This window comes from Nyctereutes procyonoides, unplaced genomic scaffold, assembly GCF_905146905.1.
Source record: "Nyctereutes procyonoides isolate TBG_1078 unplaced genomic scaffold, NYPRO_anot_genome, whole genome shotgun sequence".
NCBI lineage: Eukaryota > Metazoa > Chordata > Mammalia > Carnivora > Canidae > Nyctereutes > Nyctereutes procyonoides.
The window spans coordinates 4,185,088-4,329,266 of NW_026575047.1; positions in this window are offsets into that span (position 1 = coordinate 4,185,088).

The window sequence follows — 144,179 nt, forward strand, 5'->3', positions numbered from 1 at the left end:
GGCTTTGAATGACAGACTGGACCAGATGGACTTCACAGACATATTCAGATCATTCCATCCTAAAGCAGGAGAATACACATTCTTTTCAAGTGCACATGGAATATTCTCCAGACTAGATCACATACTGGGCACAAATCAGGCCCCAGCCAGTACAAAAAGATTGAGATCATACCATGCATATTTTCAGACTACAATGCTGTGGAAGTAAAAGTCAACCATACACAAAAAAATTGGAAAGACCACAAATATATGGAGATTAATGAACATCCTACTGAGGAGTAAATGAGTTAACCAGGAAATTAAAGAAGAAATTTTAAAAAATACATGGAAGCAAATGAAAATGAAAACACGATGGTCCAAAACCTTTGGGATGCAGCAAAAGTGGTCCTAAGAGGGTAGTATATAGCAATACAGGCCTTCCTCAAGAAGCAAGAAAAGTCTCAAAAACACAACCTAACCTTATACCTAAAGGGGCTGGAAAAAGAACGGCAAATAAAGCCTATAACCAGTAGAAGGGAAACAAGATTAGAGCAGAAATAAATGACATAGAAATTAAAAACAACAACAACAGTAGTACAGTTCAAAGAGACTAGGAGCTGGTTCCTTGAAGGAACTAACAAGATTGATACACCCTGAGCCCGACTTATCAAAGAGAGAGAGGGAGAGAGAGAGAGAGAGAGGGAGAGAGAGAGGGAAAGGATCCAAATAAATAAAATCACAAATGAAAGAGAAGAGATCATGACCAACACTGCAGAAATACAAACAATTACAAGAAAATATCATTATGATCAATTATATGCAGTCTGGAAGAAATGGAAAAATTCCTAGAAACATATAAATATCAAAACTGAAATGGAAGAAATAGAAAATTTTAACAGACCCAAACCAGCAAAAAAATTGAGTCAGTAATCAAAAATCTCCCAACAAATAAAGAGTCCAGGGCCAATGGCTTCCCAGGGAAATTCTACCAAATATTTAAAAAGAATTAATACCTAATCTTCTGAAGCTGTTTCCACAAAATATAAATGGAAGGAAAACTTCCAAACTCATTCTATGAGGCCAGTATTACTTTGATTCCAAAACCAGACAAAGACCCCCCCCACTAAATAGGAGAATTACAGACCAATATCCCTGCTGAACATGGATGCAAAAATTCCCAACAAGATACCAGCTAATTGAATCAATCAGTACATTAAAGGGATTATTCACCATGATCAAGTGGTATTTATTCCTGGGATGTAGGGGTGGTTCAATACCCATGAATCAGTCAATGTGATATACAACATTAATAAAAGAAAGGATAAGAACCATATTATTCCCTCAGTAGATGCAGAAAAAGTGATTTGACAAAGTACTGCATCTTTCCTTGAAAAAACTCTTAGGAAAGTAGGGATAAAAGGACTATACATCTGCATCATAATGACCATATATGAAAGATCTAAAGCTAATATCCTCAATGAGGAAAAGCTGAGAGCTTTTCCCCTAAGATCAGAAACACAACAGGGATGTTCACTGTCACCACTGTTATTCAACATGGTACTGGGCACATGCACCCCAATGTTTACAGGAGCACTATCTACAATAGCCAAATTATGGAAAGAGCCCAGATGTCCATTGACCAACAAATGGATAAAAAAGATGATGGCATATTACTCGGCAATCAGAAAGAATGAAATCTTGCCATTTGTGACAATATGGATGAAACTAGAGGGTATGATGCTGAGTGAAATAAGTCAGAGAAAAACAGTATCATATGATTTCATTCATATGTGGAGTTTAAGAAACAATACAGATGAACATAGGGGAAGGGAAGGAAACATAAAATAAGATTACAGAGAGGGAGCAAATCATAAGAAATTTTTAAATAAATATAGAGAACAAACAGGGTTGCTGGAAGGGAGTAGGGTTGGGGGATGGGCTAAGTGGCTGATGGGCATTAAGGACACATGTTGAGATGAGCACTGGGTGTTGTATGCAGGTGACGAATCATTGGATTCTGCACCTGAAACCAGTGCTGCACTGTATGTTAATTAACATGGAATTAAAGGAAAAAAGAAAAGAGAAACACAATCGACACATTCCAGAAATAGCTTGACTCTCTATCCCAGTGTTTTTCAGCATAGCATTTGATGGCTTTACCTCTGGAACTTTCTTTTTTATTTTGGATTTTATTTGTTTATTCATGAGAGACACAGAGAGAGAGAGGCAGAGACACAGGCAGAGGGAGAAGCAGGCTCAACGCAGGGAGCCCGATACGGGACTCTATACCAAGACCTTAGGATCACTACCTGAGCTAAAGGCAGATAGATGCTCAACCACTGAGCCACCCAGGTGCCTCTCCCCCGCCCCCCACTGGAACTTTCTAAAAAGATCCACCCTAAAGAACCTACAACACACACTATATGGAGCAGGTAACTGATCTCTCCTTAAAATTTCTAACAACCCAAGCCGTGTGGACCTCAGGGCCTTCAGGCTTGCATGTGGCTCCTGCCTCTTCTGGTTGCCTCATGCTGAGCCTGGCTAACTCCTGTCAACTTAAAAAGTTAAATGTCTCCTCCTTAGACGTCTCAGCATTTTAATTATACCTTCTATTACCTATATAACACTCATTCACCTCTGTATAAATACATATGTATATATTTGTATGTGTGTGTGATGACTGTTGCACAGAAGCTCTCTGATGGGAACTGGTCTATTTTCTTGGCATCCTATATGCAATATCCAGTTTGGTTATGGAAACACATCACAGAGTTATATAAAAAAAAGCATTTCTTTCAAATGAGGAAATTACAGTCAGTTTCATAAAGGAGGTGATTTATGCACTAGGCTTACATACTTTTTAATGTCATAATTTTTCTAGAGTAACATGAGATTGAATAATATTTGCACATGATTAAAACATGCTCGTGTTTTGATTTTCAATCTAGTTTGAGTTATATGATTCCATTAAAACCGGAATTGAGATTACTGAAGCATAAAAAAAAATTCCCTTACATACTATGAAATATCCAAAAAAGCATACTGAAAGATATTTTCCTTATTTCTCAAGTAATCAATGGTTTAAAAAATGCAAAGGAGCTCAAGTAACAATGACAAGTCTGCATTTGTTATGTCTCTAACAGGAGGACAACTGAGATCTAGCTTCAAGTCTATAGAACATCATATCTAAAGTAAAATAGTTGGGACGTCTGGGTGGTACAGTCAGCTAAGCATCTGACTCTTGGTTTCCACTCAGTTCATGATCTCAGGGTCCTGGGATTGAGCCCAGGGTCAGGCTCCAAGCTTCGTAGGGAGTCTGCTTGAGATTCTCTCTCTCCCTGTCCCTCTGACCCACCCCCTGCTTGCTTTCTCTCTTTCTTTCTCAAATGAATAAAATCCTTTAAAAAATATAAAACAAATAGTTGCGTTGGTCACAAATACCTGATAGCTTATGATCAAACAACCAGATGAAAATTGAGAAGTTTGGTCAATGATTTCCTAGAAAAGTGCTTGTTTACCTCCATCCATCAGGATGTTTCAAGACAGCTTAATACTTGACATTCAAAGGAAAACAAGGTCATGACTTTGCCGGCCCCCAACACACACAGAGTCACAGCTCTTTAACGGTAACATATTCATTCAGGTATCTTGGTATTGACAAAAACCCAGAACTTTCTTTTTAACAAGTTCATTATACATGATTGTTTATCACTATTACATTTTAAGATAAATTTTTAGAAATGACTTCTGTGCTCTCAAAAGAAGAGGATCATCTTTTCATAGTGCAGATTGAACACAAATTAAGTATTTGACAAGAAATTGTGGTTTAGGGCAGCCCGGGTGGTACAGCGGTTTAGCACCACATTCGGCCCAGGGTATGATTCTCGAGACCTGGGATCGAGTCCCGTGTCGAGCTCCCTGCATGGAGTCTGCTTCTCCCTCTGCCTGTGTCTCTGTCTCTCTGTCTCTCTCTCTCTGGTCTCATGAATAAATAAAGATAAAAATAATTAAAAAAAGAAATTGTGGTTTAATTATTACATTTACCTACTTTTGAACACAAGGCAGGTGTGCCCTGTGTTATATCTTTTTTTGCCTAATGGGCAAGGGGAAACCACCCATAGTAGCTTCCACTGCGGTGCAAACACAAAACTGAAAGGGAGGTAGTGGGCAGGAAAAAAAAACTACCTCATATGGGTTATAGCCATGTCATGTCATGTCAGGTGCACAGGCCCTGTGAAGAGTGTGAGAAGCACCAGCTATTTCACAAGCTAAAACTGTTAGAGCTTTGCTTCATCATCTACTAAGTGTGCTCAATAATATTCCTTATCCAAGAAATATAAAAGCATTTAAAGACAAGGAAGATCCATTATAATTTAATACTCATATGATTTCATTATTGCAAATGTATTTACTATAGAACATTTGCAAGACATGTAAAAATAGATTTAATAAATAAAAATCATCATAAAATCCTATGAGCTAAAGTGTACCTAATGCAAGTTTTACTGTATTTATGCTCATATATATGTACAACTATTCATTTATTCAGCTAATATTTATTGTATGCCTACCATATTCCAAGCACTGTTCTAATTCTTGGTACATACTCGGAAGTCACGTTCCAGTGGAGATGAGGATCGTATAGAGTTGTGGGCAGAGGATAGGAAGACAAGCAGTAAAAAATAAAAATAAGGATATCATACACTGTATTATGTGATATTATTAAAAGATAAAAGATGAGGTAGTATTGAAAAAAAGCTACAAAGGGGAATCTGATATGGCCTATTTGCATGGAGCTAATGAGCAAAGGAAAATAATTTTCTGAGATGTGTATCCAGTTTCTGTAGGAATCTTTCACAGAAGATCCTTTAAGTCCCAACTAAAGAAGAAAATAGAATTTACATTTACTCCCAGGCCCATTCCAAACTCGTGTGCACCTAGGGTCTAGGGTAAGGTCACATGGCGAGCACATATTCCATATGTCTCAATATAAAAAGTATAAATCAAGCCCCAAACAGTTAAATAAAATATGTCTTGTTTTTCTACTTTGACGAATGTTTAACCTGGATGGCCAGATTTGAATTTAGAATTCTTGGACTCCTAGATGTTCTGTCCCAGACAGAATGGAGAAGGCACAGGAGGCCAGGTCCTGATTCATGGCCTGTGTTATTGTTTCTCCCCTTCTCTGTTCTGTACCGTGAGGAACTTCACTAGCAAATATATGGACACTCAGGTCCTCATGTCTGTGCTCCATCTATACAGACATCCCGACACTGCAAAGAGCATCACTCGTGGTGTTTGATGCTCACACAGATATCCTGGCCCATCCTGAGGGAACAGACCAGCACATAAGGCTATGATCCTTCTCTCCTTACCCATTCTCTCCCTAAATGTACCTTACAGGGCCAGAAGCCCAGCTAATGAGAAGGCAAAGATCTAATCAAAGATGGCAGAAGGAGCCAACTGTATTCCGCTTCATGGTGAGGCCTCCAGACCTGAAGCGATGCAAGCTGGTAGGGGATGAATGGCTCTCCATGTGTTACCCGATCAGAGTTTTGACTATTACACTGAAAACTGGGCATTTTAATTGCTGAAATAAGATGGTTGTGAGAACTAAAGACAATGAAAAGATATGATACAAATCTAAATTTTCATCCAGACACATAGAGAGAAATATCCTGTGGAGTAAATACGAAGGAACAATGGAAGAAAGAATTAAAGTACTTTGTTGGCATCTTATCAAATTCAGCTGTCACTAACAAGTTTATGTCACCATTAGGTTGTTGAACCTTGTTTCTTTTTTTTTTTTAAATTTATTTATTTATGATAGTCACACAGAGAGAGAAAGAGAGGCAGAGTCACAGGCAGAGGGAGAAGCAGGCTCCATGCACCGGGAGCCCGATATGGGATTCGATCCCGGGTCTCCAGGATCGCGCCCTGGGCCAAAGGCAGGCGCCAAACCGCTCCGCCACCCAGGGATCCCTTGAACCTTGTTTCTGTCTTGTGATTATATATATATTGAGCCATGCAGAGATCTGAGTTTTATTTGTGCTATATTCTTTCTAGCATCAGATCCGTTTTCCTTCTTTAAGAAAGGGAAAATTTAAGGAAAAATATTTTTTAAAAAAATGTATTTATATATCTTCTTTAACAGCACCCGTAAAATTTTCTCTGGGGTGAATATTATCCTGAGAACTTTCCTTTAAGGGATCAACCTTGGTTATACATTTTATTTGCATAAAGAATATTCTTGGCACCAAGTTCCATGTAAAGCTTCCCTTTGGTGACATGGTCATTAGGTTTGACTATGGTTCACAGCCCTGGGCCATGGCCTACTTCTTGGAGTGATCAGTGACTTGAGCAGCTTCCCGGAGTCAACTATAGGAAAAATTCAACCTTTGGTGTCATTCAAGTGTGTCTCCCGCAGTTTAGCTGATTGATTTTTCCATCTTCCCATTTGGGCAAAAGGCTTTCAAAAGAGGAAAATGCTAGCAGTTATAACAGAAGTTTTGAGAAGAAGCTCCTTTTGGATCTCCTACCGTCAGTTCTTGGGGAACTTCATCAGTTCATGCGTGATCATCCCTCCTACTTGGAGTTTGAGCTACTTAGTCTCTTGATGAGGCACTCTTGAAAAACTGGCCTTTCTCTATGATTGACTGGGACTGCTGGCAACTAGGTCACCTTGTTTTCAAGCCTCTATTTTTGCGGGTTTTTTTAAACAAAATAGTTCAGGGATTTGGGCTTTGTTTGCCACAAATTAAAACTCATTCTATTAAGTGTATGTTCTTCCTAAGACAGCTCATCCAGCTCTGTAGGATTTTGAACAGATTGAATCAGCCCTTCCATGGAGAGGCTGCCTTTGCGTTGGAGTTGGGCCTCTGAGGCCCAGCTCCTCCTGTTATTCTTTTTCTCCACATACAACTCCCTTCCTGTCTCCTGGGTTCCTAACTGAGACTACTTCTATTTTCTCATATTGGTTGGGAATTTTCAGGAGATCATTATCCCTAATCGTATGATCAAATAGTGTCCTATTCATCTCCCTATATGCTTCTTGTCTCCTTTGCCTTAAAGAAGGTCCTTATAATTAGCTTTGCTCCTTCTTACTCTTTGCCTCTTCCAACCGTGTTTACAAATCTTCGGATTACATAATATATGCCTTGCCCCAATTAATCACAACATAGGGAGGAATTTTTCTGGACACTAAGGTTTTAGCAAGAGAGAGAGAACCAATGTGTCACATTTTAGGACTTAGCATGAATCCAAAGTTAAGTCTTAAGTGGGATTAAAGCATATCTGAACATCTTCGAGTGAATGGAATTATAAACTCCAGAGGGATAGGAATTTCTTCAGTTTATCCCCAGAATCTATTATAGTGTTTGGTACGTATCTTCATCCAATAACTGTATGTTAAATGAATACCTGCATGAATGAAAGATGGAAAGAAAAAAGTAGCTAAATAGGAAATTAAATTATCTGTTTATATGAATAAAAAGGGAAATATTTAAGCTAATCCCTGGGGAGAGGTCAAGCTAGGAAGGCAGCATGAAAATTGGGATTGGAACCAGGTTAGTATCCATCTCGGCACCATGGACACATATCCAAGATGGATGGAGAGAAGAGCTTCAGGTGGGGATAAAAAGCTGCTCCCTGGGGGAACTTTGTGAGACATGAGGATAATTTGTAGACGGTAGGATATGGTTTGGTATACCCTTCATTCCAAGCTGGCAAAGGGGAGCAAAGGGATATTCTCTCCACCTCCACAAGAGAAATGGCATGCCTTCCACATGGTGAAGATCCTCAGAAAAACACACCTGTATTACCACTTGGAAAGTTTTTGACTTTGGGGAGAAGTGAAAAATATGCCCTTGACTTGGACATCAGTTGTGTCATGGTGGGGATGGTGGGGCCAGTGGAGAAGAAACATAAAATCAGAAGTTTATAAGCAGTACCTCAAGGGACTCCTTGAAATACTGGGCCTAAATTTGAAAGGAGCTGGAGTTATTACATTTTGTGAAGAAGAATGAGTCAATTAAGTCTGCTTTGTATTCAATATTATTATCATTAATAAAGTACTAAATTGAGAAGCCATATTCTATTTTTTAAGATTTTATTTATTTATTTGAGAGAGAGAGAAAGAGAGCGAGAGAGAGCATGAGTGGAAGGAGAGGCAGAGGGAGAAGCAGACTCCCCATGAGCAGGGAGCTGACACAGGACTCAATCCCATGACACTGATCGTGATCTGAGCTGAAGATAGATGCTTAACCAACTGAGCCACCCAAGCACTCTCAAGTACCCATTTTCTAATGCTGCCTGTGGCCAGGCCCTGTGCTAGGTGCTGCAAATAGAATTAGTAGGCCAGGATCTCTGTCCTAAAGAACCATCCAACAGGCTTTATGTATGAGAAAAAGGCCATTCCTAGAAGGTCTCATGTGCATGATGGTGTGTGCTGGCTGCAGAGCATTGTGGGGACCTTTAGAGAGGCACAGGCCTGAGAGGCATTTGGAAATGCAGATAGAAAATATTTTCAAACGAGATCCACAAGTCAAGAATTCAAGTGAAGACCAAGCCCCATGGTCACTGAGCCTATGTCTGAAGTTCCCTTTTTGAACATAAAATAATCCCACAGACAGGAGTAACTCTAAATGTGTTATGTTAACCTAGTCATTTTTAAGGCACCTCTCCTTCTTCATTAAAATCCTCTCCAAATTAAGTCCTCAGTTGGAAGCTCTCCTGTTGCAGTAAATTGAATGTAGGATTGACCTTCCTTCTCCCCAAAAATAGTCCACTTATTATATCACAAGCCAGAATGGTAGGAGATGAATTATTAAGCAAATATCAGCTACAATTAACCTTGACCTGATGCAAATCTTTCTTTTTCTTTTTCTACCTTGAAAGTGTATTCTGTGGAGCTAGTTATCAAGGTCAGACAATTCAACACTTTTGAGCCAAAACATGGCTGTGATTAAAACAGGAACCTCTCACCCCTGGCATTGCCGAAATCAGAGCAAAACCATTGCAAACATAGTCTTTTCAGTACCGGAGAACATGTCCATTATTCTTGTTGAGCACATGACATCTGTCAAACAGGATGAGTTAAATATTTCTACAAGTCGCTCATCAAATAATGAGATTGTTAGGATGTCCAGGAAATGCACAAAAGGAGCATGTTTCCCTTTCATAATTGATTTGTTCAGCCATGAATACCCAGAGCAGTAGCAGAGAAGAGAGTGCACACTCTGGTGCAGAGAAAAATAATTAAAAGAAGTCGAAGACCATAAGTATTCAGAGAAACATCAATGGATGGAGTCTCATATAAATTGCACATAATGCCATTATTTCTGATTAGGCAATTACTGTAAAATAATGACATCTAATGAAATAAGGGGAATGTAGATATTCTGTGAGATTCATAAAGGAACTACAACAAACCATTTTTTTAACCAATTAATAACCCACAGGTCACTGCTGATTTACGAAAGCTACTCTAGATTCAGAAACAACAGACTCAAGATCAAAGAACTTACCCAAATTCACCTAAGCCAAGGTGGTCTATTCTTTCATTTCAATTGAGGTTTATTTTTTTAAGATTTTATTTATTTATTTAAGAGAGAGCAAGGGGAGGAGCAGAGGGAGGAGCAGAAGGAGAGGAGGGATAAGCAGACTGTGCTGAGCACAGAGCCTGATGTGGGGCTCACTCCCACGACCCTGAGATCATGACCTCAGCTCAAATCAAGAGAGAGACGCTTAACCAACTGAGCCACTCAGGTGCCCCTCAATTGAGCTTTAAAATAAACAGGGACCCCTATGCCTAGAGGCATCAGAGTATTTAACAAGTATCCAATAAAAATACATCCTATTAGGTCAGAGAATGACACTAAATAAAACACAGCTAAAGGAAACAGAAGACCTACTCTTACTTACTGATAAGCATCTCCAAACATTAATTCATTCACATCCAATACTATACATACTCTTTACTAAGTTACGCATTCTCCAAGACACTGTGGATACACAGATATATAAAAAAAAATGACACAGTAGGCCTCTTCCTCAGTAAGCTGACTATATTTTGTAGGGAGAGATGAGTATAGTGACAAAAACACCAAAGGATTAAGTGTTATGACAGAGGAGGCAAAAGGACAGTGAGGCTAAAGAGAATTGGTTCAGGCTTCACAGAGGAAATAATAATTGAACTTGACCTCAACAGGCAGAGAATCCAAGGAAGGACATTCCAGAAGAGAGAAGCCTGAGCAAAGACACCAAGTGGAAAAATTTCTGGGTGACCTGTCCAGTTCACCCAGGGAAAAAGAATAGCATAAAGGTCAAGAATAGAAGCTCAGGGGATGGACAGTCCAGGTTTAAATCCCAGACTTGTCACTTTACTATCTGTGCAAAGTTGGATGCCTCACTTCGACGCTCTGTGCCTCAGTTTCCTATAAAAGGGGAACAGAAGTAGTAAATTGGGGATAGATTTGTTGAGGATTAAAGGAGTAGATGCATGCAAACCACTTTCAACAGTGCTGTCGCATGGTAAGTGCTGTGTAACAGTTGTCTCTGTCATTGGGAGGACAATGATTTCTTTCCCTCATTCCTTTAGGGTGGATTTCCTAATTTCTTAGATCAGCATGGGAATCTAAGCTTAGAAAAGTGAGCATGTATTTATTACCAGCTGAGTGGTCTTAGCCTAATGATTTAAAGAACCATAAGGGGAAAAAGTGATTAGGAGAGAGAGAATCTATGGTTTAGAAGAAGATGGCACCCACTGTGTCCATAGATCAAGAAAAATGTTGGCTGATCCTAGAGAATCCAATTACTATTTTTGGTAAAATATCTGTAAAGAATGTTCTACAGTATGTTGAAGTAGAGTCTGCAAAACAGAAGTGGTTAAGGCTAGAAAGGCTTGCTTCTTCCTTCAGTCAAGTGGGATACATTCACCCCCCGCCCCGCCCCCGCCCAGTGTTTTCTAGGATCGAGTGAAGAGACATCTCAAGTGTCCAAAGCTGAGATATAAAGGTGAATAGAGTCAACTCGCCACTATGTGTACTTGACTCTTCATTACTGGCTTTAGTGATCAGCATGGTCCCTCATTTCTGTGACATAATGAGGATGACAGCTTCTCCTCTCAGAGCCAGTTTTCAGGGAACATATTGTGTTTCAGCAGCTCTAATCCCTCTAGGGAGATGGGAGCGGATGCCAAATGCCACGCTGACCTCACTCGGGTGCAGCCGTGTTCTGCACAGACTCACTGAGGACGCTCCAGCTCGGGAGAGCACACCCAGGGTTTCCTTACTCAGATGCCATTTCCGAACCATACAGCAACTCACAGACCAAACAGAGTCACAAGGACCAGCCAAGCTCTTGTGCCCTGAAAGGATACGTCATTCTTGATTTACTCTCAAAAATGCACTATTGAATTTCTTAATTTCAGTTCAGACTCAGAACTGCAATACCAAGTATCTGCAGGAGCCAAACCAGCAACGCCAATACATAAAAGGGTAGGCATTAAACCACAGGGGCTAATCTGCTCGTATCGCAGCCAAACATCTGCCAAACCATGCTTCAAAATATTGTACAGATCAAATGAAGCTGTCCAGCAAAGAAATCCAGCTGGCTGTCAGGCCACCTGTTTTCAATTCCTGTAACATTTCCTACTTTGATTTTGTTTTTCTTTTCTCAATATACTTATTCAATGATCTCTTGCTTGATTCTCCTGATGCTCCACTTCCCTCCCGTAAATTGACTGGGGAAGCCGATCACGTGCCGTCACAAGGAGCAGGATGACTGTGACCCTGAACCCATATAGTGACAGAGACTAGGGTGAGTAAGGAAAGCCCTGACCTGGGATTAGAAAGAACCTCCAGCTACTTCTGTACCTGCAGCAAGTCATTTGACCTTATCCCACTTCCATTTCCTCGTCTATAAAATGGGAATAATATTATGTGACCTGACTCCCACAGAGGATTTTTTGCACACGTAAATTATCATTATGATGCTGAAGGACGGACACACACACACACACACACACACCCAGGAGGCAACTCCATTTACTATACAAACAACCCCAACAACAGCTTGACAAGCAGGCATAAAGCAATCCTTCAGCATCCCAGGTGATCTGACGATTTCTTTATATTTCTTCTCATCCCACAACAGTGCTCCAGTTTCAAAACGCCTGTGTTAATAATGACCATATATCATCTAGTCAAACTCACCCACCCTTTAACTAGAGCCCAGCAAGGGAGAAAAGTCATATCCCCTTTATTCCACACACACACATACATATCTCTCCAAGAATACTTCCGGTTTGGTTTTGCATCCATGTTGGGAAATTTTAAAAAAGTGTTTAGTTAACAACTCTCTCCTTGGCTTTTCCAAACACATTGCTTTTCAGACACTTTATTTATAGATCTTCTTTTGCTGTTCTTTCACCCACTGTGGAATCCTACATTTATTTATGCTGGATATATTCTTAGCGGATGTTGCCCACTGTTGAGATCCACATGTAACAACTTAGGCAAAGTTGAAGAGTATATTTCATGGTATATTCAGGCAGAGATATCCCTTTTTTAAAAATTTTAACTCTCTTCTAATGTAGCCAAATAAACACAGGAATAAATATACATCGTGTAGGAGGCTAGTCTTTAAGATCAAATGAGACCATTAAGAGTATACGTTATTAATAGAGGCCCATTATAAGATGCTGAAATTAGGCCATAACACATTACTACTGTAAACGTATATATCAATCTTGTCAATCTTGTGTAGTAAGAAAACAAATTTGCAGGTCATAGAGTCATAAGCTCAGATGGTGCCTCAGTCATTTTGCTTTCAGGTGTGACTATGCCTGCGCCATCAAGGTACACTGGTCTAATCAACTCAGAGATCATTAATAACCATTGGGGGCCTCCTTCAACCCAGAGATTTTACTAGACTCTCCCACACAGATGAGTGAAACATTAGCAGCTCCAGGTGTTTTTGGTTTTGTTCCTTACCTTTTCCTGCCCTGTGGTAATAGACATCCTCACGGACTAGCACGGCCATGTGACCTGCAGGAGGCAATGGGAATTAACAAACGAGGAACACGCAATATCACAAAAGCACTTGCAGATTTCTGCTCTTCTCTTGAACCCTTCCTCCTCCGTAAGAAGTCTGTGTGAGCCTGTTGGGGATCCTATGGAGCAGAACTGAATCATCCCAGCGTAGAGACCCCTAAACTAGACAGTCCCCAATAAACCCATGGGCTGCTTACCGACAAATAAGCAATCCTGGTCTAGACCTGTGGACTGTGAGAAATGACAAATTACTATTTAAGCCACTCTGAGGTTTTTCTGGAGTGTGGGGGTGATAAGGACAAGAGGTGCCTATGCAGTCACAGTTAACTGTTATAATGAACTTATTTAAAGATAAAAATTATAATCTCCATTAGCAGAATATTCTTGTACTTGAACTCCTGTGCTGTTAAAGAGTTTTCTTATCAAAACCGTGATCTTTGAGTGTCTTCTTATTCCTGGTGGAGATAGGGATCAGCATTTGCTTATAGGGTGCTTCATCAGGCAAGGGCACAATTTAGAAATGTCAATAAGGATGCTTGGGACTGCTCTTCATTGGAACCTATTTAGCCTGCCTTTATATTTTACTTTGTTTTAAATTCCTTTAAAAACTTTTTTTTTGTACCTATCTACTAAAAGTCACTTCATTTCTCTCCATCGGTCTTCATTAAAACAAAATTTTTAGAAACCTCTAACAAAGTGCTTACAAGGTTACTTTATTTTTGGCAGTATCTTGTTCAAAAATTTGTAATCAATTTGTTGCAAATAAAGACTCAGAAGATTTATTCATCAAAGCCACACAGTGAAGAGTAGTGACCCCTGTATCAGGTTATACACTTGGGACTCAAAAAAAAAAATTCAACGGGACAGAAGAAACAAAACATTTTAAAAAATGTATTTGACTTTTCCTTTAAGCCAAAGGGAAAAAGTTATAAATTTTACATGCGAAAGGGAAGCCCGGGTGGCTCAGCGGTTTAGTGCCGCCTTCAGTCCAGGGCCTGATCCAGGAGACCTGGGATTGAGTCCCACGTTGGGCTCCCTGCATGGAGCCTGCTTCTCCCCCTGCCTGTGTTTCTAGGTCTCTCATGAATAAATAAATAAAATATTTTTTAAAAATTTACATGCAAAAGAGGGAAATTAAAACTTATTGTCTTCCTTGTTTGGTGGGTATAATTTAAATCATCATCCAGAAAATATTATGTTAGTTGACACCATTATGGTGGTACATAAATGTCTTCTTCTCTATCTCTAGAAACCAAACATGCTCAAGTATTCAAAATTCACATGTGTCTATTTATAATACTTATTGGCAGCTTGTATATTTTATACTCCTTAATGCACAAGTCAGTATACCATGGAAATAGTTACAAACACCCCATAAATTCAGCTACAATACAGTCTGATGTAATACTGTTAAGTTCACAATAAATTTGAAAGCATCTATATTTCTAATAAATGATGATTGGTTAAGTAAGTTATGTTAAATTATGATATAGTTGCATGGTAAAATATTATATAGTCTTATTTGGTAAGACTATTTTCTGCTAATGGAATACACAGTAAAAATAACTCAGGTTAGAATATATAAACTATTATCTCATTTCAGTAATATATATATGAATGACAGTCTGGAAAATTATATACTAAAATTCTGTGTAGAAACAGGAGAATTTGAGTAGGGTTTTTTTTTTTTTGCTTTTGTTTTTTGCTTACCTATATTGCCTAATTGTTTGCAGTAAATATAAGCTATTTTTTAATTAGAAAAACAAGTCACTCGCCAAGTGAAAAATGGGCAAAGACTTAATCTAAGAGTATTTCATGAGAAAGGTTCTAGAAACTGTAGTTGATCATATACCCGATTTTCACTGATCCATAAATACTCATTGACTATTTTCTCCATTCCACATACTGGAGGGATTGCAGCGGAGAAGTTTCTTGCCTCATGGAGTACACATTTTGTGAAAGAGGCAGACAATACATACATAAAATACATATCCGGTGATGACAGTTCCATGAGAAAATAATAAAGCCAAGCAGGGGGCAAGAGAATGAGGGGGGGAGCCCTGCTTCCATGGGGATGGCTGAGGAGGCAACATGTGGATGGAACGAAGTGAGGAGGAAGCCATGTGAGTATCTGAGGTAAGCTCTCCTGGTGGAGAAAAGAGCAAGTGCAAAGGCCCTAAGGCAAGAGTGTTCTTCATTAGAAATTGTTAATATAACTGTCACAGTTTTTAAAAGGATATTTTAGATTTTAGTCACAGAATAGCAAGGAATTCAGATTGCCCTATATAATTTTTCCTGGCCAAATTTATTTTATTTGATTTTTTTCCCCCAAATTTATTTTAGGGCACTGGGCTAAATTCAGTCCTTGGTACCACATTTTAATGAGAGGCACTGAAGAATTGCAGTGAATCAGGAGGAAAGCATTCAGGATAATGAGGGGGTCTGGAAATGGTGTCATTTGAAGAAAAACAGAAAATATGGTTGGTTCATGGAAGAAAAATGAGACCCAATACAGACAGGAGAGGGCTTGGCTATTTTTAGTTGTGATGAACTTATTCTCTTTGGCTTTAGAGAACAAAATCAGAAGGAAAATGACAAGCAGACCTCAGTCAAGTATAAGAAAGCATCTCTTACCTATTCTGGATCTTCTAAAAATGGATGTTAGTGTAGAGAGTTCTAGTCATGGAGCGAGTCTGGGGTCGAGCACAGCCCGTAAGGAGATTCTGTGAAGTTGGTCCTTTTTGTCAGTGCGACCTATCGATCCAGATGTTGACTCTACTTTGCAGATGACACAGCAGTCATCCTGGGTGAGGAAGGCTTCCCAGAGTGTGGCATCATCCCTCACGGGTACCATGTTGGTGGGTGTACCATTGCAGGATCTTTTACCTGATTCATGGGACAGATCACTGAACTATCACAGGCCCCTCTGGAGAAAAACACCTAAACCTGTAGAATCCTAGAACCTTGGGCTAGAACAGGCCTGAGAAATTCTGTAGGCAAAGGCCACTCGTGGCTGAGGGCGGAAGAGGGAGGTGTCAACTGCCCTCTCAGCACGTGTGGAGATGGAGGCATCTGGCTTCTAATTCAGTAGCAGATTGGGTTATTTAACAAATGCTTAAGTGAGCAAATGATGGTTCTATTTTGATAGGTGTTAATCAAAGCTATTGTCACAGAGGCAGAGCCTTTTGCTACAATCTGTTCTTTGATAAATGTGCAAAATATATCATGGGAACCTTTCTTCTAGTAATAACATTGCCTGGAATATGAGATGTGAATAAAAGGTATTTAGAGAAGGATTTTTAAAAATATTTTAACAAAAACATCACACCTCCGCACTGCAATAGTAACTGTGACTTTACTATTATTTTTCAAGTAATGTGGAGAGCTGACGTCCTGAGACACAAGATTCTCCATTTGGTTCTTGCCAAATGATAGCCCATTGCTATATCCCCGTCACCGCACACAGGCCTCAGATAAAGCAGGTCCTCGATAGGGGATTTTTGCATGAAAAGGTGATTGAGAAAATCACTACTTGACAGACCATGCATGCTTCCAGAAACACTGAGGTTGCTCAGATCATTTTGGACTTTTGCTTTAGAATTTGACTCCAACATTTTCATGTCCCCTTTCTTTAAGGTTATGAGTTTTTAACCTTCGATGTTATGTTTGCAAATAGTCAAAGAGATGATCAAGTCGGTAACGGTGCTTTAAAATTGTAAAAGGAGGGAATGTAAAATGATGGGAATGTGATTTCTTAGTGCCTTTTAGAATGGCAGAGGGGTGTCTATCTTCAAAACATGCCATCCCAGAGCCTTTAACTCATTCACACTCCTAGTGCTCTGGTGCCCGTTGTCTTCATCCTCTGCCCCCAAATTTGCAATTTTCCCTTAAAACATCTTGTCTCTAGTCTTTTCTCCTTCCATTCTGTAGGTCCACAGATTACAAGCAAAACTGTTCATGTCCTGGCTCTGACATTCTCTAGTTTTATAACCTAAAACAATTACTTTACCTTTTTAAGTTTCAGCTTCGTACCTTGTAAAATGGGGATGATGTTACAAAAACCAGCTTAATGTCATTTCATGAGAATTGGTTGAAGGGATACCAGGGATGCCGAAATGCCCACCATTGGAATTATATCATTCCTGTGCTTGCATTTTCTGAGCAGCTGCCTTAGCTATGGTTAAAATTTAAACTTTTTGACATGTGCTTCAACACTTTGCATGACTTGTACCTCAGTTCCAATCCCATTTGGATCCATTCCTCCGTCCTTCTAGCATCTCCCCACTCCTCACCTCATAAGTACTGAGACAGCAGATAACTCATATCCCTGTTAATTCATAAACTGACCTGATGCTGGCTGACTTGTTATTTCCTTCTTCTGAATTTCCTCCTCCTAGAATGCCTTTATTCCATGTCTTTACCTGATGAGGGTCTGCTCATTCATCCAATATCAACTCAAATGCCATGGCTCTCTGGTGCCTCCATGTATGCTAATTCCTTATTTACATGTTGGTTATCTCCCTAGACCCAGCAGCTCAGGCAGTCATACATCTTGTTTCCCCTCTGTATTCCCAGTGCTTAGTTCACCCCCTGGAAATAATAGACTTGCCAAATAAATCTAAAGATTATTCCAAAAGAATGAGCTACAGAACTCATTTCTGGAATGGCATATTGCAGATCCTAGAGTCTATTTAGCCTCCGGGGCTAACTGACTTTTTAAAGGGGGTGATGCTGATGAAGATGGTTTGTTTCAAGCTAGCACACAATACTGGTTAGTAACAGCTAAGATTCAGACTTTTAAGTTTACTCTAGTTAGGAAATTAGATCACCTACATGTATACTGAGTTCTGGAAGAGGGTGAGGAGATAAGAAAGTCAATGAATGAATATGCTCTTCCTTTCTCATGGAGCCTATCGCACTGGACAGCATCCACGGGTCCACAGGTATGTATCCCCACCTGCCTAGGAGTAATGAGACCTAGGATGGCCTCACAGACTTGGTGTGATTTGCATACCTGACACACAATAGGTACTTAATATATACATGCTCACCCAACTGGACTGAAAAATGATAATATTCCTTCTAGAATGATAAAACTGGAAAAAAAAGGCATCTAAATTGTGAGATGAACATGGAGACAGCATTCTTTCAGACCCAGGGCTGATAAGAATAGTTGATAGACTTGTTACCAGTGCCAGGGCTGAGCAAGCTTATTTTCTTGGCATTGCGACCAAGGATGCTGACTGGAGTAATGGGAAATGTTCATCAGACGCTTACTGTGCTCCTTCTGCTATAGAATATTTCTGTTCCAACACAGATCTTAAAGTGTCTCCCGTCACTACCCACTAACACATTAGCGGAAGCTCTTCCACCTAGTTCTCAATTCACCTGCTTCTACACCAGTCAGAATTATTATGATCTTGGAAATCATCATTTCAGTGACTGAATCAAGGAATTGGGTTTCATCCTATGTACCAGTCCTGGTAGATTGGTTGTGGAATCTGGCACTGTGTTGAGAAGGATTCAGAGGCCTCCTTTAGACTCACTGAAAAGAGAATCATGATAATTCATGAAGGAAAAACTGGTGGCATATGCCATGTATTTACAATTCTAGGACTAAGTAGTTTAAACAAGTAAACTGGCAGAAAATTATTGCATTAAAGAAATGACTTTGCCATTTTGAATGATAAGAGCAAACAAGTTTGGGATTTCTCATAACAGTGTATTTGACAGTAGATACAGGTGAAGGACTAGACCAGATATCTTTATAAAAATGAGAAGAAATGGAATTAATATGTTTACAACTTCATGTTTCAAAAACTGTCCTAGGTAACTCTCCTTATTCTCCATTTAACCATTGAGGAAGGGAGAACAAAGAACTTGAAGTTATAAGTGGAGTATCATTAGGGTCTGTTTGATGATTCATAGCCATGCTCCTTCCACAGTGCTGTGTTGGACTCCTACACACATACACACACATAAGCACACACATACTTTTATGTGTGGATGGGTGTAACTTTAGGCACATACAATGCAAACTTCACATTTCAAGAATGTGAAAAAATTGAGAAGTAAATAGCAAAGTTATCACAGACAATGGCTAAACATTCTAAAATCCTTTCCTTCTTGTCAGATCCCTTGGATCTCAATTCGTATCCTATTGACTCTTCATTTACAGGCCATCCTAACAACTTGTTCATCTGACCTTTCCTAAGTATAGGAAACTAGCTAGAGAAGTTTACACGCACAGAAAAAAAATTAGAGATGGTAATAAGTGATAAAGGTGGAAGAAAAAGCATGCCACTTTACTGTCAATTATGCTATGAACATAAGGATAATAATTGGTTATTGAGGAAAGATTAGTTTATATTCAACACAATCTGCCCAATGAGGCAAAAATGCACTTGGTGAATTTTTTAAAGATCTCCATGAAATATTATTTGCTAATTTAAACACAACATATTCCTAAGTTATCTAGAAAATAGAGTTGATAGAAATTTGTCATTTAATGTATTGCTAGGTCGAGCACAGTATTTAAATGAGATGTTACTTTGGAAAACATTTGGGGATTTTTTTATTGATAAAACACAAGCATTTTGTATTCCTAGCAAAATGTGGACAAACCTTTTTTTTTTTTTTTTAGTACTTGTGCCCAGAACTAATGACTGCTCATTTCAACGTGGCTTTTATTTCCACTTTTCATAAAAAAAAAATGCAAACTTAAGCCTACAGTTCACCAGAACACCAGCCAATTCCATAAACTTCCTCACTCTATTACTCTGTGTTTGGGATGAAAGGGAAAGCTTCTTTTTCCTTTGTTCCTTCCTTTTTTTAGTTACTAACATCTTAAAATTTTACATGAGTTGGAATGTTTCAGTGACTGCTATTCAGTAGATGGCTGGGTACCCATGGACCTATGGTGTCAAGATTCATCTCCACAGGAACAAGGTAAGTAAGTTATGAAGGTTATAATCTCAAGGGACAAGAAGGGCATTTCCTGGAGAGAAGAAGTCAGACCATTAGGAACAGACCATATGTCTCCCTGTGGTTTCAATTTGTGCATCTATTTTGTCTCTCCCCTCTTTTGTTCACCTTACACAAGTCACCCTGAGAGGCACAATGAGGGGTCTCAAAGTGGAGAAATGACAAGACTCCCAACCATAAAAGTCAAAATCAAACCTCAAACTGGATAATTGTGAGACATAAAAGAAAGAGCAAATGACTCACCACAAATTGCACAATTCAGAGATGATTTCAAAAAGAAAGCACTCATCGGCCTCCATTCATTCATCCTCCACCTGAATTCCCAGCCCCGACCCCATCCCACCTGAGTTTAAAGTTCTCTCTCCACTTTCATGGGGCCACACATGAAATTTCCTCCCATCCGAATTTAAATGGACTTAATTCTAAAAACTGGCCCCTTCTCAGCCTGCTGAGCTGCCTTCGTTTCCCAATATGCCTGGGAGTGGCCTGCTTCAAAGAGGTACAACCTGGAAATTAAGGATGAGAACATTCTGTCCTCTTTCTGTGCAGATACAAATACCCTCAAAGAGCTACCCTACTGTTCACTCTCCTCTCTTCTCTTCCAGGCATACAGCTTCACACTCACTAAATATAATGCATTACATCTTCAACGGTGATGACCATTTGTATATATTGTTACCTTTCTCTGGTCATAACATATGTCTCCTTCTGGGTCCTAGAAAAGTGACCTTTGAGTCTGCTTCCTTTTGTGGCTGTCCTATCTCTTAGCCTGTTTGATGAGTAAAAGATGAAATAACTTGCAGAAGGATACACAGCATGACCAGGAAAATGACTCATCTGGCCAAATAACCTGTCCCCTGGAAAATTACTGAGTCTTGCCAATGTATATAGACATTTATTCCTAAAATACCAGAGCAAAAATTAGGGGATTTTCAGGCTCTGCTATCTGAAATGTTTCCCCATTATCTCAATCATGAGTTCTAGGCTTTCAGCCCAAAAATCAGACAGATTTTAAAGTCTTATGAGCCCTTTTCTATGACATGCCAGTATTTACATGCATATTTATATTCATTTCTTCTGATGGGGAATATATAGGTTTTCCAAGTGTTATGAAGGTCTGTCCATTTACTTTCTCTTTATCCGCTGACCTTATTAATATTAATTGAGTACTTTCTATGTACTAGATCTTACTGGGGTATGGTAAGAAGTAAATCAGACATAATTGCTGACCTCACAGAACCTCGAGATCAGCAGAAAAAGAAGAGATTAAATAAAGAGAGACATTAAATGGGAAAGACGTTCGATAGTGCCATCATTCAATAATGATGACAGGGACCTACACAGTACTTGGATCATATGTAACACGAAGACCTTTCAAAAAATAAATCCACATTATCAGCGATACTAGCAGCTGAAAATATACATCACCATCACCATCAGGGTTCCCTGGCCTTCACCTGCAATGTTCTCAACAATGGTACACATCAAACTACCACCAAACACAAAAGCTTACAACAACAAACACTTAATTTCTCACTTGTACATCTGCCAGTCAGCTAGCTGAGTGGGTTCCACTATAGTCTGGGAGTCCACAGGTCAGCAGGAGCCACTAAGCTGGGTATTTGGGGAGAGCTTCCCGCAACACATGCTTCTCTTGGCCTCCGAAGCCCAGGAGGGTAAGCCAACTGCAATATAGACTTTCAGATCCTGACTATACTGGCATCCCTGTGGCCACCCCCAAAGCCAAAGTTTGAGAACTACATTCCACCCACCATGAGGCCGATGAACGGCCTGGATGCACACCATGGCTATTACACATGGTGAGAAGGGAATCAGGCCCAATCATTCAATCTACTGTGTTCATATTGCAAAATCCTGGTGGTACAATTTGCTTGTTGCCCTGTTGGCAATTAGACAGGCGTCAGCACTCTTAGGAGTAAATATGTATGAATTTGATTTTTGGTTCCAAGGAATTCAAGTTTGTCAGGGAAATAAAATACACCCATAAGGGCTGAGAGGAGGACCTGAGCCAGGTCCTCAGGATTCATGAAGATAATCTCTGCTCTCATATTTGTACGAGTGTGTTTGTTCTCCCAGAGGAACTCTAAGGCATGCAGCTGGGAGAAGAAGAAAGCCAAGCAACTCTTTATCAAGGTAGCAAGGGAACAGGGGCACCAGAAGAGCACAGATAAGGAGCTGTGCAGAGCTAGCACCTCAGATTGGAAGCTGGTGCTGTGGGAAGTTCACAGAGAACAGTGTTGAACCTTGAAGCATGGTTTCTTGTTGGACGTATGTATAAAGAAGGGAAACAGAGACATTCAAGATCCTCTGTCATGGTCTAACCAAATTCCCTCCACCCAGAATGTGCAGTAGGGGAAAGGAAATAGAATCCTGCCTCACCTAAAGGAAACCTTTCTAATTTAATTAGGGGAAGTCAAAACAAATGCACAAACTCTCCAACAGCATGTCAATACGGGCAGCTTCACAGGGTCTGGTTCCCCAGGAGGGAGTCTAGGTTTTCCTAATAGAGTCTTTAGCAGCCCATGTGGAGTTGGGCTGCCCCAAACAATAAACTCCTGCTTCCGGGCTTTCAGCTACAAGGTTTCTGAGGTTAGGCCTGTGTTTTACCAAATCTTACCTCACTACTGATACTGAGCATCTTAATTTGTGTAAAGCAGGTGTAAATAACAGGAGCCTTTATGTTACTGAATTGAATATGGGAGGACATTATAATCCTAGGGGGAGAATTTCATCAGCTTTAGGAGTAGGTCTTCAGGGTTATGAGTGGAATGTCTTTTAAAACTTGTTTGATGAACAGGGCACCTGGGTGGCTCAGTCAGTTAAGTATCTGCCTTCGGCTCAAGTCATGATCTCACGGTCCTGGGATGAAGCCCTCATCAGGCTCTCTGCTCAGTGGGGAGTGTGCTTCTCCCTCTCCCTCTCACTCTCTCTCAAGTAAACAAGTAAAATATTTTTAAAAATTGTTTTATCACCTCATTCCAACAGATTTGAAGGGGCTGGCATTCATTGAATGCCTAATATGTCTAGAAACTGTGTTATGAAATTTATATACCTTGCCTCACTTGATCTTTTCAGATTCCCTAATTTATAAGTATTGATCATTCCCTATCATATATCAGGAAACTAAATATGATCATTTTTCAGTGGGTCACATAGAGTGACTCCCCGGCCTCTGGGGAAAGCTACAGATGATTCTGACCCCTCTGTATAGGTATGGTCAACCTCAAGGGAGGACCATAATTTTCCATTCCAGGAAGGAATGTCAGGTTCACTTTTACTCCCTCCTGAAACTCCACAACAGGAAAGAAAAAAACTGTTTAACACCTAAGTCTGCATAGAGGAGAAGAGCAGGGGAATAAAACACAACAATCACAAAACAGCTCCCAAAGGCCCCAGAACTGGCAGCATCAATTACCTCTAAATTCGGGGATGAATCATGGGATGCAAAAAAGAACAGATTGAAAATGTGTTTATGAACCTATCATCCTCAGATATTTCTCCATTATGGGTTCCTAGGTGTCTTCCCTCCCGTCTCTTAGCAAAGTCTACAGTTTTAACTTTTTGGAGATGATAAAATGAAGGATCTCTGGACTGGAAGACACCGGGTAAAAAAGGAAGTTGGAGCCATCACAATGAAAAGAGGAGAGTTGTGTTTACTTGTTCACAGTAGACACTGGAACCCACTGTCTGGTTCTCCCACTCAGCTCTCACAATGCTGGGAGTCAGGGTCTCACCCACTAAGGAGGATTCTGATATTTGTGCTTCTATGGAATCCAGTCAGCCCAGGCAGAAAGAATAACAAGATTGTAATTAGGAACCAAGAACAGAATTGAATGAAACAAAAAGCAACAGATACCAAAATGGAAACTTAAGATATGATCATGTCAATAAATAACATTTATTTATTTATTTACGTTAAAAATTTTTTTTAAAGGGAGAGAGTACATGTGAGTAGAGGGAAGGACATAAGGAGAGGGAGAGAGAGAGTCCTAAGCAGGCTCCATACCCAGCAAGGGGCCAAATGGGGCTCAATCTCATACCCTGAGATCATGACCCTGAGATCATGACCTGAGCCAAAATTAAGAGTTGGATGCTTAACCATCTGAGACACCTGGGGAACACCAATAAACAACATTTAAAAAAGATTTGCAACATAAAGTTGAAAGACTCTTCCAGAAAACAAGCCCCCCCCAAAAAAAAATTGAAAACTAGAGGTCAGTTTAAGTGTTCCACTATCTGAATAATGTGAATTCCATAAAGAGAGAGAGAGGAGGAGGAGGAAAGAAAGTTATCAAAATAAATACATAGATGCATATATACACACATACAAGCATCTTGTAGGAGGACAAGGCGGAAGTTGTACACAACCACTTCTACTCACCACTGGTAAGAATTATGGACTGAATGGTGTTTGCCATCACCCCACCCTGAAAACTCCTGTGTTGAACTTCTAACCTCCAGTACCTCAGAATGTGACTTTCAATTAAAATTATGTCCCTACTGAGTGGGCTATAATCCAATACAAATGGTAACCTTATAGGGAAGATGATGTGAGGACACAGGGAGAAGTTGGCCAACTTCAAGCCAAGGAGAGAGGCCTTGTAAGAAACCGACCCCGCCAACACCTTGCTCTTGGGCTTCAGAATTGTCCATTTAAATGTCTGTTGTTCAACCCACCCAGTCTATGATATTTTGGTGCAGGAGCCCTAGCACCAAAATTAGTTAGAGCAAACTAATACAGTGAGCACGTTGGTTCCATGGCCGTTCATAAGGAGCAACTGCAGTCCGCGTGTCCAGAAGACGGGGCAACCGGACAAGGGGCCAAACACAGGCCTCCACCCACCACATATTTTACTGTAGGACATGAGGCTTTAATAACTAGCAGAGCAAATCACTCAAATCTAGGGCTTTTAACTTAATTTCCAGCATTCCTTTCCTCCCACCAACATCACATTGAAGCATTGGCTCTGGTTTTTATCGCCTAAATGCAAAGTGAAAATAATTTTGAAAAAAAATTATAAAAAGCTAGTGGTGAAAAGATATTCAGGAACCTAAAATCACCATATGCAAGTATCTTTCTCCTCTGCCTCTGGGAACGATAAATTTGCTGTGGGGCAATGGGTTTTGTCACGCTATCGCATACCCCAGGCCTGCTATAGAGAAGTTCCTAAAAATATATCTCTGTAGAAGGTAAATTCTCTTGTATGTTCTGGCAGTTTTCCTCTGAACTGTGCTTTTCCCTTTATGCCATGGTTAGAAGCCTTTTCAAGTTTATTGCTGCTGTGATCTTGTGTGCAACTCTATTTTAAGCTGTCTACGCCAGAATGAACTCCTAAGGTACTACTCCAACAGAAAAGAAAGGAAAGATTTAATACCACAGTCAGTAATGTGACTGGAATGAGAGAATCTCTAATATTTGGAGATGGGAAAAATAGAGGCAAATCTTGTGAACATGGTGATAATACTTAATTTCTGAAATAAATCAAAGTCGATCTAAGCATGACTGTGTGGAGACTATTCTGTGTCTTCATAAACATAAACTAGTTATTATAGATCTCCCTGGTGAGGCCAGAACACAGAGGAGCCTTTTCAATACAACTGGAGCACCCAGAATAATTAAATTATGCTGAGAAATTATGTAATACACTGACTTTCTTGGTGTGTTATCTAAGACATGATTCTGAAACCCAATTGCCTACAGGAGTCTTGACAGAACACAATCATGAAACAGGCTCCATTTTAAGTGAACATTTTAAGTTCATACATTTGTTTATTTTTTAAACATTTATTACTTAGTGCATGCCATATACCATTCCAGGTAATGAAGGTAAAGTCCTTACACCCACGGAGTTTACAAATGATATGGAAAAGCACCAAATAGGTAAAGATAGAGTGTTAAGTCAGTGATGTGTGTGCCCTAAAGGTTTAATAAAAACAGGGTAAAGAAATAATTGTGACCTGGACACTTGGGTGGCTAGTGGTTGAGCATCTGCCTTTGGCTCAGGTCATGATCCCAGGGTCCTGGGATCAAATCCCATGTCAGGCTCCCTGCAGGGATACTGCTTCTCCCTCTGCCTGTGTCTCTGCCTCTCTCTCTGGATCTCTCATGAATAAATAAATAAAACATTTTAAACAAGGAAATAATTGTGACCATTGCGGGGGACATTAAATAGGAGATAAAGGAAGGCTTCACCAAGGAGATGACATTTGAGCAGAAATATGCATGGCATGCAGGAGAAAGGCTTGCAGATTTCTAGGGGAACAACATTCAAGAAGACAGAGAAACAAGTGCAAGGATGCTGAGGGATGCACATCCCAGACATGCTCAAAGATATTAGAGGGTCAGGGTGAGGTCACAAATAGTAGGAGCTGGCGTTGGAAGAGATGAACGAGGAAAGACCCTCATAGCTTGGAGATGTGTGAAGACTTTGATTTTATTTTACTTAAGACTGAAAACCTTCGAAAAATTTTCAGTCAGGGCAGGACAGGATCAGATTTACATTTTAAATTTTGGTTTTGGTGCAAGAAGAGAGATTGGGGCAGAGCCCGCTGATGCAGTGTACTGGCTAAGATGAGGAGGGCAATGGTGGATCAAAAGGACAGAGTTTGTGATGGATGTTGAAGATCATAGACTAAGGAATTGCTGATGGATGAAGAGTGTGAGAAGAAAAAAGTGCTAAGGAAGGAAGACTCCAAGCCTTGGGGTTTTGGCAACTAGACGAATGCTGGTATCTGTCAGATAGAAGGAGTATGGAACCTTGCAAATCAGAGCAGGCAATTCATCTGAAGGGGGAAACTGTTGTTTAGAAAGTTGAAGACTCTTTTCTCTATACCGTAATAATTTTCCTGGACGTCTCAAAGATATTTTAATCTTGGGGCTCCTGAGTGGCTCAGTTAAGCTCTGCCTTCGGCTCATGTTATGTTCCCGCGGTCCCGTGATCCAGCCCTGTGTCGGGCTCCCTGCTCAGTGGGGAGCCTCTCCTCCCTCTCCCCCTGCTCATGCTCTCTCCCTTGCTCACTCTTTCTCTCAAATAAATAAATAAAATCTTAAAAATAATAAAAAATTAAAACTCAATTCTTAAGTCTTTAGTTAATGAATTTCAGTATGGTGGCTCTAAGACCATCATTTATTTGATAAATTTTCAGTCAAATGTCAGTCATTGGGATCACATCTGATTGACTGAAAAGGAGCACATTTTTCTTCATGCCATTCACTACACCAGAGGCAGAATGACGGCCACAGGGGTGTAGATCCCCTTGTGTACCCAGTCTCTCACCTCTTCTCTCAAGTCTACTGTCAATGTCCTAATCCTTTTGCTGATTCTATTCTTAGCCTCTGATTCTTGGCTCTGACCCAGGAGAGAACCAACAGGTCACCTAGCCTTTTTCTCTGGCATCTAAGCCCATGGCAGTTTCTAGAAAAACATTTTAGGGTATAGATGGGAGTGGTGAGACCAGGAATATTGTAATTGGTGGCATCTAACCAGGCAGTAGGAAGTGCATCTGCTGCAAATTTTTCTCTCCTCCAACCTACCCTCCCCACATTTATCAACTGGGTTGATGGTTCCTTCCATAAAGGACTATTGTTGTTTACTCCAAAATGCCATCTAGACATTAACGGCACAGAGATAGAACTCATATGGTTATAAATAAATCCTGAGATCAATACGACGGTAGCATACTTTTCACAACACGGTTACGAATTTGCTCAGTTTATCCTGATGGAACCGGAAAGGACACTCAACCAACTAATTTCAAGTAGGTTTTGGTACTGAGCATGAAACTAGTCCACTTCCATGAGTCTTTCATTAATTGATATGATAATTAAAGCATCTCAACTCTTAAGTGATTGAACCCATGCTGATTTCAGTGAATGTAGTGGAAATAAAATCAACCAAAAGAAAATGTATGGCTGTTATCCAAGCCCTTTAAGACTATGTCTACACAACTTTGTCACTCCACTCCAATGAAACATGCAAATATGCAGAAGAATCAAAACTCTTCAAATAAAATAATCCAAATTGTGAGTTATGAGTGTGATCACAGGAATATCACGAAATTGATTTTTTTTCCTTCATAAAGCTTACTTTTACATGACCCAATTCCAGAGAGCACCCAGATTTATGGTTCAATTTGATTTGACTTAGCTATGGTCATTAAAAGAGCCACAAATTTTCCATTAATCATTGATTATATTCAATCGGCTCTCAAGGTGACTTATGTTTTCTCACAACTCACAGCATTACAATCTGCCAAACAGCCCTCCTGGCACGAAATGGAACATTTCTCTATAAGTAGTTAGAGGGTTTAGTTCAAATTGTATCAAGTACTTATTGATTACACTTTCTAATTTCCTTTTAAAGACTTATAGCCTCAACGGCTCCAGATGTGTTCAAATCTCTGATTCTTGAAGATGAAGGGTTTTCCTTGTTGCTGTGGAGACAGAATGGTAAATTCTACAAATGACCCCCTCACCAGTTTGTTTGTTTGTTTTGTTTTGTTTTGTTTTGCTTTGCTTTTTATTTCCTGTAAGGAAAGCTTTTAAATGTCTATCCTGAGGTAGCACAATGTTCTTTCAAACCATCTTTTCTTGTATTCACAAAGGGAACAGCCTGAAGGCAGAGCCCATGTCATTCATCTTAGTATCTGCTGTACTATGTGCCTGGTACATAAAAGACACTTCCTCTTGGGTAGAGATTTTGTGAGTTCCTTGAGTGAGACATCAAGTATTGAGCCTTAGCATCATTCCCACCACTGCTTACGTTCTTCTCACACTATGTTACATGGGACAGAAAGCTAAAAACAATATATCAGTCTCCTCTGTGGCTATGGTTGTGAATACAGAATATTGACGGTTCTGCCAATAAGATAAAAAAGCAAGACTTGGAAGGTGGAAGGAGAACAAGAAACCTTGCTTCTAGCATGGTGACAGTGGACAAGGAAGCTGTACGGAAGGGATTATTTATAGCAGCTGAATTCCATTCACCATGGTCCAGTGTCTAACCTTGAGGATGCACCAGCATTGCCTGTCAATCATAGATATGGAGGCATAATCAAAACCAAAAGTCATAACTTTTGCTCTCCTATCTTTGTAATGGTTTTATATATATCTAATTCTTGGTATGAAATTTTTTTCCTGGGTCATCCACAAAATGACAAGGTGCTCATATTGTTCTTTTTGTCCTTGGGATGTCCTCTGCAGCACTTTTCCATGGCAAACATATTTTTCTCTTTGTGATCCAGCCCTTATATCTTTCTCTAATAGTTTCTACTCTTCTTCCACCTATCTCATACAGGATATATCATGTCTTTATTTGATATTATCTTGTTTTACATTTTAATGTGGGATTTTTATGTTGTTTATATGTTCAGTTCCCTTGACAACCTTTAAGATTTACTGAGTCTTGGAAAACATCTTATTCATGTGCATATTCTTGACACCGAATAAAGTCACTAGTTTATAATATGTCGCCAATAGTTATTTATTAATTTGAATTTAAAGTGTATTGGCTCTAACTCTTATCTTTGTACCTTCTACAATGTTTGACACTCCATTAATACTCAATAAATACTCAATAACCATTTGTTATGTGAAATTATTAAACCAGCCCCAGCATTCTCTTCAGTGAGAATCACTTGGATTCATTCAACATTTGGAAAAGTCCATATTAATGTTAGCTGGATTCTGAACTTGTCAAAGATATTCCAAGGCAAAGGAATAGCATGAGAGGTATGAGAAAGACCACAACCTCCAAAGGCCCCACATATGTGGCACAGTTATGTGCCTAAGGTGAGCAAAGTAGTGTGAATGACTTGGGATTTGCTCACAGTCCTGGGCTACTTTAATCCACTATAAGTGACGTGATGAGCAATGACTCCAATTGTGCTAATAATTGTCTTCCCAGTGATCAATGGATGGGTTCAAGAGTTCAGTATAAGAGCTATTTCTTCACCAGGATGACTGCCAGGATAATTTGCTTATCTTGGCTCTTCTCTAATGTATACCATTAAGTGACAACTTTATTGTATGAAAAAAGGTCCCAAAAGCAGATATTAAGTTAGATAGAATCCATTGATGCCCAAGATTCTTTATGATTTAGCATTTTTAACATTCTATTTAAGGCCAAGTTCTAAACAGGTAGACACAAAATCCATAGGATAAAACATGGCACATCTTCCTGGATCATCCATTATACTCAACACTAAGAAATCTTAAATGTAATTTTTATATTTAAACAAACAGTTACATCATAGAGTAGAATGCTAAACAATGTGAATTTTTAAAAGAAGACATGAGACTTCAAGTCAATTTCCTTCCCTTTCTTCCCCATATGAGTAAAAAACAGGTGGTCAGAAATTCTTAGAGCTCATTTGGGAACTCTGAAGGAAGGTTTGGCTCTTCTGTTTCAAGGTCTGAGAGAAGCAGTTTCACCAAGTAGCTTGACTTTTTGGACCTCGGTCTCTTCATTATAAAATGAGAAACACTGGCTTATTCTCTACGTATATACCACCCTGAGCTGTTTTAAAGTAAGATATATGGCAGATAAGATGCAGCAAATGACTAAGAATGTGGCTTCAAAACCTAATAGCCAGAATTCAAATCCAAGCTCTGTCATTTCCTAGCTGTGGACTTTTGAGAAAGTGATTCTCTTTTGACCTCATTTTTTTTTTCATCTCCAAAATGGGCATGTTTCTAAACTACTATACCTACTTCATCATGTCATTAAGGGAACCAAATGACTTAATTTAAATAGATGATTTTAGAACTGCACTTGCCACATGAGAGGCCATTATTTGTTATTATGATAAAACAGGGCCCTTTTGAGTGGACATCTTTTTCATTAATAATGTTAAACATATATAAAGACTTCTTATGTGCATTTTCTATGCATTATCTCATGGGAACCAACCCTAAATATAATGCAATTGTAATCAGTGGTTAACAAATAAGAAATTGAGGACTCAAAAGAGATTTTTAAAAAGAGAGACTTTGTATGCAATGGCTGTGGAACATAAAGTCTAGACTCTGGCTCTGGAACCCATGTTCTCATATTACTATGAATCTCAGATGTTCTTTAATATCAAAAGAGGTGGGCGATGATGGGAAAAAGAGATTATACCTCTATCAAGCACTGAATATATATATATATATATATATATATATATATATCTCAGATACCAGCCTGGGCTATTACATATCCCATCCCACTCAACTCTTACAATAATAATATAAGATTGGGACCTTTGCATCTATTTTTTAGAGATGAGAAAAACAGTAAAATATGGGAAAGGTTTCAATCCATATCCTCTACCTCCAAAGCCCTTTCTTTTCCCTCTACTATGATCCCATTAATTGCAATGCACAAGGTCAAGAAAGTAGCTAGTTAGAAAACTGAAAATTCAGTTCTCTGTCTCATATGAATCCCCAACAAATAACTCCAGAGTGGAAGGGTGGTGAAAGCATACATACTGCAGAAGTTGTAGATAAGGGATGAGCAAGGAAATGCTATTAAAAAATGTCTTGTTTTCACTTTTGAAAAAAGTAGTTGGAACTTAATGATGGCCAGTCTTTAAATGTACATCTTACATATAAAGTCACACCCCTTATTGCATGACTCAGTATCAGACTGCACTGAATTTCTATCATCACTGCTGTTGAGTTAAATATGACCCAAAACTGCAAATGTGCTCTATCATCTTCTATGCTTAAAGTCTGACTAATCATTTGCTTATGTCTGTTGAATCAAATAAAAGCAGGCTAAATTCATTCCCCTGTCTTCTTCCAACCTGCTAGTATGTCTTTATCTTGTTGCTAAAAGGAGATGAATGGGCAGAGGCTAACAGCATTCTGTAGCCTCTTTCTATAGCAAACACCATCCACTAAATGTTCAAAAGACAGGGGTATCAATAGCTTTCACTCATCAATAAGGACACAAAAAGAAGTGACCTGGTCAAGGCAAGAGAGGCCTGAGAAAGCCTTCACTCTTGATGTCTCTCTATTTCAAGAGACTGGGTGATGCTGCTTCTATTTATAAACTCATCTGGAAATGCATGAGCTTTGCAAGGTCCATTTTCCTTTGTAGCTCTATCTTGGAGGGGTGTGCAGTAGAATAATGTCAAATAACCTACTACCTTGGAGTCGACAAAGGCAATGTATATTAACACGAATTTACTATCGAGCTGTAATGAAAAACACATAAAAGAGACAGCGAGGCATCTTGATTTTGAGAGGGGTACAGGCACTCCAAGCCGAGAAGTGTCAGTGGGTGGTTGACAGGGAACAAAGCGGTACTGGCAGGTGGAAGAACCTGGACTCTGGAGCCTGATGGACATCCACTGCTTGTGTCACCTGTCTGTGAGTGCCACTAGCCTCTTTGATTGCACTTTTCTTGTCTTTGAAATTCGGATAATGCCTCACAGGGTTGTTATGAAGACCAAACCATTCAACATGTTTGAACACCTAGTATGGTGTCTTACAAATGGTAGGGACTCATTCAATAGTAGCTTCTGGTATCTTCCTCCTCCTCTTCCTCCTTCTCCTCCTCCTCCTCTTCCTCCTTCTCCTCCTCCCCCTCCTCTTCCTCCTTCTTCTCCTCCTTTTCCTCCTCCTTCTCTCCTCCTCCTCTTCCTCCTCCTTCTCCTCTTCTTCCTCCTCCTTTTCCACCTCCTTCTCCTCCTCCTCTTCCTCCTCATCACTATATGCAAAGAGATCAGAAACAACTGCCACTGAAGTCTGCTTATATCAGCTTGTCTAAATCTACGCCATAGGCAAGATGTTTTCAATAGTTTTTAGTGCCTGATTCTTTTTAAAAATCTGTCGCAAACCCTCCAAATATAAACCATGTGACCCAGCTTTAAAGATTGGGCACTGAAGGGATGGGATGAGAGAATGAGAATGGGAAAGCATGCTCTCACAGTGATTCTGATCCTGCTCTTGCTGCTTCTCTCATGCTTCTCTTTCTGTGCTCTTAGAATCCACACAGACTAAAAATCCCTGAGGTCACCCTGTAAATAGCAATTGGGAGCTTAGCCACAGCCCAGGACTCGCTACAGAGGCCTAAACTTAAACTAAGACTCAGCTAAAATGTAGACAGGAGGCAACGGGCACTGGGAAAAGCTATGTCTCCCCTGCTTATCACTGCAAAGCATAATGTGCTTCCTCTTTACATTTCAAGGACAAAAAAAAAAGCAGTAGCAGCAAGCTGAGACACATCAGTGTTAACAGAAGGAAAATAATTAATAATAGGTAAAATTTAAAGCTTACTTCCTAGATTTTAATTACAGAATGTTCCCATATCCTAATAAATTGTTGCTGCATTTCTAAATGAAGTCTGATAATAGAGGGGCCCACACAGAGCACTCCGCACATGCCAAGCATGGTTGTTAGTGTGTTGGTTATATTAGCAAAATATAAGGTTCACTATGATCCTATGAGGTAGGTGCTATGAGTTTCCACATTTTTTTTCCAGAAAAGTCACAGAGAGATTGAGTAATGTATGTAAGATTACACAGCTAATAAGCCACAGAGTCAGTATCTGATCCAAGGCCAATAGATTATAGAGTCTGGGCTCTTTATCTGTACTGCTTGTCTCACTGGAGGAGGGACCTCCATGCAGCCCTGGGGCTCTGAGACTCCTCTGTGGACCACCTTCAGACCAAGTAGCACGTATTTTAGTCTTTTATTCATCTTGTTTCACATATTCAATATTACATTAGACAAAACTGTTTGAGATATTTTTATTTTATTTATTCTTAAAGATTTTATTTATTCATGAGAGGCACAGAGAGAGACAGAGACACAGGCAGAGGGAGAAGCAGGCTCCATGCAAGGAGCCCGACTTGGGACTTGATCCCGGGTCTCCAGGATCACGCCCTGGGCTGAAGGTGGTGTTAAACCACTGAGCCACCCGGGCTGCCTTTGAGATGCTTTTAAATCACAGATAATGGTTTCACACTACTCCCCACTCTGCTCCCTTACAAATGTATTTAAAGATACATGATTGTGGATTTGTGAGAACATCTTCAAGTATGATTTAAGATCGTTCTCTTGGTTGAAAATACTTTGAGAATTGTGGTATTTATTTTAGGAAAGAATTAACTGATAATCAGTTTTCGAGATGTCCTAAAACTGCAGGGCATCTATCATTTCAGTTTTCAGCAATAAGCCTTACAGTTTTAATTAGCTATTGATTAGGAAAGAAGGTGACACGATCTAGTAAGATGCGCCAAGAAAAGTATTTGGAAATCCCACATTGTCAGTTAAGCAACTCTTTTCTCATCAGAAAGTATTTAGTTCTTAAGTCATACGTGGAAGAGAAAAAGGAGGAAACCGAATGATTTTGTTTGTTTTTCCTTCTCTTATGACCCAGAAAAAGATATAGGGAGGGGATAGTGTTGGAGGAAAAAGCAGTTTGGAAACTGGAACTACCTTTCCAGTGGGAAGTGAACAAAGGCCAAAGGAGGAAGGATGCCTGCTGACAACTGTCATTTCCATAGACTCACTGGAGCAAAAGGATATCTAACATTGAGAAGGAAAATCGAGCATCTAGATTTTTTTTTGATGGCTGTAGAAATCTTATTTTGCTGAATATTTTTTCAAGTTAGAGCTTGTTTAAAGACAGAAGATTATAGGACCAGTCAGAGGAGACTCAAGGAGAACAGATTAGGGTGTTAGCTTTTTGGATTTAGCTATCCACCAACTAGGGGAACTGAGAAAGCACATAATAGCAAAGCCTTTGACGAATGTAAGCCAAAGTAAATTTTCATCCCAAGACTAAAGTGGACTGTGTTGAATCCAGTTCAGTTACAACACCCATAAATGTTCTTATTTGTAGGCAACAGAATTTCTTTGAATTGTAATCTATACTTTATCATCTTACTTCCATTACAAAGAATATTTAACTACTCCATACAGAGTCTCAATTTTGAGTATAATCACATATGTGGAAAATTGAGGATCAGAGCAATCTTCACTGATTCACAAGTTCTATCGGGAGGTTGAAGATTTAGAATGTAGTAGTAGTCAGGTATCCTGTCTGATTCCAAGACTGTTTCAGGGAAAGAAGCTACTGTTGGGCCGTAGACACACCTTTATTATTGAGTAAGGTACGAACAAATAGGTAAAAAATAGAGAGAACAAAAAATTAGAATTTTTATCAACAAGAGAAAAGAGTTCAATATATTGTGGCAGTATGAAAAGCAAAGCGCAAAACTGGAAGATAAAGAACTTGCTGATTTTTGACTTCCTATTTCAGATTTATTATGAATATTCCTATGAATCAGATAGAAGGAGAGATAAAATCCAAGGGCATGCAGAAGATTGAAGTTATGACCTTATAAAAAAGTAGGAGTGACAAAGAGACCTCCAACTTAGATTTTAGATTTCTAATCGAGTGTGTGAATTTTCACCTAAAGACAATACTGGATCAGACCAAATATAATTGCCGTTATTCATTTCTTCACACACAGGATGTATTGCCAAACCATCTCATTTTTTTTTTACCTTTGAATATTTCCTGGCATTGACCATACTACAGGTGTTCATTGCCTCAAATTCCAAGCCATCTGTCTTTGAACATATCGGCCACTGACAACCCAAAGCCAGGCTCCCGTTGACTTTGTGAAGTCTAGCAGAATTGAGCAAGGAGAGATCTCTTTGAGAAGAGCCAAAGAGAGGAGGAGATGAGGTCGACAGTTTGAGAAGACACTGTGCTGACAGATGTGCTAGCGTGCTTTGGCCTCAGCATTAGCCAAAGGGCTATAAAAATACAGCAAGAATTCCATTATCAACCTATGGTCTAGGCCCAATTCCAAACCTTATAACTCCCTCTCCCTAAATTCTCTCAGTACATTTAACAACATGTTCAAAGAATTAGAAAGAATGTAGATCAGCATCAGACATAATGACTTTGCCACTTTCCTACAGCTGATGCCAATTCTAACCACCCACCTCTGCCTCCTTCCCATCCTACAATCTCCCATCCCCGCAGCCCTGAAGAATGGCATCAACACAACAACTAAGGGTTATTACTGCTTCCTCTCAAATATTATATGTGCACAAGGAGGGAATTCCCTATTGCATATCTTATCTATGTGAGATCTTCAGAAATTACCACCGGTAATATTTTTGAAATCATTGACTTCATTGGTTCCATCCTAAATTGTTTATTGTTATGAAGGTCTCCACTAGAGATGAGCCTCTGCAGTGCAGGAAACACAAGCTATGTCTTTCTTATATCCCAGTGCCTGGCACAGTGCCTACCTACGTCCACTAGGCATTCATGCATTGAACAAATGTTTCTGCATCACCAAATTCCATGCTTGACACAAGAGGCAGTTAACAAGGTAGAAAAAGTTCCTGCTTTCAATGAGCTTACATTCTAGCTTCTGATTAGCAGATATTCATATACACAATAAGTAGTTTTTAAATAAACAGATGGTCGAGGAAACAGAAGAACATATGAATGAATAGATGCATTTTTATGGGATAAAGATAACTGAACTTAAACAGAGAGTTAACTTTGGCCTTTTTTCTACCTGTGCAAGTCAGCTCACTCATGAATTGGAGAGGACGAATGATAAATGCATGCGTGTGCATGTGTGTGTGTTATTTTTCATTTGGAGGGGTGGTTGAAATGATAAAATATTTTCTAGGTATTGACACTATAGTAGTAATCACCCTAGTAATTCATTTATAAATCAACATTTTTCCAAGAATGCTCTACAGAGCCTAATTCTGCATATTGTTATTTGGTGTTATGCCAAAAACCGGTTCCTGTGGCAAGTGAGGATGGGGAACATTTGGTTACAAATGAGTTTGTTTGGTAGGTTTTAACAACATCTAGCATGACCATGTGGTGGGTGTATGGTTCTCTAGGAGAACATGTTTGGCGGTTTGCTGTAATCAAAAATTCATGTTTGAGGAGCACTTGATAAAGTCCAGTTTGCTTAATATGGATAGAGTAAGTATAGCAGATACTATGTTATCCTCCTGGACCCCCCTTCACAGCCAGTACACTCATCCCCAGCTGCTGAAAATATCAGGTGCTGAATGCTCACTGCCTTGCCACTCACTAGACATTGCCCTCAGCATTGGGGGACTGCCCCCCAGATGTTGACCTGTGGCCAATTACTAGCTTACGACAGAACATAAAGGCTTATCTCTCTTCTCTCACTGTGAGACAAATCTTAAGGACCACACAACCTCCAGAAGTCGCCTGCAGGATCAGCTAGGAGCTTACCTGTCTTTCTAAGCAGGCCAGCTTGTCTCGCTGACCTATCCAATTTCCTCACTTCCTACGTCCTTATGGGTATCTCTCTCCCAAAGCATGCTCGAATAAAGTTTCTCTATTCAATTCTCCATCATGGAGTCTGCCTCTTGGGAACCCAGTGTAAGACAATAAGCATTTTTTCAACAGATAGATAAATGCTCATATGAACTTTTGATCTGCTCACTTCTGTGTCACCAAAAGCATATTCCTCTTCTGTGGAACTAGAAATTTTAATTCATACATTACTGAGTCTTGATCTACGTTCCTATAAGAACTTCCTCATTGTAGATCCTTCATTTTCTGAAAATCCTTCCTAAATGTTTCATCTATACAATTCTTTTGAGAGATAACCATGGGTAACATGTGCCATCATTTCTAACATGGTATTGACTTTTGTCTAAATCAAAATCAAGTCTCTCATCTACTCAAGTCACCAGTAGCAGAGCTCATAAAATTTAGGTGCATTTTGTCGGACTTCAAAGTCAAGCTTGTTTTTACTGTTTTACCCTAAAGTTAGTAACAAATTTGTGAATAGAGAGGGAAACCAAATGCCTTTCTCTTAATTTTGACAAATTGTGTTCTGTTGAAATATATTTAGTGTGAACTATCAGCTTTCTAAAAAAAATGCCCTTCCTTTAAGCAAATCTGACATGTAACAATATATGTCTACACACACACACATGCATGTACACACACATACACATGCAATTACACTTAATAGCTGAAGAGTTATCCTGGCAAATCCTCTGAGTTTTAGAGCAGAAGAAATGGAGGTCCAGAGTAGAGGAATGATTTGCCTGAAGTCCCATGGTAGAACTCAGATTCCAGACTTCCAAAACCAGACTTAAAATAATTCTGTCATTCAGGCTCACAGTGGGGGACAGGGAGAGTGATTATTAGCTTTATACATGAAGTTACAATAGAATTGTTTTAGATAGCCAGATGTCTCATTTGATTTCTAAAAATTTGATTACACACTTCTTTTTCAGAGGCATAGCACATGAATAAAAGCTAAGAATACATGTAAACTGGACTGCATGAAAAACCACCTTTTATTCTTAGCTCACACCGGTGAGCATTATGAGTCAATAAATCATCAGTAAGAGCTTCCATCAACCTTAGAGCAGTCTAAAAATCTATGGTTTTAAGAAACATTAAATAATGGAATGTGGACTGAAACAAAACAAACACACAGATTGGCATCACTTTGACAATTTCATCAGAAAATGGTTTTTATAAACATATTTTTCTGGGCTCATCTTTTTATAGATTCAATCAGCACTACCTTCACAGAAATCATGCACAGAGATGCCATGGCAACCGCCGCATTCTGCACAGACACACACACAAAATCAACATGCCTAAGTAACTGTAACTCACGCCCACTCAAGTCCAGTAGATTTGGTTTCCAGATATAAAAATAGCAACAATGATTTTTTTTGACAACTATGGGCTGGCCCTGGTATTAATGGTTTAGGTGATGTTAACAAGATGACAGTGAAGAGTGTAAAGGCAAAACCCCAAAGGGAGGAATAAACAGTACAACACAAATCTAAAGCCATTCACCATTAACTGATTCTTTTAGGTTCTTGTTATAAGTGAATCTCACTTCGGTCCTGTGCTACTCGAAGGAAGACTTTATTGGCAATAAAACAGAATTGGTAGAACATAGGGTCAGTGGTTTTCTACAAAAGAAGTAAATGACTGCATCAAATTTTCAATCTTTTTCTCCATTTAAAATAATATGGTTTTGAAAACCAATTTCAAGAGACAAATGCCTTGATTTGAGTAATTGTTCAAGAGTCATGTTCCCAACATAACCTCAGTTTTCTATCTTGAGCACCTGAGAGTCATGAATGTGGATATGAATCCCCAAGTAATGTCAGCCATTTAAAAATAGAGTGAAGAGTCCTAGACAATATGATAGGGATAAAGGATACAAAAAGGAAGGAAGGAAGGAAGGAAGGAAGGAAGGAAGGAAGGAAGGAAGGAATGAAGGAAGGAAAAAGAAAAGAAAAGAAAGTAATAGAAAAGAAAAAAAAGGCACAATGGCTTGTGCATTTTGGCAACTTTTACAGTCCTGAGCAGTTACAATAAAATTATCCCCTGGTGTTAAAAAAAATGTTGTTTCTGGGTCTTGCCCTGGTTCCACTGAATCAGAATCTAAGGTGTTTTACTATTTATGAAGTTGTTTTTTGGAAAAACACAAAAGGAATGATTCTAAATGGGAAGTGTGGAAGATCTATCAAGCACTAGGATTCAATGTGAATTCATAAAGGAGTGCAAGCTGGACAATTCTCTAAGCTGAGTATTGATGTGCAGCCACTGTGGTTGTGTTAAATGACTCCAGGTGGGGAAATGGGGTAGACATGGAAGCTAAAGGCAATAATCAAAGAGGTGTGCAGAGTCAGGAGATAGAAATTTCTCAGGAGATAGAGATTTATTACTCAGTAGGTGTAATGAATTGTGCTTCTACTTGCTAACAACGTGAATGGGTATCACCTGAATCAGTTGTCTTAGCAACAGTAACCATACAGTGAAAGCAATACGAATAATTATAATCTATTTTTATAATTCTTCACAGTTTGCAATGCTTATTTTATCATGCACATGGAAATGGGCATGGAATAGTTAAAGAGGGAAGTCATACAAAGTCGCTGGAAATGGTTTTGCCTTCATCTGCTGAAATGGACTATGAGCCCCATAAGATCTTGAGGTCTCCACCTCCTAGAACAGTGCTTGGTTTATATGAAGTTCTCAATAAATGTTTGTTGAATGATTAATAAATGCATAAACAGTACAGGGGATAACTAAAGAGGAAATAACTTGGAGAGAATGAGGGGAAGACATTTTCTTGGATAATACCTGACAGTATGTTGTTCCCTTGTCTATAAAAGTCAAGTACCTGAATAGAACACAGCATAGACAGCAGTGGAGATGGTGGGAGTGGGGGTGGGGTGTTTAGGAAGTCTAAGAGGGTCTTATGACTGCTTACTAAATTTTTTTAAATTTAAATTCAATTAATATATAGTATATTATTAGTTTCAGAGGTAGAGTTCAGTGATTCATCAGTCGCATGTAACATCCAGTGTTTATTACATCACGTGCCCTGCTTCATGCCTGTCACCCAGTTACCCTATTCCCCCCACCCATCTTCTCTCCAGCAACCTTCAGTTTGTTTCCTATGATTAGGAGACTCTTATGATTTGTCTCCCTCTCTGATTTCGTGATGACCACTTTTTAAAGTGAAGAGCCACAGCTACTGGAGTTGGTGTGTTTGCATGGAATTGTTCATTAATAAATAGGAAATTAATTACCCAGAGTTGTAGAGATTTAGTTGCCAAGAAGCTGCTAGAAGGTAGGAAGTCCAGTGTAAGCTGATATGACGCAGCCTAGGATATTAACGGGGGTAGGAATATTTCCTTTGACCTCTGATTTCTAAGAACTTTGCTGATACTTTAATGGAAAGTACTTTGTTTTCAACACCAGTACTCTGTTCTAATTATATCTGCATTTAATGTAGTTCAGGTGCATGTATGTGAGTGTGCGTAAAAGATAGTCTACAACACTATCTGGCTAATCCATTTCTGGTCATACCAACAACTTATGTCCAATATTGTTGAAACTCAATCTATGGATCAAACTGGAGAGTTTGGTGTCCAGAATTTACAGAGCATTTGAGCAGCTCTCCCCACCTTCCTGTTGCAGACATGCGGACACCCAACAGGGGACAACATCACTTACACAGTTATGTTTTCTGAATGTCACAGGATCTCTCTGTGAGGCTAACACATGTAGGCTTAAGTATTTTCATTTTATAAAAGAGGCAATTGAGATACAAAAATACAGAAAGTTCATGAAGCTAAGACTAGAGCTAATTAAGACTAATCTTGGTCTTCTGATTCAAAAATCACTTTAAAAATACAGAATGGGATAATAGAATAAGATTATCTATTTTAAAATAGAATTATGTATTTTTTACAAATAAATTATTTAAATGTGTCATGCTCTAATTTTATACCTGTAGTTTAGCAGAGATTCATCATGAAAAGTCTAAGTAATATTCCATTTTGCAATTCTTTGTAAAGAAAGCAATGTGGAATCAGAGATGAGTGCCAACTACCCCAAGTTCTGATCCTACACATTTTGATGAGTCGAAAAAAAAAAAGACAAAAATATTGGAAGTTTCCATGCAAGACTTTTATTTGTAAAGAAAAATTATGCTAATAAAAAACTCAGTTGATTTTTCATTGGAGAAACCTGGTGGAGAGCATCTTAAACAAAGTTAACATCACCAGTAATGAGGCAAATTGATATCAGATACCTCTTCATAGGCTGTTCTTAGGATACAACATCTTCTGTGACATTCTCTCCAAAAGTGCAAAACCTGAATCTGAAAATGAAGAAGGATCACCCAATCCACACTACAGAATAACTAATGTGTACTGTTAAAGAAAAAAAAAAAGTTCATGACCCTTTTAAAGAAGGCAAGGTAGATTTTACTTGGGTCCATAGCAATAAGAATAGAGACCACCCTTCTGTGAACTGAGATTTCACAGAAGGGTGGAGAGGGGTTGGGTTCAACTCCCAGCATCACATGGACAAGTAGGAATTTATAGCCAAGGAGCAGGGCAAGATTCTGTGGGTGGAAAGTCTTCCAAGAGGAAACATCAGAGGGTCCTTGCTGAAGATAAGCCAGGGGGATCAGATATCACCTGGAGAAGAGTGGGGGGTAAAGAATCTGATCAGATATAGAGGGTGACCAGATATTGAAGGTGGGGGTTTCTGGTTAAACTAACACAGTAGGGTTATCACTGAAACTGGATTTCATAAGGAAGTGTACAAATGGGACTGGGAGAAGGTTCAGGAACCCAATTCAGGTTTGGTCAAGCAAAAAATATTTTTATCAGTACTCTTCTTATGGGTCAATGCCATGAAAGAAAAAAAAAAGACTTAGGAATTGTTCTCAATATTTAAAAGATTTAGGAACTGTTCCCAGTTAAAGAAGCATGACAGCTAAATGTAACAGGAGACCGGATTGGCTCAAGGACCAGGAAAAAAAGACATTAATAGGACAACTGGAATTTAATAAGGTCTCTAGATTAGATGGTAACGTACCAATGTTAATTTCCTGATTTTTACAAATACTTTCTGTTATGTAAAATGTTAACATTTGGCGAAGCTAGATGAAGGATATATAAAAATTCATTTTGCAGCATCTGAAATTATCTCAAAATGAAAAGCTAAAAAAATAAAATTCAAACATTTGTTGAGGTAGATCTGATATAAGTGTTCTTACCAAACTATTTTTTATTTAAGAGATAAATCATCTTAGTATTAAAGGGATCTAACTGATAAATCATTTAAATGTTAAAGCTGTAAGAAGTAGTATGACTTGTCCAAGGTTGCACCAACCTGGAATGTTAGTCTCCAAACACTGGTATTCTCTCTTTAATGACACATCCTACTTCATCTCAATTTTCTAAATACCAAGACTACTTATATAAGCCAGCTCTTCACATTTCACATCTTTTTCAGAGACAAAGGAGATGAGGTTAACATACGTTAACCATATAAATTAAAGAGATAAAAACTTTGCCCTGTGTGAAAATGAATAGAGGAAACCATTTTAAATGGAATTGGGAGCCCTGAAGAGGAGTTCTCATGCAGATCCTAATAGGAAGGAGAGTACCTAACATATTCCAACAGGAATGAGCCCACTTTGCTATCCCAGCAGGAAGGTTTTCTTTTCATCTAGCAACAGCCCAGCCAATGAGAAACTGCCATAACTCAGCCCATGAGAAACTCTTGTCACCTCGACCTCTCATTTTCCTCCAATGGACTTTCACTCAAAGCAGCCTCTTGCAATTGTCTCTATAAAGTAATGTTGCTCTCTTCTATCCTATGATTTTGCCATAGCTTGCATGTTCATTGCACTTCCTTTGTCAATTCCAAATAAATCAATTTTGCTGGCAAAATGACTGGTTGTTGTACTTTCAAGTTTGACACCTGAAAAGCATATGCTAATACCAATTTAAGGAAGAATAATACCCTAAGAAGTAGTTATGTGTGATGTCTTATTGATTGGAGAACACAAATTACAGCTCAAAAAAAAAAATCCAAGAACAATTAAAATTCATGGTGTAAATTGCAAATGCACAGAGTAAATGAGGTAGTTATAAGGGTAGAATAGTAATCATGGACTGTGGTCAATCAGTGGTCTTTAAACATTATTTTTTTGCCTTTTTTCATGAAAGACTTATGAAATATTTGTGCATCTATAGGCTGACATCTAAAATTTCATCTTTAATTTATAATTAATTGCAAAAGGCATAATTTCTGGCATATAACAAATAATATAACTTAAAAATCTATTCTGGAAAAAGAGAGTAGTAGGGGCACAGGGAGGGGAGAGAAAATCTCAAGCAGACTCCACACTGACCAGGGAGCCTGACATGGGGCTTGATCTCACCACCCGGAGATCATGACCTGAGCCAAAACTAATGGTCAGATGCTTAACCAAACATACCACCCAGGTGCCCCATAATGTCATTTTTTAATTAATCTATAGATTACTCTGTAAAATCTGCCCAAAGTAAATGGAACATAACAGCAAGTTGAGAACCACAATCATTCATGTGATGAACAAAAGCACACTCTTTTGCAGTCAACAATTTCACATCATTATTCCCTTTAAACTCATAACTCCATCCCAACTCCCCCACAGAATTTCATCCTAAAAAAAGAAATTTTGTGATTGGAAGTCTTTAATGATTACTGAGTCATACTGCAGTAAAACAAAAATCTGCATGCAAATTGAAGGGTAAATTATTTTTAAACATCCAGTGACCATAAAGCTTGAAGCATTAAAAATTCTTTTTATATTGAGTTATGACTATAAATATTTTTGTGTTCATTTAAAAAGAATAAAATAAAATATCATTGGTAATAATTTCTTAATTAAATGGATTGGGCTGAAGCTTTTCCCCCCTATGGTTCTTATATTCAACAATGAATACTACACATTACCATTACTGTAAATATATTAATAAGACAAGGGTCAGCACTAATTTCATCCCTCATTTATATCTTCTGTAGATTGAAGCATAGGAAAAATTTATTCATCTAAACAAATGGATGGAAATAAAAGAAGTTTGATTTAATTCAACTCTGTCCATGTATTTGCCAAAAATATCACAGAGAAATCATATCAAAAATTATTTTTTGTCATCTATTAAACAATTAGTCAATTAGGTACTCCTGCAATATTGTTGAATTGAAAACATCTGCCTTGCAAATTTTTTTTAACCCAGGCATTAAAGTCATTCTCTTCTCAACAATATCACCAACTTTTCCATTTGTCTTTTTCTTCTGGAGTAGAATAAGGTTTCCACCCCATGGCAATGCACCATGGAGAGAATCTAGATGATTGAGAGTTAAGTTTTTTTTTTAAGGTAAGAGAAAGGAATTAAGGAAGTGGGATTCCTCAAAATCAGGTTCATTCTCTCCCAGATCAATTTGTGGGAAAATAGAAATTACAAGTGGAAATTGAGGATCTATAAACTGACTGTCTTAAAACTATCCATTTTCTCAGGTACTTCTTAAAAGATCTTGTGTATCCCAGGAATATGCACACCCCTGGGTCATCTTAGATTATTTCAAACACACACATTATTCTGAGCATAAGGAATTTCCACCAAGAAACTGCACAAAATTTAAGCCACATAGAGGAGGATTTTTGTAATATAGCTCCTCAAATTGTGGAATCTTTCCCACAGTATCTTCAAAAGAAATATAGTCTTTTGAATCATTCCATACAAAGTAACTTTAAATGGTTCATCACATTTGGAAAACATTGCACTATATGTTCCCTAGGGAAGGATTACAATCCACATTAGCATACTCTAGGCTGGAAAAGTCCTACAATAAAGAATGCAATTAACTTTAATTCAAATTTTCACTGATATATTTGCCTATGTATGTCCCTTGGTTGGTATGTTTCTCAAACGCTTCCTGAATTCCTGAGTTATGATTTTTATTGAGTGTAGGGGTTGCATGTCATATTTCTCCTAATGAAATTCACAGACAGTGGACCTGTCCTTGGTAGGTGTTTCATAAATATTTGTGAACTGGTTTACTGATTCATACACAAAGGGAATTAGGTTGACAAAAGAAGAATGCCAAACAGAAATCGATTAGCAGGAATTCTATCATAAAGTAAACCTTTAAACGAAACCCTTCTAACTTATCACATAGAAGCAGGTGTAATGCTGTAAGCAAGAACCAAAGTTCTCACCCAAGAAGTCACCTCAAGCTCCCACTGATGCTTCTCCCAGGGGAGCCTGGCTCAGGGTGTGTGTGTGTGGGTACAGCACCTCCCGTAAGAACTCTCAATGTGCAGTCACTGCTACAAGATCACAGAGGATTAGGCCTCCAGACAGCAGTGACAGACACATAATCCTGTCATCACACTCATTCTTTGGAAGATCCTTCACTTGGGGGAAAAAAAATCTTTGCTTTTGATCGTCATACAATGTGAATCTAAGGGTAGCGCTGACTCTTTGGCAGTCTCTCTGCAGTAGGGAGATAGCAGGGGTAACATGCTTCATAAATAACTAGGTCAGTCACAGCACACCAAGGAGGGAGCTGGACGGGGAGCCAAAAAATACAAGCATCTCTGTCTTTTCCTTTAACCGCGGGGTAAACTTGAGTATTTCCTCAACTTCTCTGAGCCCCCACTTCTCCATCTGTCATGACCTTATCAATTTCAACATATCTGTGGATCTATGATCCCTTCCTCCTAATTGTGGAAAGAAGAAAAGCATCTTTTAAGAAAATGTCAACATTTCTTTGCCTTCAAAGCAAGGAGATAAAGTCCCGGTAAATATCTGCTTTAATTGATTTAGTTGCTTAACCAGTTCTGACATCTGCCTTGAGATCCCTACTTTTAAGTAAACAATCAGAATTCTTCTGGGGGAAGAAAACAATTTTATTTCTTCAGTATAAAAAGATGGTAAGGACCCCAGAGAGTAGTTATCCTGCATTAGAGAAACAAGGTCAACTTTTATAGTGTTTGACAGTCTATTATATCACGGAAGAAAAAGTACTTCATATTGCAGCACTCACTATCCTAAATGATTGCAACCAAGCAGAAAGATGTTAGGGATTAAGAAAATCACTGTTTTTTTTAATTTAAATATAAGTTTGAGCATATTTTTATTGCCGATATCAAAAATCTTACACCGCTGGGAGAAAGGATTTTAGTAATTGCCATAATGTAAAATGACATAATCATAATTAATAGAGAAAAGTATTCCTTTAGTTCTCAATGGATAAAGAATAAGTTTAATTAACACAGTAAATGTACGACTCCTCAAACTCTCTCTAGCAGGGATGACAAGAGAAAGAAGACAAAATTAGGTCAATTCCTCTTGATGGCAGGACTCCTAACAAGTGACAAAGTAAGTGACAAAATAAGCTGATTTTACAAAGGAAGGAAGTATGATTTTCCTGTGACTGTTTTCATCATTTTTGATGACTTTCTATCAAAAATTGCAAATTGCCTTCACTGACTCTCAAGACCTAAAGTTCTTTTTGCGTGATATTTGTAAATTGTAAATGAAGGACCAACAAAAACGATGAGAGTTTCATTTTTCATTTTGTGTTTGCATCAACTCAAATGCTCTCACATGATATATTCCAAGGAACATGTTGTGCCTCTGTTGTGTTTTTATTAATCCCACTATCTCGGATCATTTCAAAGCAGTATCCCAAGCCCTGGTTGATGTTGTTCTGGATATAACTTTGAAATTCCACAGTCCGATGTTCAATAAACAACACTGTATAAGTTACCAATGAAAAGATTCATGTTGTCCAGGATTTTCAGCTCAGCTAAATTCTCTTATTGCACACAGCATGGAGGAGAAAGAGCTCACAGTTACATGGTGGACTCTCAGCTGCAAATGGGACGCTCCCCAAGGATTCTCAAGTCCTCCTTCAAGGGGACACACCAGAAAGGTCTTTTCACTGTGTTTTTCTTAAAGTTTCTCCAGGTCTTCACCCACATCAAACTAGATCCTCGTAATGATATGAATAGAATTCAATGGACAAAGGATATTGTCATATGGCCAAACATATTGTCATTGCCCACCATGAGTTAATGGCATCTATACCAAGAGTACCAAGAATGCAGTGCCATAACATTGTAGTGTTTTGCTGAACCATGTTAAATATTATTGGAGGTCAGAAGTGCTGAAATTTCAATAATGTAAAATACTTCAGCAAAAGCAAAATGTGTAAAAGCAAAGATTTGCCAATGCTTATTTAGCATTACTTCTGGGAGAACATGCACTGATTCCATATTACTATAGTTTTATAAATAAATTATTCTTATTTTTTCTATTTTAAGGATTTAATATACTTCCCATTTAACACAGTTTAAAATTTAGGCTTTGGGGCCAGGTGGCCTGGATCCTATCTTAATGTCATCTCCAACATACACGCAGTGTATGATTTCAGGTAAATGGCTGGACTTCTCTACCACAATTTCTTTTCCCCCTAAAAAATGCAGATAATAAAACTGTCTCCTTCTTAAGATTCTTGTAAGGACACTGCAAGATCATGTGTAAAAAGCACATACATCTGTAGCTTAATCAGCTCTTTGAAAGGGTGGAGCCTCTCTCATCCCTTGGTCTCTTCTATTTCTGGCCACCTTCCTCCTGATGATTCTGTCCTACGCAGACTGGATCTAACTGTTAATAACCTCATTAGCGTAGTCAATGACATTATTTTATTATTATCCACCCAGTAAATTCCTAACAATGGGTCAGTGTTAAAATCGATCCAATTTCTTGGCTTCTGAGACTCTGTAGCTTAACATCCAAGAAAATTAGAGTCATGCACATGGATGCTACCATGAAGCATTGTCTCAAACATGACCCAAGATTTCAAATATGCTCAACAGGATTTTATTGTATCATCAGCCAACTCTTACTTCTTCAGCAAAGATTTCAAGTTATCTTCTTGTTCTTTATGGTTCTACTCAGATATTATCTTCTTCAAGGAGCTTTCCCTGCCCTCTCTATAAGTTACTTTAAATGTTTTTTCCCATCATAGCTAGTATATATTTGGTCATGATGCTTGACTCATAGATAATTCTACATAGATACTACGTGTCTTATGCATAAATAAATAAATATTCTGTGCACTCACCTAGGCCTATTGCATCACCATAATCTGTTCCAGGGTCTGCTATCACTTTTTTAAAAATCTATTTATTTATTTGAAAGAGAGAGAGAGAGAGCAAGCGTGCATGTGAGTGGGGGGAGGGCAGAGGAAAAGGGAGAGAATCTCAAGCAGACTCCATCCACCCTGAGTGGGGAGCTGAACACAGGGCTTGATCTCAAGACCCTAAGATCACGAAATCAAGAGTTGGATGCTCAGCTGAGCCACCTAGGTCCTCTCAAAGTCAGCTATATCATTGCAACTCTCCATCCCCCAGACCATAAATTCTTCAGTCAGGATTCTTTCCTACCCATTTTCATATCCCTACCACTGCCTCCATGGTACATCCTGGATGCAAAATCATCTTTCCCAACTGAATTTATCAACAAGTTGAAATTAACAATATTGAAATATTCAGTTCATTCAGTCAGCAATGATCTAACATGTGTCTTTTATGCATCTCTGCTATGCTAGGTACTAGATATACAAAGATTAAGAGACCTAGCTCTCCCCCTTAGGGACCCTGCTGATGAACCAGGCACAAGAAACACAAACATATGTTTGCTAGATGATACCATAATTACTCTGGAGGAAGCATGTACAAAGGACTGTAGATACACAGGATGATGCACCTCAAGTGTTGGAATCGGCTAAAGAGGCTTCTCAATGAGGCAGTTCAGGGTTTGAGCTCCTGCTTCAAATATCTCTCCTTTTGTTTTATGTGTTCACTGAGCAAATTTCATCATCCTTGTTTACTTCTCTGAATTAACTGACTCTGTTAGCAGCATTCCTTGTTTGCGAGTCCAAGGTCACCAGTCAGTCAAGGAGACAGGACAAGCCTGTCCCAGGTAAGTTTAGGTCTTTTTCAGAGAAGGACAAAGCACCTTGCCTGATAATCCTATGAAAATTGCATAGAATGTAAGAGAATACCTAAAGTGCAATAAAGTTCTACTATCAGGAAAGGGAGAATGGAGGCTGAGAATGCAAAACAATCAAACAATGGACAAATCCTCCAACGGGTGTGATTGGATTTGTTCTCAAGTCAGCCATGTTTCCTAATGTAAATTTTTTTAACTGTGCTTTCTGGTTGTATCCATTTGGAATCTCTTTCCTTTGCAAGTGTCTTTGCAAGATGCACAGTGGCTTTAACAAATAGGGCTGTGTTTTTCTCACTACATAAGAATTCTGGAAGGACCAGCCCAGGACTGATGAAGTAACCACTTGCATCATGGGGCAGTGATCACACATGGCCCCAGGGCTGCTGGTTGTTACTGGTCTATGGTGATGTTATGGACCAACTTATGTCCCCATATTCATATATCAAAGTCCTAACTCCTAGTGTAACTATATTTGAAGATCGTGCCTTTGAAGAAGTAATTAAAGTGAAATGAAGTCCTAAGAGTGGGGCTTTAATTTAATAGGACTATGGTCTTTACAAGAGGAAGAAGCACCAGAGATACACACACACAGAAAAGTTCACATGTGGACACAGAGAGAAGTGGCCATCTGTAAGCCAAACAGAGAGGTCCCAGGAAAAGCCCAATCCACTGGCACCTTGATCTGGGACTTCTGGTCTCCAAGACTGTGAGAAAATAAGTTTCTGTTATTTAAGCCACCATATCTGTGGTTTTGTCATGGCAGCTCTAGCAAACAAATACAGATGAGATAAGCATAGAAAATCAGAGTAAGCACTTAGAGACTTGGATAACAATTTGACAGAATTATTTTATGCCTGCCGAATTAAATAGTAAGATTTTTGGCCTTGTATTTTGTATGCCTTTTTCACTTTATTTTTCTATTTATTTATTTTGTTGTATCTTAATCAGTCTACCATAGGCTAGAAATATTTTTTAAATGATCTCAACTACAGAAAGGTTGAGAGACACCACCTCAAAGACCCTGAGCTCTCTCTCTCTCTCTCTTTTTTTTTTTTTTTTGGTTTTTATTTTTAGATGAGCAACCTCATGGTCACAGGACAGCTGCTCTACCTCCAAGTGTCACATCCTCATTCCAAACAAGCAATAAGAAAGAAAGATAAGGAATAAAAGGCAATAGGAGTACCTCTTGAATCTGTCCTTGTTAATCAAGAAAGCAAAAATTTCCTGGAAAACCTGTGCTAGATGTTTCTGCTCATATCTATTAGAAGTGTGACAATGGCCACTCTTCCTGGAAGAGGGTTGAGTCAGCTAACCAACAGTGAATGCCAAGCCAGTTTTACAGCAATCTCTTAAGAGCTTAGTTAGCGTAAATCAGTCTCCTAGATCTCACTCCATTTTAGATACTCAACAGCTAGCTAGCCAGCCAGCAAGCAAGAGCACAATGACCTAAGGAAATTCCACCAGGATAAGACTCAACTGTGAGGCTACACATACAGTAACCAGTCAGCCTTTCTTTTCAATTCACTAAACCAACATTGATTTAGTCTGATATATTTATGCCATATATACACATATATATGTACATCTGTATACTGTGTGTGTGAGAGTTCTTACACATAAATTGCCTGATTTACGTGAATTGCAGTTCTTAGCTACATCAGGAGCAAATCTTATGAAAATAAATACATTCAGCTCACTGATTAAAAGAATCCACTCCTAAGAAAAATCCCATCTAAAAGGATTCATATTTTTTTAAAGATTTTATTCATTTATTCATGAGAGACACAGAGAGAGAGGCAGAGGTTAGAAGCAGGCTCCCTGTGGTGAGCCTGATGTGGGACTCTATCCCAGGACCCCAGGATCACAACCTGAACCAAAGGCAGACACTCAACCACTGAGCCACCCAGGCGATCCTAAGAGGCTTCATATTAATTGAGATTCTTCAGGAACTAGGCATGTTGTTTTGAATTTTCTATCTTTAAAGATTTTGGCCTGGCATTACATTCTATACTGTTATTGGCTCTCTTTGATAGGTGAGAAAACAGATACGGAATATTCAATGACTAAACCAACATTAGGCATCAGAGCCAGTACTAGTGTCCATGTCTCCTGTATTGTATGCCTCACTGTCTCTCAAGTTTTCCTAACAGAACCAATCTCCAGAATCCAAAATGGGGCCCACTGATGTCCCAAGGAAATGCTCCATTCCATTTCTCCTGATACCTCTGTCCTGTTCACCACAAACTAGTTGCTCCCTGTAGAATATTCAAATACTAAACTTTTTTTTTTCTGAGAGAGTGTGTGAAACTATGAGTATATTTTCGGGGAGGGCAGGTGAGGAGTAGGGGCAGAGGGAAAGAGAGAGAGAGAGAGAGAGAGAGAGAGAGAGAGAGAGTCATAAGCAGGCTTCACACGTAGTGCAGGGCTTAATCTCATGACCGTGAGATCATGACCTAATCTAAATCAAGAATTGGACACTCAACCAGCTGAGCCACATAGGTGCCCCAAATGCTAAACTATTTTTATTTACACTCAGATTAAGTACTATTCTGTTTGTGTTTTCATTCTTTCACTCATTCCATAAATGGGGACACAATCAAAGGCAAGACAGACATGGAATTTACTAGGAAACCAACATTTGCCTCAATGATGAATGAAACTCTATCGCAAAATGACTACAAAAAAGAAGTTCATAGTGCTTTTTGCCTAGGATAAGCTCTCTCTCTCTCTCTCTCTCTCTCTCTCTCTCTCTCTCTCTTTCTTGATACTTTATGCTGTTTCACCAGCTATTATGTCACCTTCCCTTGCCACCAGGTACAGCAATAAGACTCATCTCTGAGAATGGGAATGAGACCATTCATGAAGCCAACAAAGAAGAAAAGTGAGACTGCTTCTATTTCAGAAGCTCCCATCCAGCCACTATGACCCTAAAGACATTACTTGGTAGCCTTCCTCTTAGTAAAAGCATACATTAAAGTGTTTGACATCAAAGTGGCAGATATTCTTGACTCCTTTTGAAGTGGACTCAATGACTTTTAGGTGATGTAATACTCCCACACCTAAACAGTTTGTTTTATGGCCCTTTCGAAAGCTGTCCTAACATCAAATATCCAACCCACTATGCCAGTAACTGCTGTGATTATTAAGCATAAAAAGTGAGATGTGCTCAGTTTTCCCCTTCAGACATCTGTATATGGAAAGGAAACAAAATAAACAAGATTTATTATGATGCATTGGAATAGAATCCATGGCACAAATCAGAGAAAATGAGACACTTATTTAGACGCTGCTGTGGAATAGAAAGAATTCTGAAAAGTACATTTTAATCCTGCCTAAACAACTGTCTCAGCTATTGTATCTATGGTTAAATAACTTAATCTGTTCAGGTCTCAACTTTCTCATATATTTACCGCTTACATTGAACTTTATGATCTGTGAATTACCTTAAATTCTATGGTTTGTGAAAGAAGATGGAAGTTGGGAGCCACTGATTCAATTCAGACATATACCTGTGTGCTTTTATTTGTTGTTGGCCCTAACCACTGTAAAATGGTTGCAAATATTTAAAAATTGGAAGATTTCTGTCAGCAGAATGGGTTTCCAATTTCTCATGGACAAAAATAATCCCCAAATAATCAGCAGCACTAGGCTCTGGTTTCTGACCCTCAGTTCTTTCAGATGGGACCTGCCCTTTCTAGGTCATTGGGGTTCTTTCATGGCTCCATATTGCTTCATGACTTAGGTTACTGGACTTTTTCTCCTGTCATTTGGGCTTACAGTCCCAAACTGTGAGGCTTTATACTTTTGATTCCTTCTACATTGACTAGCACACCTCCAGATATTCACCTAATCCTACTTTATTTTCATAGGAATATACCCAGAAATGCATTTCATTTGTTGGCTCATATTTTTGTTGTTTGTTCCTCTACTATAATAAAAACTGTTGGAAGGATGGGACTTTGTCTTGTTCACCAGGGTACTTGCAGCACATAAAATAATGTCTGGTATATGGCAGGTGTCAAATAATTGTCTATACATTGATTTGTTATTGACTATAAATCTCTGTCCTTTTGGAATTCATATTCTTCAGTCTGCCAGGCAAAGGGTTTTCAGGAATCACTTTATTAGGGGAAAACTCAAAATACAATCACTATGAACATATTTAAAAATAAGTGGTATTGCCTTTCTCTCAATTATTAAACATATGACAATCAGAGAACAATTAGAAAATTTAAAAACTCATTCAACTGAGATAGTGATTTCAAAATGTCGGTGACTTTGCATTCTAGTATTTTTTGTTCAGGAATTACACATTTATACTAAATGTTTGTACTTTTTTACATGCACTTGAAGACAACCCAGTCTCCCTCCTCCTGCAGCAACTCATGCAATAAGAAATCTTCCCAAACCTCCATCATCTCAGAAAAGCATTGAAGGGAAGTAGTTCTTGTCATTTCTATGCACATACGTGCCTCTCGTGAGAGGAAGAAGATTCATCAGATTGCTGAGATAATCAGAGCCTGATATTCATTCTTTCACATTTCTTCATGGGGCAGGATTCATATACTTACGAAGTGTCATTGAGAAGTGAGCCTTCACCCTTGGTTCTCAGACTCACAGCATCATGGTCTAACACTGTGGTCTAAATTAGGAGCTACTCCACACACACATTCATCCCCAACTTAGTCTCAAAGTCTAAGTTGTAGGAGGTTATAGGGGCCCGCCACATAAGCTGACTTCTCCAAATTCAGTTCAGCAAGAATAAGGAAACATCTCACCTGGTTACTGTGTCTATTTCTCTGTACGTCCAGAATGTAGAAGAAAGAATGGTGAGTTCTGCACTCTGCAAATCATACCAATACTAAATATTCAGATCTGTAACCTGATTTTCCTACTGAAACTTCTTTCATTATTTTTTGGATTCAACCACCATATCTGAGATATTTCACTTATGACAGATTGGTCATTCCATCAATGAATGTCACTGCCACCATAGCAGCAAGTGCTGGACTCCTGCTTTCTGAGAAATGCCATCTTGATAGATAGTTCAGTAGCTGCACTGACACTGAGTAGAAAGAGGATTGTTGCTCTTTGCTTTCTCCTTCATTCCACTTATACAGCCATGCTGGTTTTATCCATATGAAGACTAACAGTCTCTAATAAATTATGTTTGAATGCAACCCCAATAGCTATGCAATCAGTTTTATTGTTTTTTATTCCAACTTTTAATCTCCCTGCAATTATAATCCCACTACTGCTACATTTAGTTTTACCTCTGCTTAAGAGTGTGTTTGCAATTTAGACCTGAAGCACATATATTACTGATTTATTGAATTTATTGATCCAGCTCTTCCTCCCAAACCAAGTGGCTTAAATTAGAGTAATCTGGGAATGAGAAACATGACTTAACCTTGCATGGTCTCAGAGCACTTCATGAAAGCCAGTGGGTGGCTTCTGGGAAACAAATGATGAGAACAAAAATCAGAAACAAAGCATGTGAGCTCTGATCTAGGATACATTCTCTTGGTTTGCTACCATAGCACTCTGTATTTTTTCAATGTGACCCTTCATGCACTTCATTCTTACTACTTGTTGATTACCTTTCTTCCTTATTGGACCATAAATTTTATGAAGGCAGAGAATTTGTCTGTTTTGCTTAAGCCCTATTTCCCACTGCTATGGTGCCTAAAGTTTTAAAAATGGCTTAAAAAATATCTGCTGAATGAATGAATGAATGAATGAGTGTTAGGTGGAAGTGAAATACCAGGAAACATAGGATTTGCCACAGAAAACAAATGAATCAAGCTCCAGAAATGAGGCAAGATAAGACTGGAAAGATGGGCATTAATTCTTCCCTGAGCTACCATCCTCCTAATATCTCCTTCCCCAAATTGCAAACCCCCATGAGTGGAGACAAGAAAGGGACACTTGAGACTAGGAAAGATACTACTTGCAGTTAGGCATACTAAAGAAAGTGAAAACCAATTCATTTTTTTAAAAAGAGTAAAAATATTAAATGACTAAACACATCCAATAATATTTTTTGACAAAACTAAGAAAATCTAATAAATAGTAAATAAGAAATCTTGTATAATCTGATAAAAGCCCAAAGCAGGAAACTAGGGAAGAGAAAGAGCCAAACCATTGATGCAGAGATTATTTTAATTGTTAAGCACAAAAATAATGCCCCATGCTAATGAAATTAACTCTGCAATGAAATAGATGACTTTGTGTGTTTGTCAGAGGGAACAGGAAATGGTGAAAACCAATAAAAACTCATGAAGCAAGAAACCTTAATAGATTAATAACTATGGAACACATTCAGAAAAGTTGTTTGAGATTTTCTTCCTAAAGCATACATAAGTTTATATGATGAGTTTCCAAATATTCAAGGAACGATATATCAATATGTATATATTATTTCAGGTCATGAATGCAGTGGAAAGATTCCATACTGATTTCCATAAAGATAGTAGAAGCCTAATATGAAAATGTGGCAATTAAAGATTAATATTGCTTATGAATACTTGACAAACTTATAAATGAAGTACTAACAAATGAAAATTTATAATAATATGTACTCAAAAAGAGTTCATTTGAGGAATTTGAATCAAATTGGGATAAGATCACATCACAGATGCCAAAAAGACTTTTTAAAAAAATTCATCATGAAGCTATGATTAAAAAAAAAAAACAAAAAACCTCTTTGTCAACAATTTTCAAAGGCTTATTTTTTATTGTGATGAAAAGAACCTATCCCAAATGCTGAATCACTAAATAAATTGCCATTCAATTGGAATAAGTTAAATGTTATATAAGCAAATAGTGAATATTTATTATCTCTAATATTACTTAATGTAAGTTTAGAAGTTCTAACACTGCATTGAGATGTAAAATTTTTAAAAATAAAAAAGGGAGGGGAAAAAAAAAGACTTGACAAAAATTTGAGTGCAATGGAGTTTGAAATAAAAAAAAATTACATAATTGAAAAGGAGAAACAAAATCATCATTGCTTTCAGATAACACTTCAAAAAAAAAAAGATAATCAGCCTAAGTGTTATAGAAATAAGTCACTGGAAATAGGTTTCCAGCAACATGGTGAAATCATAATGAATACACAAAATCCAGTGACTCCACTCCCATCAAAATGGCTAAAATTAAAGACTAACCATACCAAATGTTGCCAAAAACATGGAGCAACTCATTTTTATGAGTTGCTAGTAGGAATGTAAAATGGCATAAACACTTTGGAAACAAATTGGCAGATTCTCAAAAGTCCTACTTACATTAGCAAACAATTCACACATCCTGTTCCTATGTATTTAATCAGAAAGCATGAAAGTATATAAAAGATGAAAGTATATGTCCATACAAGTCCTTCCACATGAATGTTCATAGCGGCATTATTCATAATAGTAAAAAATGGGTAACAACAAAAAAATCCATCAACAAACGAATGAAAAATTGTGGTATACCCATACAGCAGAACATAATTCAGTCAGAAAGAGGAATGAATTGTCAATTAATGCAATAACATGGGTGAATCTCAAAATCATAATGCTGAGGAAAAGGAGCCATACACAAACAAGCAGATCCTGAAAGATTCCACTAATATAAAATTCTATAATTGCAAAAGAATATATAGTGAAAGAAAGCCGATTAGTGGTTGTCTGTGGCAGGAGTGGGAAATGAGATGGGTTACCAAGAGGCAAGAGGAACTTTTGGGGGGATGATGGCAATATTTGGTGTTCTGTTTTTGGTAATAGTTTCATAAGTATACCTGTCAAAACTCAAATTATACACTTTAAATAAGTGTGGATTATTGTCATAAATCATGCATCAGTGAAGTTATGATTTAAAAATACAATAGAACCTTCTGGACAAGAAAATACAAATATCAAGAGACACTCACTGTAGCACATTCCCAAAACCAAATTGTCTAACATCCTTCAACTCCATCCTCAAATGTTTCTCCTCAAATGGCTCCTACTTGCTTGTAGACTGTCTCATTATAGCAATTATTCAAAAAAATGTAAAGATGTGAAGATACAGATATTTATGTGGTGGTATGAAGACCTTATTAATTTATCCTCCATTTCTCTATAGTGAGAGAGAGACAGAGAGAGAGAGAGAGAGAGGCCAAACAAGAGAGAGATGGAGAGACTGAGATTAATTTTACTGAAATGGCCATGCCTTGCTAAAAACTTCATTTCCTTGACCTTTTTCAGGGGTAACCACATGTCATGCAATTGGTTGGAAGATGAGAGTGGAAGTCTTATAGTTGGGCCTTCTAAGAAAACTATTTTTTGCTGGTAAAAGGGGACATGCTCAGGTGACACAAATTTTGCCCTTCACCCTTTCCTCTTTCTTTTTTTAACTAAAGATGAATGAGTGGCTTGGAAGTGTAGCAGCTGCCTTGTGACTAAGAGTGAGAAAATCAAATGCTAAAGATGATAGAGCAAAAAGAGAAAAGGTATCTGAACCAGCCTTGGAACACATTACCAATTTAGTTTCCTGCATGAGAAAAGTCAATCTCTTGCAAGTTTCATGCAGCTATATAAAATTCTACTAACTCCAGCATTTGTGGAGGGAAAAATAAGAATTTTATTACCAACCAATCACATATTGTGACTGCCAAAACTAGACTTAAAAATCAAGGCATCAAGTCTCTCCTTATTCAGCTGATGGAATAGATCCAGAAAAATATGAGACTTTCTCAAGAGGACAGAATTAACAGAGTCAAAACCTAAGCCTCTTGGTTTTCAATCCAATACCATTTCGACTGTCCTTGCTGCCACACTGCAGAAAATTCCTGGGGCGCCTGCGTGGCTCAGTCGGGTAAGCATCTACCTTCTGCTCAGATCATGAACCCGGGGTCCTGGGATCGAGCCCTATGTCAGGTGGGCTACTCAAGGGAGGGTGCTTGTCCCTCTCCCTCTGCCCTCCTCCCCCACTTATGCTCATGCTCTCTTTCATATATATATATATATATATATATATATATATATATATATATATATATAAAGAAAAGGATATTACTCATTGATAGCCTATTCTTTGCCAGATACTGTGCTCGGTGACATATGGACACAGAATGTACAAGACCACATTCCTTTCCTATAAGATGAATCCAATGTAGATGAAGAGGTAAGACCTCATTGGACTATGAATTAGCAAGAATAGTTTTAAAATAGAGCTAGTGGAATCAGTCCCATCACATGATGGCCCACAATCTTTAGACAGAAAATGTCAGACAACCGAATAAGCCAGTATCACACCACATGGTAAGTGACAAGGTGTTCATGTCCATGTTAGGGAGAAATCAATGTGGGTAGGAAAAAATCAGAGATGTGTTGTATAAGGGAACAATGTTTTCTCTTACTTGCAGGAAAGATAGAGTTAAGAGAGGCAGAAGACAATTCCTAGAAAATACAAATGCCTTTGGCAAAAGACGTGGTGCAAAGAACCAAGAAACATCTTGGGGAAAATACAAATAAAATGGTTTGACTACAGTGGAAGGTTTTGTTAGTGTTCTTATGGAAAATGTGGCATTAGAAAAAGTAAAATGTAGATTAAAATATAGATTAGAACCAAAGGAGCTTTAAATGATGGAGTGAATAATTTTAGCTTTATCCTTCAGGTAATAAAGAGCCAGCGTTGATTTTTAATCACGGAAATGACTTGGCAAAATTAGTATTTTTTAAAAAGATTTTATTTATTTATTCATGAGAGACACAGAGAGAGAGGCAGAGACACAGGCAGAGGGAGAAGCAGGCTCCATGCAGGGAGCCTGACGTGGGACTCGATCCCGGGTCTCCAGATCACACCCTGGGCTGAAGGCGGCGGTAAACCACTGAGCCATCCGGGCTGCCCCAAAATTAGTATTTAAGAAGATGAACCTGGGGGAGCCTGGGTGGTTCAGCCAGTTAAGCCTCTGTCTTGGGCTCAGGTCATGATCCCAGGGCCCAGGGATGGAGCCCCACACGGAGCTCCTGCTCAGTGGGGAGCTTGATCCTCCCTCTCCCTCTGCCCCTCCTCGTGCTTGTGCTCTCATGCTCTGTCTCTCTCAAATGAATAAATAAAATCTTTAAGAAAAAAAAGAAGATGAAACTGGTGTCTGTGAATTGAGAACAGGAAATGGAACATGGAAGATTAAACATATTGAACAAAACTTACAGGCAAGATGAGGTTCAGTATATATAAAAATATATGTATATGCATGCATTGTAATTTTTATATAATATATACATAATTCTAAATCACCAGGAAATGAGCAATAAAGTATGTTAAAGATTTTCCATTTCAATGCCCAGTGTAGTACCTGGACCACAGTAGATGCTCAATAAAGTTATGAATAATTCATTCATAATGTAAAGGTATATTAATGTCCAAATGAAAAGATTATTGCAGACTCTCTTCATCCAGATATTAAAGCTTCCTTTATAAATCCCAGAAGTGTATATAAAACATCTGTCTTCTAAGAAAAAAAATGGGAGTTTTAAGGATCCTGGAAAACTGGTGAGTTACCTAGGTAACTCATTAAGTAAAATACATGAGAATTGAGTTCTGATTAAAAGTATTCCCTTTACTGCCTTGCCTGCCTTTTGAAAAGAAGCAAAGGATACAGCTTCACAGCTTTCACTTAGCAAGCAGATAAAAAAGAACAGATGACTTGATTCTGACATATCTAAATATCTACCTATGATTTCAGTCACCTTTCTTTTGAGTCTTTGGTTATTTTTAGAATCACCTTCCAACAATGGCTAAATGAGTTCACAGAACTGAGAAGAACTCAGGTGAGAGCCATACAACTGCAGCCACTTGAGTATTTTAGACGAAGAAAGAATTTTAAGGCTTTCTGAATGACCTAGATAATTAAATTAAAAAGTGAGTACTCACCTACACTATGTACTGAACATACCTGCCACAATGTTTAGATAATAGCTAACAGCTGCCACTCTATGTATATTTTCTGTTCAGAGTGACTACGTAAGAGAATACTTCTTTGAAAGACGGCCTCATTAGCCAATCACCAAACATCAGGGTGATCATTAGAAAGTCTCCATTGATGTGTTGCTTGATTTGCAACAAATCTGGCTGGTTCTGTTGCTTTCACTTGGCATCTTGTGGATAAGAGTGGTTATAGGGTAAGACACCAAAAAGGACAATATCTCCTGCATGAAAGCTTATGGTTGAAAGGAGAATAATATGTTTGTTTCCCTAGATCCTGAGAAGTAGGGTTGGTTGACTTGATGTTTCCTGTCATCAGAATTCTTTATGTTGATAAGGACTAGGGTGTTGACATTACCCCAGAGGTAAACCTTACTCATGCAGACCTGAAAACCCAATTCTACACTCACAAGGGCAGGGCTTCTAAGCCTAAAATTACCAGGGAGGTAAGACTAGATGAGAAAGGATACATCCCCTCTGCCAACAGGCAGTTCCCAAAACAGAAGATGGCTAAACTGTGCTCAGTATTTTCTTCCCTAACTCACCAGTCAGAGGGGCCACCCCTCTGCCTCCCAGAAGGACAGTGAGTGTTTGAGGGTCAGGGCAGGACATCAGGAGTGTTATCCTAATAGTCCCTTCAAACGGGAACACGACTCAAAGGGGAAAAGTTCTACTGTTTCCAACAGAGGGCAGCATTCACGTCTTAGGCTTTTTCATATCGAACACCAAAAGCAGCTCCCTAGTCAATAAGTTGAAGGGTGATGACCTCTAAGGAAAGAGACCAGATTTTAGAGTCAAGCTTGACCCTTACTTCTGAACCTTTTTGACTGTACACCCTCAGGCAAGTACTTTCTCCTCTTTGTGATTTCATCAACTATAGAATCCAGGTGGTACATACCGAGCTCACAGGAGTCTCTTGAAGGTTAAATATCCAGTAGCTTATCCCAATGCGGGAGGCACTCAAAACTCTGAACGCCCTTCCTCTTCTTTCCCCTAATAAAACCTGCTTTCTGGGAAAAAAAATCTGGAGAAGGCATCATTTATGCTCCCATTCTAAGTTTTCCTCTCCCAGGGCTATTTTTCTGGTGAAGCCTTTTCCCTCGGTGTAATAAATGGCTCATTTAGTCAATCATGGTCCAAGAGCCGAGACGCGGGATTTAGGAAGAGAACAGCATTCTGGAAATCAGAGCCTGTCTGGATTATTGTTCTGAACTCATTATTTTCTGTACCGCTCCACCCCTCATACCTTTGTATCATCCTAATCCTTCTTTTTTTTTTTTTTTTCTTTTTGGAGCATTGTCATGGGAACGTATGTCCTATAAATGGCAAGGGGGTGATGAAGGATAACGAGGGAGAGAAAAAGAAATAAAGATCCGTGCCCTGATTGCTTTGCCACTAAAAACAAATGAAATGGAAATCAAGATGTGTGACTTGGCACTGCAGTGTTTAGAGAATTGAAACCTACAGTGCTTACTTTTAATTGTTCCTTAATGGCACATGGAATTGCAAGACATTAAATCACTTTAGAGGAGTGCCAGCGGAATTAGTTTATCCCAGTAAAGTCACCTTTAGTTTGTTAAGTTGGCCATTAGACAGGCTAAATGCTAGAAGACGCCACCATTACGTGTTTTGTTGGAAGCACGGTGGAACATACTCCCAAGGTGTGAGACCCCACCCACAGCCAGATGTCATCAGAGAAACGGATGACTAAAGACAGGTGCCACTCGGCCCCGAGTACATGCTCCATATCAACCTCACCATAAGGAAATCGTTGCCAAAGGAGCTGGTGATGCGAAACGGACACAGAGACCCAGGCGGAAGCAGTTTGTATGTTATTACACAGCCTTTGGGAACAGACAGAGCTGAATTTAAATCCCAATTCTGTTTCCTTGCTGAGGGACCTTGGGCAAATTCTCTTTCCATTAAGTGGAACTAATAGCACTGACATAGTTCACGGCTTCTGTGGGGATTGAATGAGCTACTTCCTGGGAGGCCGCAGACAAGGCTTCCAGGCTAGAGAGAGCCTGGATTTGAATTCTGTTTGCAGGAAAACTAGCAGTGTAACCTCACTTCCCGTGCCCTTTAGTCTTCTTGTTCATAAATTAGACTCTTTACCTACTCTGTGGAGCTGTTATGTGAATTAAATTAGCTCACACACATGTTAAGTGTGGGGTCACTTAAGAAGGACTCCATAGTCCTTAACTGTTATATTAACATGCCGGTTCCTGGGATGTTGGATTCCTTCTCCCATTTCTGGTAATCACACTTCCTCAAGAAAGTTTTCTCAGGAGTTTACATAATTTGAAGAACTCTATTAACTTTCCCTCCAAAGCCATTTCCCTAAATCTAAAACATTAATCATTAATAATGAGTTTGGTTGAAGGCACTGGCTCTCCCCTGTTACAATAATCATCATCTAGAAAGATCACATTATCATATTATTTTTACATTACGTTCAGACATTACCGGCATCTTATGCGTCAATTCAATCAATAGAGTTCCAGCTGCTCGAAAAGTCTGGGAATTGAACTAAGACTTCTGGACAGGTAAATTTTGAGGAGACAATAGAAAGGAACAGATACATGGACTAGTTTAGGTTGAACAGGACAAGGAAGTAGGGGAAACCATGCCCCATCGTGGCAGCTGGGGAGGTCTCAAATATATGTGGGATGGGGGACAGAAATTGAAATTCACACTTTTCTCCAGTTTTCCTGGTCTGTCATGCCACCCCGACATCTACGGGAACTTAGGTTATATTGGAAAGATTTATTTTTTATTTTTTTTTTTTGGAAAGATTTAAATTATTCTATTTATTTAAAAAATCATGATACATGTCATCAGCATCATCCATTTACAATCCTCTATGAAATGACTTGTGAAATATTATAACAAAAAATAAAAGGAGATGAAGGGGGATCCCTGGGTGGCGCAGCGGTTTAGCGCCTGCCTTTGGCCAAGGGCGCGATCCTGGAGACCCGGGATCGAATCCCACATCGGGCTCCCGGTGCATGGAGCCTGCTTCTCCATCTGCCTGTGTCTCTGCCTCTCTCTCTCTCTGTCTCTCTGTGACTATCGTAAATAAATAAAAATTTAAAAAAAAGGAGATGAAGGGAATTAAAACATTCTCAAAGGACAAGAATAAACTAATGAAATCTGAATGATAATGTCATTCTAACATTTGGACAATGAAGTTTAGGGTAGCTGTTGTAGATGGAGTCACAGGGAATTAGGAATCACGTTGTTTCAGAATAATGGCTAATCTTTAAACTTACCATATTTAAACTAAAATTAGGGAATGCCTTTTTTAGGAAAGCCACGCACCTGCATCCCTCATCCTTCTTGGAGAGGATGTGTCAGCTCTTTGCAACACTGCAGCATAGAGCAGAGTGGACCAATAGCTACTTTTATTAGGAACACATATGTCCATGCACATACGTGTGTGTGTATATATTTTCCTATGCACTTACATAAACCTTTCTCATTTTATTATCAGGGAGAACCTAAGGTATGTTTTGCTTTTATCCCCATATTACACAGGAAGAAGTAGAGATTCAGAAATAATTAGACTGAGATCACAAAGCTAATAAAAATAACTAATGTTTATTGAAAGCTTACTAGGTCCAGACACTAAACACTTTACCTATGCTAATTCTTTTAGCTCTGTGAAGTACTACTATTCCTATTTTATGGGAAATAAAATTAAGGCAAAGAGAAATTAAGCTTGCTCAAGCTCCCATAGATAGTAAATGGATGAGCAGGAAATGAAAACCAGGCATTCTGGCTCCTATGTCTTCACCTTTCACCACCATGCCACGCTGCATCTTTCTAATGCATGCTAAAGCAACTGACAGTCCATTTTTCCCACTTGAACCACACTACCCCTTTTTCTTATGGTTTGAAACAATTTTAGGTCTAATCTTAGATAAGGACAGCAGTTCAGTCAACAGCCTCTTCCACAGTCATGGTATTGAACAAATTGACCAACAGCAATTTGCACAGGACTCGAACACATGGAGTTAAATACCCAGAAAGGGAACTCAACACTTTGAGAACTTTTGTCTAATTACTCATTATCTGTTTCATCTTTTTCTGAGTTGACTGATTGTTCAACATAATTTTTCAAGTGATTGTGTTGGTGCAGAATTAGCTCAGCTTTATTTGAGACCACGTGCACAGCTGCTGCCTGTAGTCTAGTCTCCTTGAGTCAGTCAGCTTGAGTTGGTGATTACCCCATCCCTAAATAATCTACTCCATGTGTGTCACTGAAAGTGACATTACAATGTGAATCTGTCAGTTCAAGCAATTTCAGTAGGAAAAAACAAAAAAAAAACAACGCATGCCTACCTGGAGGGTTTTGTGTTTCTCAAGTAATTTCTTTTCAATTAATCTTAAGTGCTGTATGGGGTTAATTACATTTTCACAAAAGAATAAGTGGATAGAATAGGATTGATTAGATGTTTGGAGTCACATAATGAAAGCCAAGTCAAATAAATCTAGTAATATTAGCTAATATTTATTGAGTATTTGTTATAGGTCAGGAACTGAACAGTTAAGTACTTTATACACATTATCTTGTTAAATTATCTCCTCAACCCTAAGAAATAGGTACTATTTAGATAATCCCCTGATAGGTGTATGAAACTGAGCCTCAGAAGAATTAGATTACCTTCCCAAGATAAGATGCTTGGTGGGACCAGAATCTAAAGCAGGTGTGCTTTAGACTAGAAGCTCTTAGATTTACTTTCTGCAATCATTTTAATTATTTGTAGCATGATCATGGGGATATTCCACATCCCACATTCTGTCTCAAGATGACTCAGTATAATTCTCTGATTGAGAATCAATTATGATAATTATAAATCTGTTACTTTCTGCAAGAAGCCAAGGAGCAGAATCATAAAGTAATGTGTGATACTAAAGTGAGTGCTGCCAGGGGAGGGCAACATGGTATTTATTCTATGTATTACTCATGCTCTTCCCTCATCCTCCTGTCCACATATTAAACATGTATTTAATTTTTAAGATTATGTTCAAAATAACCAAAAACTTCTTTAACTTTCTCTTTTCCCCCTATTTCTATTATAAATCTATATGTGCTTATACTATGAGCCCCATGTATACAGGCAAATTTTGGCACCAATAACTATTACATTTACTTTTTGAATTTAAATTCAATTAACATATAGTGTATGATTAGTTTCAGAGGTAGAGTTCAGTGATTCATCAATTGCATACAATACCCAGTGCTCATCACATCACGTGCCCTCCTCATGCCCATCACCCAGTTACCCCCTCCCCTCCAGCAACCCTCAGTTTGTTTCCTGTGATTAAGAGTCTCTTATGGTTTGTCTCCCTCTCTACTTTTGTCTTATTTTCCCTCCCTTCCCCTATGATCCTTTGTTTTGTTTCTTAAGTTCCACATATGAGTGAGATCATATGGTAATTGGCTTTCTCTGACTTATTTCACTTTATTACACTTCTTTGTGTTCTTATCTACCCGTGTCCAGCATATTCCCAGAGAAAAGTTATATGTCTCATTCTTCTTTGCATCTCCAGAACCTAGAACGATAGTAATTGTATATTAGCAGCTTCTTAGTGTTTGTTCAATCAGTCTATCAATAGGCTTCTGGGGGAGAATAAAGTGCAGCAATGACATGTGGGTCCTCTGGCTCTGAAGAAGTGAATTCAGTGGTCTGTTGCAAATACCTGGTAATCTGACTGTCGTGTTTGAAAACAAAAATATATCACTTTACTTTTTGTTTCTCTATTGAATTTTTAAAATCAACTTTTTCTTATTTCATAAAGAAAATATGTTTTTATTGCATATTTAGAGGTATAAATAGGCAAAGGAGATTATATTTTAAACACCATTCCAGCTAGAGAGAATTGTCAGGAACATTTTTATGTGTGCGTTGTAGGACTTTTCTGTGCAAACATATTTGTGCCTTATTCAGCATGGGTAACTTTCTGAAATCTAGAAACCTGGATTTTGCTTTTGAGTTGGGTTTGATATGAAATTTGGAAGGCGAAAGAAAGTAAAGTGACGTACTGGTGACACATGGAGAGACTTTTTTCTTTTTCTTTTTTTTTTTTTTTCAAATCTAATGGCAAGAAGTACTTGATTCGTTTAGGCCACTTATGGTGGAGATTCTAGTGTCTAGCCCATGACAATACAGGTCAGTTGCAGAGTGAAGGTCAGTGGCAGCACTTAGATTCCTGCTAGAGCAATCTGTTGTGTCATGGATGTTTCCATAATGTGTTTTTTTCTGGCTATGAGTCATCTGTCTGCATTTCGTTCCCTATATTCTCTAGTGCCACCTCCACAGAAAAATAATTATGAAGCTACCTATTTGTAATAGGATAACTGGTTAAAAAAAAATCCTTCTGCTTAAACTACTAAGAGTAAAATAGATTATTTCTAAGTAAATATCCTGACAAATAGGATAACTATTGACAGAAGTGGTTGCAGGTAACAAGACACTCAAAGAAATGGAGATCTCAACTGGTAGTGACCTGAGTTTGATGGCAGTGACTATCCATTGTCATTAGAGAATGCAACACTTATCACTTGTTGCATACAGTGGCAAAACAGCGACTTGGAATTCTCTTTGGTTCCCTGGACAGCAGTGCTTATTAAGGATAAGGCCTTGGCAGAAGGGAAACCGAGAAATATCATTATGAAGTCTAAGGAATAGGCTGGTTACTTCTCACTGCATGGGATAACTTTAAAAATTAAACCACAAACTCATGGTTTTTCATTCTTAACTTAAAATACAGGCAGGGAACCAAGGAGTTTTTATAACTATCCTAATCTACATTACATCTCACCACTCCCAGCCGATAGAACCTATAATCAGACCAAAAATTTGATCAGATTACTGAAGTGCAATGTAGGTTAAATTTGTAGCCTTGCCTAAATCTCTTACATGAGAACTGGGGTATTAAGTAGGAGAGAATTAGATTCTGAAAAGGAAGAGGAACATCTGCAGTGATTTGGATATCTTAAACCTCCAAATTCTGCGGAACCTCTTTTGCCAGCAGATATATCTCCTCCTCTCCTAAAGAAGCTGATTCTTGTAATTAATTCTTGTCCCAAATCTACCAACTCTCACTTCCTCTTAGATTAAAACTGGAGGCAGTTTCCAGCATTCCCAGGACTGAGGAGTGGAAAACTGCAAGATCTGAGAGGAGAAAACTTGCCCACCCCAAAATTGCAAGGTTTTGCTAACACTTGGGGAAAAAAAAAAGTCTAGAGGTTTATGTAGGGCTAGATTCTAAGGAAGGTAGAGGAGGGAGTTTAGATTGGGCTAATTTACTTATATGGGTAATTTTGCCTCAAATTCTGCATTCTGTGTGCTGAGTGGGACGGCTAATGGTGGTTCTGGTTGTCCATTGAGTGGCTAAAATAGTAAACTATTGACTGCACTAAATGAAATTGAGACATCAGGATTCCTTGGGATAATGTAAAAAAGAAAATACAGACTTAATGACAGTGAATTTGTGTAGTGACTATCATGAGTAAGCCACTTGCCCATTCCCCATGTCTTCTGAGATCTCTAAGAGAGCATTCCTTTTGGTGCAACACGGAGAAATATATTGGTGAGTAGAACAGCATCCTCTTGGAAAAGTGAATGTTCTTGGGATAAAGGTAGGAAGATAAAGGATAAAGATAGAAAACACCGCCATTGAATGGACTGCCTCACTACTATGAAAATGGTGAGATCCCACGGTGGTACCTAGCCACCAGACACAAGATGGCACAGTATGCAATAATCTGTAGCAGGGCTAGGATGGAAAAGATGATAGCTTGGTCCAAAGAGATCTTTGGCTGATACGGTGCATTTTATCAGGGGAAAAACTATTCCCTCGAGTTGTACGTAAGATGGTCTCATCCTCAGCAGTAATAGATATGGTAACCCACTAAGATGCTACCCAGTTCATTTGTATGACCCAAACAAACATAAATTAAAAAAAAAAAAACCCAAACTCTATGCTAAACAGATGATTAACGTTTTTCATCTCATTTCCATATCTTAGTTCATAAACCGTGGTCTAAATTATAACAGCATATCCTCTCCAAATTGAAAGGAAAATCTTTATATTTCACACTTACTGACCACTAAAAAGATGTAATATTTATTAGTCTTTCAACTTTGGAAACATCATCCATCTCAGCCAGATCCACTGCTCCCACTAACTGAATTACCAGTATGGCTACCAGGTTCAAGAGAGACTTGAGGGATCCCTGGGTGGCGCAGCGGTTTGGCGCCTGCCTTTGGCCCAGGGTGCGATCCTGGAGACCCGGGATCGAATCCCACGTCAGGCTCCCGGTGCATGGAGCCTGCTTCTCCCTCTGCCTGTGTCCCTGCCTCTCTCTTTCTCTGACTATCATAAATAAATAAAAATTAAAAAAAATAAAATGCTTTTATAAAAAAAAAAAAGGGAGACTTGAGAATCCCAACTCAGGCTGCTTTGCCATCTTGTGCGTATTACACGGTAACCGACCCAGCTGTACCCCAAATGTCTGTGGCTGATGAGGATGCTCTGTGGAGCCCATTACCAGCCTCAGAAAGAGAATCACAGTAGGTTTGGAAGTTGATCCACTTCCATTTACGCAGCTAACCTTTCTTTCGAAAATTAGTTTTTTGCTTGCTACTAGACCTCTGTCGAGACTGAACACCTAACCATGAAAGGGTACATAACTGTGCCCCGTGAAAGAAACTATAGTCAGGGGCATCTGTGTGGCTGTGGGGGTTAAGCAACTAACTCTGTTTCCAGCTCAGGTAATGACCTCAGGGTCTTGGGATCAAGCCCTGAATTGGGCTCTGTGCCCAGCGGGGAGTCTGCTTGTGAATTCTCTGGGGCACCTGGGTGGCTCAGTGGGCTAAGCATCTGCCTTCAGCTTAGGCCATGATCTCAGGGTTCTGGGATAGAGCCTCATGTTGGGCTCCCTGCTTGGCAGGGATTCCATTTCTCCCTCTGCTTCTCCCCTGGCTTGTGCCCTCTCTCTTACTCACTCACTCTCTCTCTCAAATAAATAAATAAAATCTTAAAAAAAACCCTGCTATACTCAGCTGTTTCTAGTAGTATCCATGCTCTACTGAGGCTATATATACAAGATCAAAAACAAGCAGATCCTTGGAGGCACAAGCAATTTGCAGAATTAGCTGTCACTACCAGTGTGCTCCCCCGAACACACTATCATGTATTGGTCAATCTACATCTTGGTCCTCATAAAGAATTCCCAGTGACTGACTAAGGGGGAAAAATGATTTACAGAAGATTCTGCATAATAAGCTAAGGTGGGAGTGGAATGTTGTGAACCTTATTTGGTTGAGGCCCCAAAGGGCAGTTATGTTGGAAATGGTTCTAGTTGGTGAAACTACAAGAAATATATCACACAGTCCCTTGTGCAGGGAAGGAATTAAGGTCTCTTGTGCATGGAAGGAATTAAGGTCTCAGATGAGTCTCCACATCAATTCATGGATAGAGGCTAAACAAACTGGCTGACAGCGGAGTATTAGAAAAAACATTTTACATTTGGTAATAAGACTTGTGGAAGAAATATATGGATAAACCACTCTTAATGAGTTCAGAGTGTAAGAGTGTATGTGGCCATATAAATCATATAAATGTTTATCAGAAAACTCCCATCCCATGGTGAGAGAGGAGACTTACTGATAAGGTTAAAAAAAAAAATCTCTTCCAGGGCACCTGCGTCACTTAGTCAATTAAGCAGCCAACTCTTGATTCCAGCTCAGGTCATGATCTTGAGGCCCTGGGATGGAGACTCGAGTCGGGCTTCCTGCTCAACACCTCTCCTCTGTCCTTCCCCCTGCACCTTCTCTCTCTCTTTCAAATCAATAAATAAATCTTAAAAGAAAGAAGGAAGGAAGGAAGGAAGGAAGGAAGGAAGGAAGGAAGGAAGGAAAGAAAGAAAGAAAGAAAGAAAGAAAGAAAGAAAGAAAGAAAGAAAGAAAGAAAGAAAGAGAAAGAAAGAAAGAAAGAAAGAAAGAAAGAAAGAAAGAAAGAAAGAAAGAAAGAAAGGTCTCTTCCATGGATGTTATTTAACCTGTTTCCCTAGCCATGGCAACTTTGAGAAGTTTCTCTGGTATTCATGAACAAAATAAAATGGCCAAGGTGGCAAGAACATAAAATGTCCACGTGTAAAGCATGAACTTTCCCTTGCCACATCTGGCCTGGAGATTAAAAGAGCAAAGGTTCACTCTTGTCAACAGCAACATCCTTTTCTCTTTTTTTAAAATCCTTTTTATTGAGTTCGATTTGCCAACATATAGTATAACACCCAGTGCTCACCCTGTCAAGTGCCCCCCTCAGTGCCCTAAACCTGAGTGATGAGCCTGCTCCCTGGCAGCAGCTGAGAGCACGGGGAAAGTAGATTGGCTTTTCTTTAGTCACACTTCTGTTAGCAACACCTTTAGATTTCCTAAGAAAGAGTAAACCATAAAAAACAACCTATGGAAGACTTAGATTAAGTCCTGGCTTGGAACCATCACCTTGAGAAGTGGAGGATATGAGTGTGCTTTGAACAAGCAATCAATACCTCACGCTGTTTCTCTTGTAGTCAAAACCAGACGGTGAGAGTAGGTGTAGCACCTTACACGCTTTCACTTATTGACCTATTGGACCAAAAATATATATATATTTTTTAAAGTCTTTAGGACTCCAGGTTCTGCTAATTATAAGTCTGAGTGCCCAAGAGAGTAATTCCTCCACTGCACTTAAAGTTAAAACTGCCATAGGGTCATTTGGGAAACCTTAGGTTACTGAATGGACAGGGTTATTAGCCATAATCACCAATGGGAAATTGCTGCCCTATAATGAGGACAAAGAGGAGCATTCTAGATCACTGAGGATCATTCTGAGTACCCTCTAGTGTTTCCAAGTCCGTTATAAAATGTTAATGTGACACTAAAGCATCCCATATAGGAAAGTCCATCAAAAACCCGAAAGCCTCAGAACAGCAAGCTTTGTTTATTCCACCAAGTAAAAAACTCCAACCAACCAAGGTATTTTTGAAGAAAAATGAAACATGAAATATACAGTAGAGGAAGGGGATTGTACATACCAGTGGCCTCACAACCAACTGCAGAACCGAGTTTCTCGTTGGCTGTATTTCGGGAGTATATTAGTGTGGTTAGATGTATTACTTATAAAATACCGAGGCAGGACTGTGATTCAGCAAAGGTAAGGGGAAAAAAAACCCACTCAAGAGTTTTAGTTGTCATAACTGACAAGACTTTGTATCTCCCCTTTAGAATACATATAGTGAATCCAATTTTGGTTTTGTAGAAACAAATGCTTTTACATATGTTAAATGTGAACACACTGTGCTACTCGTGTTGTTTAGATTTTTGCACATAAAAAAGAATGCGTACGAAGCATTTGCACTGTGACAGGCTCATCAGATTTAGCTCAGGTAACAGCCACTCCCATTCCCTCCGGGACCAGGACCGTGCCATGGCTTCCTGTTGGGAAACCAGAGGAGATAGTCCAGATATTTCCCAGGTCTTTTGCAACTAGGGTTTCACCCAGCAGATTGCACTGCACATGTCTTGCAGGAGGGAAGTGAGCAATGTGAGATAGCAGCTTCACTTCGGGAAACCAGATCTCCTTGAACCTATGGTGGTGGAGACATCTGGTTGCCTAGGGCAGCTCTCATGCAGGTTCCACCCTGGCACCAGAAAGTGCCGAGTAGCAGATGGTGGCAGCAGTGGGATTTCACCTAGAACAGTCCCGTGTGTGGCTGAAAAGTTCTCCTTCTGTTTTTTTCTTGACTGTGTGGCATGCAGGCCTAAGTGCCTTCCTTTCCTGAAGAGTCAGCACGGGACTAGGGGTTTGCTTGCTTGCTTGCTTTTTGAGGGGGAAGGAGAGGCAAGAGGGTGAAAGAGAATCTTAAGCGGGCTGCAGGCCCAGCGTGGGAACCCAAGGTGGGGCTCGATCTCAAGACCCTCAGAACATGACCTGACCTGAAATCAAGAGTCCAACGCTTAAACCAACTAAGCCACCCAGGCGTCCCTGGGATGAAATATTTTTCAATAAAGTCCTAGCTGGAGTCTGTTGTTTGTAATCATGAATCGTGACCAAACAAAATAACTGTCTACATAAGGGGATTATTTTACATTGACACATTTAACAATTTTTGCTTAGTAATATGTCACTAACAGAATTATATAATTAAGTTATTTTTTTTAAAGTTGAAGTGTAATTTCCATATAGTAAAATGCACAAACGCTGGCTGAAGGGTTCCACAAGTTTTGACAAACCTGCAACCCACATTGCTATTCAGATGTAGAATATTTCCTTCATTCCAGCAAATTCTCTCCTGCCCCTTCAAAGTAAGTCCTCCCCCTTTACAGGATATTCTGATTCTGATTCCTACTACAATACACCAGCTGTTCCTGTTCGAGAACTTCTCATAAATAGCGTTGTGCAGTAAGTGGACATTCGTATCTGCTCCTGTCACTGAGCATCATGTTTTCCAGATTCATCCATGTTATTGTGCGTATCAGTAGATTATTCAGTTTATTGCCGGATTGTATGAAGATGCCACAACTTGCTGATCCGCTCTCCTGTTGAGGGATATTTGAGCTGTTCCCATTTCCTGACGGTTACGAATAAAACTGCTATAAATATTTTTGTACAAGTCTTTCCATTGACAATAAGCTTTGGTTCCTCTCAGCCAAATTGCTGGGACAATAGAGTAGGTAAATGTTTAAGCTTGGAAGAAACTTGCAAACCATTTTCCAAGATGGTTGCAATATTTTACAATTTTACTAACAACGCTTGCAAGTTCTGGTTGTTCCATAGCCTCAGCAACATTTTGGTGTTCTCCGTGGTTTTAAATTTTAGTTATTTTAGAGGGAGTTCGGTGGTATGTCATTGTAATTTTAATTTGCATTTCCCTGATAATTACCGTGTTGACCACATTTCCCTATGTTTATTGGCCGTTTATATTGCTTCCTCTATGAACAGTGTGTTCAAGGGTGTTGTGTATTTTGTAATTGGGTTGTTCATAGGAATCCTCTAGAGTCTGGATGTAAGTCCTCTGTCAGATATACGTACTGCAAACATTTTTCTCTCAGTTACTTGCATATTTATTTTCTTAAGAGTGCATTCTGATAAATGGAAGTTGTAAAATTTCATAAAGTTCAATTTGTCATTTAGTAGAAACTTACTAATATCTGCGTTCCTGCCTACAAAATTATTTGGCTACTCCAAGGTCACAAATATATTCTCCTGTTTTCTATTCCTAGAACGTTAATGGCTCTAGCTTTTACACTTATGTATATGATGCAAATTGAACTCGTTTTTGTGTAAGATGTGTGTTCGGAGTCCACGTTCTTTCCTTTCATGTGGATATCCAGTTGTTTCAGCACCATTTGGTGAACAGACTTTCTTTTCCCATTGAACTCCTCTGGCACCTTTGTAGTAAATCAAGCGACTGTGTATGCATGAGTCTATTTCTGGCCTCTATTATTTTCCATTGATCTTTTTTGTCTACACTTATGCCAGAACTACACTTTGTAGATTACTACAGCTTCATAGTAAGTCCGGAGATTAGGTAGTGTAAGCCATCAAATTTCATTCTGTTTCAAAATTGTCTTGGTTATTCTAGATCTTTTGCACTTCCATGTAATTAATTTTTTAGAATCACTTTGTCAATTTCTATCAAAAAGCTTGCTAAGCTTTTGATTGAGGTTGCAATGAATTTATAGAACAATTTAGGGAAAATGATGTCTGAACACTGAGTCTTCCAATCTAATAGTATGATATCTCTCTCCTTATTTAGGTCTTCTTTGCTCAGAATTATCTTATAATTTTCAGTTTACAAGTCTTTCACATTGATCATCACATTTATTTATAAGGATTTTGTTTTCGTTTTATTGGAAATGGTATTTTAAATTTTATTTTCCAATTACTCATTGGTCATAAATAGAAATACAATTGATTTTTGTATACTGCCACGTTACTAAACTTACTTACTGGCTTTTTTGTGATTTTTTTTTGGTAGATTCCTTGGATTTTCTTAGAAAGTCACATTAGTTGAAAATAAAAATAATTTTATTTTTCTCTTTCTAATCTGTATGCCTATGTGGTCATTTTCTTCCCTTCACTGGCTGGGACTTGAAGTATAATATTCAATAGACCTAGTGAGAGTAGATGTCCTTGCCTCATTCCAAACTATAGATAAGGACCAAGGGGCTCAAGGTTTCACCATTAATACAATGTCAGCTGAGATTTTTTTAAAAGACATCCTTTGTCACGTTGAGGAAGTTCTCCTTAGTTTCTAGTTCACTGACAGTTGGCTGTCATGAATCTATGTCGAACTTCTTCAAAAGTTTTCCTATGTTTACTAAAATATGATTTTTAGCCTTTATTGTATTAGTTTGGCAAATCACCATGATTTGGGGATGTTGAAACAATCTTATATTTTTGGAATAGGTCCCACTGAGTCATGCTGTATTATGCTTTTTACATATTGCTATCATTTGCTCATACTCTGTCCATATACATTCATGAGGAATATTGGTATTTAATGAACATAAATATTCTCATAAGGTCCAATCAGGTTGGCATTGGCTTACTATTTTCTGAAAGTGTCTGTGGAAGATTTATATTTTTTCCTCCTTATATGTTTGATTAAATTGACCAATATAGCTACATAGATATGGTGTTTTCTTTCTGAGAAGGCTTTTAATTATGAATTCAATTTATTTAATAGATATAGGGCTACTCAGATTTTCTAGCATAAGCAGGGGGAGAGAGAGAAGCAGACTCTCCACAGAGCAGGGAGCCTGATGCAGGGCTCTATCCCAGGACCCTGGAATCATGACCATGAACCGAAGGCAGCTACCCAACCAACTGAGTCACCAAGGTGCCCTCCTTTTGTCTGTTTTAAAAATGTCTTCCCCTGGGGCACCTGGGTGGCTCAATTAGTTAAGCTTCCGATCCTTGATTTCAGCTCAGCTCGTGATCTCAGGGTCATGGGATCCAGCTCCAAGTGGGGCTCTGCTCCCTGCATGGAGTCTGCTTGTCGCTCTTCCTCTGCTCCTCCCTGCTTCACACTCAATGTATGCTCTCTCTCAAATAAATAAATAAAATCTTTTTTAAAAAAAAAGTCCCCTCAAGGAATCAGTTCATTTAACTTAAATAACCAAATTTAGCATCAGATTACTGTTCATGTTGTTCATATTATTCCTCTATTATCCTTTAAGGATTTATAGTGATGTCCATCATTATTGATATTTGGTAACTGTTTCTTTTTTTTTCCCTTGATCAATTCACCTAAAGATTTTTTTATTATGCTCTTCAAAGAAATTACTTTTAATGCTATTATCTCCATTTTTATTCATTTCATTGATTTCTACTCATCTTTATTCTTTCCTTGTTTCCACTTACTTTCATTTAATTTGCTCATTTTTTCTAGTTTCTCAATGTGGATTAACTTCTAACCTTTTTTCTTCCCATACATAAGAATTTAAAATTTTAGCAGTGCTACTGCTGTATTCACAAATTTTGGTATACAGTCTTTTCTTTACCATTCAGTTTCAAATATTTTCTAAATATCTCTGTGATTTCTTTTGACCCATGGTTCAGAGGTATGTTGTTAATTTCCAAATAGTTGAGAATTTTCTACATATCTATTGATTTTTTTTAGAGAGGGAGATCTAGGAGGAGGGGCAGAGGGAGAAAGAGAATCTTAAGCAGGCTCTATGCTAGCACTGAGTCCAAGCCAGGGCTCCATCTCACAACCCTGAGATTGTGACCTGAGCCAAAATCAAGTCTAATACTTGACCAACTAAACCACTCAGGTGTCCTTACTTTATTAATTTTAATCTTTGTCAGATAATATAAATTCTTTGAAACTTTTAGACTTTTTTTAGAGCATCGCATATAATCTATCTTTATAAAAGTTCCCTGCTCACTAGAAAATAATTTGTTGGGGATCCCTGGGTGGCTTAGCAGTTTGGCGCCTGCCTTTGGCTCAGGGAGTGATCCTGGAGACCCGGGATCGAGTCCCACATCAGGCCTCTGGCATGAAGCCTGCTTCTCCCTCTGCCTGTGTCTCTGCCTCTTTCTCTCTGTCTTTCATGAATAAATAAATAAAATCTTTTTTTAAGGAAATAATTTCTTTTCTGCAATTCGGGGGAGCAGTGTACCAAATATATAAATGAGGTTAAAATAGTTGATGGAATTGTTCAATTCTTTTATATTCTTACTAAGTTTTTTTTGTCTAATTGTTTTATTAATTAGTGAAAGGAATGTTAAAAATCACAAACCATAATTCTATATGTGTCTATTTTAAGCTCTTTTTAGTTGTGTTCACACTTTTTTTAATTGCTCTTTATTTAAAACCATAATCAGATGTACCTTGGTCTTTATATTCTCTGGCTGTTTTTCAGTCTGAAAATAAACATTGGAAGTATATGATTAGTAACAGTTCAATGAAGCCAGAGCATTTGCAGGATTCTCAAATGGGTACAATATAAAACCTGTCATAAAAATTAGTAAAAGATACAAGTAGAACACATTCTAATACTGATATAATGACAGTAGCAGCTTTACAAGTGTTTATTTATGGGATTTTTATAGCATTTTTATGAACCTTTATTCTACAAAAATGATTAAATCATCAAATCATTTAAATGAAAAGTTGCATACATGCTTTTAGAATTGTTATATCTTCATCATGAATGGACTCTTTAACCATTTTAAAATATCTATTTCTATTGACATACTCAGTATCTGGAAATCTATTTTGCCCAATATTAATCTAATCATTCTGAGTATCTCTCGTGTAGCATTTTCTTGGCATTACCTGTTCCAATTATTTTACTTTTAGCTTCTTTAAACGCATCTTTTGCAATACCGTGTAAGTAGATTTTGCATTTATTTACTTATTTATTTATTTAGCGAGCACACTGGGGGGAGGGGCAGAGGGAAAAAGAGAATCTTAAGCAGCTCAGTCAGAGCCTGACACAGGACTTGATCACATGACCCTAACATCATGACCCCAACCCAAAATCAAGAGTTGGAGGTTTAACCAACTGAGCCAACTAGGCCCCCTAGATTTTTTTTAATACCATATTTAATTGCAATATCTGCCAATTAACTCATTGTTTACTCCATTTACACTTAATGTAATTATTTATATGCTTGAATTTTAAGCTGCCATCCTGCTATTAGTTTCTTATTTTTTCCATCTGTTCTTTGCTCATTTTCTTTTCCTTTCCTGTCTCCGTTTGAATAAATCAACCCTTTTCCCTTAAGTATTTCTTTTTTTTACCTCCACTATTAGCTTTTAAACTCTTGTCTCTTATTTTTTTTTTATTAGTGGTAGTGTTTATTATCATTTTAGGGATTATAGTACACATTCTTAATTTATTAGATCTGTCACAGAGTAATGTGTTGGAGGTAATGTTATGCTACTTCATGCATAATGTAAGATTCTTGCAAAGTAAGTTACCTTTTATTCACTTCCTTTTCTTGGTCTATTGTCATAGGTTTTACTTCTACATATACCAAAATATCCCCAGCCTATCATTACTAACTTGCTCTAAATAATAAGGTGGCTCTTAAATAAATTAAGAGAAGAAAAAAGACAGTATCATATATTTATTCACATATTTGCTATTGCTGTTGGTATTTTTTATGTGTTTATTTTTGTTTCCATCTGGTATCATTTCTCTTTAGTGTAAAAAAATTATTTTGATATTTATTATGTGCTAGTCTTTGCTGATAAAATTGCTCCACTTGTGTTCATTTGAAAATGTTTTATAATCACCCTAGTTTTTGAATAATATTAGGAAAATAGACCAGGCAGTTAGTATATAGTAAGATAAGAATCAATATGGAGGAGGAATTAGAGAAATTTGTGGGAATGTATGGAAGAGGCACTTCACCCAGGCCTGAAGGAGTCAGGAAAGGTTTTCAGTATAAATAATACTGCAACTATCTGAAGGATGAAAAGAAAAGAGACAATGTGATGAGTGAGAGGAACAGAGAGGTCAGTTGAATCTTTTTCAAGCAAAGGAAAATATAATTTACTTAACCAAAATCCTATAATGGATTTAGATTAGTTCCTTTATCCCCTCCTCCTTGCTTTTCTTTTAATTCGTTATTTCTTATTATAAACACCAGTGGGTATCTTTGAACAGTTCATCTGTATGTATTGCATGATTTATTCATAATAGAACTGCTAGAATTAAACATTTGAGGTTAGAAGTAGGTACATTTTTTATCTTTTAATACATACTAAAGGGTGAAATTCCCTCTAGAATGATTATATCAATTTGCATTCCTACCAGCAGCCTATGAGAGTAATAGACTTTATATTCTTGGCCTTTCCAGCATAATTGTTCCTCATTAATCCTTCCTTCTCTATCCTTGTTGAGGCAGCCTGCAGATCCATCTTTCCCAACTTCCAGACCTTAGGTAGAGACTGCCAGCACTCCTTCAGAGCACGATTCCTGACCTCTGAGATACAGGAGGTTTCCTGCCAGGCCTCTTCCATCATATGCTCTATATGTGCCTGAGCTCTGACTCCGTATTCACCCTTGGTCTCTGCTGTAACCACTTGGGATCTCAGTTTCCTACAAAATGAGACTTCTGACTTACTATTAATTTTTTCCTCCTGGAAACTGAAGACATGTCCCTGGATTCCATTCTTGTGTCTAGAAACACCCTGAAAACTGTAAACAAAATCTTCTGATGTCAGTTGTTTCTCTGTACTTCTTAAGGTCATCCACCCTGAAATGAATGTCACTGTGCTCCATTTACGTATAAGAAGACTCCCAACAGGCCACCTTGAAGTACCTTGATTACATTCACACTTTAAAAAAAAAAAAAGAAAGTACTTTTATATCTTAAAAATCTTCTAGGCAATACCCAAAATTCATTTTTACAACCTCAATCACATCAGAGACATTCATGCATATTGAACATAGAATAAAAAATTTGCAACACAGAATAACCTTAATCTTAACACAGTTTGAAGTTCTTTGTTGTTACAATGAAGAATATCTTTGCTTGCTGCAGGTGAGCTACCAGAAAAAGAAAACCTCTTGTGCTAACATTTTTGAATTCACATTTTATAGAAATCTAAACTACCAGCTCTATATAAGAAAAAAAATCCTTTAATAGGAACAGATTCAAAAGAGATTATATTTTCCTTTTACATATTTTGTGAATAAATGCATATATTTGCATTTTATTTTCTTACTTTAATCATACCCCATTTATAATGTTGCATTATAAATCAATAAAGATTTAAGCCTTCATTGGGTCTGCCCATTAATAGAGTTTTCTGTGGAATATAGCTACATACATGGCATATATCTCATTAGTATATAATGTCCATGGAGAAGATAAATCATATATACCTACATAAATATTAGCTAACTCTATGCAGCATTCTTATCTTAGTATTTAACTATCTTCTTGTGATGTGCAGAAACTAATCCCAGTTTCTGCTAATTCCCATAACTTGCTCCAGAGCAGTAGAGAAATAATGGAAAAATACAACATATTTTTTTATTTTAGTATCATTATCACTACACTCACACGCATAGAACAAACACCTATAAGCAGGGATTTGTTCTTATCACAGGGAACAGTCATAGAGTGTGCATTCACAGGATGGAAGCGTGCCAGTGCTACTTTGGTCACTGCCTGGTGATGCTCTTTAGCCAGACAAAAGAATATGGAACAGAAATCTCAAATTAGGAGTTAGTTGGTTTTCTCTTTGCTTGCCATGAATGCAACCTAAAATGTGACTTGGATACCTACATGGATGTCTTGGTCCAGGGAGTGTGACAATCCACCCTGTTTATTATATTCCCTCGACCTTGACCTCATATCCTAGCTCTTCTTTCAAATTCTATCTCAAAAGTTACTTCCTTCATGGAAACATTTTCTGATCTCAGAGCATATGGGAACACTAGTCTTTCAATCTTCCTACCACTTGTTTTCTTTCCGAAGGTATTTTCATAAATTGTAATGCAAAATGAGTCAATGTGGAGGAGGACTTGGATAGATTGATAGGATAAGATAGAAGGGATACATCACCCGGAGGAAGCCAGGGAAGGTGTACAGTGTAAATGGTATCTAAAGCAACATCTCAAAGACAAAAAAGAGGCAGAACTGGCAAGTTATTTCTAAACATCATTATCTTGATTTCTTAACTGAATACCTACTGTGCACCAAACTATGTCAGCGCAAACACCGTGCTAAGTGAAACATGCTTTCACATGTTTTCTCTGCTTTATAAATTTCATTTACTCAAGATAAAGCTGTGGAATTATCCATGACTTGTGTCTTCTCTCATACCCCACCTACAAGCCATCAGAAAATCTCACTGACCCTTCTGTTGAAATAAATCCAGAATGTAATCCTTTCCCACCATCCCAGTTCCAGGCACCATCATCCCTTGACTACATGACCACAATAGCAATAGCCTCCTAATCTGTCTCACTTTCCCACCATTTCCCACACTTCCCCTACTTTTACAATTGCACTTTAAACTTCAGTCAGATTATGTCACTCCTTGGTGCAGTTCTGTAAACGTCCTACCACCCTAACCTCATAAAAAGGCCCAAATCCCTACAATGGCTAACAGGTCCTAAGCAATCTGATCTTTCCCTCTTGTTGCCTTAATTGATCTCATTCCCTAAAACTATTCCCATCACTTACACTGAAAAAATCTTGCTCTTCCTTCGACATGTCAGGCTTGCTCCTGCCTAAGAGTACACTGTATTGGCTGTGCTCTGCCCCTGAATTACTTGTAGGTTACCTGCTGGCCATCTTTCTCACCATTTCCTCAAATCTCTATGAAACCTACCATATTTAAAACTGTAGCCTCCTTCCCAGTCCTTATCCCCAGATTCCTTCTATCCTGTTCTACTTTTCTTTCCCCCTGTTATCATTTATCAACTTATCACATATTATGCAATCTACTTTCTTATTACACCTCTCATTTAGCCTCAGTCTCCCTCCCCTGGAAACTGAGCCACCCGAGGGCAGATATCTTTGTCTATTTTATTCACCAATATGTATCAAGCACCTATTACAGTTTTTGATGTGGATGGAGTGGGCACTCAATAAATACTAGTCCATTAAATGAATAAATTATTTATTTCAATAAGCCATGAAGTAGGAACTTTCTTACACTCCTCTAAAATCAACTGGATTATCTACTCACAACTAATTAATGGCAAAGTGTATTCAAAATACACTCCAGAGGTCAAACCCTTAGTCCTGACTCCCAGTCTATTATGCATCTGCAGGACTATTCTATGCTCTCCTTGAAGACAGGAAGGGTATGTATTTCATATATCCTGATATTGCCTCAGTGATACACAGCACTGTGCACATAGTAGGTACTCAATAAACAATTAGGTAATTGTGTTTAGGCAACTTTTTCTAAGCAAGATGACCTTGTTTGCTACAGGAATATTCCTGTGTTCGCTCTCATAATACTTCCCCTAAAAACAGTGCTAACCTAGGAGTCATAGACATTATCTAATTAGAAGGAGGTTTAGACCTCCTTTATCAACACTACACATCTGCTTAGAGATAAAGTCAAGGCTAGGACCCACATCTTCAGACCTGGCAATCATTTTTCCTTTTGTGGTTTTAATTTTTAAAGATAAACATGTCTATACTATTAGAGTATAAGCATATGAAGGCAGAGATTGCATTTGTCTCTTCTGTGTGCCCTGGTAGATTCCCAAAGGTTATTCAAAAATGCTCATTCACTTCCAACATGGCCCAAGCTGGACTGGTACAGACAGTAGAACCAGTACAATTTACCTGGATATTCAAGCAGAGATAATGAAGGGAAGTAAGAAATGAAATAGTCCCATAAAAACAGCTAATAAGCAATCAATTTTACCTTTAAAAGTGATCACAGTTTCTGAGATGGGGTTGGGAATTAAACAGAGTTTGGAAGATTTTCAATCAATATTCTTCATGGTTTTCATTTTAATTTAAGGGGGGAAAAAAAACAGCCAGGCCTTGAGCAAGACTGATAGATTGCTACTTGATCAATTCTTTCCTTGTCCCAGTTGTAAAAACAAAGCCATAAATTATACTAATTCTTATTTTGGCTAAATAGCTTATTTCAGCAGCATGGGTGGATGGTGACAGCCCAAGTTATCATGGATTCATCATTACATAAAGCCCAATCAGAGTGTTGGAACTGTTCTTCCTTCCAGGGCATTGTCAAAAAAAAAAAAAAAAAAAAAAAAAACAAACAATAAAAAACTGTGGTCCTCTCAGAGTCAAACTGAAAACCTATTAAATAATTTAAATTTGTCATTTGTGTTCAAAGAACTTTTCTTCCATTTCTGTAGCAGTTTGAGAGTAATAGCATTAATTCTCATGATTGATATGACCCAATAGTATGTCACTTTTTAGCTTAATTTTTCTTTCTAATGGATGATTTTTGACTTATGCAAAACTAGTAAATTTGCTTTGGGCATATGTTAATCTCAAAGGACTTTCTGACAGTGCCTGTATGTTAATCTCAAAGGACTTTCTGACAGTGCCTGTAACTATAGGCAGATGTTCCTTGTCTAATATGAAAATGCTTCACAATTCTGTAGCAGAAGCAAGAAAATTAAATGAAATCTAAAAAGAAAAAAGGAACATAGAAAAAAATGCATTAAAAGACAAACTGACACAACCTGACCTCCGTCTCAGCCCTGCCATACCTTTGAACCAGCATGCCTTGCAAGAGGGAGCCATTTTCCATGAATTCAATCTACAAGTGACCTTCAGATGCCAAAGATTTCTGTGTGTGATTGAAACTAATATATGAAAATTTGTGTTTGCATCATACAGAGTTCCCATAAGCATCTTCTTTCCCTGACTTAAATCCATGTATTACTCCCTCCTTCTCTTGGGGATTTGTAAGGAATTGGCTCACATGATTTCTGGGGGCAGACCAGACCTAAATCTGCAGGGCAGGCTGTCAGTTTAGAAACTCCTGGGCAGGAGCTCATCTTAGTCTTGAGTTAAAATTTCCTCTTTTTCATGGAAACCTCAGTTTTGCTGTTAAAGCCTATCAACTGTTGATATGAAGCCCACTCAATATTGAGGGTTATCTTCTTTCCTTAAAGTCAGTTGATTGTAGATGTTAACCATATCTACATAGTACCTTCAGGGCAACACCTGAATTAGTGTTTGATTTAGTAACTTATAACCATAGCCTAGCCAAGTTAACCCACCAAACTAAGAGTTTACAGTTTAATGAGAGAGAGAGAGAGAGAGAGAGAGATTGAAGAGATAACTGCACACTATAAGAATCACAACTGTGTTATAAGGAACACAGAGGAATTAGGCTAGCCTAAGGATCACGAAAGGCTTCCCTATAAACATAATATTCAAGCAGAGACCTAATAAATGAACAGGAGTGGGACAACACAGAAAGGAAGGAATGCTTTTCTGGCATTCTATGTGGGCTTATACAAAAGCTCTGAGTAGGGAATGAACCTGGCACATATGAGAAATGGAAAAGGGACCAGGGCAGCTGGAGCCTAATAAGCTTTGTACTCAAATGTCCTTAGTAGACAAAGCAGAGTTACTGGACATAACCGAAAGCTTTGGTTTCCATTGGATCCAAGAACTAGACTAGATGTGCTTCAGATATCTTTAGGGGAAATAGATTTTTTCTTAATCTACTGATCCTATGATTAAAATCTTTTCATTGCCTTATTACATGCAGAATACATATCTTTTTCCTCTGAAAGTTTTTAGGACCAAGTACTGCCTTATTATCTTGATAGCAAGTATTCCTATTTGCCTTCCTAACTACCATCCTCCTATCATGCCTTTAGTTCTCAAACTTGCCAGGACTGCTCCAGTCTCAGGGCCTTTGAACTTGCTTTCTTCTGCTCTCATCATCATTCCCTAAAATATTACACAGCAGGACTCTTCTCAGCTTTCAGATCTCAGTTCAAAATACCACCTCTCTGCTTCCTATTTTCACCATCACCCTCTGACTCTCTTATTTCTTTCCTTACTTTCTATCTCCATTCACTAGCACAGAAAATGCATAAGAGCAGAGACTTTGATAATAAACATTTCACAATATTCTTTGAAAATATATATTTAATTCTTTTAGTTTAATCTTTAGCTTAATCTTTGAACTTAATTTTATTCATCTTTAGAATAATACTAATATTGTATATTTTGTCTATCAACAGGACCACAAGGCTATGCAATGGGACAGGTATGTAACACAATTGTAAATTGTGGAAGGCTGTAAAAGTGATTTTCTTATGTACAACCAGAGACTAAACTTCTTTTGATTGAATTTGAATTTTTTGTGGGTTTTTTTGTTTGTTTTGTTTTTGCATTGCTTCCTTGTCAACAAATCCATGCCTCTCAAGTAATAAGAGTTAGAAAGGATCATGATTTAAACAATATCCCAGACAAGGAATCACAGGTAATGAAAGATGAAGAGAACTGTTATAAGAATGTCTGATTGCACAGTAGCAAAACTATTCTAGAATTCACCCATTTTTTTTAGTTGAAATGAAATGTCACAAACCTAGAATATGGTGGATGACTAAGAAGAACACAAAGTGTAAAGTAAGATAAATGATGATCTAAATCTTAACTACTTGCTCAAATTTTATAAAATGGGTAAAGATACTTAGCAAAAAAAGGTTGCCATAAGGACAAACTGGGATGTATGAAAACATACCTCACTAAGCCTGGCACATAGTAGGTCCTAAAAAATTCTTTTTTTTTAAGATTTTATTTATTCATGAGAGACAAAGAGAGAGAGAGGCAGAGACATAGGCAGAGGGTGAAGCAGGCTCCCTGTGGGAAGCCTGATGTAGGACCTGATCCCAGGACCTGGGATCATGCCCTGAGCCAAAGGCAGATGCTCAACCACTGAGCCCCCAGGTGACCCCAAAAATTCTTATTATTGCTGCCATAATAGCATTCGTGGTGTGAGCATAGCCTTTTAGACCGTGTCATCCATACTGATGGATCATGGGTGATCAGTTCAAGTTAAACTAGAGAAAGTCTGGGAAGGAACCAAGGGCCTCCACTGGAGGGCCAACATAATGAGGGCCTTTTAATGACTTTAGTCACCAAATAAGAGCATTTCCAATGTTCACAGCCTCAATTGCTTTGGGCAGTAGCTCCAGAATTTAGAACTCCTCCATGTCTCCTGATGTTTTCATCTTGGTAGAAGAGGCACTGGCAGAGACAAATGTGGGGCCTGAGCTGCCAGCCAAGAATGATAATAGCTACTAGCTTTAGAGAGAAGTCAATGCTTCCTATTTCTTGTGGGATAGTTGCAGTATCAAACAGCATAGCACTTTCATTTTCCTTCACTTGATGAAAAGTTGATTCCTTGGCTCCCTCCTCCTTATTGATTTGCTTTCTGTACTCCTTTTGAAATCTGCCTCTTAAAAAAGCTGTCTAGTCTACACGCAAGACCATAGATCCAGAATACTTGGAAAAAGAGGGGGGATATTGGCCTGGCTCCCTCACCTTCCCCAGAGCTTCTCTTTGGTATGCCCTCAGGGGGGTCAGCTCAATCCCTCTTCCATCTACTCTTAGAATTTATTGTTGTCCAGTCCAAAATGGAGAAACCACTGTCTTGTGATTGTGGAACTATTGCTCTATTGGTTTGTGTGGTTGGTTAGCTATTCATATAACAAAATTTTCAAGTGTTCATATTTAAAAAAAAATAAGGAAATGATCCTTTTAGTAGAAAGCTATGGCATTTTGTTAAATGTCTGAAATGCTTGGGAAGGCAGATTTTCCATACCTAGAACCATTCTAGGAGCTGGGGATACAAGAAAACATAAGGCACAACTACTGCTCTTAGAAGATCCTGTGTGTTAGGGATGACAGATTACAAATTAGGAAATTTCTTTACAGTTCAAGTTATGAGAACATCGAGTGATGGAAACCAAAAGACATATAATCCAAATCACAGGCCGGGGAAGGGAGGGCTGTCAATGGTTTCCTAGAGGAATGAAGAAATACAACCCAGGGTATAGAAGCCCTGTCCACAAACAATTTCTAAGGATATCTGGAAATAAGGTCAGGCAGGAGCCAGAGACAAGAATGTGGAACTGTGGACAATATCTGAGTCACTGGGTCACATGGAGAAAAGTATGAGCTTAAACCAGATTTTCAGAGAATAGGCAATTTCTTGTTGATTTTTCCATCTCTATTTTGGTTTTGAGGCAAGCAGGATCAGAAGAGGGGACTGACTGATAGAAAGACAGTGCAAGCAGTCCTATTACCTGAGATGGCAAAGTGAGCATGTAATGAAGTCCGGTGCCTGCAGCAACAGATCACGGGACTTTGCAACGGACAGCAGCAGAATTGCTGAAAGCCTCATTCCCAAGACTCAAGGAACCGAGAAAGCACTCAAGGCATGTGCCACCAAAGCTTCAAGCACCTGCAAAGGCTCCTTAAATCATGATGTGTTTGAATCCGAAGATCCAGAGGAAGAGTTATATGAGACGAGTGAAAGACTGAATACCAGAAAGGAGTCTTAGATCTATTGCTACGTTGAACTTTCATTCTTGATTTAAATTAGCATTTTATCATCTACTATATTATTTCCTTTACTAGAATACACTTAATAGTGTTTACCAACTGGTTTCAATGAAAAATGCTTTATTTAGAAAAGTGTTTTGAAGATGCTTGTTACAGGATCTCCACTGGATCTGTGCCTGGAGAGACCTGTCCTCTCGGTGAGGCTCAAGAACCACCTGGTCAGCCCCTGGACCATCTAGTTGCTATGATGCTGATCTGCTAGAGGTGAGACCACCCGGGTGCTTCCAAGTTGGCAAAAATAAACCAATTTCATGATGGCAAATGCTACTGGGAATCTTTGGTCTAGAGAAAGAAGAGCTGCATAATTTATATATAAATACTTACATATTTATATTTAAACATAAATACATATATATACACATGCATGTACATGCCTATATAGACAAATGCACGTTTGAATGCGTATAGCCCACAATTTTCTGTATCAGCTTGATTATTTTCTCTCTAGAACTTTTCTCTGTAAATCTTAGCAAAATGGGCAAAGGTCGTGCTTCTGCATAGGTCTCCCTTTAAAAAAAAATGGACCCTTTTGATCTATGGGGATTGTAATCAACTAGTGAGTAATTAAAATTCTCAAAATGTTCCAATATTTTTTTTTAACCTCTGAGGATTTGGGATGATTCTTAAGAGACTCTGGATTCATTTTCAGTCCAGGCAACTCCCTCAAAATATAAAAATCAATCAACTTGGAATTTTTTTTCCCTTTCTGTTGTGGTTATTCTTTTCCTTTGTTTCAGCATTACACAATGATGGTGTTTGGAGCATGGAAGGGAGCTCTGGTAATTAGAACAATGTACTGGCAAACAGTTAGAGAACTGCAATAACCAGGCCTGCCATCTGATACAAAAGTAATCGTGCCACCCTCAGTCTTTCTTCTAGACTTTTTGGAAAATAAATAGAGAATATTAGACTTGTTAGATAATTGCCTATAAAATTTTAAGGAAATAAAAATAAAGACATTTAACTACAAGAATCCTAATTTCTTGTGAGTTTCTCCTGGTTGATAAGTTTTACTTTCATCTTACTTCTCCCATGTCCCCCACGTCTTCTTATGAGCCTCTTAATAACACAATTTGATGTTCAACAATTGAATAAAACATAATTTGAGTGGGAATTCCTATTAACATCCAATATTCATTTGCAGAGTCTGTTTTCCATTATCTTGCTATTCCCCTCATGTACAGAGCTGATAATGTAGTACAAAATCTGCAATTATAAGTGTCCATGGTGAATACTACATTTGAAGCCCAAGAGAATATTACTGAGAGAATTTGCACATGGCAATCTGACCAACCAAGGTTTCTGATTGTCTTAAAAGCGTATAAGAAATACAGTCTTAAAAATCTGATTTTACATTTTTTGAGACATATCTCCACACCTTCCCCTCCCACTCATTTTTAAAACCACTTTGTAGTAAAGACAAGAGGACAGTTGCATTCCAAGGGAAGAAGCTCATTACAAACTCTTGCATACTCTGGGCATCATGGATTCACCCACTTAGAAGTGAGACAGCTCGTTGAGCTTCATCCCACTTGAATAAAATAACTCCAATGAGAGCTAAATTCCTTAAAATTCCAAAAAGAAAGCACCAAATCTAGTTATACTGGTAGAAGAAAACTTTTTAAGAGTGTCCAAATGTGGGTTTTACGTGCTTCCTCCCACTATAAGGATGAAGCGGAATAAAGATAAGTTTAGAATCAAGGGAGAGAAAGAATCCTCTTTGGAAAAAGGCAGCCTTGTCCACTCTCTGTGCCAGGGAGAGCTGCCCACTGGCTAAGACACTGTTTCAAGCATTACTCTCTGCGGAAAGAGATTGGAGAGATGGCCAAATGAATAATTCCCTCTGATAGAATTTATAGATATCAAGAAATGTCAGCCTGGCCACCAGGCTCAAATTATCATGATAGATAAGCAAAGTTCTATGGGGCTTTCCCTGAAAAAAAAAAAAGAAAAAGAAAGGAAGGAAGGAAGGAAGGAAGGAAGGAAGGAAGGAAGGAAGGAAGGAAGAAAAAAAAAACAGTGCCCTCATATATCCTGAGAACTCTGGCTCTTTAAGTCAGCAGACATTTATTGAGCTTCTATTCTGTGCTAGACTCAGTGGGAACAGAAAAATGAAACCTGTATCTATGGCTCCCATGACTACAGAGCCTGCCTAATACTTTAAATACCCTTTACTTTTAGAATAAAACTTGAAAAACTTTATAGATCCAACACACACACACACACACACACACACACTATACACATAAATCCCGTCTCTGTCATTGTTCCCTAACTTCAGCCAGGGACAAGTAATCCATATAAAATACTTTATCAGCTTCTTTCTGGAACTAGACCCGGACTTGAGATACAGATTTAAGCACTTGGATGCTTTCAGCATGGAGCAGTGACCAAAAGAGAGGGAGGATTTGTTAAACAGATCATAAGACAATAAGCTTGCAGGGTTAGAGAGAATTAAGGGGTCACTTAATAGCCATGTATCCCCGTAATGTAAAAGGTATGCCTTGAGCCAAAATTAATCAGACCATTGGGACATTTAGAACCCCTACTTCGGGGCAACTATAAAAGAACATATTCATCAGCTACTAGTTAATTAAATGGAAATCAAATGAAAATATACTTTGCTGCTGAAGGCTAGAATCCTTGGCAGTGATTATCTGTATTGATCGGGGTACTTTTCATTAGATCTTCCTGGGAAGAGATGATTACAAGTAGTTGATGGAGACAAAGTGCGCAGACAAGGGTGGATGTTTGCAGCGGGGAGAAAAGCATGTACCAGTGCCTGCTCCCAACTCTGAGGTCAGGCTGTCCTGAATCTCCAAGGTCAAGAACAGATTTAGGTTCTTCTGCTTTCCTATTGCTTAGATTTTCTGTTTCCAGTAGTTTCTCAATATATCTGCCTTGATCCACCTCCTCTAAACCCCCATCTTATTTTCTCCACTTTCCTACCACTTTGCTCCATGCTGAAAAACACGGAGGTTCCCTCATCCTCCCAAAATAAACAGTATCTCAATACTCCTGAGTGTAGGTGTACTGGGGTGACACACAGAAGTTAAAGCAGGGCACAGTGATGACCAAAGTGAGTTCAAATACTAGACTCCTCTCCCCCTAATTTCAAATCCATTCCCACCATGGAGAAAAATTTTGTTGGTCATGCTCTTCTGGAGGATCCTGGTTCCTTCCAGTTTCTTAAGCTCCTCCCCTAATTCTAATATTTCTCTTCTTTTTCACCGTTTCCAAGCTTTCATTCTGTTTCCCCTCCACCTTCAGGAGAGCTGCTCTGAGTAACAACAAACTTCCTGAGACTTGGTTATAGCAGAATACAACTTTCACACCACACCTAAGGGGAAGGACAACTCTTTTCATTATCAAAAACCACCATTTTTTTCCCCAACAAAAGGCAAACTATCCTTCTTAAAAGGATTTTGCCTTCCTTTGATGTCAAGAGACTCATTTCGTGGCCTTCTTTTCAAAATAATATATTTTCTCTCCTTTTTTTCATCCAGTCACTCTTTCAGTAAAGACTTTTTCAGTACCTACTATGTAAGCCACTATGCTAAGCTTTGGGGAAAATGAAATTGTTTTAGATAAATGATTCAATCAAGTATCATCAGATCAAATGCTTAAATGTTTTTTTTTTCCTCTTATCTCGACAATGGTTATGAATATCCTAGTGAATGGCTCAATTAATTTAGTCTTCTTATTTTGGAATAATGACTAGTTGAAAATTGATTATTTGAATTTAACTGCTGCCTTTTCAAAATAATGAATCCTATGCTTTCAATGAGCTGTTTTTAAATTCCTTGAAATGCCAGGCAGAGCTTTAGCAAGTCTGAAAAACATTATCCCATCATAACATACGCTCATGTCTATGAGACAACACAAAACTACTTCCTAAATTTAAGACTGTCAACATAATAAAGCTTCCTGGCCATGTTCATCTGTTTTATGTTGAACTGTATTAGTCTCAATTCAAACAGTTTAATTTTCAAGTGTTTTGACACTTATTCCAGAAACACTTTAGAGAGTAGGTACATGGTAAGGAATGAGAAGAACGACTTTCATAGGTTACTACGTAGAGATTACAGACTTAAGTGTTTCTACTTGAAGGTGTAACAGTGGGCTTTTGTTTGTTTGTTTGTTTGTTTGTTTGGGTAAATGTGTCAGGCCAAATATATCCTTTATAATGATAATAACCTTGGGTGTTTCTTTGGAGATGCAGCAAACTAGCTCTCTCAGTTCAGTATGTGTGTTGCTCATGACCCAAGTGAAGGAAATATGGTAGATTTTGTGTCAGCTGAGTCAGAGAGAACACCACAGCCTAGGAAAATTATACTTTGTCATAATGATATCTGAACAGAACTTTCCAGGTGTCCAGACTAAGTGGAGTGAGTCATTGCTTGGGCAGCGCGTTCACACGGTCCTAAATACCCTTTCCGAACTACAGTATGAAACCTACCTCATTTCCAGAAATGGTCAGGTTTTATGTCATTCTCTTATCTTCCACTTCTTTCTATCACATGTCAGGTTAATCTCCTCACAGAGGGTGCTCTCCCTCCTGGAATGATTTCATATATTGTTGTTGCAAGGAGAGCAAGAGAAAGGAAAGCTTTTGAATGTAGAACTCTGCATTGGAAATGATTGCAAGAGGGAAAATGGTTTGCAATAGCAAGAAAGGAAGGCTTGGCTCAGGCCCCTGAGAGCAGTCGCTCTTTCTGACTCATTTTTTTCTGATTGGCCTTTTCTCAAAATGAAATCAAGGGTAGTGCATATCTAAGCTTAGTAGTGTTCTAAGCTCCAGTGTGCTTTACTATGGGACTTTGGGAGCAGAGGTGGTCCTTGCAAATTGTGATGCGGCTTGACAGTATGGATTCACCTCCCTGCTCTGAGTTTCCTCATCATCATTTCCTCTGAAAATGTCATTTCCTAAAAGCCTTCAAGAGCCAAAAAGAAATCCATTGGTGTATTTTTCAGACACCCTGACATTGTAGATTATGGGCCTTCCAAGGAGCAGATAAATCATGTAGGATATAGTTGCAGCTATAAAAGGAGAGCCACAACCGGAAGAGCCATATATCCTTACACTGTTTTTTCAACTCCTTCTATGTCTTTCCTCAATTTATATTTCCTTTATTAATGAGCATTTAAGCTGAACATGGTCCTCTAACTTTCTCAGTGAGTGTCTACTATGTGCCAGGCACCATGTTTTCTACCTACAGTATCCATTTAGTCTTCCCAACAACCCCAGAAGAGAGTCATTATCATGCCCGTCTTACGAATCAGGAAACGGAAGTCCAAAGAGATTACGTAAACGACACAAACTCAAGCCTTTCTGTCTCCAGAGCCATATCCTTCCCAATATGTCACATCACCTCTCATGCAGCTCTGGAGATTACTCAGGACAGACAAGAAGGGGCGGCAAGGCCTTGTGCTACTCTGAGCTCCGCAGAATTCAGATCATTTTCTCTTCATATTTACTTAAGATCCTTAAGTACAGATTTAGTATTTCTCATACCACACAATTCATTTTAATCTCATCAATGTCTTTTGTGTCCATAAACTCTGCCATTCTTTCTTCCTTTCAAACTCACTGCTTCAGGTCTTTGCCTCTTCAAATCTTACTTGATTGTTGAGACAGAATGTTAATAGTGGAAATCAAACCAATTACCCTAATATCCCATTCTGTGGGAAACTTCCACTGCAAGTATTCACTATAGACCATAATAGCAAATGCACTCCCCATTTTTATAAAAACCCAGAGAAAGAGATTGTGGCCTACTGGGGGGTAAAAGAAAGAAAGAATAAATACTGGGCTTTGTATTATACAGACCTTAGTCTATAACCACATTTGCCACCTTCTGACTTGGGTCCTTAAGCTGATTACTCGAGTTTTCATAACCACAGCAACACTCAGTCCTTTTCTTATCTGCAAAATAAACTTAGAACCCCCTTCATTTATAAGGAAGGTTAAATGAAATAATGTATGTTCGGTATCTAGCTAGCTAATTAAATAGGCCTGTAATATGTCCCTTCCTCTTCTACTCTTTCTGCCCACCCCCTTCCCCCCAAATTTGCATTCACCCTGGCTGCAAAAGTCTATCTCCCAAGTAACACAAATCTTGATGGATTAAAATGTTTCTCGTGTCTTCTCCCACTGAAGAGGTGAAATAGCATCCATGATATATAGGAGAAATGTGGCTGAATTATTTGGAAATATTTTGCTCCTAGAAGAGACTATCTCAGGTGGACAACGAGTACAATATTCAAGCTGAATTTCGCCATAAGTCAGAAACCATTAATCTAACATGATTCCTCTCTGCTCTACCCGACTCCTGCTTTACTTATTGATTAAAAGGGGGGAAAAAAGAGTCTGTTGTACTTGTACAACAAAACAGAATCATGATAAACGCTGCCGAGTTAACAAGTTCCCAGTGGCATCACATCAAGCTGGGCATGAAAAATAAGAAATAGGAGACGACTATTAGTTAAAGTCCTGAAATCAAGTTCATCTGGGACACTTCATTGTTTCTGTGTCCTGCTGGGGTTTTTAGAGGGTCTGCAGCATGATAACAAATTTGACAACCCTTCCAAATTTACCAAAACCCTAGCAAAAGACTGGAATATAAAACCAATCTATGCTGGTAAGGTGATATTGTTTGGCATTCTATTTCAGTGAAATAAGATGTGTCCAGGCTTTGAATCACAATGAAAATAAAGACATTTAACCCCTGTGGGACCTTCCTATTTTATGAATTCTGAGTTTATGGGCCTAAAAACTAAGCAACATGGAGAAGATTTTGGTTCGGAAGCACACAAAAGCTTGGAAATCGTCTTGATTGTTTATCTCATGGACTTGACTCACTTGACAGCATTATCATTTTAATTTCTTTTTAAATAACATTTGCCATCTTGGCATCAAAAACTCTAGCATCAGCCACCTGACCCTTAGATGTAGTCTGGGGTACAAATTGGCAAACTTCATACTTTTATTAATTATGAAATATATAATTATATATTTAAATATATAATTATATATAAATATATTATATATCATATAATTAATAATTGTTATTAATAATATAATTAATAATTATATATTTTATATTATAATATAGGTTTATATTTATATATATAAATATATATTTCCAAAGTCAATTATCTCATCTCCCTATGACCAGATGACCCTGAAATTTCTCAGCTTAAAGTTTGCTTAGAGGCATGTCCTGCTCAGTAATTCCTTCACTGAGGAAAAGCTGGCTGATATGATGAGATCACTGGCAGCCCTCATTTCCTATGTGTAGCTTTGCTCGGGTTTGGCTGCTCAGAACCAGCATCGCATGGTGCTATCCATCCTTCCCACTGTTGTGATGGCATCTGGCAGTGGTAACTTAAGGCTTACTGGGGGAGAAAAGAAGCCACTTCCATTTAATGTTGAACTCAGTCAGGGCTATCTCAAGCCACCTGGAACCAGAGCACCTGATGTTTTATGTCTTTATCCCCTGCTGCTGCTGCAGATCCTCATGCTCCTGGGTTTTCCTGAAAGAAGACAGTCTGGTTCCTTCAGCACTCTTTATGCTCAACCAAGGGTGTTCAAACTTGGGCCTCCTCAGGTCAGGTTGGATTTATATTCACATGTTCCATTATTTTTCACTGAGCACTGTCTTAGCTCAGGCTGCTGAAACAAAATACCGTAGCCTGGGTAACTGATGAACAACAGAATTCTGTTTCTCACAGTCCTGGAGGCTGGAAACTCCAGGACTGGGTTCTGGGAGGGCTGGGTTCCGGGAGGGCTCTCTCCCAGGTTGTTGAGAGCTACCCTCTCCTCATACTCTCATGTGGCTGAGAGATCAGGCCAGGGATGCTCTCTGGACACCAATCTCACTCATGAGGGCTTCACTTTCATAACCTAATTACTTCCCAAAGGCCTAATTCCTTCCCTAATACATCACACGGGGAGCTATGATTTCAATATGTGGATCTGGGGGTGGCAGGGCCATATAAATATTGGGTCAATTGCAAGCATCAATCATAAGGAAAACTCAAGTTTCAGCTATTGAGAATCCAATCATGAATTAGGTACAACCATTCAGCCCTCTCAAAGTTTACTTTTTTTTTTTTTCCTGTTGAAGCATGCTATTCATCCGAGTATCTGATTTGGGAAGGGCATTAATGCTCATCTGCTTGCTGAGCAGAACCAGTGCCCCATCCCTAACTCCCCAACGACATAAGCCCAGGCACAGATTTAAGGCAACTTTTCTGCATGATGAGCTTCCCCCTGAGGACCTGGTATCTTTTTCTTACAGCAAAACTCCTCTAGTGAACAGACTAGCTGAATTCAGATCCTAAATTCATGCCTACCAGCACTTTGGCTTTGGACAAGTTACTTAAATTCTGTGTCTCCATTTCCTCATCTATAAAATGGAGGTAATAGGAGCACCTCCCTCACAGAGTTCTTATGAAAGTGCTTGTTCCACACAAAGTGTTATATGAATATTGACTAAATAAGTAAAATAAAAAATGAAGCTTTATGTGCTAATCACTATATGTTTATTACTCTTTTAAATAGTTCACATGTATTAAGTTAATTTTGAAACACTCTATGAGGCAAATTCTAATATTAGAAATGAGAAAACAGGCCAAGAAACCTTAAATAACTCGCAAAGTTCATAGAGTTATTAGGCCCACAGTTGTTAGGTTGTAATTCCAGGATTCAAACACGGGCATTCTGGATCCAAAATTAGATTTTCTTAAAACATGCATTTCTTTTTTTTAAGACCAATGTTGGCCAATTCTTTTTTCTAAGTTCACTGGGCTCTTAGGTAAATTCTCTAGACAGCCAAGACACAAACACAATCTCTTCCAATGTGACTCACAGGTGACTTCCAACTGGGAGTCTCCATTACTGAACAAGATTTTAGGTTTCCAAAAAAAAAAAAAAAGATTTTAGGTTTCCTCTACCCACACGCTCTTTGAAAGGAAGAGTTCTTGGGATCCCTGGGTGGCGCAGCGGTTTGGCGCCTGCCTTTGGCCCAGGGCGCGATCCTGGAGACCCGGGATCGAATCCCACGTCAGGCTCCCGGTGCATGGAGCCTGCTTCTCCCTCTGCCTGTGTCTCTGCCTCTCTCTCTCTCTCTCTGTGACTATCATAAATAAATAAAAATCTAAAAAAATTAAAAAAAAGAAAGGAAGAGTTCTAAGATGGTCCTCAAGATTCCCACAGTCTCATGTACACACCTGGACAATTACCTCCATGTGGTTATAAGCAGGACTTGTGAATCCAATGATGTACCACTCACATGATTCTCTTATGTTATACAGCACACAGGATTTTGCAGATGTAATTAAAATCCCTAATCATTTGACTTTGAGCTATCCAAAAAAAGAGATTATACTTGGTAGGCTTCACTCAATTAGGTAAATGCTTATAGGATGTCAGAGATTGAGCCACACAGTGGGGATAGAGATTACTTTTAAAAATAAAATTGAAAGCATATCAACAAAGATTTTTAAAAAACAAAAGCTGTCAGAGTCATGCAAAGTGAGTGACTCTCCTTGTGGCCTTAAAGGAGCAAACTGTCATGTTGCAGAGGGAGCTGTGGGGCAGTAAACACAGGTGGCCTCTAGGAGCAGAGAGTAGCCCCAGCTAAGAGCCAGCCAGAAAATAGAAAATGCACTCCTACCACCATAAGACATTAAATTCTTCCAGAAATGGAGCTTAGAAGAAGGTTCTCATCTTTAAAAAAGTGGGGAAGTGGTGGCACCTTTGTGGCTCAGTTGGTTAAGCATCACGATCTCAGGGTCCTGGGATTGAGCCTCTGCAGGAAGCCTGCTTCTCCCTCTCCCTCTGCCTGCTGCTCCCTCTACTTGTGCTCTCTCTGTCAAATAAATAAATAAAATCTAAAAAAAAAAAAAAAGAAGAAGAAGAAGAAGGGGCTCAGTGGCTTAGCGCTGCCTTCAGTCCAGGGTGTGATCCTGGAGACCCGGGATCAAGTCCCATGTTGGGCTCCCTGCATGGAGCCTGCTTCTCTGCCTGTGTCTCTTCCTCTCTCTGTGTGTCTCTCATGAATAAATAAGTAGAATTAAGAAGAAGAAGAAAGAAGAAGAAGAAAAAAAAGAAGAACTCAACCCCAGAAGAGAGCCCAGTCTGTCTTCTGAGACATTCAGAAGAGAATTGAACAGCTCCCTGTTCAGACTTCTGATCGAAGAAATGGACATTGTTTTTGACAATTATTTGCTGAATATGACACACAAAGTACAAACGACAAGAGCAAAAATCAACAAAAATGAGAGTACATCAAACTTTAAAGCGTCTGCATAGCAAAAGAAATAGCCAAATGCAAAGGCAACCTAAAGAACGAAAGGATATTTCGCATGTATCAGATAAGGAGTTAATGTCTAAAATAAAGAACTCATACAACTCATAACAACAAAAACTCCGATTTAAAAATGAGCAGATGAACTGACTAGACATTTTTCTAAAGAAGAAAGACATCCAAGTGGTCGACAGGTCCACAAAAAGATGGTCCACATCACTAATCATCAGGGAAATGCAAATCAAAACCACAATAAGCTATCACCTTACCCTGTTAGAATGATTATCCTCAAGAAGACAAGAGCCAACAAATGTTGGATGTGGAGAAAAGCAAAGTCTTGTCCACTGTTGGTGGGAATGTAAATTGGTTCAACCGTTATAGAAAAACAATATGAAGGTTCCACAAAAAAAATTAAAACTAGCTCTACTCTCTATGATTCAGCAATTCCATTTCTCGCTATATAATCAGAGGAAATGAAGGCAGGATAACAAGGAGATAGCTGCACCCCCATGTTTATTGCAGCATCATTCATAATAGTCATAGATGGAAACAACCTAGGTGCTCATCAACAGATGAATGGATAAAGATGTGATAAACACATATCCAATAGAATATTATTCAACCCTGGGAAAGGACATCCTGCCATTTGCAACCACACACATGGGGCTAAATGAGAGAAGTCAAAGACAAGTACTGTATGATATCACTGACATGTGGAAACTAAAAAAGCAAAACTCATAAAAACAAAATTAAATGGTGGTTATCAGGTGACAAGCGTGTGGGGACCGGGCGGATATTGTTTAAGAGGACAAACTCACAGTGAGTCGTAAATAAGCCCTGGAGATCTAGTGCACAGTATAGTCAATATTGACAACAATCTTGTAATCATCACAGTTGCTGAGAGACTAGAACTTAATGATTTAAGAAAGTACCATTACGTAACACACTAGAGGTGCTGATTATCACTACAACGGCAATCATATTACAAAATATAATGTATCAAATTAATATGCCGTACGCCTAAATGTGCAGTGTTATATGACAAATATATTTCAATTAACAAAAAGAAAAGAAGCGGACATTGTTATAATCCACTACTTCTGTGCTAATTTGTTATGCAGCAATAGGAAACGAAGACACCCCTCATTGCTTTATACACTGACGCAGGGAAGACTCGGTGTGATAATTCAATTGCAAAAGAGGGTTTTTCGGGGATCCCTGGGTGGCGCAGTGGTTTAGCGCCGGTCTTTGGCCCAGGGCGCGATCCTGGAGACCCGGGATCGAATCCCACATCAGGCTCCCGGTGCATGGAGCCTGCTTCTCCCTCTGCCTGTGTCTCTGCCTCTCTCTCTCTCTCTGTGACTGTCATAAATAAATTAAAAAAAAATTAAAAAAAAAAGAGGGTTTTTCAAAAAATAAAAATAAAAAAAATAAAATAAAAAAAAAACAAAGAGGGTTTTCCAAACAGAGGCATCTGATCCAGTCTCTTTACTATTCAAATGCAGAAATAAAGCTAGAGGGGGAAAGCTCTTCACAAAGTTAACACTAGAATCCAGGTTACTCAAATCCTGTTTCACACCTAATGCAGAACCCGCTAGATGCAGAGCTGAGACTTGGGTCCAGGAACTCACAGGTCTCCAACCAGGTTCTCATTCTCCATGGAATTCAGGTTCTCCATGGAACATGAATTCTTTTCCTGCTGAATTGCTACTGGTGATGAGAAATAGAAATGTGGCCAAAGAAAGAAACCATAGGGTTATATTATTGGACTTGCTGAGTGACTGATTTTTCTGATAGAAAGGTTCCATGAGTCCAAAAGTGAATAGGAAATAATTAATTTTTATATGTGAGGAGATTCAGATTATTCCCTGGAACATATGCAGCTCACATCCCAAGGCCCCATTTGCAGAGTGAGAAATGAAAAGGACATAAAATAAGCTTTCCTAGTTTAGTTTTCAATTAAAGACCAATATATACGCAACCCCCATTTTGTATTAAGAGCCTCATGCTGTGGTTGGCTATAGGCAGCGGCTCTTATGCTGGAGGCCTGACTCTTTTCTGGGGGAGAGGGAGGGTTCTGACTCTTAATCCTGGCTTTGAACTTGAATCTGACTTTGAACCACCATCCAGGTGTGTAACCTTAAGTCACATACCTCAATTTTCTCATCTACATAATTGAGATAATGAATGTAAGTATCCCATAGGCTCTTGTGTGTATTAACTTGGTCGTGCAAGGTATGCACGTCCAAAAACAATGTCTAAGATAAGGTCAGCCCTCAAATGCTAATCAAGATTTCTTGTGTTTCAGTCCCTAAATACTTGGTTTGAAAAACCAATATCTAAACACATTAATTTGCCAGGTGCTCCCATTATTAGGATTTTGACACATAAATTCAAGCATGGCACGTATTCCCTTCAGTTACACGCCACTTTTTTCTTTTATCTTACTTTTTATTTATTTATTTGAGAGTGAGAGCATGAGCAGAGAAGAGCAGAGGGAGAGGCACAAAGAGACTCTGCACTGAGCACAGGGCCCGGGGCAGGACCCCATCCCAGGACACTGAGATCATGACCTGAACCGAAATCAAGAGTCCCACGCTTCATCAACTGAGCCACCCAGATGAACCTCTTTTTTTTTTTTAATTTGAGAGAAAGAGAGTCATACATCATTTTAAATGTCAAAAGAGGTGTAGTGTTTCACAAGTGCCTGCTTTGCTTAATTTAGAAAAAGGACTATACTCGAGTAAAGCAAATCTGTGATTTCAGATGGCACTCAAAGTAGATTAACAGACAATTTCCTACCAACATTTTCAACCAGAATTTTCCTTGTTAATGAATGTTAGTGGCTTGCCCTGTGTTTCATCAAGTATTGAGGGAGGGTGACGCCAAGATGACCAACATGAGACTCACTAATCATTTTCCCCAAAACTGTGTGTTCTAGAAGTTCTCTAAAATTGGACTGATGAGATTCCTAACTTTTTGGAAACATAGAACTTATCTATGTGGACAAAATGAACATGTGATAATTGTAGGTAGCTGACAGTGTGTTCACAGAGCTGCAAGATTACCTAGGGACCTATGCAAAATATTTAACCCCCAATATAGCACAAGCTTTTCTATAAAGACCTACGAGTACCTACTGGTAAAATAGCAATCCTATCTGCCAAAGCACAGAACTCTACTCCAATTTGAACTCAACTATTGTGGCTGGGTTTTTGATGGGGGATTTGGTGTTGGATTTAGGCTAAATCACGGCAAATCTATAAACACATGCACTGGGATGCAGGGTAAGGGATCAACAAGCATTTCCCAGAAGAAGGGATTTTGACAAGAAAATCACCAGTGACCACTATGAGGGAGCTAATTAAATTCCAAATCTGAGGTCCGAGATGATGGTTTTGAATGTTTCTGAGCCCTTCTGTGTGTCGGAGGAGAGCCTATGTGTATAATCCCAAATAGACAAGAGCACTCTGCATCTGCGACACTATGAACTATGCCACTCAGACAAAATTAAGGCAGTCTCTCGCAGACCGGGGATCACTGGTTTTCTGCTATTACGGGGCATAATCCCTTGCTCTGCGTGCGACAGGTGACACAGAGGAAGGGGTAGTATGCTGTTGCCAAAGGAAACGGTGTCTATTTGGGACTCTGCGTGCCAGTTGTCCTACTGCTTTCTTCGGAAGTTGAGATGCGTATAGTCTACAGAGAATGAGCTCATCAGTGACTTAGATTTCGGCTAATCTCAAATTATTTGTGAGTTTATGTTAATCGTCATATGTGTGCCAACAGGCGGAACACCAGCTTCCAATCTTAATTCAACTGTTGCTGAATTTCTGCCCGCAATTGAATGGAAAATACTTCCCCGAGTTGGGGGACTGCAGTGATTAGACAAATACTATAGGAGAAACAAGGGAGGCCCCTGGACCTGGATCTTCACACAACTGGAGGTCATCTCCTTTCACATTCCTTTGTCAAGAAGGAGGGGCTTTGCCCGCCAGTTATTTTTGTCCTGATGCAAATTTTATGATACAAAGATTAGGCACTCTTAAGAAGGTGGCTCTTCCCCACGTGTTAAAACTAAACTCAAAACTAGACATTTCGAGGGCTCCTGGGTGGCTCACCCTGTTAAGCGTCTGCCTTTGGCTCATGTCATGATACTGGAGTCCCCAGGTCGAGCCCCATGTAGGGCTCTCTGCTCAGTGCAGGGTCTGCTTCTCCTGTCCTGCTGCTCTTGGCCCTGCTCATGCTCCCCTATCTCTCTTGCTCTCTCTCACTCTCTCTCTCTCAAATGAATAAATAATCTTTTTAAAAAATTAGACGTCTAATCTTTGGCCTTGCAGCAAACCCATTTTTTTATCTGACTTCCATAATCCGGTTCTTAAAAGAAGTTGCTTGTTATGAAGTCATAAGTAAAGGTTTCAGGGAAAACATTAAGGCCTTCCCCATGGGCTGTAGGAATATGGTCAGGGCTCTGAGCCGTCTGGCAAGCACCCAGAGGAACCCTGAAGGCGTTTGCTGCTGCATTCTGACCCGGCAGCCTCAAACCGAGTCCTCCTATGACATCGCACAGCTTCGGAATCCTGGCATTACTTGTTCACGTTAGAGCCTAAGGTCCAGAGAGATAGAGACCTTGTCTATGGTGGTCATCGGCACTATCTCAGGATCAGGCATAGACTTACTACCCAGTTAACACTGAAACCCACTAACAGGGACTTTTATTTTTTTAATTCTTAAAAAAGATTTTATTTATTTATTCATGAGAGACACAGGCAGGCAGAGGGAGAAGCAGGCTCCCTGCAGGGAGCCTGAAGCGAGACTCGATCCCAGGACCCCAGGAACACACCCCAAGCCGAAGGCAGACGCTCAACTGCTGAGCCACCCAGGCATCCCTAACAGGTACTTTTAAAGGCAACTTACATGTATCACCTCATTTAATCCCTTCAACCACCCAATAAGTACATGCTAGTCTTATTCTCATTTTATAGACAGGGAAACTGAGGCACAGACCATTTTCATAATGTCACCAAGATCATGCGAGCAGAAAGTAAACAGGTGGGTTTAGAAATAACATAAGGAGAAAGTACCAAAGGGAAGGTGGGTGAGATGATGGGTGAAACAGGTGATGGGGATTCAAGTGTACACTTTCCATCAGGAAAAGTAAAATAAAATAAAATATAAAATAAAATATAAAATAAAATAAATAAAATAAAATAAAATAAAATGCAAAGCAAGCCAGGTTTCCAATCCAGCATGCTGGCCCCAGAGCTTCCACCCTGATCACCGCATGCTGATTGAATCAGAAAGGGTTCACCGGAAAACATGGGCATTTATAAGAAGTCAATCTAAGATCTGAACTCACAAATTACCCCAGCCACTTCAGCCCTCTTTATAAAATGGAAGAAGCAGGGCATAGAGCACCAAGCTTGATCACCAGAATCATCAAAACCACCACAGTGCCCTAGAAGCACTAGAGTCCTGACAGCAAACTAAATACTTAATTCCCTGCCATCTTGCATCACTTCTTAACAGATTCTTGTCCACACGCTCCAGAGAGTAGACAAGATGCTGAACCAGGAACCAGGAGATGATAATAACCACCATTCATTAAACACGCACTTCAAACCAGCCCTAGGCTGGGCGCTCTTCCTACACGACCTTCTTTCATCTTCCCACAACTCTATGGGATGCATATTTTCACCCCATTTGAAGGTGAGTGAGATAATGTCATCATGTGGTAGAAAAAGGACTTGGCCCTGGCCCAAGTCATGGTCCCCTCACAGGCCATGATCTCTAAGTGGTTATTGAGTTCAAACCCCACCTCTGCCTTCCACCTGCAGCCCAGCAGGTGTGATTTTTGATGAAGTCCACTAGCAGCTCCCTCACCTATGTTTGGTCATCTATGAACATGGAGGTGATACACAACAACAGCAATAATAATAATAAATAATAGCAACAACAACAACATGTTATTATTCAGCCTATCCAGCTATTCTCAAGGTTGTTAGAGGAAACATATGTGAAGTGACTATATTAGTCACTTCAAAACTTGAGTGTCTCTCCCATCGACCACTTCTCATTCTACATGTTCTCCAAAACAAAATCAATACAAAACCCAAAACTTAAATATAATCTGCAATTAAAATAGACATCGTGTTGATTTTAATTGCAAAGTGGTGGGTAAATTTGCTAAAGCTGGACGCTGCCCATGCCCTCACCCCCCTCCCCTTTGCTGAGGCTGCACACACACGCTGTGGACCCATTTGCTACTTCTGCATTCGGAGACAGGTTTATAAAATGCAAAATGTTCTGCAAAGGTAGGAACTCACCTCGCCATGACTGTTAGTATCACGTCCCACGTCACTCAGGGGCTCACGGTGGTATTGCTCTCGCTCCCCGCGGTGCCCGCGCAGGCATCCCTGCCCTGGGGCACCTCTCAGCGCTGTCCTGCCCGATCTCAGACTGGGGATGTGCAGGGGCAACAAAAGGAAAGAACGGCCCCCTCTGGGCCCCACCGAGATCCCACCGAGGAACTGGGTCGGGTTCAGTATCCAGGCCTAGGCGAGGACAGAAAGGTCTGCCCCCGGGCCCCTGCACACCTTTCCTGCGTCTCTATCCCAGGAGCCCAGAACGGCTGCGATGAGGTAAGGACCCCACGGGAGGGTGGGACCCCCCGAGTGCGGTCATGGGGCACAGTGGGTGTTGTCGGCTTCACCGCCTGGCCTCCCAAGCCCGTGCAGAAGCCAGGCCCATGCAAGGGCGCCGCAGGGCAGCCTCAGCGCATCCTCGGCGCTTCCTCAAGCGCATCCTCAAGCGCATCCTCGGCGCATCCTCAAGCGCATCCTCAAGCGCATCCTCGGCACATCCTCAAGCGCATCCTCGGCGCATCCTCAAGCGCATCCTGAAGCGCATCCTCGGCGCATCCTTGGCGCATCCTCAAGCACATCCTCAAGCACATCCTCAAGCTCATCCTCGGCGCATCCTCAAGCGCATCCTCGGTGCATCCTCGGCGCATCTTCAAGCACATCCTCAGCACATCCTTGGGCGGGGAAGCCTCACCAGAAAGGCCAAGTGATCCAAGGGCAGTTCAATCTCCAGGGCAGACACCAGGCCGGGAGGGAACTCCGGCGGGAAACCCTCCCCAGGTGCTCGAAGAACCACCCCCCAGACCGGAGGTCCAGGCTTTCAACCCGCCTGCAAAACCGGGAAGAGGAAAACTCATCAGCGAGACCTGCCAATGCCCCGCCGGTGCCAGTGCACCTGCCATGGGCCAGTGGAGTCTAGGGGGGCAGGGGACACACAGAGGGCCACGTTTATGTGACCCCGTTCCCCGGGAGCATCCCTGACACAGAGCGGGAGGAGGTGGACAGGCACCCCGAGAGAAGGAACAGTGTCCTGAAATTGTGGGGTCTCCACCGACACCAGCAGAGAGAAGGTAAAATCCTTAGGGTCTCCAGGATGTGAAGGGCAGGGGCGCTGGGGAGGAGGGGCACCGGGGAGGAGGACTTATTAATCTGGAAATTGATGACCTTTGGGAAATTATTTGTTCTAGGGGGTATTAACGGGAAAATGTCAGAATTTCTAGATCCTGATTAAAATCTTTCGGAACCTAGCCTCAGGAGTGACATCCCATCTGTTGGCCATGTTCTATTTGCTAGAGGCTGGTCAGCAAATTCAAGCGGACGGGATCACACAAGTATGGGATCACCAGGAAGGGGATCATTTGGAGCCCTGTTGGAGGGTGCCTACCACCCCTTGCTTAAAACAGACAAGAGTGGGACCCCTGGGGGGCTCAGTGGTTGAGCATCTGCCTTGGGCTCAGGGCGTGATCCCTGGGTCCTGGGATCGAGTCCCACATGGGGCTCCCCACACGGAGCCTGCTTCTCCCTCTGCCTGTGTCTCTGCCTCTCTCTCCGTGTCTCTCATGAATAAATAAATAAAAATCTTCAAAAAAAAAAAGACAAGAATCATAATCTCTTTCCTTTATCTGCTTCTCCTGAGAGTGAAACTATATTCCTTGGTGGCAATATATGGCTTCAGATTTAATGTAAAGCATTTTCCTGAGATCTTCTACAAGGAGGATCGTTTTTGAGTGGGAAATACTTGATTTTCTTTTCCATATATAAAAGTTGATAATACTTTTTGTGTCAAGGAACACGGAGTCAAATACTACGTGAGTAAATATGGTGAAAATCCATAGTTTGTATTGCCTTGGAAGACTTTTTTTCCTAGAACAGCAACTACAATAATTCTATGAAATGACCTTATCCTACTAAGAGTATTAACAAGAAAAATTACTAATAGGAAAATTAAGGTGAAGATTAGAGTAATTAATCATTCAATTAATTTGAACAAAAAATTCATTTGTCTTAATAATTAAGGAGTATAAGGATAAAAGATTACTTCTCCAAAACTATACAAATCGATGTATCAAAATTTATTTTCACTTCGCCAACAGAGACATTCATTACAAAAGTGATTACTCAAACTCAGATGCAGTTATCTCATTTCTCAAAGAAAAGCCCCAAAACCCAGAGAATTAAACTTGGAGCTTTTGAGGCTGTTTCCATAATGCCATCATTTCTAGTGGGGAGAAAAATCAGGCATTGAACTCAACTTAGTTGGTTAATTGAGTTTTTCTCACTTCTTGAATTGACTGTTGGGATCGCAGCACCCCCAGCTTTCTCCTCCCTATTTGCTGTATGATAGACTAATTATTAACATTTCCCAAACTCTGGGAAAAATGGATTTTGGGGCCTTGGATTCAAATGTATAATTGAACACCTGTTCTCGCTTCTAGCTCTGTGTATGTATGCATATGCGGTGCGTCATAAATGTGCTAAACTTTATATTAGTCCTCTCACACACAAAAAATATTGTAAGTTAGCATTGATTGTTAGGTGCAATATCTGAGCTATTTTGAGCTCAGTCAAAGGTGAGCAAATGTGACATTTTATTTAAGTGAGTTAGAAATTGCATGGGCATTGTGTGACACCTCTCTCAGTGCCAATAACCTACTTCCCACTATCAAATTCCACTCAAACTCACATCTGCAGAAATGAATCAGCCCTGGAAGCAGTTATATGGTACAAGAAACGTTGACCACGCTATTAAATTCAACTTTCTGTGTGTGCTGATGGAGTAGCTTATCATTTATTGATGTATTTCCAAACCAATGCTGAAATATTATCTCAAAATATGTTAATTAAAATAAGAAAATTTGCATGCTTAAAAAAAACAAGTATTTTTAAGCCCCTGTTATGGGTCTGCCACCAAAGGAGGCATAATAGAAAAGAGAGAAGGAATAGAGGTTATAATCCAACAATTTGTCTGTAGAACAGAGCACCTGCAAGAGAATTTCACAGTAGAAGATATTGGATATTGGATGTCTATTCCCCACACACATATTCCTTTGGACTATGAAATCTTGGAAGCATGATCCATGTTCTATTCGGTATTTGGTACACCACCGGTATCGAACACACAGACTGGAATAAAATAGATGCTTAAGAGACGGGTAATGGATGCTGAATGAATCAGTGAATCAATAAGCAAATCTTCATATGAACTGGATGCATGATACAGGGCACTCTCGAAGTCAAACAGAGGAATATATTCCCACAGGCTAGTGAAGTAGGGAAATGCTGTAACATGGGGTGCCATAGATGGAACATGTCCCCCTAAAATTCATGTTGGAACCTAATCTCCAATATGATGGTAATTAAGAGTAGCACCTCTGAGCGTTGGTTAGATCACGAGAGCACAGCCTTCGTGAATAGGGGTGCCCTTGTAGAAGAGACCCTAGAGAACTCTCCTCTTGCTTCCACCATGTATGGGCCCCACAGGGGAAAGATAGAGGTCTATGAATCTGAAGGAGGCTCTCACCAGACACCAAGTCAGCCAGCACCTTACCTTGGAGTGCTCAGGTTTCAGAACTGTGAGAAAGAAATGGGCGTTGTTTATAAGCCACCCAGGCTCTGGTATCTTTATTACATCAGCCCGAATGGCCCAAGACATGGGATTTACTCAGCTATTGGAAAACTAGGGATATTCTGGTAGGATAGAAAGAAGGCAGGGACCATATTGGAGTTGCTTTCCTGAGAAAGGATCCTTCAGCACCTTCTCCAAACGCTCAAACACCAAGAGGTGATCTCACGAAGGTTACTGAGCTGGACTGAAATCCTGCTTCCTCATTGCCTAGCTGGGGGGGTATCAGCAACTGATTTGATTTCTCTACTCCAATTTGTAATCAATATTCTAGGAGAACTAACCCAACTTAATGAACTGTGATGATTTAATGACTCATGAAACGGAAGGGCTTAGAGTAGTACTCGGCACAAGCAGGTGGTAGCTATTTTGGCAGAGACCAGCCAGCTTGCCCGCAGAGTCTGTTACCCCATTTCAATTACATAGCATTGTGACTGAAAAGAGGCTGTGTAGTCAGAGACCTTTCCTAGACTTCCTGCACATTAAGTGTCACCAAGTGACTCGTTCTTACCCACAGAATGTGAGCAGAAATGACATGGTCGCTTCCAGAATAGGGCATTAAAAAAAAAAAAAGCACAAGTAGGGACGGCTTGTGGCACAGTTTGTTAAGCATCCGACTCTTGGTTTCAGCTCAGGTCGTGATTTCAGGGTCATGAGATTGAGCCCCATGTCAGGCTCTGCACTCAGAGTCTGCTTAAGATTCTGTTTCCCCCTCGCCCCCACCACAAATGTGTTCTCTCTCTAAAATAAATAAATCTTTTTTTTTTTTTTTTTTTTTAAAAAAAGCACATGTGTCTTCTCTGGGCTCCCTTTTATTCCTTCTTCTCTCAACTGACTGGGCCCTAAATAATTCATTTAAATATTCATTATGTAATGAGGCCTAGAATAATTTATCACTGATAAGAATCAGTGAAAACATGCCTTACCATTCTCATTAGACTCTTTTCTGAGTTTTCATCATGATGACCTTTACCTTCCATTGGAAACGGCCAGTAGGATAAAGCTTGGGTATCTTTCAGCTTTGCTTTCTTCCAGAGCAAGATGGGGCCCAAAGGCTACAGGGTGCACTTGTGTGTGTAAGTCTTCAAGTCAACACAATTACAGAAACATGTTCAGGGATCCTCATGTCAAGACAGCAGGAATTGTAGATCCTGTTCATGAAAAGAAGCCGTGCTTTGAAAACTCACTTTTCCCAAAACCTGCATTTGCTTTAACTGAAACATCTAATTTTGAAGCACCCTCCGAGAATGCTTATCACATTGCCAATCAAAAAAAAAATTGCCTCACGGGATTGGTAAGATCTTAGAGAATTCACGTGTGTTGGTTTGCTGCGGCTGCCATAAGGAAGGGCCACAGGCTAGGTGGCTTAAACAACAGAAATCTATTTCCCACAAGTCTGGTGACGAGAAGTCCAAGACCAAGGTGTCAGCGGGGTCAGTTTCATACTGAAATCTCCTTCCTGGGCGTGTGGATGGCCATCTCCTCCTTCCCATGGTCTCCCTTCTGTTAGTGTCTGTGTCCTAACTTATTTTCTTATAAGGACACCAGTCATATTGGATTAGGACTCACCCTAATGACCCCACTTTAACTTAATTATATCTTTAACGACCTGATCTCCAAACGCAGTCACATTCTGGCTCACTCAGGGTCAAAACTTCAACATGTGAATTTGGCAGCACATAATTCAGTGCATAAAAGCATGTGATCTAGCAATGGCCAAGTTCAAAAAATTGAAATACTGCCTCTATCAGAAAATGTTATCCTTCCCCAAACTGCCAGTATCCCTTCTAATAAGTTCCAGGTAGTAATGCACCTTATTTTTCTCCTGCAGCATTAACTGGATGGGACTACCCTGTTCTCTCAGCACTTCCAGTAACCAAACTTATTTTCTTCCTAATATATCAATGAAAAATGTTTTTGGGGTCACCTGGGTGGCTCAGTCAGTGAAGTGTCTACTTCTGGCTCAGGTTCTGATCCCAAGGTCCTGAGATCGAGTCCCACATTGGGCTCCCTGCTCGGTGGGGAGTCTGCTTCTCTCTCTCCCACTGCCCCTCCCCCTCCACTCATGCACTCTCTTGCTTTCTCTCTCTTAAACGAATAAATAAAATCTTTATTAAAAATTGCCTCTTTGGGCAGCCTGGGTGGCTCAGCAGTTTAGCGCCGCCTTCAGCCCAGGGCGTGATCCTGGAGACCCAGGATCGAGTCCCACGTCAGGCTCCCTGCCTGGAACCTCCCTCTGCCTGTGTCTCTGACACTCTCTGTCTCTCATGAATAAATAAATACAATCTTTAAAAAAAATGGCCTCTTTGAGCCCCTTTTGGAAACTGGTTACAAATGATAGTCCAAGAGAAGGAAGAGTTTATTGGCTGGGCACAACCTTGGCATACAAATTCTTCGTGCTTTCTCTGGGTGTCACCTGTCACACATGACGTTAGTTTATTTTTATGCTTCAATGAAGAAGCAAGCTGTGTACATCATGGGGTTTCTTTGTTTTGTCCTGAAATCTCAGACAACCAACAGTCCTGGGAGGGTGGTTTGCTGCCCTGAAAACGGGCTGTTTCATCTGAGCTAGGTTTTGAATCACAGCCTCTTCAGGTGGTCTTAGCCAGGAGATGGAATACAAAGCTGTTTTCTACACAGATGTTCCCTGGCTTACAAGAGGATGAGTCTTGAAGGACTTGATTGAAATTTGGGTGGAAGTTACACCTTTTTATGAGAAAAGTAAATCATATTCCCAGAACAGTTGGAAGGGGTGGAGTTCATTTATGTCTTGGCTCGGCTGGCAGCTATCTGGGCACTTAAGGATGACATAAATCATTTAATTGAAAACTCTGTAGTCACCTTTATGGACGCTGCTGCTGGACAACTGTGGATTCCATCAGCCAACTTGCCACATTGGAAGAGGAGATGAGAATCACAAATTTGTGAAAACTTTCCAATGCTGGAGGAAGCGTTTCAGCAGGCTAAAGCTGAAAATGATAAAATCTAATCAACTTGTCAGAAGTCTGCAGACACTCAAAAATACTACAAAAGTCTACTGAAAATTACTTCTGTTAAGATGGAAAAAGGATTCATGACTCTGCTTGAAAACATATATGGCATCAACGATGAAAATTCTGGGAAGATAACCCTCATTGATTTGAGGAAAAAGGAAATGAAATCATGAACTCAACCTCAAAAGAAAGGGTCTTGGAAATACCTAGTGTTTTGTAAGACAAACCACCCTCACATAACAAAGAGCATAATGAAGAATCGTGACAATGAATACGCAGTTTGCCTCTTATTCCTTTATAATTTAGGGTTTTCAGCACTAATCTTATGAAAATAAAAGTCAAAATCAGGGGCACCTGGATGGCTTGGCTGACTCTTGGTTCCAGCTCAGGTCATGATCTCAAGGTTGTGAGATAGAGCCCTGCATTGGGCTCCACGTTGGGCTGCGGAGCCCTGCTCTCTCCCACCCTGCCTCCCCTGACTGTACCTACATGCTGCTCTCTCTCTCTCCCTCAAAATAAATAAATAAATCTTTTAAAGACTCAAAATCAAATGGATATTAAGATACTTATACACTGGTACTTCAATGTTACCATCTCATTATAACCAAACCAAATCAAATTGATTTTAGGACAATTCTCAACTTTTTTCAGAAAGTAGAGATAATTTTTGTATGCAAAAAAAAAGAGTGAAAAATTATAATTCTTAAAAAAGATTGTTTCTCTTCTTCATTATGAAATAAATTTCCAGCCAACTGCTTTCATTGCACTGATATAAGTTGTGTTTTAGGAAGCAGAACCAGGCCCTAAGTAAACTGTAGGCTTGCATGCCTTTGGACTTCAGAGCTAACATGGACCATTACTTCTATGTGTCTCTTACCTTGAGGCTAGAATGTTTATTGCTATTGTCCTCTCTCTGTACCAGCAAAGTATCATGGGTATGTCAGGGGCAGACAGCTTGCCCTTAGTACCAACATTTTTTAGCTTAAAAGAAACTACAGTCAAGTAACCAAATCCATGAAGCCGTATCTACACATGCACCTGATTTAAATAATAAGCTCCTTGATCTGGAGCCTGAACCTCAAGCCCAATGGACAGACTGTGGGAGGGGTTTAGGAAGGGGTAAGCCTATTTTGCAAGTGGAAGGATAAAAATAATTTGTGGCCAAAGGGCAGAATAGGGTAGTTTCAAAACATGCCAACATCTGTTGCCTTTATTCCCATGGGAGGAACCATGCCTGGTTCTCTAAGGACATTCACTCTGAAGGAAGCCAGCTACCATATAAGAAGACCAGTTTCCCTGGGGCTGACCCTAAAGGCAGAAGGTAGGCATTCTAGAGGGCAGCCTCGCTGAACTCTCTGCCAACGGCCAGCAACAATGACCAGTCACGCAAGTAAGTCATCTTGGGCTTCCGACCCTTGTAGGCGTTCTACTGTCCAATGAATGACTGCAACTACATGAAAGACTCAAGAAACAATATGACCCAGCCATGCCATCCTCAAATTCCTGAAGCCTCTGTCCCGCCAGTCATTCATTAAGTAATTATCTTAAGCCACTTAATTTTGGGGTAATTTTAAACAAAGCAATAGAAACTAGAACAGCAAACAGAAAATAACTGGGGCTAATTTCAAAGAAAAATAAGTTGATTGGGGCAATAAATGTAGCTCACAGAGTCAAATGGGCAGAAGCCAAGGGATATTCTTGGAGGCAGGTATGAGAAACTATTTCACAATCTCATCTGAGTCCTTCAACTAGAATGAACGCGTTTAGCTCGGCTGCTATAACAAAATCCTCTTGACAGGGTGGCTCAGACAATGGACATTCATCTCTCAAAGTTCTGGAGGCTGGAAGTTCAAGGTCAGTATGCTAACATGGCCAGTTTCTGGGGAGGGTCCACTTCTTCTCTTACAGATAGGTGTCTTTTCATTGCATCCTCACGTGAAGGAGTGCAGAGAGAGAGAGAAACAAGCTCTCCGGTATCTCTTCTTGGAAGGGCACAACTCTCATCATGAGGCCTCCACCCTCATGACTTAATCAGTTCCCCAAGAACCCATGTCCAATGCCATCACTTGGGGGATTAGCGTTACAACACATGAATTTGGGGAGGGGACAAAACATGAAGTCTGTGACAGATGATCACAAAAATAATTTTTCCCCCGTTTTTCCTCACCTGACTTGAGATTTAAAGTCCTCAATTGGCCTACCTTTTGGCCACTGTCAACAATTTGGACAGAACAAAGGCACACGATTAACATGTGTAATTCCACTGTGCCAGTTACCTGTTGCCATTAGAAGCTATAGAATAATGAAAATAAACCATCGTGAGTCTCAGGGGCTTACAGCAATACAAGTTTATTACACAAGCATCTAGGCTTAGCTCAGGGTCGGCTAGGAAGCTCTTCTTATCAGCTGAAATCATTCACACGTCTACCATTAGCCCCTTGTTGGGTGGGCCTCAGCTTTACATGTCTCTTTTCTACATTTCTCCTTTTCCATCAGGCTAGCCCAAACATTTTCTACATTTACACAGACTCAGGAGAAAAGGCAGAAATACTCAAGGTCTCTATGGCTAGGCCAGAACTGTCACACCTTCATCCCCCACCACATTTTGGTGGGCAAACTCTATTTAGGGACAGAGAAAATGTAGTCCACCTTTTTTAGACAGGATCGGCTAAGTCGCATGTCACCTGGCAAACGGCGTGGTTACAGGGAGGGGGGAAAGCTGGGACCATCAGAGCGACCTTCACCAAGGCTATACACATCGTGGGGAGGTGGCAGGAGAACTTACCAGAAGGCGTCCAAACTGCCAAAAGGACGTTTAGGTTAATTCTGAGAAGCCAATTATAACAATAAATTTTATACAAAATATTGCATGCGTGTGTGTTTAGATTTCTTTTCATCAGATTCTCATATTAATTTAAGAATCAAAAGAACACCATACAGGGACGCCTGGGAGGCTCAGCTGGGTGAGCATTGGACTCTTGACTTCAGCTCAGGGCCTGCCCCCGGGGTCCTGGATTCGAGCCCCATCAGGCTCCACACTCAGAGGGGAGTCTGCCTCAGATTTACTGCTTCTCCCTCTGCCCCCCCCCGCTCTCTCTAAATATATAAATAAAATCTTTAAAAAGAGAGAATATGACATACACATTGATCAGAACACACAGTGGCAGCTCAGTCCCAATACTCGAGCTGTAAAAGCTTTGACATAGCTCTGCACATCCGAGCCTCAAACTCTTTGTCTGTAAGCTCTAGGTGTCCCCTACCTACTTAGCATCTACGGAATAGAGTCTCCCATTATTCTTCCATTCTTTTTTTTTTTTAAGATTTTATTTATTTATTCATGAGAGACACACAGAGAGAGGCAGAGACACAGGCAGAGGGAAAAGCAGGCTCCTTGCAGGGAGCCCGATGCGGGACTCGATCCCGGGACCCCGGGGTCAAGGCCTGGGCCCAAGGCAGATGCTCAACCACTGAGCCACCAGGCGTCTCTTATTCTTCCATTCTTAGAAGGCCTCTGTGGACATATAATTTATTGAGATATTAGTTTGTGTTTAGTCCTCATATGTTCAAAACTTCAGAGTAGCCAGATTAGAAGGGCAGACCCTGAGACTGGAGCCAGCCCAGTAAAACCTGCCTCGGCCATTTACTAGCTGGGTGACTCAGGCAATTTACTTGCCCTCCCTGGGCTGCAGTTCCCCTGCCCATAAAACGGGAACAATAATAGTCGTATCTGCCCCTTGGGTTGTTGAAAGGCAGAAATCATGACCAGCGCTGGAACTTTTTGTTCTAGCAACGTGTCATGGCTGTGATCCTGCACAGTCGCCAGCCTCCTAGCGCTAGGACTGTGTCCTGCCTACCCCGCCTCTCGCCGTCCCCCGGGGTTGGTGACTCTGAACACCGCGAGGCCAAGGCCAGTACGGTGACTGTGCTTGGTGGCAGAAGAGAGCAGCTGTGGGCGGGGACCTCACCCCACCTTCCAAATCTCGGGGGAGGGCATCCTGCTGGTGGCAATAAATTACATTCACAACTGCAGCTGCCACGGAGCCTATGAGATGCCGGTTCCCTGTCTGCCTTTGCAGCTACTGGGGTTGACAAAAGCCACCCCATGCTCATTTTTATGACACTGTCTACAGGAAGGGGAGGGGGGTGCAACCTTCTTTCTCTAGGGTGCTGATTGCAGAAGCCGTGAAGGCAGGGGGAGGGTGAGATTTCCTAAGAGGAGAGGATGGCTTTCTGTGGACCCACACGGAAGCACCGCCACCACCACCGCCACCTCGGAAACCAGAGTCAGGGCACACTCAGGTAGACGCCCCCTTATCTCTGAGAGACACTAAACATATTTCCCCAGAGGACTAACCTGCTACTAAAATCTTAGTATCCACCCTCAAAGACACTGTGAGAAATGCAGGAGATGATGGAGAGGAAAGCAGCTGTTGACATAATGGCAAAGCGACTGGGTTCCGTGGAGGATTCCTCTGAATTTCCAAGGGCAGGGGATGTGCCTTGTTCTTTGTTATCCCCACACGTGGTGTCTGACCCAGGACTAGATGTCAATACATGTTTTTAGACTGTACCAACCAGAAAGTGCAATTCCACTGCAAATGGGGATGCCCAGAAATCGGGGGATTAAGGAAGGGAAGAATGTAGAGAGAAAGAAATTCCTCTGCCAGAATCAGAGCAGAGACGACGCCTATTTGGGCCTGCGGACTTCATGGGAACCAGGGGGACTTAGCAGTCACCCCAACCAAGAGTGCCTTCTAAGGAAAAAAGATAATATTGCCTTTTCAGATTAAATCATGATTCAGAGCAATTAGGCTTCTTATCCTATGTCTACTTATGCATTCACTTATTTCATAAATCTCTCAACCCCAACTTCATAAGTGACAACCTTCAGAATTAACAGGACAAGTAAATCGGGCTCATTTTGCTGCTTTAAAAGCTATTATTTTATCTACTTCGGAAACATAGTAAAGAATCTTCTTATGAGACTCAAGGCAATTCCCCTATTTTTATGTGTGTGTGTGTGGTTTTTTTTGACCCCTAGAATCGGACAATGTGCCAAGTATGGGATGGTAAATGTAATAAAGCCAGTTTTTCCTGAACCTCTACTCCACCGCTCACTCCACTAGGCTGTGTACACAGGTATCTTTAAAGAGACAGAGACTCCACACCAACCACCTGTGTTCACACCACTCTCCCAACGACGGCTGTCACCTGTCCCCTCTGAGCTGCAATGTTCTCACTTCTGAACCTTCCATAGGGCTTTTGTGATAACACACATGAAAGCAAAATGTGAAAAGTATAAAGCGCTTGCTGTATTGAGAAGTTTTAATACTGAGCAGTTTGAAGCATTTTAATTATTTTTTTTAATTTTTATTTATTTATGATAGTCACACACACACACACAGAGAGAGAGAGAGAGAGAGAGAGAGAGGCAGAGACACAGGCAGAGGGAGAAGCAGGCTCCATGCACCGGGAGCCCGACGTGGGATTCGATCCCGGGTCTCCAGATTGCGCCCTGGGCCAAAGGCAGGCGCTAAACCGCTGCGCCACCCAGGGATCCCTGAAGCATTTTAATTATTAAAACAGTTAATTGACATGCTGAGGCATAAATATTTCTAGAATACAAATTTGAAAAAAAATTAAAAATTAAAAATTTAATTAAAAATTAAAAATTTTTGAATTAAAAATTAATTTCAAAAACAAATTTGAAAATCTGAAAATTACTTTCAGTTTGATGAATTTTCGAATATTTAACATGGGAAATATCACGGACATGTCAGAGAATACACAAAAGGAAATTCGTCTGATAAAATGTAAAATTGAAAATTAGGAACCTTTCTAGAATTTATACTTGAAGCCAAACGAGTCATGCTACAAATATCTTTTAAAATTAGCAACAGTTTCTAACAGTCTCTTTAAAGGTAAAGGTTTCTTCACAATAACTTTTATGGAAATTTTCACTTTGCTTAAGCTGATAAAGACTTAGATCAGATAGAAAAAGTATCTCTAGAGAAAGAAAATAAAATTACATGCATTATAAACTTTAGACTTGCAGACGGCAGATCAAATCTGGCTCGTCTACAACAATTACAAATCACGGAGTTGAATTTTGAATTACCAAAGTTTTGACTTTAGTATCTCCTTAAAGTATTGCTTTGAAAAGAAAAGAAAGAAAGAAACAAAGAAAGAAATATCCACAAGAAATGATTCTGCAAAATACGACTTGTCAATCTCTGAATGCTAGACTCCATCCTGATTTTATCCAACAAGTCTTCCTAGATTGTGATGCTTGCAGAAGAACTAATATAAGTTGCATTGTCCAGGGTAGGTTTTCTGTTAGATGCAAGAGCGGTGACTTTAATGTGAAAGAGAAACAAAGAGTTTTGCTTATCATAACTCTAGTAACAACTGGTGACAAAAAAGCAAACGATTATTTTAGGGAGAGCTTCTAGCCATGGTCTAGAATATCAGAAAGTAAAGCTGAACTTAAGAATTTGTGTTGCTTGGGGATTACTGCCTCACCTCTGTTTTATTTTGTCATAATTAATAATCCCACATGATTGCCTATTCTCTCTCCTCTTAAAAATCTTCCTTTGCCACTTGCCATCACGTGAGATTGTCCTACCCAAGAGTGTTGGTGAAACAGACCATCATCTTCCTAGGGCTCCCTCTCTTGTTGTCTCTTTGTTTAAAGCATCTACCACCATAGGGAAAATTAAAATCTACGTGAGGATATTAGAAAGCTTTGAAATCTGTGGACCCAGTTCCCACTGAGCAGACATGCCTGGTTCCCACTTCCCCTGGTGCCTGGCTCCTCTCTTCATCCTTCCAACCAACCCCAGGGTTGGCAGCAGCTTCCCACGACTGCAATTCTCGAGGCTCCCCTGTCTTCTGGTTGCACTTCCTAACGCTTTCATGACTACATGTAATAGACTCCTTTTATTAAATTAGCTAGCATGGCTTCTGCTGGCAGGTCAAATCCTCTCCCATAAGGGAGGATACGCTGGTGATTCTTTCTTCATCAAAGGTCTCAAACAAGGTCATTAACTACAAGGTAGCAACATTTTCCATAGCTCCTGTTCTGCAAATTTCAGAAAAACTCTAAGAAGAAAGTCAGCGAGGGGTGGGGTGGGGGGGTTTACTTTCAGGAAGATCAAAAGACCCACAACTGGAGCTTCAAATTTCCCTTTGGGATGTGCTGGTATCAAAGAATTGCTTAGTTAACCAAACTCTCCAATAACCTCTCACTCTGTGATGTGTACGGTTTTATTCTCTTAATTTCATGTAATGTGATAAGAAAAGTAGTTCCAGGCTTCACTTCCATCCCTAGAATGGGAGAGCATGGTTTCTAAATTCTTCCTACATAGCAGTTCTGGAGAACCCTCCATATTTAGATGGGGAGCTAGGAAAATATGTCATTATTTAGGGAGCTTTAGAGTTAGCCTTTCCCCAAAACCTGTCTTGGAGCTTCTCTATTGAAGTCTACAGCAATTCAATCCATTTGTACCTCAGTTCCAGATCCCTAGTACCATCTATGATGGGGGTTCTTGCCATACCCCATATCTAACCCGTCAGCAAGTCCTCTCGACAAGATTTCTCACATTCCTCCTGTCCCAGCATAACCCAAGCCACCATCATCTCCTGCCTGGAAAATTGCAATAAACTCCAAAGCGGTCACTCTGCTTTATTTCTTACACTCCTATAACCTCTGCTTAACATAGCAGCTAGAAAGACCATTCAACAGTATTACTCCTATTTGAAATCCTCAGGTAGTTCCCCAACATGCTCAGAGAAAACCCAAAGTCTTTATTATAAGATCCAGCATTTCCTACATAATCTGGACTCCCCTCTCCTTTCTGTCCTTATCTCCTACTCACTCTCCCTCTTTCTAATTCCATTACAGCAGCGTGGGTACCTTCACCGATCCTCAAACATGCAAGTAAGCACCACTCTCCCATAATTATTACCAGAACACTTAAAAAAAGCATCAAGATATAAAGAAATATAATTATTCATTAGAACATTAAAGTTATATAGAGAGAAAATTTCCAAATGCTCTTGATGGCTCTCTATCCCCAGCTTTGGAAAAGCTCAAACGCCTATAAAAAGTGGTCGCTGCTGGGTACAAGTGTTTCAAGCCTTCTGTCCAAGCTTTGCCTTCTGTGCCCTGGTCAGGATCCTGGTGCTTTATCTCAGTCTCTCTAAGTTTTATCTCCTCCGCTTTCATGACTCACTCCAGCTTGAGTTCAGCTCTGTGTGTCTGAATCTCAACTTGGCTTCTAGATGCTGCCTTTCATATTTCCCCTTGCTCCATAATTTGCTTCCTGAGGGCAGATCACACTGCCACCCCCATGCCCAATTCCAGCCATGTACATAACAGGTTTTAACTAGGAGTCCAGACCCCCACTTTTTGAATGGAGATGACTATGCCATTGAATAGCCAAAATAAAGAGAACAAAGAAAATTATCAATACAGACCCATATCAGAGGTGATCATAGGATTGTGTTTCAGAATATCTTCATCTTGAATTAAACTCCATGGAGACCCAGCATTTTAAATCCCTACCCCATGGTTTAAGAGCTTTAAAAACTGTTTCTGAAGTCATTGGAATGAGGTATCATTTGAGCCCTCTGGGCTGAAAGAGAAAGAAGGCAGAGACATCATAATGACATAGGAGCACTGGGTGTTATTCTATATGTTGGCAAATTGGACACCAATAAAAAATAAATTTATAAAAATAAAAAAAAGTCACCAAAAAATAAAATAAAAATTTTTAAGAAGTATTTATTGCCTGTAAGACATGAGAACTTAATATAAACATAGAGGGCATGGAGGTGAATGAATACAGTGTATATTTGTGAAATCTGGATTTCTAGAAAAGAAGCACACAGAAGGCAACGAGTGTTTTCCACATCCTTCTCTCCTAGCCCATTAGCAAAGAGGCCGAAATATGAACAGCCCCATCGCCCTGCTTCTCCCTGATAGAGGCTGCAGTTGTGTTAGTAAAATTGGGGAAACAGGATAGTCTCGGCCCCTCCCTCTTAGTTAAGGAGTAAATACTCCTGAATATAAGGTACTATGTGATACATTTAACAAAATCTCAGAAAACAGAACTGGGTTTAGTCACAAAAGTGGCTCATAGACCAGTTGGGTTCTCTACTCCCTCCAAATGCTTCGGACTCAAGTGAATAAGCCATAGTGCCCTGTATCTCAGAGGAGGTTATGAGAGTCAGAGAAGGAAAAAAAGGTGTCAAGGAGACTTATTTCACTACTTCTCAGCATAGAAGCCTGGATAGAATCTCCATGTTTATCCTAAGCAGGTAGAGGAGGGGAAGAAAAACGAAAGGAAGGAAAATGAAGAGAGAAGATGCAAGAACGAAAAGAGAATAACAACAGAGGGAGAGAAGGAGGATGAAACACAGCAAAGACCTAGGAGACCTGCCTTTTTATGCCTGTAAGGCTACAGTTCCCAAATTCTAAAGCAACAAATTTGTGATACTAAGTGTACTTTTCTTTATTATTCCATTAAAAAACAATAGGCAAGGGTAGGTATGATAACAACCATAGTTTTAAAGTAGTGAGAGACAGGGGAGCCCAGGTGGCTTAGTCAGTAGAGCATGTGACTCTTCATCTCAGGGTTGTGAGTTCAAGCTCCACGTTGGGTGTGGAGCCCACTTTAAAAAAAAAAAAGCAAAATAATGAGAGACAAAGTATTTCAGAACCTCAATAGCTGTAATGTAACGTGAAAATAGCCGCAATTTCTACAGATGACAAGGTCATATTAATGTTAATACGTAATAATAGTGTTATATTAATATTAGATGACACGGTCTGCTAACATGGTAGATGGATGTTGCCTGAATTCATAATGAAAAGCTGGTTTTAGTCAGAGATCAGTGAGATTAAAGACACAATATTATTGCCATCCAAGTTCCTACTACCTCAGTAGGCTATTCAAGAATCCTTTGGGAGTCCACAGCCCCGTAATCAGAGCCCCTATGAAAAATATATAAACCAAGGAATGAAAGAAAATCACTTCTGTATGTCTCACACTGAAACTAATTGGAAAAAAATGTCAATGAGGATTTTTGTTTCAAGAGTTTCCTTTAGGGATCCCTGGGTGGCGCAGTGGTTTGGCGCCTGCCTTTGGCCCAGGGCGCGATCTGGAGACTCCGGATCGAATCCCACGTCAGGTTCCCGGTGCATGGAGCCTGCTTCTCCCTCTGCCTATGTCTCTGCCTATCTCTCTCTGTGTGTGTGTGTGACTATCATAAAATAAATAAAAATTAAAAAAAAAAAAGAGTTTCCTTTATGGTCCTATACCCAACGTTCCAAAACTTCACTCTTCCCTAAAAAGAAAAGCAAGACAACTTTGCTACTGATGGACAACTCAGTTCAGTTACTTTGAGGCTACAAGGCTAAACTATGGTCAGTTACAGATTACACAACACTTGTCATTTTGAGTGGTTTGGGTTTGATTCTTACTTGCTTGCTATAATCTGTGAAATGGGAACAAGACACCTGCCTCAGGGTGCTTGCTGCTCCTGATACCTAGTAAATGAATCCTCAACAAAGGTCAGTTCCCCTTCCTTTTCATTCCCTGAACATCAGTGAGATTTGAACCCCCATGAGATCTCTGGACCATCCAAGTTTCTAACGAAATTTATGCCCCCTAGTCAGAGGATGAAAATGTGAGAATTGATTGAAGTAGATCCATCTTTAGGACTTAAAAAATATTAAAGCATAAGGCTTTAGCGATCTCGGATAGCACCAGACATTTAATTCCTAAATGCTGACATTTTATCTTATTGGAGAAGTGAATTTTTATAGGGTTCATTTTTTTCTGAATAGAAAATTATGTTTGAATTTTTAATATGAATTACTTATATCCAAAGAGATCTTTAAAAATGCTGACAAGAGATTCTAGAAACACTTAAATTCCAAGGCTGAACCAGTTCCAGCATGCATTAAAATAATGGTGGAAAGAGATGAACTGGGAGGACCACTTTCTTCTGTCTGGAATTGTGCACAATCCTTTTAAAGTCAGGAGTGGGGAATAAGCTCAGGGGCTTTAGGATAATTCTCAATTTGGCAAGGGAATTTCCTTGAGGCAGGAAACACTAGCCCAAACTGTATTAATGTATTTATGAGAGTAGTTACATCATTGTGGTTTGGGGAATGATTTTAAAGCTTAGCAAAATGTGAAATTAATTTTTGATTTCCTTGTTCCAGACTCCTCTCCAAATCCCTGCTCTGTTCATTTTTTTTAAAATATCTGCACTTCCTTTCATTGGAAGCATATTCTTTTTTCCCCCAAACATTTGCTGTTTGCTCGAATTTAAATTCATTCTTTCAAGTGTTTTGCAAGTCCCCCACCCCCGTGTGTCAAACACTGTGTCAAGAACTTGGAATACAAAGTGGATTAAGAGATGGTCATTCCCATCAGTGGATTTAATCATGCAGATGCCCGCCTCAGAATGAATTGCAATGAGTCCCTGGATATGTCAAAGAGATAACAGCGCTCCCATGTTTATTGCAGCATTATTCATAGTAGCCAAGACATGGAAACAACCAAAGTATCTGTCAACAGATGAGAGGATAAAGATGTCTCTGTGTACATATATATATATATATATATATATACACACACACAGAGACACGTACATAAAATGGAATGTTAGTCATGAGGAAGAAAATCCCGTCATTTGCAAATCATAGATGGTACTTGAGGGCATTATGCTAAGTGAGAGAAGCCAGAGGAAGACAAACACTGTATTTTATCACTTAAATGTGGAATCTAAAAAAGCCAAATTTATAAAATCAGAGAGTAGAATGGTGGTACCAGAGATTGGGGTTTAGGGAGATTGGGGAGTGGTCAGACACTTGCAAGGGTACCAGTTTACAAGTAGTAGGTAAGTCAGTCCTGGGGATCTAATTCAGAGAATAGTGATTGTTGTTGACGATTCTGCATTATAAACCTCAAAGCTGCTAAGAGACTAGATCTTGATAGTTCTCATCACCAAAAAAGGGTCAATTATGTGCCAGAAGTAGCTAATGCTACAGTGGTAAGATTTGCGATATATAAACGTATCAAATCAACCCACTGTATTCCTTTAATCTACATGTTACGCACATACCTAAATGTTGTATGTCAATCATATCTCACTAAATATAATTATTAACAGAAGTGTCTACCTAAAAAGAGAGAGAGAGAGAGAGAGAGAGATCCATGGACTGGTGAATGGATAAAGGAAATGTGAGATATACACACACACAATGAAATATTATGCAGCCTTAAAAAGAAGAAAATCCTATCACATGTTACAACACGGATGACCCTTGAGGGCATGATGCTAAGTGAAATAAGCCAGTCACAAAATCACAAATACTGCATGATTCCCCTCTTATAAAGTATCCAAACCAGGCAAACTGATAGAAACAAAGAGAAAGATGGTTGCAGAGGCTTCAGGAAGGGGAAATGGGGAGTAGTTCATTGGGTAGAGAGAGAGCTTCTCTCCTGCAGGGAGGGAGGGACCTGTGGACCTGCTGCACAAGGGTGTGCATGTATGTGGTTCATGATCTTGTACTGCACACCTGGAAATTGTTGGGTGATTTCATGCGGTGTTTATTTCCTGCTACAATAAAAAAGAAGTCCTTGCAATTGAGAAGGCTGCACTGCTAGAGAAGTGCTGAGGATACAGGCTGGGGTGTCGGCCCCATGGAGGGAGCAGGAGGTGCTATCCAGGACGTCAATCAGGGAGGGCTTCCCACAGGATGAACACTTAGAATGGACCACAACTGATCAGTAGAAGATTGCCAGGCATGAAGATGGGAAGGGGACCGGCCCAGGCGAAGTCAAAAATGCAGGAATCAGTGAGGACCTTGGGGCTCCTATCAGGGGTTGCAGAGGGCAGGTACAGAGTGCCAGGTGCTGCTAAAGAGGGGGTCTGCTGAGTTGGAGAAGAGGCAGGTGTGGGGCCAGGTGCACAGGGCAGAGACATTCTAATTGGAAATATTATGGACGAGAGAGCTCACCCCTGGTGTCTTAGCTCAGGCTGCAGAAACAGAATACCACAGAGCAGGGGGCTCGCACAACAGGCATTTATTTTTCATGGTTCCAGGGACTGGGAAGTCTAAGATCAAGGTGTCAGCAGGTTGGGCGCCTGCTGTACACACACGGCAGAGAGAACCGGGTTCTGTTTCTCTCTTCCTCCTCTTTGAAGGACGCTAATCCCATCATGAGGGCCCCATCCTCAGGGCCTCATTGACAGCTAAGCTACCTCCCGAAGGCCCTGCCTCCAAATGCATCACACTGGAGGGCAGGGCTTCAACATATGAATTTGTGGGGCGGAGGGACACGGACATTCAGCCTGTAACTCTCGGCTTCACCAACAACAGGGAGTTGATGCGGTAAATCTACAGGCAAGACCACGAACCACACGCTGCAGAAGAGCAGCGGAGCATTGCTCCCAGGTCTGTGCCCCAGACACTGCAGGACCCGAAGGGCATCCGAGATACTAGTGTTGCACAGCACTTAGGAGCTAGGGCTCCAGATTCTTCTGCCTGAGGGAGGGCTCAATCCTGGCTCCCTGGCCTTGAGAAATTAGTGGAATGCCTCGGACCCTCAGGTTTCTCCTCTCTGACATGGGGATGAAAATAATTATACCTACCTCGTAAGGAATCTTGGAAGACCTAAGTAAGAAATGCTCGCCCAGTGCCTGGTGGAAAATAGACACTCAGTAATCATCACTGTGGTTGCTTTTATTATTATCCAACCCAGAAATTACAAGTCACTCAAGGAAAACCACTCAAGGAGGTGGTTTTGACCTTGTAAATATGAGAGATACTTGGTACCAATCAGGTTTTCGAAGCTCTCAATGAAGAAAACCCAAACACTGCATTAGAGCACACACATCCCAAACAAACTTCTGAGCAGGAAAATGAAGTCAACCCACCCTCGTGTGAGCTGCCTCAATAAAGTGCTTATTTGTATAAATGTTCACACAGTTAGGCTAACAGACGTGAAGGAAAAACATCCACTAAAATGTTAAGACAAAACACAAGGTAAGTGTCACCACTGTTTAGAGCTTTTAAATATTTAGTAGTTCATCAAGTTCATTTTCGTTTGTTTTTTTAACTGGCACAATTTTATTTTCCCCTCCTTCCATTAAACATATCCAAGAAATGCATTATCCAAAGTAATTTCATTACCGGAAGAATATTCATTAAGATGTTTGTGAAGTCCCGTGGTTTTTATATAATTTGCACTTGGTTCAACACCTTCCAGGACTAATGTGTCTCCAATTTCAGAGTAGTAAACGTCCCCAAACCCCATTCTCACCCGTGTTTCTTTTGGATGCGTAATGCTCCTCGATGGGCAAAAGGTCTATTGTCCGAGCCCAATCTGAGATCCAGACAAGCTGGGCTCACCCATCCCGTGCTCAAAAACCAATCCCACCTCCCCCCAAAGCTTTGGGGCCAAATCATAAGGTGAAGACAGAGTTTAGGATAAAGAGGAACAAGAGCTTCATTGCTTTGCTGGGCAAAGGAGGCTCCCATAGGCTCTGGCCTTGGAAAAACTGCAAGCCCCCTCCTGGTCCCCCTGCCTCTAGCCTCTTCCCCCTAGGAAGACACTGGGGGGTTTTATAGGGAAATACAGGATCTAGCTTGTTTGGACAGGAATTGTGTACTTGCAGGATCCCCATGTGGCTCAGCGGTTTAGCACCTGCCTTCCACCCAGAGCCTGATCCTGGAGACTCGGGATCGAGTCCCACGTCGGGCTCCCTGCATGAAGCCTGCTTCTCCCTCTGCCTGTGTCTCTGCCTCTCTCTCTGCATCTCTCATGAATAAATAAATCTTTTTTTTTAAAGGAATTGTGTACTTGCCACCTGCTTCCTTTGTCTTGTCTTTAGGGTGGTACCTAGCTCCTGAAACAAAAGGCTGAGAAAGGAGGAGGGGAGGCTTGCAGAAGAGAGGAAAAGAAAGAAAGGGGAAAAAAAGAAAGAAAAAAAAAAGAAGAGAGGGAAAGAATTACTTTAGAATCGAGCTTCCCTGAAGCATGAGTGATTTGTGTTTATGTTTTTAAGTGATTACATTTCCCCACTTTCATGCCTTCCCTTTCTTTTTTATGATTTTATTAATTCATTCATGAGAGGCAGAGGCAGAGGCAGAAGCAGGCTCCCTGAGGGGAACTCGATCCCAGGACCCCGAGATCATGACCTGAACCAAAGGCAGACGCTCAACCACTGAGCCACCCAGGTGCCCCCGAGCCTTCCATCTGTCCAGCAGATTTCTACAGGCCAGGGGCATCATCGGGGGATTTTTACTATGGAAGGCTTGTACTTGTTTTTCACAATTACCCGAACTCTGAAGGTAGGTAGATAGTGTTTGCAGACATAAGGCACACACCAAGTGATGACCTTTAGCAGCACGTACACTCCTGGGGCCAATAACAAAAGAGTTTGAACAAAACAAACAAAAAATGCCCAAGAAGATGGATTTAAGTCCATCTGAGATCCATGAGAAAAGACCTGAGAGCCAGTCAGTGAGACCTGTGCCCATTCCCTCCAAAAGAGAAGTTTGGTGACTTAGAGATTGTTGCAACCAGGTGCCCTGTTGCCAATTTTTTTCTGCACTACTCCCAAAGTGGCAAGAGATATTTTTATATGTATAGTAGGATGTCTTTGCAATGGCACAGATATCCTCTTGCTTGGCCAACATATAATCTAAGGCCACAAGATTCTGAATTAGTTTTATGAGGATAATGGATTTTTCTGACCCTACACATCACCACTTGGGATTGGGGAAACCTCAGTAGTAGGTCGGTGTCCATTACGGACTTGGGAAAAATTCTTTACTGGATGTATGAATGGGTCATGGCCATCCAGAATAGACTCTGCCCTTGGAAGGCAAATCCAGCACTCAACAGCCTGTGTAGATCAGCCAAGGTCTGAGCAATGTGAACTAGGACATTATCTCTCCATCCCACAGGGAAGGCCAGTATAAGGCAAAGCATAAATAACATTGCACACTCATTTTTCTTTTTTCTTAAAAATGTATCTCGAATCTCCTAAGGGTTGAATTTCCCTTTGGGATTGGTCGTCTGACTTAATATTTGGTGTAGGACACTTTAACTTAAGTATGATGCACCCAAGGTGTAATTCCTGACAATTTGAGGGACAGTTTGGGTTATCAAGAGAACACTATAAGATCCTTTTCATTTCTCTTCCAACTGATAATCTGGGCCCTCTTCTTTCCAAGTCTTGAGTAGCACCTTAGAGGCCAGCCTTAAAAGGGTACAGTCGTGCTTCCAGTTGAGGTGGTTTTCTGAGAAAAACAAACTCATGCATAGTTGTTAAGAACTGATTCAACTATCGAACATTCTGCCTTAGTTTCATTTTCTGAACCTAATGCATATCCTATCCCCTATCTTGGAGAGCTAGGAATTTCACAGGGGCTTCATTGGAGCCCACCTCTGGGACCACCCAGATGCAGAGAAGGGCAATTGGTAGGACCTGATCCCATTTCAGGGGTGTTTCCTGGCATGGCTTTGCAATTGTCCTTCTTAAAGTAGGATTCATTTTCCCTATTTTTCCCGTAGACTGGGGTCTCCATGGTGCATGTAATTTCCATTTTATACCCAAGGCCTTCTTCCCTTGTTGAGTTGCTCCTGCAATGAAAGAGGGTCCATTATCACTTCGGAGAGAAGGAGAGTCCATACCTCGGTATTATGTCCTAGAGGGCTATCAATTCAGCCTTTCACGCTGATGTGCCCAAGGGAAGTGCTCTTGCTCCCATTACTCGCAAGCCACTCCTCACAGCATATCCTGCTCAGCACTGTCCGTGATCAAGAAAGCAACTGCCATCGGTGAACAAGCCCCAATCAGCCTGTGCCAATCGCTGGTCAGATAAATCAAGCCCACTGGAGTAGACAGTTTCAAGCTTCCAAACAATTATGAAAGACAGAGACTCATTTGAAGGAGAAAGCAGCAGACTGTCCAGATTTGAAGAGCTCTCGGTGACATCTGGGTGATCCGAAAGAGGGGCTTGCTCTTTTCCCGTTTGGCCTGTGGCCAACTGATAGCCCCTCCCCTCTTTTGCTCTTATAATACTGATACTTGGGGAGGCACATATATACATTGGGCTGAACTAATGTGAAGTGTTGAAGCCCTGAGGGGACACAGTCCAACAATGCTGGGTGATAACCCCCCATCTCTGGGTCATGCCGTTCAAAACTGAACACAATTGAGACTTGTCTTCGAAAGGAATACGAAGGAAGGCATCCACCTTTTTTTTTTTAAGATTCCATTTATTTATTCATGAGAGACACACACACACACACAGAGAGAGAGAGAGAGAGAGAGAGAGAGAGGCAGAGGGAGAAGCAGGCTCCATGCAGGGACCCCGATGGGGGACTCAATCCCAGGACTCCAGGATCACACCCTGAGCTGAAGGCAGACACTCAACCACTGAGCCACCCAGACACCCCAAGAAAGCATCCATCTCTGAAGTCCAACACTGTAAACCATCCACAGTCTCCTGGCATAGCCAGAAGTCAATAGAGTATATGGTGTGAGTCCTGTAGGATGGATATCCTGTACTATCTCATGGATAAGCCCTTAAATCTTAAAAGAAGTGATACTCCTCCGAATGAGGCCTCCTCACTGGTAGAATGGGAGTGGTACAGGGAGACTGATGGGGATGAATCAGTCCACGTTGTGAAAACCGATTGAGAATCTGTTTCATGGCTTCTATTGTTTCCTCCTTTAAAGGAAACTCTTTAACACAAGGCCATTTTTCTCTTTCTTTTAACAAAACTACTGTTGGGGTGGCTGACTGGGCTCGCCCAGATTGCCCATCTGCCCAAATGGTAGTACTCACTTGTTCTAGATCTCAGGTGGTCCTGGGTCTTCTTCCTTTGTCTCCTTCACTCAGCAGCAGCAGCTGGAGCCATAAGGCATTTTCACGTGGAACTTAGAGCCACCATTGGCATTTCTCAGCTGTGAAAAGTTATTTGAGCAGCTAATTTGCATACAAGATCTTGCCCCAAAAGAGGAATTGGATAGTCAGGCATGTATTAAAAAAAGCTATGACCCAACTTCTGTTCACCTAAATTTATATTCCAGTGGTTTTAACAGAGAGCTGGCCAGCGACACCTGCCGTAGACACAGTCAAGGGCCTAATGAAGCCAGTTTACTATTTATGACCGAGTAGCTTACTCTGGTATCCACCAAGACGTCCACTAACCAGGACCCCACTTGCTACTGCACCAGGGCTTCTGTAGGGCTATGCTAGTGGAGGCCATTGACCTGGCTGGAAGCCCCAGGTCCCTTCATCCACTATCCTTGTCCCATCCTTCCCTTCGAGTGACCATCTGTTTCCCAGACCTTTCAGCCTGGCCTTCCATTCCCAGTCTAGAAAACTTCGGGCAACCTCACTTCCAATGCCCTTCTTCTTTATAATTGGTCTTTGCTCAACCTGAGATGTCCTGACTTGCCCTTTGTGTTGATGTCTCCTTTACCAGGTGCCAGAAGCAAAACTTGAATCAGCTTCGCCTTTTGTTCTTCCTCAGCATTCTAAGTCTTGTAAGCAATCTGCACCAAATGGGCCAAACTCAAGAGTCACGGTACCCTCCACTTTAATAGCTTTTGCCTGGTGTCAGGAGCACTCTGCCTAATGAAGGACATATTGATCAGCTATGTATTCTCAAGGGCCTTGGCGTCTAAATTGGTGTGTTCAGCTATTTTTTTTTCCTTAGGGTCATCCCAACATGAAGGGTTTTGAGATTTGCAATTTAATAAATCCAAGGTAGAAAATGGACTATAGGCCCAATAATAAGCAGCCAGTTGGACTTGTCCATTCACTCCAACAGGCAGTTGGCACACCAAAAATTGCCCTACCCCTACATCAGGTGGGCCCCATCTGAACTGGGTGCCCTGTTGGGTCTTTAATGGGGAGACCCATTCCCATTTCTGGAGTCATAACTTGGGGGTCCCTCTCATTGATCGCACCCTCCCTTCCACTCCTCGACCTTGAAACAAAGGACAGAGATGTTCCAGAGAAACAGTCTTTTTTTTATGATTTTATTTATTTGAGAAAGCACAAGAGAGTGAGATAGCAGAAGGAGGGCAGAGGGAGAAACAGACTCCCAGCTGAGCAGGGAGCCCTAAGACCCTGAGGTCATGACCTAAGCCAAAGGCAGATGCTTAACTGACCAAGCCACCCAGGAGTCCCCAGAGAAACAGTCTCAACCCTAGTATTTTTTCTCCCTGTGGCAGAGGAAGGGCTGCTCGGGGTGATGGTACAGAGGCCTGACCACAATTTGGATTAAAAGGGTTCATTACAGAGTCAACATGTCCTCATTTGCTTTGTCTTCCAGGGTTCAAGAATCATCAAACAGTGGAGATTGCTTCTCCCAAACTATAAGCAAGATTCAGTACACGCACTGGGGGACTTACCCAATTACGGCAGAGGAATCTCAATGCTCTCCTTTCACTATGTTCCTTCTTTCTTGAAAGAAATTCCCTGTGACTCGGCATCTGGGCAGCCACAGAAGGCCTAGGACAGGGAGGTCCTCGAGGTCAAACAGACGTCAGCAGGTGCTGGGATGGTCCCAGAATTGGCCTCCCAGGGGCTCCTCAAGTCCTGGTCAGTTTCCCACCAGAGGTCAAACTGGGAAACCATCTACCCCACTGGGAAACCATATGCCCCACTGGGAAACCCAACCACCAGCGATCTGGCCTCCACAGCGCGTTTTCCACCCTAGGCCGTGCCCAAGGGAGAGCTGGCACAGAAACCACCCTGGGAGCCTCTGCTCAAGCCACAGAGTCTCGATGGGGGATCGTGCACAGGGTCCCTTGGTGGTCGCCAAACTTTGCTCCAGAACCAAAACAGAACTCAAAGACAGAGTTTGGGATAAAGAGGAACAAAGAGCTTTGTTGTTTTGCCGGGCAAAGGAGGCTGCAGCCCGCTCTGGCCTTCAAAACTCTGCAAGCCCTTCCCCCTCAGGAAGGGGCCGGGGGTCGGGGGGGCGCTTTATGGGAAAATACAGATCTAGCTGGTTTTGACAGGAATTGTGCACTTGCTGCCAGCCTCTTTTGTTCTGTCTTTAGGATGGTACCAGGTTCCTGAAACAAAAGGCTAAGAAGGGAGGCGGGGAGGTTTGCAGAAGAGAGAAAAGAGGTTACTTAACGGAGCTTCGTGAAGCCTTAGTGCAGCCATTTTGATTTCTGTTCAATTTTACATTTTTAAGTGGTTTCAAAACCAGATACACTGAGAAGCTGCTCCCAACATGGTCATCCTGAGGACGGCCTCATCCCTCCACGCTCCCTACTAGGAGATACCAGACCTGAAGGAGGCTTTACGAATCCCTTTGGCCAAAGAGAAGTGGGAGTGCAGCCAGAGGAAGTGATTGCCCAAAGGCACACAACCTCTGGGGAGGCCCGGATGACTCCCCGCCACCCACCCTCTCTATGCTGCAACTGTATCACCAGCACCTTTTCCCCAGCAATAAAGCAAAAATGCTTCTTTATATCCCCTTTTTTTTCCTTTTTTTTAAAGACCTTATTTATTCATGAGAGACAGAGAGAGAAAGAGGCTGACACAGACAGAGGGAGGAGCAGGCTCTATGCAGGGAGCCCGATGTGGGACCCGATCCCAGGTCTCCAGGATCACGTGCTGGGCCGAAGGCAGGTGCTAAACCTCTGAACCACCCGGGGATCCCTACATCCCTTCTCTATAGGCAAACACTGTAGAAAGAGCCGTTCCTCCCCAAATCAGACAGCACGTTACACCAGGTTGGGGATAAACCAGGGTGGTAGAGGGGGTAAGCCCTGAGCTGCCACGCAGGCCAGCATTTGGGGGCAGCATTCGAGGGTGGTTGACCACCCAGGCTCCCCAACCTGTCATCCCACTCCCCAAATTCCTAACCTCTGGCCTAGTCTCCTTGTTCTTGAGAACAAGAGTGTGATTCCAGTTTCTTGATGGAAATGGCATATGGTTTTAAGACAATGCTGCACATCAAACATCATCACGCAGGCCGACGTGAGTGTTATCGACTATACCCAGGGAAGGGCTGCTGGGGGCAGGAGAGGTAGCGACCAGGTTAGTAGTTGTGGCGATGCTAGTACCCATCACAATGGTGGAGACAGCAGCAGTAGCCACGGTCCCAGAAGAGATGGTGGCCATAGCAGTAGCAGCAGTCAGAGCAGGAACAAAAAGGTTGTTCTTAGCAGGGCTGACGGCTCTCGGGAGCTCCAGCCAAAGGAGAGGGGGTGAAGCAAGAAGATCTGCATACCATGGCTCGTACAGAGCACACATCCCTGCGCACAGATGGACGGGGGCAGAGGCACCAAGGTAATACCAACTGGGTACAAAAGCCACTCACAACAGAACGTGTGCCCTCTGCGGGGGGCGGTGAGGAAAGCTCACCGTCACAGGCCTGCTGCTGGGGCCTCTGCCGAACTAGCCATTTCCAGAAGTCCACCGAACTTCCGATTTACAAACTTCCTTTCCAGAGTCTGGTGTGAGACGTTGCTCAGGACTTCAAAACAGATGCACTTCCAGGGTACGGAAGTGAGGCAAGCCAGGCCCACCCGGTGCGCCTTTCTAAGACACCGTTAGCTAGAACCCAGCGGGTAGCTACTGGGCTAAGAGGGCTGCAAGCGGGCGTCAGCAGAAGGGGAGACGGGGAAGGAACTGAGGCAGGAAGGGATGTTTCCCAGAACAAGCAGCTCCTACCAAGGAGACCTACGGCCGGGTGTGCAGTGGACACTCCCTTGGGGGAGCCGGCTTGAGCTGGACTGGAGCTGGGGACCCGTGCGGAAGCCCCCAGAGTTTCCTTTAGTCCATTCTAATACTAAGATCTCCTCCTATGGTTGGGATTTTCTAGCTACTTTTTGAACGTATAATGTATGCACGGGCATGTTTTTTTGTTGTTGTTGTAGTTTTTTAAGACTTTTATTTATTCATGAGAGACACACAGAGAGAGAAGCAGAGACACAGGTAGAGGGAGAAGCAGGCTCCACGCAGGGAGCCCGATGGGGGACTCGATCCCGGACCCCGGGGTCACGCCCTGAGCCAAAGGCAGGCCCTCAGCCACTGAGCCCCCCGGCGCCCCTGGCATGCCGACATATTAATCCTTCAGTTAAACTGAAGAGCCTAAGTAACAAAATGTGAGTTCCCGAATGTATCAAGCTCCCTCCCCCATTCCTCACCTTGTGTTCAATTTAATGTACCTCACTCAGCGAACCCCTGGAGCTCAGTTATAGGATGTGTGCACCACTTACGCTAAACCCATAACAGCTGTGCCAGAATATGTTCAGCTCAGGTGCTGCATGTGGGGAAAACATGCTTAAGAATCCATAGGATGGAAAAACACTTCCTTCTTAAAAAAAAAAAAAAAAAAGAAAAGAAAAAGAAAAAAATTCTTCTTAGCATTATCAATAGCTCTGAATGTTAAGTATTTTTTTCCATGGGGTCAACAGGTACCTAAGCAGGGGCACCTGGGTGGTTCAGGGGGCTTAGAGTCCAACTCTTGATTTTGGCTAAGGCCATGATCTCAGAGTTGTGGGATGGAGCTCAAAACTCCAGTGCCGGGTGTGGGGCCTACTTAAGATTCCCTCCCTCTGCCTCCCACCCTCCCCACCATGCACATGCCAGTGTGCTCTAATAAATAAATCCTAAAACAAACAAACAAACAAACCTAAGCATTTGCAGGAAAAATAGGGGACAGAAATCAGGTGTTGGTGGTTTTTTCCATTTTCATTTCTGCGTGAATTTTTAAAATAAATGCAGGGACATAAAGCATTGAGGCAAGTTGCGATGTTTCAATAAACAAGCTCAGCAGTTCAGCTTTATAACAATTATAAATAAACCTGTTACATTTTTCTGGACAATGCCGGCATTTGGATTTCTTTAAAACCAGTAAATTTCCTACTGATAGCAAACAAAACCAAAAAGAAAACAAAAACCCCGGCTTTGGTACCAGGGTACCTGGATTTGATACCTACTTCCACAGCATACTGGCTTCGGTAATTTTTGGCTGATTAGCTAATTTCCCCAGGTTTCCTATTCCTCATCTGTAATACGGTAATAATGAAAGTGTAGCATTTTTAACTGGTAACAAATGATGTGACATCATTCCTATCAACAGGTGGAATCCATGTTCCCTCCCTTGGAGTCTGGCAAGGCCTCTGCTTCCCCCCCACACCCCCAGGTCCCATGGACACCACTGTTTTCCCAGATCATTTCATAAAAGGCTGTATAGTTCCCATCTCCTTGCCCGGATCACTGAGTGCTGTGAAGGTACAACTTCCCCTCCGAATCCACCAATCCTCTATGAGGTAGAGAACAAATGTTTGCTTAAGGAAATGGTGGCACGTGACCATTCCCACCTTATAAACCTTCCTTTCAGAACAAATGTGTCGCCATGTTCTCCTCCTGATGTCTGGGGATGGGGATGAGATGAATCTACTTTAAGAATAAGGACAGAGTGCAGAAAGTAGACCAAACTCCCACTGACGATCTCAGAGGTCCAGGTCTCTAGATCAGACAATAACTTTCAAATCTTTGTGAAGTTCAGAAAGCATTGAACCTTTTTTGCGTATTTGTTGTTTTGGTTTTCCTTTGCATATTCCTCATAGTGATCCATTATGAAGACACCCAATCATAAAGACACACGTCCTCGCTTTGAGAAAGATATTGGGGTGAGAGCAAAGGAAAGAGGTACTAGACCCAATTCTGCAGCCAGTTTTAAGGGAAAAGAAATCCAGCAGGTGCTGGTGGTAGCAATTTTAAATTGGAGGCAAGGAACCATGAGACCCAGAGCAGGGTGGAGAAGGCGAAAAAGGAGAACCGAGAGAAAAAGAAAAAGTACCAATATCACCGTAATTTTGTTATCGAGGGGTTACGATGTTCCAGGCACTCTTCTAAGTGTTTTACCAATTTTAACACCTTTAATCCACTGATAATAGTAGATTCTATTTGTCTCTCTTAATAATGTTAGCTCACAAACCATCCTCAATCTTAGAGGTGTAAGCTAACAACCACTTTATTATGCTCACAGAGTCTACGGGTCAAGAATTCAGACAGGTCACAGTGAGCATAACTTTCCTCCACCTGCAATGTCTGGAGCCTCAGCTAAGACTCAAATATCTGGGGTCTGACAGGGCTGAAACTGGAGGGTCCGTTTCCAAGATGGTTTCTTCATTCACACCTTTGGCTACCTGACAGGGATGGATGGTTGGCTTGAAGGTTGGGCATAGCCAGGGCTGTCCTGGAAGGTCTTTGTGTCAGAACTATGCCTGAGGGATACTTGGTGGAATTGGAAGAAAGACAGTCAAATCAGCCTCTCTCAGAATTTTTAGAGAGGTGTGGTAGGAACCTCAGAAGGTTTATAAGATTGGAATGGTCACGTGCCACCATTTCCTTAAGCAAGCATTTGTTCTCTACGTCATTTACTTTACTAATTCTCCTGTAAGCGGTGTTACTCCTCTTCAGACTCCCATCTTCTCTCCCTCTTTTTCTCCTTATCACGAGCCCAGTCTAGCCTCTACTGCTCTGGGGGTGAATCACTTAATCTCATTTCCTCCATCAAAAGCAAACTCTGAACACAAGCAAAATCAAAGGCCCTAGTTTGCCCCTTTTTTTGGGGGGGGGGGATCGGGGCAGTGTGCTTATCAAGATGGAATGGAGTAGGTGGAAGTCTGTAGGTCAGATGGCCTCCAGTCATATGAAAGCACTTTTGAGAAAGAGAAGCACCCAACCCAGTTAAGGAAAAGAGGAAAGCACCCGTCCCAGGACAGAGCCGGTCCAAGTCACCTCAGGCCAGTTGCTGGGCAGGATTTTTGCTCCACTTTGTCAAGTGCTAATTTGTACATGAAGGTAAGGAAAGGAAATGGATCCGTCTGCTGCATTGACATGGATGATTCCATTCTTGAAACTCTTATTTCTTGTCTTCCAGGGTCTTCCCTCCCTGTTCTTTCCTTGAACCATACCTTCCCTTCTCTTCTCTATTTTCAGTTCTCCTTCTGTCCACCCTCAAAGTGTGGAGGCTTCAGAGTTTTACTCTTCACATCACATATCCCCTCGGGTTGATAGATAGCATTCATTCCATGGTGAATATCCCCAAATGTCTGTACCATGTCCACATCTGGCACAACTGGTCTGTGGCAGATAATCTATTGCCAAGTAATAAGCTACCTCTATCCTTATGTTTACACAACAGCATACCTACCCAAAGAAAATGGTCTTCAGGTACTGAACCTCCACCAAAAAACTATTAGGAGAAAGGAGCTCAATAGGAGGAGGGCGGGGGGTGGGGGTGAATGGGTGACGGGCACGGAGGGGGACACTTGACGGGATGAGCACTGGGTGTTATTCTGTATGTTGGTAAATTGAACACCAATAAAAATTAATTTATAATAAAAAAAAATAAAAAAAAAATAAAAAAAAATAAAAAAAAAATTTCAAGATATAAAACCAATATACAGAAATCTGTTAGTGGTTCTATACTCAAATAATGAACTAGCAGAATTATAAAATGAATCATATAAAACATATATGTATATTTATATGACAGTACACACTTATAAAACATACTACTAAGAACACAGGGACACCCGGGTGGCACAGTTAAGCATCCAATCCTTAGTTGCCCTTCAGGTCATGACCTCAAGGTAGTGAGATCAAGCGCCACATTGGGCTCTGCACTCAGTGGGGAGCCTGCTTGAGGTTTTCTCTCCCTCTTTCATTCATGCATCTCGCTCTTTCTCAAAGATAAATAAATACATCTTTAAAAAAAAAACAACACACAAACTATATTAAATGAATGAATATATATATAAAGTTCTGAGAAGAGTCTCTGGCATTGGGTAAGCATTTACTAAACTGCTGCTATTCTCACTACTTATTATTCTTACAATAATAAGTAAATTATTCTTTACTGTTTACTACTTTACAATAATAATTGTTACTTATTTTTTTACTTTGGCTTCTCCCAACTATTATAAATATCTTCTAGAAAAGGCCACTCCTTGATCAATCTTTTATTCTTCAGCAGCTAGGACAGAAATAGCCTTCAGGGTAGATTCTCTGATATTTAACGAGTAAAAGGGCAAATGAGTGTAAAAAACAAAGTAGAAGAACTAGAAGGTTGAGGTGGATCCCTGGGAAGAGGTAGAAGGGGAGAGGAAGAAAGAACAAGATTTGGATTAAGAAAAATGAGTTTCATAGGCCAGCAAATTCTGTCAGAAAGATAATCTGAATGAAAAATTACTCGAAGGAAATCATGCTTCAGAATTATTGTGTCCCGTGGCATTGCATTTGACGCCTTTTGCACTTTCATCTCCAAAGAAATTTCATCCAGCCCTCATGAATCAGTTTCAAAGTCGGCTGAGGCATGGCTGTGTTGCCAAAGAGCAGAGCCTGTCTCTCTCTCCCACCAACCAGAGAGCACGTAGCCTTGCCCTCACGGGGGTGTCCTCTTGGCCTCTAAGAATCATCTCAGTGTCCTGCTTGTCAGAGAAGCCCTTGGGATCCCTGCCTGAGGGTAGAATGAGCCACAGCAGGAGATGAAGCTTCTGACACATGATAACTCCACCCCCTCAATGGGAAAAAGCAGGGAGTGATCTGAGGGCAAAGGCGATGATTCCTGTGAAAAGTTTGAGAGCTTCCTGAGGAAGGAGCTCTCTTTTCATAAAATCTTGTTTTTGTTTTTTATTAAAGAATCTTTTTTTTTTCCAACATTCCTTTCTGCTGATTTAGGATTAAAATTAGCATGAACTAATGAGAAAGAGCTTATGAATACATCCTCCCTCAAAGGAATATGAAAGAAACTATAAAAAATCAATGTAAAGACTTGTGTCTAAAAAAGACCTCTTGGGACACCTGGGTGGCTCAGCGGTTTAGTGCCTGGCGTCAGTCCAAAGTGTGATCCTGGGGTCCCGGGATCAAGTCCCGCGTCAGCTCCTGTAGGGAGCCTGCTTCTCCCTCTGCCTGTGTCTCTGCCTCTTCTCTCTCTGTGTCTCTCATGAATAAATAAATAAAGCCTAAAAATAATAATAAATAAATGGCCAAAATTTAGAAAAAAATAAAAATAAACAGGACCTCTTCATATCTCCTCCCTTCAAGTCACCATTTCCCTTACCCAACCCCCATTTCATCATCTGCGTGTTAGAGCCAGAGCATTGTGCTTTTTCTGAAATTTTAAACTTGAACATGTCACTTCCATATTTCAAACTCCTCACTATCTGTCTTTTGGACTTTATCTTGACACAACAAAGTAAGCTTGGCCCAACCTACATGGTCCCAAACTACGTCTCTTTCAACACTCTTGTCTCCAGCTCTGGACTCCATGCTTACCCAACACTTGCAACTCCCCTGCAGAGCATCCTCCCTGCTTGCTAGATTTAGGATGTAAAAAAAAAAAAAAAAAAAAAAATACTGGGTGACCAGTTAAATCTAAATTTTCAATAAAATCTTTAGCATAAGCATGCCCCTTACAATATTTTTAGGACATACCTATACTGAAAAATGATCCTGCTTACATAAGGTACAAATTTAACTGGGCATCCTGTATTTATCTGGCAGACTTGGGCCCATTCAACCCTACAGCCCATCCGTCAGTACACAACTTAGTGAACACATCTTCCTCCCTTCTCCATCCACCTAAGTCTGAGCTGTGTGGCTTCCCTGATGGGCTTTAGCATCCCCCTATGTTGACCCTTTCTACAGCACTTACTACACTATTTACAATAGTCTATTTACTTCTAAAGCTTAGTTATTAGATTATAAATTCTACAAGGTTAGGGCATATGTCACATTGATCACACAATCCCCAAAGCCTAAAAAGGTGCCCACAGTATAACAGTTGTTCAATATTTACTTATTAAACAAACAGAAATTCATTGTTTACAAAGCATCTTCACAACTCAACAAATTATCTATTTCCGTAGTTTATAAATGGAAATTTGCTTTCTGCTCCAGAGTAATCCAAGAGGATCATTTTAAGCATGGGTCAGAACACTTTATGCTGTTGACCAAAATCTCCCAATGGATTGTCACCATCATTAGAATAAACCCCCAAGTCCTCTATGGCTCACCAGTCCCTGTGTGGTCTAATACCTGGGTGTTACCTCCGGCTCACCTGGTATCAGTCTTCTTGCTCATTGTTCACCAAGCACTGGTGTCCTATATCCTTATCTCTGACACTTCCAACCAAGGCTCTACCTCAGGGCCTTTGCACTTGTACTTTCCTCTTCCTGGAATCCTTTCCTCATGTATATGTAGGGCTCCCCGCCTCGCTTCCTTCAGGCTGGAGAGTCTCCACATAGGAAAAGCCTTCAATAGCCACCCTCTCTAAAATAGGCCCATTGTCACTCTCCAGGCCTTCACACCACTTAAGTTTGTTTTTGTTTTTTTTTTTTTTTCATTATAATTTACTGGTTTATTTACACTCTGTTTTTCCCCAGTGCAGTGTAAGTTCTGAGGGCAGGGACTTCATCTGTCCTCTCTCTTGTATTCTCATATTTAGAACAAAGCCTGGAAGGTACAGATGCTTAATAAGTATCTATGGAAAGAGAGGAACGGAGGGAGCAAGAACAAAGGAAGACTTCTACATGTTCTTTGGAGCATCTAAGATGAAGTTTTAAACATATATGCTCCATAGGAAAGTATATACTGCCTTAAATTTACTATAAGGTATATGTCAGTAAAATTAGAGTCATTTCAGAAGTAAAATATTCAAAGATGGTGGAAGAGGTGATGTTATCCAGGGGCTGGGTTAGGGAGAAATGCAGGAGGAATAAAAGTCATGAATGGAAGGGAACATTGAAGAAGTAGGTGACTGGTCAAGAGAGAAACCGTTGCCCCCGAAAAGGTTCCTTCACCTTCAACCTTGTTGTTTTCATCCCTGTGATACCTCCAACCTCCATCACCAACATTGTGACGGACATGTTTAATTTCCTGTCCAACGTCCATTCCCACTTTCTCCCTTGCTAACAAAACCCATTTTTGTTTATAACAACGATTCCAGCCTTCATCTATGGATCATTATTTGATTTAAGCCAGGGGTTGGTAAACATTTTTTTCTGAAGGATCAGATGATAAATACATCAGGATTCGGGAGACCATACGGTTTCTATCACAACTACTCAGCTCTGCTGCTACAGTGTGAACACGGCCACGGAAATTGTGTTGGTCGATGGGTGTGATTGTGTTGCAATAAAACTTTATTTACAAAAGCAAGCAATGCTCAGATCCAGCCTAGGAGCCATAGTTTGCCAATTCTCTGATCTAAGCCATCCTGTTCCCCATATTCTTAGTTCCCTACACAACTAGAAACAGGTAATTCTGTACCAAAAATGAGACAGTGAGCCTAATGGCTGGCTGCAGAGGAGAGGCACAGGATAGTTGCAGGAATAGCTCTTGCTTTCCTGACAAAAGAGCAGGGAAGACAGTTCTGTGTTTTGTTTTGTTTTGTTTTTTTCTTCTTCTTCTTTCCTGGGTTACCATTAATACGGCTGGAGCTGCAGCAGCCATTGTGAAACCATAATGGAAAGGACAAGAGAAATGCTGAGTCTTAGCCCTAGCACCACTGTACCCTTGAATAAATAGCAGCCTACCTCCAGAGTTCCTGAGATGTGAGAAAAGTAAATATCTATTTGTTAAACTCTACCTTAGTTTGGTTTTCTATTACTACCAGCCAGATGCATTCTTAGTGGACACAAAATACATATGCACGCGCACGCACATACACAAAGGCACACACCGACACAACAGGTATAGGAGGAACCTGAGGGTATCATGCTGAGTGAAATAAGTCAATCGGAGAAGTACAAACATTATATAGTCTCATTCGTTTGGGGAATATAAAAAATAATGAAAGGGAATAAAGGGGAAAGGAGAAAAAATGAGTGGGAAATATCAGAAAGGGAGACAGAACATGAGAGACTCCTAACTCTGGGAAATGAACTAGGGGTGGTGGAAAGGGAGATGGGCAGAGGGTGGGGGTGACTGGGTGACGGGCACTGAGGGGGGCACTTGATGGGATGAGCACTGGGTGTTATGCTATATGTTGGCAAATTGAACACCAATAAAAAAATAAATTTATAAAAAAAAGGAGTGTGTTTGCCAAAGTGTTAACAGTAATAATCTCTTTCCCCAGTATCTGGTGACTTCTCCTTTATGCTTTTTTGTGTGTATTATTGTTAGAATCATAAACAACTGTGAGCACTCTTTTTTCATCTCAGGAAGAACAAATTTTAATTGTCTGGGCTGTATCAGATGATTTATTCATAAGAACAACTAACTTTCTCCTTAAAAGTCCCTTGCATGTGCAGGGAGAAACAGACAAACTTAAAGTTCTGCTGTGGGAGGAAGCGGAGGAACCAAGCAGAGTGGCCAGTCACTGAACCGACACAGGAAGGGCAGCTCTGTTGGGAAGCTGCTCCCTCAGACCCCTTAAGAGGAAGAGTCAGAAGCCCCTTACCCTTTGTCCATCTCTATCCCTACTCCGTTGCTGGGAGACATTTGGGGCTTGTTTCAAGTGCTGATTTTTTTGCATTTAGCATCTGTTATGGTTGGAATCGTGCTTCCTGTGCCCCCCCTAACCGGTGCCCACCAAGGATATGTTGAAGTACTAATCCCCAGCACCTCACAATGTAAACTTATTTGGAAATAGTGTTATTGACGATTTATTATTTAAGATAAGAGGAGATCAGACTAGAGCAAGGTGGCCTCCAATCCAATATGTCCAGTGTCCTCATGAGAAGACCGCCACATGAAGACACAGAGACACTAAGGGGAAGTCCCACATTAACAATGAAGGCAGAGATTGGAGAGTGATGTGTCCCTAAGCCAAGGAAGGCCTTGGATTGCCCATAAGCCACCAGAGGCTAAGAGAAGCCAAGAAGGATTCCCTACAGGCTTCAAAGAGAGCATGGCCCTGCCAACACCTTGACTTCAGAGTTCGGGCCTCCAGAACCATGACACAGTAAGTTTCTCTTGTTTTAAGCTGCTCAGGTTGTAGTACTTGCCATGTACTTGCAGCTGTAAGAAACTAATAGAGCATTTTTTTTTCTTACCTCAGACTAAAAACAATTGCTAAACAACTTTTGAAAGCACTCAAATGTTCAGAAACTTACTTCATTTTCCAAACAACCTTGTGGAATAGGTGAAACTATGTGTGCCTGTGTGTGTGTTACGTGTGTATACATATATTGTTTTAATAAGAAAGTTAAAGACAAAAGGGTTCTTGGCAACCTCAGCTGTTTCTACGTCACGGCACTACTGGAACGCATCTTTATCTGTTTACAAAATTCTGTCTCATGAGGGAAAGAGCTTGTCGGTCTGTTTATTGCTATATCTGTTCCTACTACAGCGTCTACCACGTGGTTCTCAACATACATTTATGAAGTAAACAAGTCAAATGATTTGTCCAAGAAAGAAGAGAAGCAAGCAAGCTCCTGTCTACTATGCGTACTCTTTGTATCAAGCCTTTACCTTTCATTCTGTTTCTTCCCCCTACGGTGCAAGATGTGAATTTTTACCTATAATTTACATGTAGAGATTCAGGGCCCAAAGGGTATGCCTGGTTTGGCAAGAATTACATAGTCAGGAAATGGAGGGTGGCAGGGGGGAGAGTGAATCCTCTTCCTCTCAAAATTGGAAACTGGAAAAATCCACCAAAATAACTTGGACATTTACCTTTGACTTAGCAGCCTCATATTCTAAATGTACGGAACCAAGTAAGGGGAAGGCACAGGACCCATTGCATACTATTTATTATTATAACAAAAGATTGGAAATAGCCCAAGTGTCCAACAAAAGGGGACAGCTTGAATAAGTCTAGTATAAATAAATTATGGAATGTCCTCTAGCTGTAAAAAGGAATGAGAAAGAGCTCTATATACTGCCATGGAGGGATTGCCAGGACACTTTAAGCTAAAAAAGTAAGAAAAACGGTGTGCTAAAAGGGCTAGCTTTTATTTAGGTAAGGAAAAGTATATGCATATACTCATCTACATACATATCCTTATTTTTTTTAATTAAAAACTGAATGACCAGGAACTAAGAAGTAATAAAAAGGCTAGATTAGGGAAGTAAACAAAAAGCTAGGACTCTCAAAATACCCCTCATCCTATTTTTTTAGTCTGGAATTAGGCAAATATTTAAAACAGAATTTAAAACATTTTTAAAAAAATCTAAAAAAAAACTCTCCAAAAGTAAAAAGAAAAAGCAACAAAAATAATCACATTTAGCTATAGGATATCAGTAATATAACCCCTTTGTGAAGATACTTTGACACTTTAAAATACATATTTTCACTGTACTTCCCTAAAGGAATAAATTCTAAGAACAACAACTGCAAACAGAAAAGACACCTTAAACCAAATTCAGCAATCTTATTATCAGTAGTAATAATACTTGCATTGTTAGATTATAAAGAAAAAACAATAAATCCCATTAATGTCATCAGAACACAAAATTTTTAACAAAAAGATTCAAGTATAAAAATCAAAGTATGAACCACATACTGTAGCCTTTGAATTAGATATGTAATATAAACTCATGACTTTTTTAAATCTCTAAAAAACAAATACTATGCCCTGTGTCTACAGAGATGGCCTTGGTGCAATGATAAGAACACCCCTAAGCACCCAGACTGTGGTCCTTAAATTCCCCACCCCCACACAAAACAAAGGACTCTTGGGGAAATGTACAATACAATGTTGGGGCATAAATATACAAGATGAACACTGGATAATTTCTAGTGCCAGAAAGAATGCCATCATAAATAACAAGGCTTTAATGAAAAAGAATGAACTTGAAAGGATTTTCAAATGGGCCATTTGGTCCCATGGGCCATAAATGGGACCATTTAAGCCCCAAAAAGAAATTAATGATAGCGATGTGGTCAAAACACACAAATAACACTTCAACCACCTCCTAATAATACCACCACCAACAACCACACCAAACCTAATGGGTCACCTTAAATCGTAGCAAAACCATCTTCTCCGTATTCTGAAACCTAATGAAGAGGAAAAAAAAACTCTGGCATTTATCCTGCTTTTCATATGCCAAATTTTTTCACGGAAACTAAATTATTGATAAAGTTCCCCCTCAGAGAAGAATTCCAGCTAATGACTGCAGAAGGAATGATTAAAAAAAAAATCAGCATTTTATAACCACGAATGACAACAGGCCTGAATAGCAATTGTCAACAGCTGCTGAGACCACTGGGTGAGGTCCCCGAAAACGTTATGTGTTCCACGTGCGACACCTGCAACCACTTGGGGTAGGTATCAATTGCTGTCCTAATAAACACCATTTAGCAGCTTGAGACAACACACTGTTTTGGACCTCACCATTCTGTAGTGAAAAGTGGGCCCTGCTGCTCACCTGGCTGCAGATTTTCGGACGCCAGAACCATGGTGCGTCATCCAGCCTGGAAATTGGGGAGATCTGGGAAGCCTCCGTTTCCAGGTTCATGCAAGCTGTTGGCCAACTAAGCTTGGGTTCGGTGCTGCCCTTGGCTCCAGAGGCCTTGCTCAGGCCCCCATGCGTCACAGCCCGCGAGAGCACCCCACACCTCCGGAGCTCACCATCTCTCCCGCTTCTGACTTCTGCTGGGAAGGCTTCCTGCATTGAAGGCTCAGGTGCCTCAGCTGAACCCACCTGGGCAATCTTGGCTCCTCCTCCTGGGAGGTCCGTTACCTTCATTACACCTTCGAAATTCCCTTTGCTGAGTAGCCTCGCAGAGGTTCCAGGGCGCCGACGTCTTTGGAAAGTGGGGCTATGCTTGGTCCAGCACACCGCTGGCCAAGGTCAACCTCTCTACCACAGCCATCGCATATCTGGCCATGCTGTGAAAGGATTTCATTCTGAAATGGAGCTGAAGGCTAGGAAATG